The sequence below is a fragment of the Leiobunum rupestre genome, chromosome 4, assembly GCF_980474605.1.
Source record: "Leiobunum rupestre chromosome 4, qqLeiRupe1.1.hap1, whole genome shotgun sequence".
Classification (NCBI taxonomy): domain Eukaryota; kingdom Metazoa; phylum Arthropoda; class Arachnida; order Opiliones; family Sclerosomatidae; genus Leiobunum; species Leiobunum rupestre.
In genome coordinates, this window is record NC_143387.1 from 55,630,207 (window position 1) to 55,774,385 (window position 144,179).

Here is a 144,179-nt window from a genome sequence, read left to right on the forward strand (position 1 = left end):
AAAAAGTTTGATATTTAAAATATTGAAAGAGAAACGATATATAAATTATTTGCCGAAAATTTAATTTCGATTGAGATAATTGTTTGATCTTCTAGTCTTAGCTTTAGATTCCGATACTTCCGGTTGATATTTCTAATGATGAATTTAGATTTCATTAAAGAGATACCGCCAGCTTGGGCACATTTTGATTTTGTGATTTAGGGTACATCAATAGATAGATTTTTATATCCGGAATTCTAAAATATATATGTTATTGCTCTTAAAACAAATATTTAATGATGAACTCTAACACACTTATATGTTAATCAATTCGCCGAAATCTTACTCATTGTTGACGTTATAAATAAACATCTACCCGCAAATGATGTCAATAATAGGCACCCAAGAAATGCAGGGAAGCTTACCCTACCATTTAAAAACTTGAATTTGCTAGTTAATATTTATATTTAAAGTAAAATCGTCCTTAACCCGACTCTTCGAATGTTACGTACGTCCACTTTTGGAATTCTCTAGTCAGATCTGGAATCCATTCAAATTATAGGATTTTATAGGACTAAATATGCTATTTCATTTACTAACTTTATGCTTTTAAAAAAGAAAATTATATTTAGTGAAATAAATCTTTGATTTTAACTTGAAAAATAGAAACTATTTAACTATTTCATCACAAAAATATACGAGTAGCTAACCATGTTAACAATAACAAAAGTATAGACTAGTGTGACTTTGTATAGGAATTTATCCTATCGCTAAATCTAGCAATTTAACAGAGTGGCAGGATTTGAAATGGCCAAAATATCTAAATTATAGGATTTTTTAGGGATTTTATAGGAATTATAGGACCTCACTAATACTAAATTTAACTACTTTCTAATTGTATAACATTCTTAATCTGTCCCAATGATTCCCCACTCTGATTGACAATGTGATCAATTACTTTATTTACTTGTGAACACTACAGAGCTGTTAAGGCTACCCAGCCCTAGCTCTTACTGGAACAGGAGCAAAAAAAAAGGATCGGGATTTCATTTAAAGTAGCTTTTCTTTACACATGTAGACTTATAACTGTATTTCGGTAAACAGACGGTTCGTTACTAAATTAATTAATTATAATTGAACAACGGATAAAATTGTTTTATCTAAAAATAATTTATATCTCTATTATTAAAATGGGTTTATAATTAATATAATTGAATTATTGGATTGAAATTGGAAAACTCGATTAATTGATGTAAATTCAAGACGATATGGTTAAATACTAATAAATTGAGACAATTCCGATTAAAACACAGAAATAATATCTTAAGTTGAGTAACTGCAATTATATTTGGGTTATTGGACTAAATTAGATAAGTCGATTAAGTTGGGTAAAATCAATGTCAAATTAAATCAAAAACAGTAAATATAAAATCGCGATTCCGGTATTCATAAAAGTAATTCTAGTTTTAATTTTATTCTTAACGCATTTGCTATTCATATGCTACTATTTGGTTTATCCCCTACGGTCCTTCTTTCCGCCGCTATCAGCCAATACATTCCAGACAAGCTGGCGCCTCTTTGGGCTCTTGGACGATTTTGAGGCGACAGTTGAAAGGTTTTGGAAGAGTTGAGTGGTTTTCCCCGAAGTGTTTAATTGGCGAAATGGATTTTGGCAAGACTGACCCCAGCGTCGGAACTTCAACCCCCGCGACATATTGGCGACGATTCGGTTTTGCTCTTCATTTCAACTACAAAGATCAGGGAAGGAAAATAACCCATGGTCAGGGGGGGGGGTGCTTGAATTGTACGACACCTTTTACCTTTTATTCTAGCGTCCTAAAAGAGTATAAATAGAGTAATCGAATTTCAGTATATCACAGTTTCTTGTCAACCGTTCATTTGAAAGGCTATAAAACTGCTTACCAAGTTTTAGTTCGATATTTCGTTCTTCTTCATCTTTGGACATCCAAAATGTAATGTTTCAAATTTAATATTTATTTATTTTTTATTGTCTTTGTCTCTATACTGACACTCCTCCAATTATTCGGGGTAATAGGTCAGGAGACACCAATTCGCCCATTTTAGGTGGAGTTTTAGCAGTTCCGGGCTTCTCCTGTGAATCAACGCCTATAACGTCGAAGAGAAAGGTCACTTCGGGACATACGGCGCCTGTGAAGAAATTCATTGCATTCTCACCGACGGAGGACGTGGTACCTTCAAAACTCACCAATTTAGTTAAAGACGACATATTTCTCAATGAGTTTGGTAATTTCGGAACCTACGGAATTTCCAATCACTTCGACTATTTAGGGAGTAAGCCCCTAGATAATGGGACCCCCTCCAAAACTGTGTACGGTGTCTGCCATTATTGCAGCAAAACGTTCATGCTTTCCAATGGAAGTGACTCTAATTGGCGACGTCATCTTAAAGTTAGTATCGTTTTCTCTTTTATTTAATTTCATGTTTTGATTTTAATTATGCAATCTGAAAATTGATATAGTCACTGCACAAGATTAATCTTTCGCCGATCGTGCCACCATCCACCATCAATATTTATCCACAGCCTCCGACGGATAAGATGAAGGTGGTAAAAAAGCTGGCGGCTAACCACCCCCAACAAATACAATTCCGCCGTGCCCTGGTTAACATGGTGGCGGTTAGTGGTATACAGTTCAGTGCAGTGGAGAGCGAAGGATTTCGTCAAGCAATCTTTGTCGCTAACCCTGCACTGACTGTGCATTCACGCCGCCAAGTTGTCCGCGACTTGGATTTCATTGTTGAAAACGAATTAAAGCCCAAAATTAAAGTAAGTCTTCAATGGACGATTAGCTTCCGGATCAACTAATTAATTTTTTTCTCAAAATTAAATTAAAGAAAATTCTGAATTCCATTCCGGAAAAAAACCTGCACCTTACAATGGATATCTGGAGCAGCCGCCGACGGCAGTCGGTAATTGGGGTGAGAGCCCAATTTATCGATAGGAACATGGAATTTAAAAACATTTTGGTGGCGTTTGCCCACTTCCCGGGCAGCCATACTGGCGAAGCCATTTTGGCAAAGCTAAAGGAAATCTTGGCCAGTCTTGATATTGAGCCATCCCACGTAAGAGATATACTTGTTTATTTTGGTTAAAAAATAAATTTAACATTTCTGTAAATTTTGGTTTTTCTAGATTTCGTGCATTTGTGCCGATAACGCCTCAAATATCACAAAAGCCCTGAATTTAGCAGGGATAGTTCCGCAGACAGGATTCGTTGCGGAGAAAAATGATAACGCCAGCGCGGAGGTTGAGTTGTCAAACCTAGACCTCAACTTGTGCTCGTCGTCGTTTTCGTCCGGCCACTTAGAGGATTCGGAATCCGATTCCGATGAGAGCTACTTGCTGGACGACGGTTTGTTTAATTATCTGTGGTGCAGGCTAAGTAAATTTGGTCTAATAATATATTATAATATTTTTCAGGCTGGAACACGATGAATCAAATTTTGGGGGAAGATAAAGAAGAAAGAGAACCTTCGCCGGAATCTTCGGAATCGGAAGATGTAGAAGATTCTTTCAACCTCTTCGGAGATTATGAAGTAGAAATGGATATACCAGCAAACTGGAACAGGAAACGATGTGTGGCCCATTCCTTGCAACTTGTAGTGAATGGTGCCATTGACGCGTGTCCCCGTGCCAAAAAAGCCATTGCCCGTGTAAATTCGTGGCTAAATTTTTTACAAAGATCTCCAAAATGGACCGAGACGTTCCGTCAAAACTCTCCCGAGGGATGCGACGTTAAAACCATTGGAGGGGTTCGATGGAATTCCATTTATATGGCCATCGAGCGTCTAGCTAAGGTATTAATCAGACTTTTAAAATTGCTCAATATCATTTTTATTAAACTATTTCTTTTAGCCCGGGATGCTTGTGGCGTTGGGCACTACTATTTTATCCGCGCATTTAGACAAAGTTGCGATGGAGTTGCCTCTGCCCAGAGACAATGATGTTCATGTTTTTCATGAGCTTTTGCGGCTGCTAAAGCCATTTAAGGTGGCGACAGACATATTTCAGAGGGGAGGGCCAGTGGCCAACTTAGTCATTGGTCAGCTTATGAAGACCAATAAAGAGCTGATGAATGCGAAAGCTCCATATTTCAAGGATTTTAGGGACGAGCTGCTTTCTCGACTTGCAACGAGATTTGCTGACGAAATTCTCGACGAGGATTACGTGGTTGCGGCCCTTTTGGATCCGCGCCAAAAAACATATGTGTTCGAGAAATTCTCTGGTAGGTCTATATTAAAATTAGGTAATTGGAAGTAACTTTCATCTTTTTACATAACAATTACATTATTATTGCTACTTAGCTTTACCGAACTTTCACTGCGTGACCAAAGAGCAGGCGAGGAAGACGCTAAAGGCGTATCTCGCAGTTGTAGTTAAGGCCGACGGGACGCAGCCACCGAAGGTTAAAACAAAAAAAATAGATCCCGCGGAATTACTTTTTGGGGGCAGCAGTGACGACGACGGAAGCGACGACGATGATTCTGGAGAAGAGGGACTCCAATCTCTGGATAGGGAAATAGAAATATATTTCTCAGAGCAAAATGATGGAACTGCGCCGTTGGATTTCTGGAGGCAGTATTCCGGGAAATTTCCTTTCCTAAGTGCATTAGCTGCGAGGGTGCTCTCGATACCAGCGTGCACGGGGGACGTAGAGCGGATGTTTTCTGTAGCCGGAGCGATTCTTCGGTACCGGCGGAGCCGGATCACCCTGGCTCGAGTTGCTGGATTGTTAATGTACAGAGAGTACAGAGCTTTACAGGCTGACTAAATTTTCGTAAGTTATGCCAAATATTATTTGGGAAAGTTATCATTATAATAATAAAAGATAACTTTTAGGTTTTGGAAAAATATAAAAAAACGGCCCTTTTAAGGGCCACCCCATTTTGGTAAAAAAGGTTCACTCTTCAATGTATTGTTGGTACTCCATGGAAATTCTGGAGAACGTTTTAGCGAGTTTTGTGTTTACCTCATATGCCAAAGGGGTCATGGGTGACCCCGGAGGAATAGAGGAGACGCCTCTCTCATTATCAAAAAAGTGTGGTGGGTGGTTAATTGTTTTTTGACCTTACATTCTCTCACAAAAGTGGCTCGATGGTTTGTATAATAGGGTGGCAGTCCTGATCTAGAGTCCATGGTGAACTCTGAACTTCCTACTGGTTGATATTTACCTAGCGCTAGTACAATTTTATTTTTTATATTTATATTAAGGTTGAAAACCAGGTCTCCAAGAATTCAAACTTAAGGAGGTATAAGTACGGTAAGTACCCTATGGTATATTAGAACATCATGGCTTCCACGATTTTTCGACGGAAACGTATCATGTAAAATTTGTTTTTTTTTTCTTAGTGTGAATACTTTTTTTTAAATAAAATACGTTAAATGCTTCGGAATTGTAATTATTATTTTTAGTACCAATGTAAACAAGGTTCAATAGTATAGCGGCCGCGGCGGCCGCCCGAATGAATACAATTAAATAAAAGAGGGGGTCAAGACGACCTTCGGACCTTGACCTTGGTCTGTTGGTACCCTTGGTATGGCATTTTATTTTTAGGGACCGGACCGGTGACGGTTTGGAAATAAAGAAGGGATTAAGCTTGAGGGGGGGCTCGGCGAACTGTCAATTATAGTGACGAGCGTGAAGTAATATGTATAATAAAATAAATCTACTACAAATTAAGATGATGATCTAAGTTTATTAAATACAACAGGGGAAGGCATAGGGATCACAAAAAAACTGGTTGTGAAGCACACTGCAAGTCTGGATTTTACGTTGCCCCTATGCCTCCCCCTGTTGTAAGTGATGGATCCATTTAATAGAACTATTCCAACAAGAGAAGAAAATGGCTGTTCGGGTCAAAGAAGATCGCGAGCCTAATAATATTTAATTGTAATATTTTACATTGTTAAACCGTTTCGGCTTAGAATTTTAGGTCTACTATAAAGAATGTGTGAAATAAGGAGGTTGGGGTCTAAAAGAGCACCAGTAGAGTTAATTATCGTGGCTCCTTTCCTCAACCTTACATACATTTTTATATCTTAAATCACAATAGGATTAAGCTGAACCCCATATTACCAGACCGACCGGCGGCCGCCCGCCGGGAATACGAGAACGACGGCCGAAAGGGAGGGGTCGTACGTTTTGGTGAGGGGCGAATGTTATAAACATAACTACGTGTTTTCATCATGTCATTTGATTAGAAATTGAGCATAATTACTGGTTCAATAAATAATATTATATGCGAAATGGAAATTGTCCGGTTTTCCTTCGTAGACGTTCTACGTATGTCCAGAGATAACGTCATAATACTGATCCCATTCTTATTATTATTTATTATTATTTTGGTTATTTAGTATTTTATTATAAATACTTTTATAACGTTATATAATTTATAAGTTTTTAAATTAAGAACTGATAGGAATATGAACCACTACCGTAGCCTCAAAATATTAATCATATAAATTACCATGGTGTAATAAAATTATTAAAAAAAATGGAGGACATTTCATGGTATAATAAAATTTTAAAGTGGAGACGTTTCAAAGCATTTATCAATCCATTGGGCGTAAATAAGAATGAAATGATGGATTAATAAAGTATAACTTCGCGAAACGTCTGCAATTAATAAAAATGATTATAACTCGTGTTATGAATGAATATAGCTGAAACCTTAGACTCTAAGCTGATCCCTTCGCTTTAGTTAAAATTTTATACAATAATAATTTCCGCTGTAATTAACTGTTATTTGCATTACGTGCATAATACGGTTTTGAATAATTCATTTCTATTTTAAAAATGTGGGGACATAACAGGAAATAATAAAATTTCAATACGAAATTCGAATTTCCCGCTTTAAATTTCAAATTTCCCGCCGTCCATTGCGGGCGAAGAAAAAGAAAAGAGTGAACGCTTTGACCTTGAATATATTCACTCTTCCAACGAGATCGCTCTCGCGAGTGACGGAAAAGTGGAAAATCCACTCATAAAAGTGGAGTGTTTTTCGAAAGAGTAAAGTGAAAAGAGTGGCGGGTTAGATCACTCTCGGAATCTCACTCGGAGTTTTGCCCACGTCTGAATACGTGACCCAGGGCCGCGTCTGCGTGCCACCCTCAATCGCAACCCCCTATCTCTACCCCCCTCCGCCATATCATTTGCAATAAATACGGAAAAAGAGATCCAAACGCCTGAGCTGTATAAATAATCTTAACCAATTACGATATGCAAATTTCACCACTATATAGTTCGACCGGCACGAAAATAAGCCCAAAGACTCCAAAACTTCCGTAGGCTTAGCACCGGAAAAAATAACTTAAGTATGGCGACGCGTCAGGGTTGGCGCGATACCCACCGGACAGTAGCGTCGAAGGTGGGTTCGCTTGGTCCTTCTCTACGGGATAAATCGCCAACTAAGCCTCGCTACATGAAATAGTAATGATTGACCCGGAACGTGTAGACACGCCATACGAGAAAAACTTATTAGCCTTTTAACCAAATGCGTTATTCGACACGCGAAGGCCTGAGGTACAACGCCGAAACTTTTCAAGCTTTTAGCAACGTCGCAAACGCCGGAGCGCGATAAGGACCCTCCGAAATGCAGTCTACCGTGTTGCAGAAACTTCCCCATATGTTATAAAGGCGTATGGGCGCTTTCCCAAAGTTCTCTTCGCCAGACCAAAGCGCGTAAGAACGCGCAAAAATGGCAAAGTTAAATATTGAAACGAGAACTACCCGAGATTGAGAGTTTGCTCGAGAAGTCGACTCTCATTAAGTTTTAAAAAGGTTGCCGGGGAAAATTAAACTATTGGTTCGTTATTTATTGACGAATTTTCGAAGATATATTATAAAAGACGCTTTTGTAGCTCGGAGGAACGTGGTGTATTTACTTCACGTGGCTATTTTTATTGATTGGAAAATCGAATCGATTTGTATCGAATTTCATTAGATGTTGATATATTGGGCCGTGTCACCGAATCCCGTGACACGGTACTTGATCTTGGTTAGGAGTGAGGTCGACCTTTCTTAATTGGTGCGTTTTTCGACTGTAATTTGAATCGCGTATTTGTTATCCATGGGTAATACGAACAGCAACGTCACTTCCGGCGTCAAGAAGCAGGCGGATACCAGTTCGCAGAAGATCTACTCCTTGTTGGACGTCAAAGGCGGAGGACAACTCATTACCATGATGAAAGAATCCGGTACTGACAGAGCCAGTTTGCAACAAGTAAGAGAACGACCTTTTGAAAATTTTAATACTGATTTAGGCAAGAGAGACCGTGGTCCGCTAAACGACAACTTCGTATGGCTTATGTATGTCCGCGAAAGATTCCAATAGGTAAATCGTTAAATACCTGTACAAATATCAAGTTTACACGAGAAACATTCTATAAAAATCTATAATTTAGGATTAAAATTCTGGTAACTTAATCTTAGTTTGATCTAGGAGCAACAAACACAAGGAGAACGCTGGATTGTGTACAAATTTCATTGGACGAGCCTTTACGTTGAGCGTTTTACGGAAAGGGTGAAGACAATTTCCGAATTTTACCTTTCCGATGGTAGCAAGCACTAAAACGTCTAACCAATGAAAATTGTACACAAAAAAATGCACGACTTTTGACGGGTTACGTTCTCCTTGTGTGGGGTGCTGTGTTTGTTGCTCCTAGGTTTGGTCGTCCTAGTTTCTTGGGTTGAGTTATTTATGTTGAGATGGTTTCCATAGTCGTGGGATCACTATAATTCCGAAATAACGCGTTTGCCAGCCCGAAATATTGGCAAATTATCTTGAACAGTACCTTTTTTTATTGCGTGTCCAACTTTATAGAATTTAGAATTAGCTTACGATTGCAATCTTGAACCAGAAAGTCTCCTTCGGTTAACAGCAAGATGAAGCAAATAAATCAACCGATATTTCGTTGAGATTAAATGGTAGTTTCGTTGGGGCAGTTGGACGAGAAAATCCGTCAGATGGTGGAGCCGTTCCTATACAACAAGGGCGAGGGTAAACTGGTGCCGACGGCCGATTTGGTGCTGATACGGAATCGCGACCGGCCGAGGAACAAGCAGATCACGGTGCCTCGCAAAGATCCTCCCCACCTGCCCATCCCGTCGGTCAGCAACGCCGCCTCGGTGTCCAGAGTGGCCCTCCAGCGCGGCGACTCCACGCGGAAGAACTGCAACTCGAACCACACGCTCTATCCTCGCAAGCACCACCATTCTCAAAACGAGCAGACGGACTCCAAAAAGAGCGAGCTGAACATCAACGGAAGCACCATCTCCATTACCAACCCGAAAGGTCAAAACATCTACGACCACTGTACGTAAACTAACGAAAGAATTGAAGTGAATCCCTTTTACAGAACCATTCCCATTCCGGGAAGTGTGCTGGGACTTGGAGCAGCGAGGTTCGGTGGGGGAGACGGCCATTCACTTGTGTTTCTTAATTTCAAGCACCGCTCATTCGGAACTGGCCAAGAGGTTGATCAAGGTTTTCCCGAAGTTGATCAACGACTATTACGTTTGCGACGAATATTACGGTACGAACTCGACCCGTTTCATGATTCTCTGAGAAGTAACTAACTTGGAAATGTAAGCGGTTCGCAGGCGAAAGCGCTCTGCACATGGCCATCGTCAACGAGGACCCGGCCATGGTCAAGTTCTTACTGGACAACGGAGCGAATTACCACGAGAGGTGTCTCGGAAACTTCTTCAGTCCCGAGGACCAAAAGGCTTCGCGGACGGACAATCTTGAACACGAATGGGTCGAAGTTACCCCCAAAACTAATTACGAAGGGTAAGACGCATTTGTCGGTTTCCAAAAAAGGATAATAGAAAAGACTGATACGTATTTATTTCGGTCGCAGACACGTGTACTGGGGGGAGTATCCGCATGCGTTCGCCGCCTGCTTGAACCAAGAGGAATGCTACCGTTTGCTCTTGGCCAAAGGGGCTGATCCTGACAATCAGGACACGAACGGAAATACGGTTATTCACATTATGGTCATTCACGAAAACATTGTACGTACGCTTCAACATCTCGTTGAAACCCACACCATCTCGACCACTTACCGCACTTTGAAACTTATAACAGAGCATGTTCAACATGGTGTACGAGCTGGGTGGATCGGTGGACATTCTGAACCAACAGAACTTGACTCCGCTCACTCTGGCCGCCAAACTAGCCCGTAAAGAAGTAAGCGCCTACTTTAAGAATCCTTTTAAAACCTTCGAAATATTACATATACTGAAACAAATGTTTCCTTTACTATTTGTCATTAGCTCTCCCAATTAAAATTCTCTTTGAATAATCCTTCCCGAAAAAAATCCACTTAAAAATACCGCTTCGCGTTAAAAATAAATCACTTAAGGATACCGCTTAAAAATCTCATTAAAATTAATTTTTCCTCTTATCTAGTCGAATGAAAAAAAATGCTTAATTGGAAAGGCTTTTGAAATTTAATATAAATATACTTACATAAACTCTAAGTGGGTGTTTAAAAATTTGAAAATCTCACGATTTTCCGTTCCAATCGGAATAGGATAGAAAATATTTTGAAGAAAAACTGTCTATAGCTTTAAAAGCTCCCGAGTAAAGACTAAAATTGAAGAACCAGTGATCGAACCAGGCCAAATCGAAAGCAAAACGTGGATTATTTCGCGTCCAAACTCCCCGGTCTCTAAATATTTAACGCGGGCAGTTGCTATCAACACGCGGAATTTGGCTCGTGCAAGAGGTGATTTTTCCAAAACCCTTACTTAGTTCCTACACTCTTGTTTTTGCAGATTTTCTTTCACATTCTGAAACTGCAGCGCGAAATCTACTGGCAACTGGGCAGCATAACGTGCACCGCCTACCCTCTTCAACAGATCGATACCATCAGCCTGAAATCGGGAGAAATCAACAAGGCGTCCGCCCTCAACCTCGTCGTTTACGGAGTGAGTAGCTCGCAACCCGCCCCGACAGTTATCACCGGAAGCAAAACACGCGTTCAACAACCCGAATATATTACCCAAATTACTTTATTAGAATAATAACAGCGATGTTATCTGATGACTTTTGACTTTTAAATTAGGACCGAGCCGGACATCTGGACATGATGGAGGGTTTGCTATCCGACTTGTTAAACGCTAAATGGAACACTTTCATCAAATTTAGGTATATATATACACTGATATGGATTTGATTAGAACCAGTCAGTCCAGTACCTCATAGGTTCCCTTAGGCCTACTTCTTCCGACCCGATTGAAGCGCACATTCGTAAGTTTTTGCCTTCCCCCACTCGTGCAGGAAGGGGGCAATTCAACTATAATCATTTATTCCTAAGTATAAATAAATCAATTCTTTTTTGTTAGAGTAGATGGGACAATACAGTCCACTAACCGTTCAGTAGCGGCGCCAGCAACAGGCCGGGTTAGGCCTGGGCCTACTTGAAATTTTGGTAGGGGCCTCCAAAATTTAATATATGGGCCTCCAAATTATTTAATATCAGAAAATTCTGTAATTTGTTTGCGAAATAATTTATTTATTTATTCATTTTTCAATATTCAATGCGAGTGATTCGCTTAACGACACTGCTGTTTTTATTCCTTTCAAAGGCACGAGTCACTTTTCTTTGGCAGTAGTTTATTTTTTAGTTTTAATTTTTGGCGAGCGATACTATATACAAATTGTATCTTTAATTTTATCTTTACAAATAAATTGTTCTTAAACTTACTTTACTTACGTCGTTAGTGTACCTATGTACATTCATTTTCGTAAAGTTGTAAGTTCTGATGTAAGGGATGTACATACGAAGTACCGAAGGAATGAATGTACATTGATAGACTTGAATTCAGTCGTAGAAATAAGTAAATAACCACTCATTTGTTAAGTGTTATTAGTTCTAATTTGTTCGTCGCGTACCCATTTTACCCAAAAACTGCATCGCTTGCTTAAAAAAAATTAAATAATCCACGTGGATGGATTTGAAAAAATTGTGGTGGGGGGGGGGGGGGGGGGGGGGGGGGGGGGGCTCCAAATGGTTGGCCTACATCCCCAAAAATCCTGGCGCCGCTACAGTAACCGCTATGAGATTAATCAGGGATGAGATATGTGTAAAGGCCACGACAACGGGGGGATATACTTGGGGACAGGGGTGGGACACCCGTGGCGGAAGTATTCCGGCCACCCGTTGGGGGATCGGTGGTCGTCCTCTAACGGCCACAAACTCTACCTCCCAGACGCCCAGGATTACACTACGCCACTACTCCCGGCACAAATTAGTTCTTGATTATATATCTTGGCAGTATTTAAAGCGAGCTCTAGTGTAGGTACCTGGATGCCACGATAGATGTCGCTTTCAGCAACGCGTCCAACCTTGCGTGTTAGTTTCGATTGGTTGAGATTTTAAAAGCTTACGGACGGGGACTAATTAATTACCGTGTATTTGTAACAAGGCATCCGAAGTTGCTTTATTGTCCTATTCAAGTCTTAGGGCATGTCCGAATTATTAGTCGACTGGCAGCTAGGAGCAACAAACACAAGGAGAACGCTAGCCTTTAAACACGCTCAGGGGCGTACCGAAGAGAGTACGTTTGGGGGGGGGGGGGAGGTAAGTGAAATTTGCCAAGTAAAAAACAAAGTTTGTCAAGTCGTCTAAGTTTGGATTGTTACGGTTGATTTCAATTTAAATGTTTCATTAAAATTATAATCGGTGGCGCCATCCGCTGTTAGCGGCGGGAACTATATACTATACAATTGAATTAATAGTACTAATCTACCTTGAAAGTTATAGATGGCGCCACCCGTATAATGATAGAGTTGAAACTTGACGGCGGAGGGCACCGATTCGAAATTTCAGAATTTGTTTCTTGAAACCACGACTACCGAACGCGCCCATGTCATTCTAGCGGTACTATTCCCAATTCAATTTCGAAAACGGCTCGGCGTCTAGTTATAGTGAGTGAAGAATTTGCGTACTCTCTTTATATATAAAGCGAGATACACGAAGAAGAAAAAAGAGATTGAACGATGCTACAACAATTTAAAAATCCCATCAAACCCGCTTACTATTTTCTCGTCGTGTATCCCGCTGTAGTAAAAAATAGATACGTTTCATCCTGACGAATAATAGTTGTTGTTTAACTGAACTGCTTTGAATAACTTGAATAATTCATACCCAAATATAACATAAACAATTCAAACACTTATTACTTAAAGGGGCTCCAAAGTTCGGTGGCAAAAAATATAAAATTGAGCATGCTTTTCATTCCCCCCAACCGGGCCAACCCCTCAATCGACGGAGGCGGGCAGAGTCAACCGTAAATTTCGCACTTTACTGACTTTACACACATTTGCCACCGAACTTTGGAGCCCCTTTAAATATTAACGTAAGAACAACCGACACTGTATCAGTATCACATGTTATCTTTAACCAACGCAACTTAAGGAATATTGGCTTGTGAAATTTTCACTTTCCTAAAACATATCACTATAATATAGAGTATTGTCGTCTGAAACCTTGCGACGTCACCATTGTAATTTGCCTATTGATAAAAAACGGTAACTGTCAGGGCGGCCACTATTAACACTACAGCTGTGACGTTACAAGTTTTCAAAATCGTATCAGACGACAACACTCTAATCACGACTTACCAAATTTACCCCAACTTCCCTAAGTAAAAAAAACTGTAACATCTCCTATAGAAATTAAAACTAGGTATTTTTATAAATTTAGTTCCGACACACTAGCTGCCTAGCATAGAAATCGGGTCTTGTAAGTTATACATAAGGAGAAGCAACTACATAGAAATCTCAAACATAGTTAATGACTTTAGGGAAGTAAATTGCTGGGAAATTCTAAATGATTTGTTGCAACATCGTTTACCAGCTATTTAGTAGTTTTTTAATTAACTAAAATATTTCATAATTTTCATTTTGCCAAGTTCACCTCTATTTGCCAACTCTACAAAGCTTTGGGGGGGGGGAGCCTCCCCCCGGTCCTTCCCCCAAAGGTACGTCCCTGAACGCGCTAACGAAGGGTTGTGTACGAATTTAATTGGACGAGCGTCACGAGCCTTTACGCGGAACGTTTTACGGGTGGGGGGGAAGACAATTTCCGAATTTTCCCCTTCCGACGGCAGCAGGCGCTAAAGCGTCTAGCCAATGAAAAACGTACACAAGAAAATCCACGACTTTTGACGGGTTGTGTTCTCCTTGTGTGGGGTGTTGTGTTTGTTGCTCCTATCTGGCAGGAAGACGACTAAATTTTCAAGCCGCATGAGAATTGGGACAGTCGCTTAGTCTGCACTAAATTCTTGGAAGCCGACTAAAAGAATTGAGACACATCTGGAATTTAGCCAATTCCGTATCCGCCAAGATGTAGCCATTAGCCAGAGTATGCGGACACTGTTTAAGTCAGTGGTTCCCAAACCTTTTGAATGGCGGAAACCTTTTGTATTTGAAAAAATATCGCTGAACCCCTAATGGGGGGTGGTCGATCGGTGATTTGGTATTTCTATAGCGAAAAGAACCCCGGATTTAATTTTTTAAATTACGATTAACTATTAATTAGCGCAACTTGCGGTTTTATTTATCACAGTTTTTGATTTAAATGAAAATATTTCATAAAGTATTATGCAGCAGGACTCGTGCAAAATGGAATAAAATTGGAGACTAGACTAAAAATGCATAAGCTCCCACGAAAATGGACGATAATTAATACCCAGGATAGTGTGTGCTCGCCGTCAAACTAAAACAAATGAATATCATTAAAATAAAGCCTAAATAAGCAATATACGTTTTAGATGCTACAAATTTAAGCCCTATGGGTTATTAGTACTTAAATTAAATTAAAACCCAAAATTAGTAAATAGGTTAATTTTATCGTCATATTGAAAGGCCCAAAGATTTTTAAATTAAAAATTGTGGTTTAAATTTCAAACTAATTTAATGTCAACTCCTTTTGCATCCTCTCAAGTTAAACCCACCAGTAACGTTTTGTTGCCTTTAATATTGTGAAAATTGAACGTGATATCGTTTTGTGTAGGTTTTATTCTAAATTCGCCTCTTTCACTCTGTACTTCCTGATCACGATGGGCTGTTTCATCCTCCGTCCGTGGCCACCTCAACCCGAGGGCACGGTTGACGAAAATGCTTGTAATACGAGTAAGGAGGCCCCGGAGGCGGCTCTCAAGGCGGCTTCCTTGTCGTCCGCCGACGATGTCTCGACGTTGTTCTTGCTAGCGAATGACAATTCGACTAATTCGAAGGAGTACGGGGAGTTGGCCAACGGCACGTCCTTCTTGACCATCGACTTGGGGAATGGCACTAACTTGAAGGACGTCAACCCCAATGACACCGACTTGAAGGGCAACGAAACCGTAGATTTCGACTACTGTTATCTACTTCGGTACACCACGGAACAAGATTTGGTGAGTATCTGTTAAATAGACCCCTACACATTTCACAAAGGTGAAGATCCTTTCTAGGGGTTAACGCCATTAGAGGTCGATTATTAAATAACGGAAGACTTACCAGATGGCACCACCAGTCTGAAATGTGGAAATTTTAGATTATCAAAAATCCCAAAATATATTTTTTAAAAGGGCGCCATCTACTATAAATAAAAGCGTAAAAATCGGACCTTTAATGGCTTCGTTCTTAATGCTTGTTTCAATGTGAGTCCAAATTATGAAAGTCGTGACTACCACATTTCCACGAGGGTTTTTTTTTCAACCCGAAATTTGGTGTTTTACGTGTAGAACAGATGAAAGAACGGCTAATTCTATAAGTGCTCCGTAGAGATCGAGTTAGTAGACCTAACCCTGTAAATTAACTTATAACAATTCGGCAGGTTCCAGTAGGTCATATTTTATTATTTGTTTATTCGCGACCGAAAACTATCGCAACGCCCACTTTTTTTCGACATTGAAAGCTACCTAGCTAGCGGCTAAAGCAGACGCTATTAGTTTTTCCTCATTGTTATTCATAAATTTCATTTTATAAATAATGATACTCGCCTTTTACTATAATTTTCGCATCGTTTGCTTATATTTTGATAGGATTATTTAAGAAAAACGTTCTTATGACTTTTGAATTTGTCTGTAGCAGACGTTAGATCAGAGGCACAACCTCGGAGAAGCTAGCGCCGTTACGCCACCTAGACTCGTTTCTGTCGCGAAAAATTATTAGGATGGGGTAGTAGCATTTGTCCGAATTTCATTCGTCCGAATAGTGTCGCGTTTGTCCGAATACTCATTTGTCCGAACTTGAAAACCGAAATTGTTCCATTTGTACGAATTTAATGACCTTGAGTGTCATTTGTCTGAACGAGTAGTAGCATTTGTTCGGATTTCCATCGCAAAAATAGTGTTTCGTATATGCAATTTTCCAATATTAGAAATATAATTGCATCACGAAATTGTTTTATTTTAACCAAAAATTGGCTGGCTTTGGTGTTAATTCAGAGTTGGCTTTGATTCGGTTAGGTTAGATTGAAGTTCCACAATTATTCATGTTAAGATAAAAAAAACCGCACGTTTGGGACTCTATTTTTTACGGATTCGGTTAAATGTGATTCTTTCGAATTTGACTAAAGCCAATGTATCACGTTGGGACAAATGACATTTCGGACATTTGACAAACGGATAGAACGGTTAAATTGCCAACAAATTATACAAAATAATTTTCGGACATATAAAACCGTAATTCGGCCATCTAAGCCATATTTTTACAGTTCGGACAAATGGGTATTCGGACAAATGCTACCAAATCATTAGGACAAGTAGCTACAATTTAACAATTTCTTTGAAACAGGTCCGACTCGCGTTTGAATTATTAACGGCGGGAGGTGCTGCCCTCTACTTGCTAAACGCGGCCAAAGAGATTCAGTTTCTGGGCTATCAAACGTTTCTGGAGAATTTGGTAAGTGTTACTCAAACCTTTCGGAAATTTAAAACACCTCAAGGTTCAAAGTTAATATTAAGGACAAGTCCCCGCGATTTATACGCGGTGGCTGGTCATGCTTAATTCCTTGAAAAGTAGCATTCTTTGGAAATGCGAATAATACCTTGGAATCTCCAGGACCGGGGATTGGTTGCCATGGTGATCGGCCGAGGCAGAAGTATGAAAGCTTAGACAAATCGAGTAACAATAGAGTTCCACAGTGGAACTTTATCTGGTGGACTGATTATTTTAGGAATAGTAATTCTGGTCAATTGAAATCCAAACTTTTTCGTGACAATGTCGTTTTAATTATTAATATTTACAGCATTTAAAGTCATGGTTCCAATATTAGAATCCAAATAAAAATTATATGCAGAGACTAAATTTTTTTTAAATCGTTTAGTTACAACTTATTTTAAAAACATTAAAATTTACAGCGAGCTTTCGAACCGTAGTTCTTCTTAATGCTAAATTTTTATGTTTTTAAAAAAAGTTTTAATTAAACGATTTTGAAATTTTTCTGTCATGTAGTATATATAAAAAAAATTTGATTTCTAATGTCATTTTAGTTTTTTAAAGAGTACTCGAAAATTTTATTTTTGTGATAAAAACGCGTTTACAATTATATCTCTTTACATTATAACGTGTGTTAAAGTTTTAACTTTAAGTTTTCTCTACTTAAAAGTTTTATTTCCATAATAAAAATGTTGGAGTTCAACGCTGGCACTCGAACCTTCACACCTTCACTAATCCGCGCTATTTTTACAACTACTACGTATTAGTTGCTTATCTTAATCTAATATTAACGCATGGATAGTAGATTTTAGAGAATCGGTAAAAAGCCTGGTTTTTAGCCCCCGTAAACCCATCACACTAAGGGAGTCGGCCAAGGTTATTTGAAAAAAAAAACAAGTATCGCTAAGAGTGGACGATACTGTTCGAAAAAAGAAAAAAGATAAACACGAAGTACATTTTTACGCCAAAAGGGATTTTTTCACGTTTTCATAGATTAAATATGATATAATAAATATCACTTGATAGTTTTTATTGAATTAAAAAACCAAAATTAAAAATTACTAAAATATAAAGCGCAAAAAATTACGTAACAATATCAACCGCATTAGATTGCCATTTTGAAATTTTAGGATCACGTGGTACAAACGACCTTGCAAGACTCTCGAGCTGATTGATACGCGGGGAGAAATCAAATGCACTCTGGAAGGGTATCGAAAACCTGTCCTCTTAATTTACTGTCCATGATTAACGAGTATAAGAATAAAAACAAACGATAATTCAAATGCACTAAACTAAAATATTTGTTTAAAATATTAAAACCCGACTAGGCTGGTCATCAGGGGTATTTTGATTAAATAATTTTATCTTTTGCACTTGAACTACAGTTTTTTTTAATTCATATACTCGTTAATATATTCTGCTCAAGTTTCTTAGCTAGATTTGATTTATAATACCATATGTAACATATTTACTCATAAGTATACCTATTGATAACATATCCATAGGTAAAATTTCAATGAGACCTTGTTTCACACGGAACACACAATAAATGGATCCAAAAATGCAAAAATTCTTCTAATCGTTGCGCTATTAAAAATTTACCATGGAAACGAAATCACGTGATCGACGAGGCACGAGATAATTAGCTATAGATTGTTTAGGTCGGAAACGCGCGAGGAATTTTTCACTAACATCAGTAAAGCTAATGACGTGTTTTTCGTCACGGAGCTGGAAGTGACGTAATTTACGTTATATCCCATGAGCAAGGTTTCAATAAAGAAAATGCTTTTATGGCATACTTACGAGTTATTATGTTACGTATGATAATACTGTACTATAATTTTCCAATGTATGGTGAGACCATAGATATAGGAAACGTATATAAAGGTCTAGATAAAATATTTCAAAGGGAGTGAATACGGAGGTGACAGCTAGCAGAAACGCGTAATTTCTGCAGGCTATCCTTATAAGGCGCTATCTATCGGTAAGAAAGCTCATGCTATCGTCGCGAGAGCCATTGTCTCCTGCTTAAAAATTATACTAAAAGTCACCAACAGATGGTGTCTAAAGACTACAGCCTGCGGAAAGGTCAAGCACTTTGTACTAAAATGCTAAGAGAGCTCGCGCTCTTGGTCACGTGCCTTCCTCGGTGTCTGCTAGGTGTCAATTCCGTATTTTATGTTAGGCTTAAACGCTACGAAATTTATCTAGACCTTTATATACATTTCTTATATCTATGGGTGAGACTCTGTTGTTCGCGATTTTTAACGTGACGGATATTGCTTTCGTACTTCCCGTCGAAGGGGGTTTCGTATAAACGTCTGGTCGAGGTCCTTTAGCGGGTCATCCAATCACGCGTTGACCGACTTCTGGATTACTAACGCAAATAATATTTGTGTATCTCCGCCAGATGACAGTGCCGTCGAGAGTGATTTTCCTATTTTCGTGCCTGCTGATCGGCTGCATGATTCCCATGAGGTTCGCCTGCGCCTGCCGCCTGGAGGACAAAACCGCCGTCTGCGCCATGGTGCTGATCGCCCCCTATTTCTTATTTTTCTGCAGGTACGTTATTCATTTCAATAATCCATCTTGGAGAGTAATGTTTACTCTTTCCGCGCAATAGAGGTTTTCGTATGATCGGCCCAATCGTCGTTATGATTTACAAAATGATTATCACTGACTTGCTTTGTTTCGTCATCATTTATTTGGTATTCGTCATAGGATTCTCGCAAGGTATTTATTATTGCTATTAATTCTGATAATGACTGGTTTACTAATGCCGTACACGATCTGTTTACGGAGAGGTCGGCGCAATCTCGGTTTTTTCCCGGAACCCATTCGTCAGTATCCAACCGGGGAAATATCTCTCCTCTATTTATATTGGTACCCCAAATTACAAATAATAAATTTCATAAAAAAAGTATTTTATGGTACCAATATATTAATTTGGTCTTATTAATTATTCATAATAATTGTCTAATATTTAAACAGTAATTATCTTATATATAATCCTTAATGTTTGCAGCACCGTAACCAGGATTTGATTTCAGGGTGGGAACGCAATGGAAAGAAATAATAAAAAAAATAAAAAATTGTACATACAACCATACGGTCCAGGGTGGGCACGGCCCGACCGCCCCCCCCTGGTTACGGCCCTGAATGTTTGTGTGTTTTTGTCCGTGCGTGGACCGATCGTTTTCTCCACCTCCCTCTCGGGCTGCGAACGGACGATCGTCCCCTAAGTCCCCCCCCCCTCGCTCTCGGTTTCTCGCCCTGTCTTGAACCCGTTCCGGTTGTCCCTTACGTTTTTGCCCTCCCGCAGCCGCTAATTAGTCCCCAACCAACAATTATAAAGGCTCCAAAATTAGCAAAGTTAGCGGGGAAAACCGCGTATGGAAGGTTAGCGATTTTTGCTTTTCGCGTACCGTGTTATATTTCGGTATTCTTTCGCGTATTAGCCCCCGGCCAACAATGATAAAGGCTCTAAAGTTAGCAAAGTTAGCGGGGAAAACCGCGTATGGAAGGTTAGCGATTTTTGCTTTTCGCGTACCGTGTTATATTTCGGTATTCTTTCGCGTATTAGCCCCCGGCCAACAATGATAAAGGCTCTAAAGTTAGCAAAGTTAGCGGGGAAAACCGCGTATGGAAGGTTAGCGATTTTTGCTTTTCGCGTACCGTATTATATTTCGGTATTCTTTCGCGTATTAGCCCCCGGCCAACAATGATAAAGGCTCTAAAGTTAGCAAAGTTAGCGGGGAAAACCGCGTATGGAAGGTTAGCGATTTTTGCTTTTCGCGTACCGTGTTATATTTCGGTATTCTTTCGCGTATTAGCCCCCGGCCAACAATGATAAAGGCTCTAAAGTTAGCAAAGTTAGCGGGGAAAACCGCGTATGGAAGGTTAGCGATTTTTGCTTTTCGCGTACCGTATTATATTTCGGTATTCTTTCGCGTATTAGCCCCCGGCCAACAATGATAAAGGCTCTAAAGTTAGCAAAGTTAGCGGGGAAAACCGCGTATGGAAGGTTAGCGATTTTTGCTTTTCGCGTACCGTGTTATATTTCGGTATTCTTTCGCGTATTAGCCCCCGGCCAACAATGATAAAGGCTCTAAAGTTAGCAAAGTTAGCGGGGAAAACCGCGTATGGAAGGTTAGCGATTTTTGCTTTTCGCGTACCGTATTATATTTCGGTATTCTTTCGCGTATTAGCCCCCGGCCAACAATGATAAAGGCTCTAAAGTTAGCAAAGTTAGCGGGGAAAACCGCGTATGGAAGGTTAGCGATTTTTGCTTTTCGCGTACCGTGTTATATTTCGGTATTCTTTCGCGTATTAGCCCCCGGCCAACAATGATAAAGGCTCTAAAGTTAGCAAAGTTAGCGGGGAAAACCGCGTATGGAAGGTTAGCGATTTTTGCTTTTCGCGTACCGTATTATATTTCGGTATTCTTTCGCGTATTAGCCCCCGGCCAACAATGATAAAGGCTCTAAAGTTAGCAAAGTTAGCGGGGAAAACCGCGTATGGAAGGTTAGCGATTTTTGCTTTTCGCGTACCGTGTTATATTTCGGTATTCTTTCGCGTATTAGCCCCCGGCCAACAATGATAAAGGCTCTAAAGTTAGCAAAGTTAGCGGGGAAAACCGCGTATGGAAGGTTAGCGATTTTTGCTTTTCGCGTACCGTATTATATTTCGGTATTCTTTCGCGTATTAGCCCCCGGCCAACAATGATAAAGGCTCTAAAGTTAGCAAAGTTAGCGGGGAAAACCGCGTATGGAAGGTTAGCGATTTTTGCTTTTCGCGTACCGTGTTATATTTCGGTATTCTTTCGCGTATTAGCCCCCGGCCAACAATGATAAAGGCTCTAAAGTTAGCAAAGTTAGCGGGGAAAACCGCGTATGGAAGGTTAGCGATTTTTGCTTTTCGCGTACCGTATTATATTTCGGTATTCTTTCGCGTATTAGCCCCCGGCCAACAATGATAAAGGCTCTAAAGTTAGCAAAGTTAGCGGGGAAAACCGCGTATGGAAGGTTAGCGATTTTTGCTTTTCGCGTACCGTATTATATTTCGGTATTCTTTCGCGTATTAGCCCCCGGCCAACAATGATAAAGGCTCTAAAGTTAGCAAAGTTAGCGGGGAAAACCGCGTATGGAAGGTTAGCGATTTTTGCTTTTCGCGTACCGTGTTATATTTCGGTATTCTTTCGCGTATTAGCCCCCGGCCAACAATGATAAAGGCTCTAAAGTTAGCAAAGTTAGCGGGGAAAACCGCGTATGGAAGGTTAGCGATTTTTGCTTTTCGCGTACCGTATTATATTTCGGTATTCTTTCGCGTATTAGCCCCCGGCCAACAATGATAAAGGCTCTAAAGTTAGCAAAGTTAGCGGGGAAAACCGCGTATGGAAGGTTAGCGATTTTTGCTTTTCGCGTACCGTGTTATATTTCGGTATTCTTTCGCGTATTAGCCCCCGGCCAACAATGATAAAGGCTCTAAAGTTAGCAAAGTTAGCGGGGAAAACCGCGTATGGAAGGTTAGCGATTTTTGCTTTTCGCGTACCGTATTATATTTCGGTATTCTTTCGCGTATTAGCCCCCGGCCAACAATGATAAAGGCTCTAAAGTTAGCAAAGTTAGCGGGGAAAACCGCGTATGGAAGGTTAGCGATTTTTGCTTTTCGCGTACCGTGTTATATTTCGGTATTCTTTCGCGTATTAGCCCCCGGCCAACAATGATAAAGGCTCTAAAGTTAGCAAAGTTAGCGGGGAAAACCGCGTATGGAAGGTTAGCGATTTTTGCTTTTCGCGTACCGTGTTATATTTCGGTATTCTTTCGCGTATTAGCCCCCGGCCAACAATGATAAAGGCTCTAAAGTTAGCAAAGTTAGCGGGGAAAACCGCGTATGGAAGGTTAGCGATTTTTGCTTTTCGCGTACCGTGTTATATTTCGGTATTCTTTCGCGTATTAGCCCCCGGCCAACAATTATTGAGGCTCTAAAGTTAGCAAAGTTAGCGGGGAAAACCGCGTATGGAAGGTTAGCGATTTTTGCTTTTCGCGTACCGTGTTATATTTCGGTATTCTTTCGCGTATTAGCCCCCGGCCAACAATGATAAAGGCTCTAAAGTTAGCAAAGTTAGCGGGGAAAACCGCGTATGGAAGGTTAGCGATTTTTGCTTTTCGCGTACCGTGTTATATTTCGGTATTCTTTCGCGTATTAGCCCCCGGCCAACAATGATAAAGGCTCTAAAGTTAGCAAAGTTAGCGGGGAAAACCGCGTATGGAAGGTTAGCGATTTTTGCTTTTCGCGTACCGTGTTATATTTCGGTATTCTTTCGCGTATTAGCCCCCGGCCAACAATGATAAAGGCTCTAAAGTTAGCAAAGTTAGCGGGGAAAACCGCGTATGGAAGGTTAGCGATTTTTGCTTTTCGCGTACCGTGTTATATTTCGGTATTCTTTCGCGTATTAGCCCCCGGCCAACAATGATAAAGGCTCTAAAGTTAGCAAAGTTAGCGGGGAAAACCGCGTATGGAAGGTTAGCGATTTTTGCTTTTCGCGTACCGTGTTATATTTCGGTATTCTTTCGCGTATTAGCCCCCGGCCAACAATGATAAAGGCTCTAAAGTTAGCAAAGTTAGCGGGGAAAACCGCGTATGGAAGGTTAGCGATTTTTGCTTTTCGCGTACCGTGTTATATTTCAGTATTCTTTCGCGTATTAGCCCCCGGCCAACAATGATAAAGGCTCTAAAGTTAGCAAAGTTAGCGGGGAAAACCGCGTATGGAAGGTTAGCGATTTTTGCTTTTCGCGTACCGTGTTATATTTCGGTATTCTTTCGCGTATTAGCCCCCGGCCAACAATGATAAAGGCTCTAAAGTTAGCAAAGTTAGCGGGGAAAACCGCGTATGGAAGGTTAGCGATTTTTGCTTTTCGCGTACCGTGTTATATTTCGGTATTCTTTCGCGTATTAGCCCCCGGCCAACAATGATAAAGGCTCTAAAGTTAGCAAAGTTAGCGGGGAAAACCGCGTATGGAAGGTTAGCGATTTTTGCTTTTCGCGTACCGTGTTATATTTCGGTATTCTTTCGCGTATTAGCCCCCGGCCAACAATGATAAAGGCTCTAAAGTTAGCAAAGTTAGCGGGGAAAACCGCGTATGGAAGGTTAGCGATTTTTGCTTTTCGCGTACCGTGTTATATTTCGGTATTCTTTCGCGTATTAGCCCCCGGCCAACAATGATAAAGGCTCTAAAGTTAGCAAAGTTAGCGGGGAAAACCGCGTATGGAAGGTTAGCGATTTTTGCTTTTCGCGTACCGTGTTATATTTCGGTATTCTTTCGCGTATTAGCCCCCGGCCAACAATGATAAAGGCTCTAAAGTTAGCAAAGTTAGCGGGGAAAACCGCGTATGGAAGGTTAGCGATTTTTGCTTTTCGCGTACCGTGTTATATTTCGGTATTCTTTCGCGTATTAGCCCCCGGCCAACAATGATAAAGGCTCTAAAGTTAGCAAAGTTAGCGGGGAAAACCGCGTATGGAAGGTTAGCGATTTTTGCTTTTCGCGTACCGTGTTATATTTCAGTATTCTTTCGCGTATTAGCCCCCGGCCAACAATGATAAAGGCTCTAAAGTTAGCAAAGTTAGCGGGGAAAACCGCGTATGGAAGGTTAGCGATTTTTGCTTTTCGCGTACCGTGTTATATTTCGGTATTCTTTCGCGTATTAGCCCCCGGCCAACAATGATAAAGGCTCTAAAGTTAGCAAAGTTAGCGGGGAAAACCGCGTATGGAAGGTTAGCGATTTTTGCTTTTCGCGTACCGTGTTATATTTCGGTATTCTTTCGCGTATTAGCCCCCGGCCAACAATTATTGAGGCTCTAAAGTTAGCAAAGTTAGCGGGGAAAACCGCGTATGGAAGGTTAGCGATTTTTGCTTTTCGCGTACCGTGTTATATTTCGGTATTCTTTCGCGTATTAGCCCCCGGCCAACAATGATAAAGGCTCTAAAGTTAGCAAAGTTAGCGGGGAAAACCGCGTATGGAAGGTTAGCGATTTTTGCTTTTCGCGTACCGTGTTATATTTCAGTATTCTTTCGCGTATTAGCCCCCGGCCAACAATGATAAAGGCTCTAAAGTTAGCAAAGTTAGCGGGGAAAACCGCGTATGGAAGGTTAGCGATTTTTGCTTTTCGCGTACCGTGTTATATTTCGGTATTCTTTCGCGTATTAGCCCCCGGCCAACAATGATAAAGGCTCTAAAGTTAGCAAAGTTAGCGGGGAAAACCGCGTATGGAAGGTTAGCGATTTTTGCTTTTCGCGTACCGTGTTATATTTCGGTATTCTTTCGCGTATTAGCCCCCGGCCAACAATTATTGAGGCTCTAAAGTTAGCAAAGTTAGCGGGGAAAACCGCGTATGGAAGGTTAGCGATTTTTGCTTTTCGCGTACCGTGTTATATTTCGGTATTCTTTCGCGTATTAGCCCCCGGCCAACAATGATAAAGGCTCTAAAGTTAGCAAAGTTAGCGGGGAAAACCGCGTATGGAAGGTTAGCGATTTTTGCTTTTCGCGTACCGTGTTATATTTCGGTATTCTTTCGCGTATTAGCCCCCGGCCAACAATGATAAAGGCTCTAAAGTTAGCAAAGTTAGCGGGGAAAACCGCGTATGGAAGGTTAGCGATTTTTGCTTTTCGCGTACCGTATTATATTTCGGTATTCTTTCGCGTATTAGCCCCCGGCCAACAATTATTGAGGCTCTAAAGTTAGCAAAGTTAGCGGGGAAAACCGCGTATGGAAGGTTAGCGATTTTTGCTTTTCGCGTACCGTGTTATATTTCGGTATTCTTTCGCGTATTAGCCCCCGGCCAACAATGATAAAGGCTCTAAAGTTAGCAAAGTTAGCGGGGAAAACCGCGTATGGAAGGTTAGCGATTTTTGCTTTTCGCGTACCGTGTTATATTTCGGTATTCTTTCGCGTATTAGCCCCCGGCCAACAATGATAAAGGCTCTAAAGTTAGCAAAGTTAGCGGGGAAAACCGCGTATGGAAGGTTAGCGATTTTTGCTTTTCGCGTACCGTGTTATATTTCGGTATTCTTTCGCGTATTAGCCCCCGGCCAACAATGATAAAGGCTCTAAAGTTAGCAAAGTTAGCGGGGAAAACCGCGTATGGAAGGTTAGCGATTTTTGCTTTTCGCGTACCGTGTTATATTTCGGTATTCTTTCGCGTATTAGCCCCCGGCCAACAATGATAAAGGCTCTAAAGTTAGCAAAGTTAGCGGGGAAAACCGCGTATGGAAGGTTAGCGATTTTTGCTTTTCGCGTACCGTGTTATATTTCGGTATTCTTTCGCGTATTAGCCCCCGGCCAACAATGATAAAGGCTCTAAAGTTAGCAAAGTTAGCGGGGAAAACCGCGTATGGAAGGTTAGCGATTTTTGCTTTTCGCGTACCGTGTTATATTTCGGTATTCTTTCGCGTATTAGCCCCCGGCCAACAATGATAAAGGCTCTAAAGTTAGCAAAGTTAGCGGGGAAAACCGCGTATGGAAGGTTAGCGATTTTTGCTTTTCGCGTACCGTGTTATATTTCGGTATTCTTTCGCGTATTAGCCCCCGGCCAACAATGATAAAGGCTCTAAAGTTAGCAAAGTTAGCGGGGAAAACCGCGTATGGAAGGTTAGCGATTTTTGCTTTTCGCGTACCGTGTTATATTTCGGTATTCTTTCGCGTATTAGCCCCCGGCCAACAATTATTGAGGCTCTAAAGTTAGCAAAGTTAGCGGGGAAAACCGCGTATGGAAGGTTAGCGATTTTTGCTTTTCGCGTACCGTGTTATATTTCGGTATTCTTTCGCGTATTAGCCCCCGGCCAACAATTATTGAGGCTCTAAAGTTAGCAAAGTTAGCGGGGAAAACCGCGTATGGAAGGTTAGCGATTTTTGCTTTTCGCGTACCGTATTATATTTCGGTATTCTTTCGCGTATTAGCCCCCGGCCAACAATTATTGAGGCTCTAAAGTTAGCAAAGTTAGCGGGGAAAACCGCGTATGGAAGGTTAGCGATTTTTGCTTTTCGCGTACCGTATTATATTTCGGTATTCTTTCGCGTATTAGCCCCGGCCAACAATTATTGAGGCTCTAAAGTTAGCAAAGTTAGCGGGGAAAACCGCGTATGGAAGGTTAGCGATTTTTGCTTTTCGCGTACCGTATTATATTTCGGTATTCTTTCGCGTATTAGCCCCCGGCCAACAATTATTGAGGCTCTAAAGTTAGCAAAGTTAGCGGGGAAAACCGCGTATGGAAGGTTAGCGATTTTTGCTTTTCGCGTACCGTGTTATATTTCGGTATTCTTTCGCGTATTAGCCCCCGGCCAACAATGATAAAGGCTCTAAAGTTAGCAAAGTTAGCGGGGAAAACCGCGTATGGAAGGTTAGCGATTTTTGCTTTTCGCGTACCGTGTTATATTTCGGTATTCTTTCGCGTATTAGCCCCCGGCCAACAATGATAAAGGCTCTAAAGTTAGCAAAGTTAGCGGGGAAAACCGCGTATGGAAGGTTAGCGATTTTTGCTTTTCGCGTACCGTGTTATATTTCGGTATTCTTTCGCGTATTAGCCCCCGGCCAACAATGATAAAGGCTCTAAAGTTAGCAAAGTTAGCGGGGAAAACCGCGTATGGAAGGTTAGCGATTTTTGCTTTTCGCGTACCGTGTTATATTTCGGTATTCTTTCGCGTATTAGCCCCCGGCCAACAATGATAAAGGCTCTAAAGTTAGCAAAGTTAGCGGGGAAAACCGCGTATGGAAGGTTAGCGATTTTTGCTTTTCGCGTACCGTGTTATATTTCGGTATTCTTTCGCGTATTAGCCCCCGGCCAACAATGATAAAGGCTCTAAAGTTAGCAAAGTTAGCGGGGAAAACCGCGTATGGAAGGTTAGCGATTTTTGCTTTTCGCGTACCGTGTTATATTTCGGTATTCTTTCGCGTATTAGCCCCCGGCCAACAATGATAAAGGCTCTAAAGTTAGCAAAGTTAGCGGGGAAAACCGCGTATGGAAGGTTAGCGATTTTTGCTTTTCGCGTACCGTGTTATATTTCGGTATTCTTTCGCGTATTAGCCCCCGGCCAACAATTATTGAGGCTCTAAAGTTAGCGGGGAAAACCGCGTATGGAAGGTTAGCGAGTTTTGCTTTTCGCGTACCGTATTATATTTCGGTATTCTTTCGCGTATTAGCCCCCGGCCAACAATTATTGAGGCTCTAAAGTTAGCAAAGTTAGCGGGGAAAACCGCGTATGGAAGGTTAGCGAGTTTTGCTTTTCGCGTACCGTGTTATATTTCGGTATTCTTTCGCGTATTAGCCCCCGGCCAACAATGATAAAGGCTCTAAAGTTAGCAAAGTTAGCGGGGAAAACCGCGTATGGAAGGTTAGCGATTTTTGCTTTTCGCGTACCGTGTTATATTTCGGTATTCTTTCGCGTATTAGCCCCCGGCCAACAATGATAAATGCTCTAAAGTTAGCAAAGTTAGCGGGGAAAACCGCGTATGGAAGGTTAGCGATTTTTGCTTTTCGCGTACCGTGTTATATTTCGGTATTCTTTCGCGTATTAGCCCCCGGCCAACAATGATAAAGGCTCTAAAGTTAGCAAAGTTAGCGGGGAAAACCGCGTATGGAAGGTTAGCGATTTTTGCTTTTCGCGTACCGTGTTATATTTCGGTATTCTTTCGCGTATTAGCCCCCGGCCAACAATGATAAAGGCTCTAAAGTTAGCAAAGTTAGCGGGGAAAACCGCGTATGGAAGGTTAGCGATTTTTGCTTTTCGCGTACCGTATTATATTTCGGTATTCTTTCGCGTATTAGCCCCCGGCCAACAATTATTGAGGCTCTAAAGTTAGCAAAGTTAGCGGGGAAAACCGCGTATGGAAGGTTAGCGATTTTTGCTTTTCGCGTACCGTGTTATATTTCGGTATTCTTTCGCGTATTAGCCCCCGGCCAACAATGATAAAGGCTCTAAAGTTAGCAAAGTTAGCGGGGAAAACCGCGTATGGAAGGTTAGCGATTTTTGCTTTTCGCGTACCGTGTTATATTTCGGTATTCTTTCGCGTATTAGCCCCCGGCCAACAATGATAAAGGCTCTAAAGTTAGCAAAGTTAGCGGGGAAAACCGCGTATGGAAGGTTAGCGATTTTTGCTTTTCGCGTACCGTGTTATATTTCGGTATTCTTTCGCGTATTAGCCCCCGGCCAACAATGATAAAGGCTCTAAAGTTAGCAAAGTTAGCGGGGAAAACCGCGTATGGAAGGTTAGCGATTTTTGCTTTTCGCGTACCGTGTTATATTTCGGTATTCTTTCGCGTATTAGCCCCCGGCCAACAATGATAAAGGCTCTAAAGTTAGCAAAGTTAGCGGGGAAAACCGCGTATGGAAGGTTAGCGATTTTTGCTTTTCGCGTACCGTGTTATATTTCGGTATTCTTTCGCGTATTAGCCCCCGGCCAACAATGATAAAGGCTCTAAAGTTAGCAAAGTTAGCGGGGAAAACCGCGTATGGAAGGTTAGCGATTTTTGCTTTTCGCGTACCGTGTTATATTTCGGTATTCTTTCGCGTATTAGCCCCCGGCCAACAATTATTGAGGCTCTAAAGTTAGCAAAGTTAGCGGGGAAAACCGCGTATGGAAGGTTAGCGAGTTTTGCTTTTCGCGTACCGTATTATATTTCGGTATTCTTTCGCGTATTAGCCCCCGGCCAACAATTATTGAGGCTCTAAAGTTACAAAGTTAGCGGGGAAAACCGCGTATGGAAGGTTAGCGAGTTTTGCTTTTCGCGTACCGTGTTATATTTCGGTATTCTTTCGCGTATTAGCCCCCGGCCAACAATTATTGAGGCTCTAAAGTTAGCGGGGAAAACCGCGTATGGAAGGTTAGCGAGTTTTGCTTTTCGCGTACCGTATTATATTTCGGTATTCTTTCGCGTATTAGCCCCCGGCCAACAATTATTGAGGCTCTAAAGTTAGCAAAGTTAGCGGGGAAAACCGCGTATGGAAGGTTAGCGAGTTTTACTTTTCGCGTACCGTGTTATATTTCGGTATTCTTTCGCGTATTAGCCCCCGGCCAACAATGATAAAGGCTCTAAAGTTAGCAAAGTTAGCGGGGAAAACCGCGTATGGAAGGTTAGCGAGTTTTGCTTTTCGCGTACCGTATTATATTTCGGTATTCTTTCGCGTATTAGCCCCCGGCCAACAATTATTGAGGCTCTAAAGTTAGCAAAGTTAGCGGGGAAAACCGCGTATGGAAGGTTAGCGAGTTTTGCTTTTCGCGTACCGTATTATATTTCGGTATTCTTTCGCGTATTAGCCCCCGGCCAACAATTATTGAGGCTCTAAAGTTAGCAAAGTTAGCGGGGAAAACCGCGTATGGAAGGTTAGCGAGTTTTGCTTTTCGCGTACCGTGTTATATTTCGGTATTCTTTCGCGTATTAGCCCCCGGCCAACAATTATTGAGGCTCTAAAGTTAGCAAAGTTAGCGGGGAAAACCGCGTATGGAAGGTTAGCGAGTTTTGCTTTTCGCGTACCGTATTATATTTCGGTATTCTTTCGCGTATTAGCCCCCGGCCAACAATTATTGAGGCTCTAAAGTTAGCAAAGTTAGCGGGGAAAACCGCGTATGGAAGGTTAGCGATTTTTGCTTTTCGCGTACCGTGTTATATTTCGGTATTCTTTCGCGTATTAGCCCCCGGCCAACAATGATAAAGGCTCTAAAGTTAGCAAAGTTAGCGGGGAAAACCGCGTATGGAAGGTTAGCGATTTTTGCTTTTCGCGTACCGTGTTATATTTCGGTATTCTTTCGCGTATTAGCCCCCGGCCAACAATGATAAAGGCTCTAAAGTTAGCAAAGTTAGCGGGGAAAACCGCGTATGGAAGGTTAGCGATTTTTGCTTTTCGCGTACCGTGTTATATTTCGGTATTCTTTCGCGTATTAGCCCCCGGCCAACAATGATAAAGGCTCTAAAGTTAGCAAAGTTAGCGGGGAAAACCGCGTATGGAAGGTTAGCGATTTTTGCTTTTCGCGTACCGTGTTATATTTCGGTATTCTTTCGCGTATTAGCCCCCGGCCAACAATGATAAAGGCTCTAAAGTTAGCAAAGTTAGCGGGGAAAACCGCGTATGGAAGGTTAGCGATTTTTGCTTTTCGCGTACCGTGTTATATTTCGGTATTCTTTCGCGTATTAGCCCCCGGCCAACAATGATAAAGGCTCTAAAGTTAGCAAAGTTAGCGGGGAAAACCGCGTATGGAAGGTTAGCGATTTTTGCTTTTCGCGTACCGTGTTATATTTCGGTATTCTTTCGCGTATTAGCCCCCGGCCAACAATGATAAAGGCTCTAAAGTTAGCAAAGTTAGCGGGGAAAACCGCGTATGGAAGGTTAGCGATTTTTGCTTTTCGCGTACCGTGTTATATTTCGGTATTCTTTCGCGTATTAGCCCCCGGCCAACAATTATTGAGGCTCTAAAGTTAGCGGGGAAAACCGCGTATGGAAGGTTAGCGAGTTTTGCTTTTCGCGTACCGTATTATATTTCGGTATTCTTTCGCGTATTAGCCCCCGGCCAACAATTATTGAGGCTCTAAAGTTAGCAAAGTTAGCGGGGAAAACCGCGTATGGAAGGTTAGCGAGTTTTGCTTTTCGCGTACCGTGTTATATTTCGGTATTCTTTCGCGTATTAGCCCCCGGCCAACAATGATAAAGGCTCTAAAGTTAGCAAAGTTAGCGGGGAAAACCGCGTATGGAAGGTTAGCGATTTTTGCTTTTCGCGTACCGTGTTATATTTCGGTATTCTTTCGCGTATTAGCCCCCGGCCAACAATGATAAATGCTCTAAAGTTAGCAAAGTTAGCGGGGAAAACCGCGTATGGAAGGTTAGCGATTTTTGCTTTTCGCGTACCGTGTTATATTTCGGTATTCTTTCGCGTATTAGCCCCCGGCCAACAATGATAAAGGCTCTAAAGTTAGCAAAGTTAGCGGGGAAAACCGCGTATGGAAGGTTAGCGATTTTTGCTTTTCGCGTACCGTGTTATATTTCGGTATTCTTTCGCGTATTAGCCCCCGGCCAACAATGATAAATGCTCTAAAGTTAGCAAAGTTAGCGGGGAAAACCGCGTATGGAAGGTTAGCGATTTTTGCTTTTCGCGTACCGTGTTATATTTCGGTATTCTTTCGCGTATTAGCCCCCGGCCAACAATGATAAAGGCTCTAAAGTTAGCAAAGTTAGCGGGGAAAACCGCGTATGGAAGGTTAGCGATTTTTGCTTTTCGCGTACCGTGTTATATTTCGGTATTCTTTCGCGTATTAGCCCCCGGCCAACAATGATAAATGCTCTAAAGTTAGCAAAGTTAGCGGGGAAAACCGCGTATGGAAGGTTAGCGATTTTTGCTTTTCGCGTACCGTATTATATTTCGGTATTCTTTCGCGTATTAGCCCCCGGCCAACAATGATAAATGCTCTAAAGTTAGCAAAGTTAGCGGGGAAAACCGCGTATGGAAGGTTAGCGATTTTTGCTTTTCGCGTACCGTATTATATTTCGGTATTCTTTCGCGTATTAGCCCCCGGCCAACAATGATAAAGGCTCTAAAGTTAGCAAAGTTAGCGGGGAAAACCGCGTATGGAAGGTTAGCGATTTTTGCTTTTCGCGTACCGTGTTATATTTCGGTATTCTTTCGCGTATTAGCCCCCGGCCAACAATTATTGAGGCTCTAAAGTTAGCGGGGAAAACCGCGTATGGAAGGTTAGCGAGTTTTGCTTTTCGCGTACCGTATTATATTTCGGTATTCTTTCGCGTATTAGCCCCCGGCCAACAATTATTGAGGCTCTAAAGTTAGCAAAGTTAGCGGGGAAAACCGCGTATGGAAGGTTAGCGAGTTTTGCTTTTCGCGTACCGTGTTATATTTCGGTATTCTTTCGCGTATTAGCCCCCGGCCAACAATGATAAAGGCTCTAAAGTTAGCAAAGTTAGCGGGGAAAACCGCGTATGGAAGGTTAGCGATTTTTGCTTTTCGCGTACCGTGTTATATTTCGGTATTCTTTCGCGTATTAGCCCCCGGCCAACAATGATAAAGGCTCTAAAGTTAGCAAAGTTAGCGGGGAAAACCGCGTATGGAAGGTTAGCGATTTTTGCTTTTCGCGTACCGTGTTATATTTCGGTATTCTTTCGCGTATTAGCCCCCGGCCAACAATGATAAAGGCTCTAAAGTTAGCAAAGTTAGCGGGGAAAACCGCGTATGGAAGGTTAGCGATTTTTGCTTTTCGCGTACCGTGTTATATTTCGGTATTCTTTCGCGTATTAGCCCCCGGCCAACAATGATAAAGGCTCTAAAGTTAGCAAAGTTAGCGGGGAAAACCGCGTATGGAAGGTTAGCGATTTTTGCTTTTCGCGTACCGTGTTATATTTCGGTATTCTTTCGCGTATTAGCCCCCGGCCAACAATGATAAAGGCTCTAAAGTTAGCAAAGTTAGCGGGGAAAACCGCGTATGGAAGGTTAGCGATTTTTGCTTTTCGCGTACCGTGTTATATTTCGGTATTCTTTCGCGTATTAGCCCCCGGCCAACAATGATAAAGGCTCTAAAGTTAGCAAAGTTAGCGGGGAAAACCGCGTATGGAAGGTTAGCGATTTTTGCTTTTCGCGTACCGTGTTATATTTCGGTATTCTTTCGCGTATTAGCCCCCGGCCAACAATTATTGAGGCTCTAAAGTTAGCGGGGAAAACCGCGTATGGAAGGTTAGCGAGTTTTGCTTTTCGCGTACCGTATTATATTTCGGTATTCTTTCGCGTATTAGCCCCCGGCCAACAATTATTGAGGCTCTAAAGTTAGCAAAGTTAGCGGGGAAAACCGCGTATGGAAGGTTAGCGAGTTTTGCTTTTCGCGTACCGTGTTATATTTCGGTATTCTTTCGCGTATTAGCCCCCGGCCAACAATGATAAAGGCTCTAAAGTTAGCAAAGTTAGCGGGGAAAACCGCGTATGGAAGGTTAGCGATTTTTGCTTTTCGCGTACCGTGTTATATTTCGGTATTCTTTCGCGTATTAGCCCCCGGCCAACAATGATAAATGCTCTAAAGTTAGCAAAGTTAGCGGGGAAAACCGCGTATGGAAGGTTAGCGATTTTTGCTTTTCGCGTACCGTGTTATATTTCGGTATTCTTTCGCGTATTAGCCCCCGGCCAACAATGATAAAGGCTCTAAAGTTAGCAAAGTTAGCGGGGAAAACCGCGTATGGAAGGTTAGCGATTTTTGCTTTTCGCGTACCGTGTTATATTTCGGTATTCTTTCGCGTATTAGCCCCCGGCCAACAATGATAAATGCTCTAAAGTTAGCAAAGTTAGCGGGGAAAACCGCGTATGGAAGGTTAGCGATTTTTGCTTTTCGCGTACCGTGTTATATTTCGGTATTCTTTCGCGTATTAGCCCCCGGCCAACAATGATAAAGGCTCTAAAGTTAGCAAAGTTAGCGGGGAAAACCGCGTATGGAAGGTTAGCGATTTTTGCTTTTCGCGTACCGTGTTATATTTCGGTATTCTTTCGCGTATTAGCCCCCGGCCAACAATGATAAATGCTCTAAAGTTAGCAAAGTTAGCGGGGAAAACCGCGTATGGAAGGTTAGCGATTTTTGCTTTTCGCGTACCGTATTATATTTCGGTATTCTTTCGCGTATTAGCCCCCGGCCAACAATGATAAATGCTCTAAAGTTAGCAAAGTTAGCGGGGAAAACCGCGTATGGAAGGTTAGCGATTTTTGCTTTTCGCGTACCGTATTATATTTCGGTATTCTTTCGCGTATTAGCCCCCGGCCAACAATTATTGAGGCTCTAAAGTTAGCGGGGAAAACCGCGTATGGAAGGTTAGCGAGTTTTGCTTTTCACGTACCGTATTATATTTCGGTATTCTTTCGCGTATTAGCCCCCGGCCAACAATTATTGAGGCTCTAAAGTTAGCGGGGAAAACCGCGTATGGAAGGTTAGCGAGTTTTGCTTTTCGCGTACCGTATTATATTTCGGTATTCTTTCGCGTATTAGCCCCCGGCCAACAATTATTGAGGCTCTAAAGTTAGCAAAGTTAGCGGGGAAAACCGCGTATGGAAGGTTAGCGAGTTTTGCTTTTCGCGTACCGTGTTATATTTCGGTATTCTTTCGCGTATTAGCCCCCGGCCAACAATGATAAAGGCTCTAAAGTTAGCAAAGTTAGCGGGGAAAACCGCGTATGGAAGGTTAGCGATTTTTGCTTTTCGCGTACCGTGTTATATTTCGGTATTCTTTCGCGTATTAGCCCCCGGCCAACAATGATAAATGCTCTAAAGTTAGCAAAGTTAGCGGGGAAAACCGCGTATGGAAGGTTAGCGATTTTTGCTTTTCGCGTACCGTGTTATATTTCGGTATTCTTTCGCGTATTAGCCCCCGGCCAACAATGATAAAGGCTCTAAAGTTAGCAAAGTTAGCGGGGAAAACCGCGTATGGAAGGTTAGCGATTTTTGCTTTTCGCGTACCGTGTTATATTTCGGTATTCTTTCGCGTATTAGCCCCCGGCCAACAATGATAAATGCTCTAAAGTTAGCAAAGTTAGCGGGGAAAACCGCGTATGGAAGGTTAGCGATTTTTGCTTTTCGCGTACCGTATTATATTTCGGTATTCTTTCGCGTATTAGCCCCCGGCCAACAATGATAAATGCTCTAAAGTTAGCAAAGTTAGCGGGGAAAACCGCGTATGGAAGGTTAGCGATTTTTGCTTTTCGCGTACCGTATTATATTTCGGTATTCTTTCGCGTATTAGCCCCCGGCCAACAATGATAAATGCTCTAAAGTTAGCAAAGTTAGCGGGGAAAACCGCGTATGGAAGGTTAGCGATTTTTGCTTTTCGCGTACCGTGTTATATTTCGGTATTCTTTCGCGTATTAGCCCCCGGCCAACAATTATTGAGGCTCTAAAGTTAGCGGGGAAAACCGCGTATGGAAGGTTAGCGAGTTTTGCTTTTCGCGTACCGTATTATATTTCGGTATTCTTTCGCGTATTAGCCCCCGGCCAACAATTATTGAGGCTCTAAAGTTAGCAAAGTTAGCGGGGAAAACCGCGTATGGAAGGTTAGCGAGTTTTGCTTTTCGCGTACCGTGTTATATTTCGGTATTCTTTCGCGTATTAGCCCCCGGCCAACAATGATAAAGGCTCTAAAGTTAGCAAAGTTAGCGGGGAAAACCGCGTATGGAAGGTTAGCGATTTTTGCTTTTCGCGTACCGTGTTATATTTCGGTATTCTTTCGCGTATTAGCCCCCGGCCAACAATGATAAATGCTCTAAAGTTAGCAAAGTTAGCGGGGAAAACCGCGTATGGAAGGTTAGCGATTTTTGCTTTTCGCGTTTCGTGTTATATTTCGGTATTCTTTCGCGTATTAGCCCCCGGCCAACAATGATAAAGGCTCTAAAGTTAGCAAAGTTAGCGGGGAAAACCGCGTATGGAAGGTTAGCGATTTTTGCTTTTCGCGTACCGTGTTATATTTCGGTATTCTTTCGCGTATTAGCCCCCGGCCAACAATGATAAAGGCTCTAAAGTTAGCAAAGTTAGCGGGGAAAACCGCGTATGGAAGGTTAGCGATTTTTGCTTTTCGCGTACCGTGTTATATTTCGGTATTCTTTCGCGTATTAGCCCCCGGCCAACAATTATTGAGGCTCTAAAGTTAGCGGGGAAAACCGCGTATGGAAGGTTAGCGAGTTTTGCTTTTCGCGTACCGTATTATATTTCGGTATTCTTTCGCGTATTAGCCCCCGGCCAACAATTATTGAGGCTCTAAAGTTAGCAAAGTTAGCGGGGAAAACCGCGTATGGAAGGTTAGCGAGTTTTGCTTTTCGCGTACCGTGTTATATTTCGGTATTCTTTCGCGTATTAGCCCCCGGCCAACAATGATAAAGGCTCTAAAGTTAGCAAAGTTAGCGGGGAAAACCGCGTATGGAAGGTTAGCGATTTTTGCTTTTCGCGTACCGTGTTATATTTCGGTATTCTTTCGCGTATTAGCCCCCGGCCAACAATGATAAATGCTCTAAAGTTAGCAAAGTTAGCGGGGAAAACCGCGTATGGAAGGTTAGCGATTTTTGCTTTTCGCGTACCGTGTTATATTTCGGTATTCTTTCGCGTATTAGCCCCCGGCCAACAATGATAAAGGCTCTAAAGTTAGCAAAGTTAGCGGGGAAAACCGCGTATGGAAGGTTAGCGATTTTTGCTTTTCGCGTACCGTGTTATATTTCGGTATTCTTTCGCGTATTAGCCCCCGGCCAACAATGATAAATGCTCTAAAGTTAGCAAAGTTAGCGGGGAAAACCGCGTATGGAAGGTTAGCGATTTTTGCTTTTCGCGTACCGTGTTATATTTCGGTATTCTTTCGCGTATTAGCCCCCGGCCAACAATGATAAAGGCTCTAAAGTTAGCAAAGTTAGCGGGGAAAACCGCGTATGGAAGGTTAGCGATTTTTGCTTTTCGCGTACCGTGTTATATTTCGGTATTCTTTCGCGTATTAGCCCCCGGCCAACAATGATAAATGCTCTAAAGTTAGCAAAGTTAGCGGGGAAAACCGCGTATGGAAGGTTAGCGATTTTTGCTTTTCGCGTACCGTATTATATTTCGGTATTCTTTCGCGTATTAGCCCCCGGCCAACAATGATAAATGCTCTAAAGTTAGCAAAGTTAGCGGGGAAAACCGCGTATGGAAGGTTAGCGATTTTTGCTTTTCGCGTACCGTATTATATTTCGGTATTCTTTCGCGTATTAGCCCCCGGCCAACAATTATTGAGGCTCTAAAGTTAGCGGGGAAAACCGCGTATGGAAGGTTAGCGAGTTTTGCTTTTCACGTACCGTATTATATTTCGGTATTCTTTCGCGTATTAGCCCCCGGCCAACAATTATTGAGGCTCTAAAGTTAGCGGGGAAAACCGCGTATGGAAGGTTAGCGAGTTTTGCTTTTCGCGTACCGTATTATATTTCGGTATTCTTTCGCGTATTAGCCCCCGGCCAACAATTATTGAGGCTCTAAAGTTAGCAAAGTTAGCGGGGAAAACCGCGTATGGAAGGTTAGCGAGTTTTGCTTTTCGCGTACCGTGTTATATTTCGGTATTCTTTCGCGTATTAGCCCCCGGCCAACAATGATAAAGGCTCTAAAGTTAGCAAAGTTAGCGGGGAAAACCGCGTATGGAAGGTTAGCGATTTTTGCTTTTCGCGTACCGTGTTATATTTCGGTATTCTTTCGCGTATTAGCCCCCGGCCAACAATGATAAATGCTCTAAAGTTAGCAAAGTTAGCGGGGAAAACCGCGTATGGAAGGTTAGCGATTTTTGCTTTTCGCGTACCGTGTTATATTTCGGTATTCTTTCGCGTATTAGCCCCCGGCCAACAATGATAAAGGCTCTAAAGTTAGCAAAGTTAGCGGGGAAAACCGCGTATGGAAGGTTAGCGATTTTTGCTTTTCGCGTACCGTGTTATATTTCGGTATTCTTTCGCGTATTAGCCCCCGGCCAACAATGATAAATGCTCTAAAGTTAGCAAAGTTAGCGGGGAAAACCGCGTATGGAAGGTTAGCGATTTTTGCTTTTCGCGTACCGTATTATATTTCGGTATTCTTTCGCGTATTAGCCCCCGGCCAACAATGATAAATGCTCTAAAGTTAGCAAAGTTAGCGGGGAAAACCGCGTATGGAAGGTTAGCGATTTTTGCTTTTCGCGTACCGTATTATATTTCGGTATTCTTTCGCGTATTAGCCCCCGGCCAACAATGATAAATGCTCTAAAGTTAGCAAAGTTAGCGGGGAAAACCGCGTATGGAAGGTTAGCGATTTTTGCTTTTCGCGTACCGTGTTATATTTCGGTATTCTTTCGCGTATTAGCCCCCGGCCAACAATTATTGAGGCTCTAAAGTTAGCGGGGAAAACCGCGTATGGAAGGTTAGCGAGTTTTGCTTTTCGCGTACCGTATTATATTTCGGTATTCTTTCGCGTATTAGCCCCCGGCCAACAATTATTGAGGCTCTAAAGTTAGCAAAGTTAGCGGGGAAAACCGCGTATGGAAGGTTAGCGAGTTTTGCTTTTCGCGTACCGTGTTATATTTCGGTATTCTTTCGCGTATTAGCCCCCGGCCAACAATGATAAAGGCTCTAAAGTTAGCAAAGTTAGCGGGGAAAACCGCGTATGGAAGGTTAGCGATTTTTGCTTTTCGCGTACCGTGTTATATTTCGGTATTCTTTCGCGTATTAGCCCCCGGCCAACAATGATAAATGCTCTAAAGTTAGCAAAGTTAGCGGGGAAAACCGCGTATGGAAGGTTAGCGATTTTTGCTTTTCGCGTTTCGTGTTATATTTCGGTATTCTTTCGCGTATTAGCCCCCGGCCAACAATGATAAAGGCTCTAAAGTTAGCAAAGTTAGCGGGGAAAACCGCGTATGGAAGGTTAGCGATTTTTGCTTTTCGCGTACCGTGTTATATTTCGGTATTCTTTCGCGTATTAGCCCCCGGCCAACAATGATAAATGCTCTAAAGTTAGCAAAGTTAGCGGGGAAAACCGCGTATGGAAGGTTAGCGATTTTTGCTTTTCGCGTACCGTGTTATATTTCGGTATTCTTTCGCGTATTAGCCCCCGGCCAACAATGATAAAGGCTCTAAAGTTAGCAAAGTTAGCGGGGAAAACCGCGTATGGAAGGTTAGCGATTTTTGCTTTTCGCGTACCGTGTTATATTTCGGTATTCTTTCGCGTATTAGCCCCCGGCCAACAATGATAAATGCTCTAAAGTTAGCAAAGTTAGCGGGGAAAACCGCGTATGGAAGGTTAGCGATTTTTGCTTTTCGCGTACCGTATTATATTTCGGTATTCTTTCGCGTATTAGCCCCCGGCCAACAATGATAAATGCTCTAAAGTTAGCAAAGTTAGCGGGGAAAACCGCGTATGGAAGGTTAGCGATTTTTGCTTTTCGCGTACCGTGTTATATTTCGGTATTCTTTCGCGTATTAGCCCCCGGCCAACAATGATAAATGCTCTAAAGTTAGCAAAGTTAGCGGGGAAAACCGCGTATGGAAGGTTAGCGATTTTTGCTTTTCGCGTACCGTGTTATATTTCGGTATTCTTTCGCGTATTAGCCCCCGGCCAACAATGATAAATGCTCTAAAGTTAGCAAAGTTAGCGGGGAAAACCGCGTATGGAAGGTTAGCGATTTTTGCTTTTCGCGTACCGTGTTATATTTCGGTATTCTTTCGCGTATTAGCCCCCGGCCAACAATGATAAATGCTCTAAAGTTAGCAAAGTTAGCGGGGAAAACCGCGTATGGAAGGTTAGCGATTTTTGCTTTTCGCGTACCGTGTTATATTTCGGTATTCTTTCGCGTATTAGCCCCCGGCCAACAATGATAAATGCTCTAAAGTTAGCAAAGTTAGCGGGGAAAACCGCGTATGGAAGGTTAGCGATTTTTGCTTTTCGCGTACCGTGTTATATTTCGGTATTCTTTCGCGTATTAGCCCCCGGCCAACAATGATAAATGCTCTAAAGTTAGCAAAGTTAGCGGGGAAAACCGCGTATGGAAGGTTAGCGATTTTTGCTTTTCGCGTACCGTGTTATATTTCGGTATTCTTTCGCGTATTAGCCCCCGGCCAACAATTATTGAGGCTCTAAAGTTAGCGGGGAAAACCGCGTATGGAAGGTTAGCGAGTTTTGCTTTTCGCGTACCGTATTATATTTCGGTATTCTTTCGCGTATTAGCCCCCGGCCAACAATTATTGAGGCTCTAAAGTTAGCAAAGTTAGCGGGGAAAACCGCGTATGGAAGGTTAGCGAGTTTTGCTTTTCGCGTACCGTATTATATTTCGGTATTCTTTCGCGTATTAGCCCCCGGCCAACAATTATTGAGGCTCTAAAGTTAGCAAAGTTAGCGGGGAAAACCGCGTATGGAAGGTTAGCGATTTTTGCTTTTCGCGTACCGTGTTATATTTCGGTATTCTTTCGCGTATTAGCCCCCGGCCAACAATGATAAAGGCTCTAAAGTTAGCAAAGTTAGCGGGGAAAACCGCGTATGGAAGGTTAGCGATTTTTGCTTTTCGCGTACCGTATTATATTTCGGTATTCTTTCGCGTATTAGCCCCCGGCCAACAATGATAAAGGCTCTAAAGTTAGCAAAGTTAGCGGGGAAAACCGCGTATGGAAGGTTAGCGATTTTTGCTTTTCGCGTACCGTGTTATATTTCGGTATTCTTTCGCGTATTAGCCCCCGGCCAACAATTATTGAGGCTCTAAAGTTAGCAAAGTTAGCGGGGAAAACCGCGTATGGAAGGTTAGCGATTTTTGCTTTTCGCGTACCGTGTTATATTTCGGTATTCTTTCGCGTATTAGCCCCCGGCCAACAATGATAAAGGCTCTAAAGTTAGCAAAGTTAGCGGGGAAAACCGCGTATGGAAGGTTAGCGATTTTTGCTTTTCGCGTACCGTGTTATATTTCGGTATTCTTTCGCGTATTAGCCCCCGGCCAACAATGATAAAGGCTCTAAAGTTAGCAAAGTTAGCGGGGAAAACCGCGTATGGAAGGTTAGCGATTTTTGCTTTTCGCGTACCGTGTTATATTTCGGTATTCTTTCGCGTATTAGCCCCCGGCCAACAATTATTGAGGCTCTAAAGTTAGCAAAGTTAGCGGGGAAAACCGCGTATGGAAGGTTAGCGATTTTTGCTTTTCGCGTACCGTATTATATTTCGGTATTCTTTCGCGTATTAGCCCCCGGCCAACAATGATAAAGGCTCTAAAGTTAGCAAAGTTAGCGGGGAAAACCGCGTATGGAAGGTTAGCGATTTTTGCTTTTCGCGTACCGTGTTATATTTCGGTATTCTTTCGCGTATTAGCCCCCGGCCAACAATTATTGAGGCTCTAAAGTTAGCAAAGTTAGCGGGGAAAACCGCGTATGGAAGGTTAGCGATTTTTGCTTTTCGCGTACCGTGTTATATTTCGGTATTCTTTCGCGTATTAGCCCCCGGCCAACAATTATTGAGGCTCTAAAGTTAGCGGGGAAAACCGCGTATGGAAGGTTAGCGAGTTTTGCTTTTCGCGTACCGTATTATATTTCGGTATTCTTTCGCGTATTAGCCCCCGGCCAACAATTATTGAGGCTCTAAAGTTAGCAAAGTTAGCGGGGAAAACCGCGTATGGAAGGTTAGCGAGTTTTGCTTTTCGCGTACCGTGTTATATTTCGGTATTCTTTCGCGTATTAGCCCCCGGCCAACAATGATAAAGGCTCTAAAGTTAGCAAAGTTAGCGGGGAAAACCGCGTATGGAAGGTTAGCGATTTTTGCTTTTCGCGTACCGTGTTATATTTCGGTATTCTTTCGCGTATTAGCCCCCGGCCAACAATTATTGAGGCTCTAAAGTTAGCGGGGAAAACCGCGTATGGAAGGTTAGCGAGTTTTGCTTTTCGCGTACCGTATTATATTTCGGTATTCTTTCGCGTATTAGCCCCCGGCCAACAATTATTGAGGCTCTAAAGTTAGCAAAGTTAGCGGGGAAAACCGCGTATGGAAGGTTAGCGAGTTTTGCTTTTCGCGTACCGTATTATATTTCGGTATTCTTTCGCGTATTAGCCCCCGGCCAACAATTATTGAGGCTCTAAAGTTAGCAAAGTTAGCGGGGAAAACCGCGTATGGAAGGTTAGCGAGTTTTGCTTTTCGCGTACCGTGTTATATTTCGGTATTCTTTCGCGTATTAGCCCCCGGCCAACAATGATAAAGGCTCTAAAGTTAGCAAAGTTAGCGGGGAAAACCGCGTATGGAAGGTTAGCGATTTTTGCTTTTCGCGTACCGTGTTATATTTCGGTATTCTTTCGCGTATTAGCCCCCGGCCAACAATTATTGAGGCTCTAAAGTTAGCGGGGAAAACCGCGTATGGAAGGTTAGCGAGTTTTGCTTTTCGCGTACCGTATTATATTTCGGTATTCTTTCGCGTATTAGCCCCCGGCCAACAATTATTGAGGCTCTAAAGTTAGCAAAGTTAGCGGGGAAAACCGCGTATGGAAGGTTAGCGAGTTTTGCTTTTCGCGTACCGTGTTATATTTCGGTATTCTTTCGCGTATTAGCCCCCGGCCAACAATGATAAAGGCTCTAAAGTTAGCAAAGTTAGCGGGGAAAACCGCGTATGGAAGGTTAGCGATTTTTGCTTTTCGCGTACCGTGTTATATTTCGGTATTCTTTCGCGTATTAGCCCCCGGCCAACAATTATTGAGGCTCTAAAGTTAGCGGGGAAAACCGCGTATGGAAGGTTAGCGAGTTTTGCTTTTCGCGTACCGTATTATATTTCGGTATTCTTTCGCGTATTAGCCCCCGGCCAACAATTATTGAGGCTCTAAAGTTAGCAAAGTTAGCGGGGAAAACCGCGTATGGAAGGTTAGCGAGTTTTGCTTTTCGCGTACCGTGTTATATTTCGGTATTCTTTCGCGTATTAGCCCCCGGCCAACAATGATAAAGGCTCTAAAGTTAGCAAAGTTAGCGGGGAAAACCGCGTATGGAAGGTTAGCGATTTTTGCTTTTCGCGTACCGTGTTATATTTCGGTATTCTTTCGCGTATTAGCCCCCGGCCAACAATTATTGAGGCTCTAAAGTTAGCGGGGAAAACCGCGTATGGAAGGTTAGCGAGTTTTGCTTTTCGCGTACCGTATTATATTTCGGTATTCTTTCGCGTATTAGCCCCCGGCCAACAATTATTGAGGCTCTAAAGTTAGCAAAGTTAGCGGGGAAAACCGCGTATGGAAGGTTAGCGATTTTTGCTTTTCGCGTACCGTGTTATATTTCGGTATTCTTTCGCGTATTAGCCCCCGGCCAACAATGATAAAGGCTCTAAAGTTAGCAAAGTTAGCGGGGAAAACCGCGTATGGAAGGTTAGCGATTTTTGCTTTTCGCGTACCGTGTTATATTTCGGTATTCTTTCGCGTATTAGCCCCCGGCCAACAATGATAAAGGCTCTAAAGTTAGCAAAGTTAGCGGGGAAAACCGCGTATGGAAGGTTAGCGATTTTTGCTTTTCGCGTACCGTGTTATATTTCGGTATTCTTTCGCGTATTAGCCCCCGGCCAACAATGATAAAGGCTCTAAAGTTAGCAAAGTTAGCGGGGAAAACCGCGTATGGAAGGTTAGCGATTTTTGCTTTTCGCGTACCGTGTTATATTTCGGTATTCTTTCGCGTATTAGCCCCCGGCCAACAATGATAAAGGCTCTAAAGTTAGCAAAGTTAGCGGGGAAAACCGCGTATGGAAGGTTAGCGATTTTTGCTTTTCGCGTACCGTGTTATATTTCGGTATTCTTTCGCGTATTAGCCCCCGGCCAACAATTATTGAGGCTCTAAAGTTAGCGGGGAAAACCGCGTATGGAAGGTTAGCGAGTTTTGCTTTTCGCGTACCGTATTATATTTCGGTATTCTTTCGCGTATTAGCCCCCGGCCAACAATTATTGAGGCTCTAAAGTTAGCAAAGTTAGCGGGGAAAACCGCGTATGGAAGGTTAGCGAGTTTTGCTTTTCGCGTACCGTGTTATATTTCGGTATTCTTTCGCGTATTAGCCCCCGGCCAACAATGATAAAGGCTCTAAAGTTAGCAAAGTTAGCGGGGAAAACCGCGTATGGAAGGTTAGCGATTTTTGCTTTTCGCGTACCGTGTTATATTTCGGTATTCTTTCGCGTATTAGCCCCCGGCCAACAATTATTGAGGCTCTAAAGTTAGCGGGGAAAACCGCGTATGGAAGGTTAGCGAGTTTTGCTTTTCGCGTACCGTATTATATTTCGGTATTCTTTCGCGTATTAGCCCCCGGCCAACAATTATTGAGGCTCTAAAGTTAGCAAAGTTAGCGGGGAAAACCGCGTATGGAAGGTTAGCGATTTTTGCTTTTCGCGTACCGTGTTATATTTCGGTATTCTTTCGCGTATTAGCCCCCGGCCAACAATGATAAAGGCTCTAAAGTTAGCAAAGTTAGCGGGGAAAACCGCGTATGGAAGTTTAGCGATTTTTGCTTTTCGCGTACCGTGTTATATTTCGGTATTCTTTCGCGTATTAGCCCCCGGCCAACAATGATAAAGGCTCTAAAGTTAGCAAAGTTAGCGGGGAAAACCGCGTATGGAAGGTTAGCGAGTTTTGCTTTTCGCGTACCGTATTATATTTCGGTATTCTTTCGCGTATTAGCCCCCGGCCAACAATTATTGAGGCTCTAAAGTTAGCAAAGTTAGCGGGGAAAACCGCGTATGGAAGGTTAGCGAGTTTTGCTTTTCGCGTACCGTGTTATATTTCGGTATTCTTTCGCGTATTAGCCCCCGGCCAACAATGATAAAGGCTCTAAAGTTAGCAAAGTTAGCGGGGAAAACCGCGTATGGAAGGTTAGCGATTTTTGCTTTTCGCGTACCGTGTTATATTTCGGTATTCTTTCGCGTATTAGCCCCCGGCCAACAATTATTGAGGCTCTAAAGTTAGCGGGGAAAACCGCGTATGGAAGGTTAGCGAGTTTTGCTTTTCGCGTACCGTATTATATTTCGGTATTCTTTCGCGTATTAGCCCCCGGCCAACAATTATTGAGGCTCTAAAGTTAGCAAAGTTAGCGGGGAAAACCGCGTATGGAAGGTTAGCGAGTTTTGCTTTTCGCGTACCGTATTATATTTCGGTATTCTTTCGCGTATTAGCCCCCGGCCAACAATTATTGAGGCTCTAAAGTTAGCAAAGTTAGCGGGGAAAACCGCGTATGGAAGGTTAGCGAGTTTTGCTTTTCGCGTACCGTGTTATATTTCGGTATTCTTTCGCGTATTAGCCCCCGGCCAACAATGATAAAGGCTCTAAAGTTAGCAAAGTTAGCGGGGAAAACCGCGTATGGAAGGTTAGCGATTTTTGCTTTTCGCGTACCGTGTTATATTTCGGTATTCTTTCGCGTATTAGCCCCCGGCCAACAATTATTGAGGCTCTAAAGTTAGCGGGGAAAACCGCGTATGGAAGGTTAGCGAGTTTTGCTTTTCGCGTACCGTGTTATATTTCGGTATTCTTTCGCGTATTAGCCCCCGGCCAACAATGATAAAGGCTCTAAAGTTAGCAAAGTTAGCGGGGAAAACCGCGTATGGAAGGTTAGCGATTTTTGCTTTTCGCGTACCGTATTATATTTCGGTATTCTTTCGCGTATTAGCCCCCGGCCAACAATTATTGAGGCTCTAAAGTTAGCAAAGTTAGCGGGGAAAACCGCGTATGGAAGGTTAGCGATTTTTGCTTTTCGCGTACCGTGTTATATTTCGGTATTCTTTCGCGTATTAGCCCCCGGCCAACAATGATAAAGGCTCTAAAGTTAGCAAAGTTAGCGGGGAAAACCGCGTATGGAAGGTTAGCGATTTTTGCTTTTCGCGTACCGTGTTATATTTCGGTATTCTTTCGCGTATTAGCCCCCGGCCAACAATGATAAAGGCTCTAAAGTTAGCAAAGTTAGCGGGGAAAACCGCGTATGGAAGGTTAGCGATTTTTGCTTTTCGCGTACCGTGTTATATTTCGGTATTCTTTCGCGTATTAGCCCCCGGCCAACAATGATAAAGGCTCTAAAGTTAGCAAAGTTAGCGGGGAAAACCGCGTATGGAAGGTTAGCGATTTTTGCTTTTCGCGTACCGTGTTATATTTCGGTATTCTTTCGCGTATTAGCCCCCGGCCAACAATTATTGAGGCTCTAAAGTTAGCAAAGTTAGCGGGGAAAACCGCGTATGGAAGGTTAGCGATTTTTGCTTTTCGCGTACCGTGTTATATTTCGGTATTATTTCGCGTATTAGCCCCCGGCCAACAATTATTGAGGCTCTAAAGTTAGCGGGGAAAACCGCGTATGGAAGGTTAGCGAGTTTTGCTTTTCGCGTACCGTATTATATTTCGGTATTCTTTCGCGTATTAGCCCCCGGCCAACAATTATTGAGGCTCTAAAGTTAGCAAAGTTAGCGGGGAAAACCGCGTATGGAAGGTTAGCGAGATTTGCTTTTCGCGTACCGTGTTATATTTCGGTATTCTTTCGCGTATTAGCCCCCGGCCAACAATGATAAAGGCTCTAAAGTTAGCAAAGTTAGCGGGGAAAACCGCGTATGGAAGGTTAGCGATTTTTGCTTTTCGCGTACCGTGTTATATTTCGGTATTCTTTCGCGTATTAGCCCCCGGCCAACAATGATAAAGGCTCTAAAGTTAGCAAAGTTAGCGGGGAAAACCGCGTATGGAAGGTTAGCGATTTTTGCTTTTCGCGTACCGTGTTATATTTCGGTATTCTTTCGCGTATTAGCCCCGGCCAACAATGATAAAGGCTCTAAAGTTAGCAAAGTTAGCGGGGAAAACCGCGTATGGAAGGTTAGCGATTTTTGCTTTTCGCGTACCGTGTTATATTTCGGTATTCTTTCGCGTATTAGCCCCCGGCCAACAATTATTGAGGCTCTAAAGTTAGCGGGGAAAACCGCGTATGGAAGGTTAGCGAGTTTTGCTTTTCGCGTACCGTATTATATTTCGGTATTCTTTCGCGTATTAGCCCCCGGCCAACAATTATTGAGGCTCTAAAGTTAGCAAAGTTAGCGGGGAAAACCGCGTATGGAAGGTTAGCGAGTTTTGCTTTTCGCGTACCGTGTTATATTTCGGTATTCTTTCGCGTATTAGCCCCCGGCCAACAATGATAAAGGCTCTAAAGTTAGCAAAGTTAGCGGGGAAAACCGCGTATGGAAGGTTAGCGATTTTTGCTTTTCGCGTACCGTGTTATATTTCGGTATTCTTTCGCGTATTAGCCCCCGGCCAACAATGATAAAGGCTCTAAAGTTAGCAAAGTTAGCGGGGAAAACCGCGTATGGAAGGTTAGCGATTTTTGCTTTTCGCGTACCGTGTTATATTTCGGTATTCTTTCGCGTATTAGCCCCCGGCCAACAATTATTGAGGCTCTAAAGTTAGCGGGGAAAACCGCGTATGGAAGGTTAGCGAGTTTTGCTTTTCGCGTACCGTATTATATTTCGGTATTCTTTCGCGTATTAGCCCCCGGCCAACAATTATTGAGGCTCTAAAGTTAGCAAAGTTAGCGGGGAAAACCGCGTATGGAAGGTTAGCGAGTTTTGCTTTTCGCGTACCGTATTATATTTCGGTATTCTTTCGCGTATTAGCCCCCGGCCAACAATTATTGAGGCTCTAAAGTTAGCAAAGTTAGCGGGGAAAACCGCGTATGGAAGGTTAGCGATTTTTGCTTTTCGCGTACCGTGTTATATTTCGGTATTCTTTCGCGTATTAGCCCCCGGCCAACAATGATAAAGGCTCTAAAGTTAGCAAAGTTAGCGGGGAAAACCGCGTATGGAAGGTTAGCGATTTTTGCTTTTCGCGTACCGTGTTATATTTCGGTATTCTTTCGCGTATTAGCCCCCGGCCAACAATTATTGAGGCTCTAAAGTTAGCGGGGAAAACCGCGTATGGAAGGTTAGCGAGTTTTGCTTTTCGCGTACCGTATTATATTTCGGTATTCTTTCGCGTATTAGCCCCCGGCCAACAATTATTGAGGCTCTAAAGTTAGCAAAGTTAGCGGGGAAAACCGCGTATGGAAGGTTAGCGAGTTTTGCTTTTCGCGTACCGTGTTATATTTCGGTATTCTTTCGCGTATTAGCCCCCGGCCAACAATGATAAAGGCTCTAAAGTTAGCAAAGTTAGCGGGGAAAACCGCGTATGGAAGGTTAGCGATTTTTGCTTTTCGCGTACCGTGTTATATTTCGGTATTCTTTCGCGTATTAGCCCCCGGCCAACAATTATTGAGGCTCTAAAGTTAGCAAAGTTAGCGGGGAAAACCGCGTATGGAAGGTTAGCGATTTTTGCTTTTCGCGTACCGTGTTATATTTCGGTATTCTTTCGCGTATTAGCCCCCGGCCAACAATTATTGAGGCTCTTAAGTTAGCGGGGAAAACCGCGTATGGAAGGTTAGCGAGTTTTGCTTTTCGCGTACCGTATTATATTTCGGTATTCTTTCGCGTATTAGCCCCCGGCCAACAATTATTGAGGCTCTAAAGTTAGCAAAGTTAGCGGGGAAAACCGCGTATGGAAGGTTAGCGAGTTTTTTTTTTCGCGTACCGTGTTATATTTCGGTATTCTTTCGCGTATTAGCCCCCGGCCAACAATTATTGAGGCTCTAAAGTTAGCGGGGAAAACCGCGTATGGAAGGTTAGCGAGTTTTGCTTTTCGCGTACCGTATTATATTTCGGTATTCTTTCGCGTATTAGCCCCCGGCCAACAATTATTGAGGCACTAAAGTTAGCAAAGTTAGCGGGGAAAACCGCGTATGGAAGGTTAGCGATTTTTGCTTTTCGCGTACCGTGTTATATTTCGGTATTCTTTCGCGTATTAGCCCCCGGCCAACAATGATAAAGGCTCTAAAGTTAGCAAAGTTAGCGGGGAAAACCGCGTATGGAAGGTTAGCGATTTTTGCTTTTCGCGTACCGTGTTATATTTCGGTATTCTTTCGCGTATTAGCCCCCGGCCAACAATGATAAAGGCTCTAAAGTTAGCAAAGTTAGCGGGGAAAACCGCGTATGGAAGGTTAGCGATTTTTGCTTTTCGCGTACCGTGTTATATTTCGGTATTCTTTCGCGTATTAGCCCCCGGCCAACAATGATAAAGGCTCTAAAGTTAGCAAAGTTAGCGGGGAAAACCGCGTATGGAAGGTTAGCGATTTTTGCTTTTCGCGTACCGTGTTATATTTCGGTATTCTTTCGCGTATTAGCCCCCGGCCAACAATGATAAAGGCTCTAAAGTTAGCAAAGTTAGCGGGGAAAACCGCGTATGGAAGGTTAGCGATTTTTGCTTTTCGCGTACCGTGTTATATTTCGGTATTCTTTCGCGTATTAGCCCCCGGCCAACAATTATTGAGGCTCTAAAGTTAGCGGGGAAAACCGCGTATGGAAGGTTAGCGAGTTTTGCTTTTCGCGTACCGTATTATATTTCGGTATTCTTTCGCGTATTAGCCCCCGGCCAACAATTATTGAGGCTCTAAAGTTAGCAAAGTTAGCGGGGAAAACCGCGTATGGAAGGTTAGCGAGTTTTGCTTTTCGCGTACCGTGTTATATTTCGGTATTCTTTCGCGTATTAGCCCCCGGCCAACAATGATAAAGGCTCTAAAGTTAGCAAAGTTAGCGGGGAAAACCGCGTATGGAAGGTTAGCGATTTTTGCTTTTCGCGTACCGTGTTATATTTCGGTATTCTTTCGCGTATTAGCCCCCGGCCAACAATGATAAAGGCTCTAAAGTTAGCAAAGTTAGCGGGGAAAACCGCGTATGGAAGGTTAGCGATTTTTGCTTTTCGCGTACCGTGTTATATTTCGGTATTCTTTCGCGTATTAGCCCCCGGCCAACAATTATTGAGGCTCTAAAGTTAGCAAAGTTAGCGGGGAAAACCGCGTATGGAAGGTTAGCGAGTTTTGCTTTTCGCGTACCGTGTTATATTTCGGTATTCTTTCGCGTATTAGCCCCCGGCCAACAATGATAAAGGCTCTAAAGTTAGCAAAGTTAGCGGGGAAAACCGCGTATGGAAGGTTAGCGATTTTTGCTTTTCGCGTACCGTGTTATATTTCGGTATTCTTTCGCGTATTAGCCCCCGGCCAACAATGATAAAGGCTCTAAAGTTAGCAAAGTTAGCGGGGAAAACCGCGTATGGAAGGTTAGCGATTTTTGCTTTTCGCGTACCGTGTTATATTTCGGTATTCTTTCGCGTATTAGCCCCCGGCCAACAATTATTGAGTCTCTAAAGTTAGCGGGGAAAATCGCGTATGGAAGGTTAGCGAGTTTTGCTTTTCGCGTACCGTATTATATTTCGGTATTCTTTCGCGTATTAGCCCCCGGCCAACAATTATTGAGGCTCTAAAGTTAGCAAAGTTAGCGGGGAAAACCGCGTATGGAAGGTTAGCGAGTTTTGCTTTTCGCGTACCGTGTTATATTTCGGTATTCTTTCGCGTATTAGCCCCCGGCCAACAATGATAAAGGCTCTAAAGTTAGCAAAGTTAGCGGGGAAAACCGCGTATGGAAGGTTAGCGATTTTTGCTTTTCGCGTACCGTGTTATATTTCGGTATTCTTTCGCGTATTAGCCCCCGGCCAACAATTATTGAGGCTCTAAAGTTAGCGGGGAAAACCGCGTATGGAAGGTTAGCGAGTTTTGCTTTTCGCGTACCGTATTATATTTCGGTATTCTTTCGCGTATTAGCCCCCGGCCAACAATTATTGAGGCTCTAAAGTTAGCAAAGTTAGCGGGGAAAACCGCGTATGGAAGGTTAGCGATTTTTGCTTTTCGCGTACCGTGTTATATTTCGGTATTCTTTCGCGTATTAGCCCCCGGCCAACAATGATAAAGGCTCTAAAGTTAGCAAAGTTAGCGGGGAAAACCGCGTATGGAAGGTTAGCGATTTTTGCTTTTCGCGTACCGTGTTATATTTCGGTATTCTTTCGCGTATTAGCCCCCGGCCAACAATGATAAAGGCTCTAAAGTTAGCAAAGTTAGCGGGGAAAACCGCGTATGGAAGGTTAGCGATTTTTGCTTTTCGCGTACCGTGTTATATTTCGGTATTCTTTCGCGTATTAGCCCCCGGCCAACAATGATAAAGGCTCTAAAGTTAGCAAAGTTAGCGGGGAAAACCGCGTATGGAAGGTTAGCGATTTTTGCTTTTCGCGTACCGTGTTATATTTCGGTATTCTTTCGCGTATTAGCCCCCGGCCAACAATGATAAAGGCTCTAAAGTTAGCAAAGTTAGCGGGGAAAACCGCGTATGGAAGGTTAGCGATTTTTGCTTTTCGCGTACCGTGTTATATTTCGGTATTCTTTCGCGTATTAGCCCCCGGCCAACAATGATAAAGGCTCTAAAGTTAGCAAAGTTAGCGGGGAAAACCGCGTATGGAAGGTTAGCGATTTTTGCTTTTCGCGTACCGTGTTATATTTCGGTATTCTTTCGCGTATTAGCCCCCGGCCAACAATTATTGAGGCTCTAAAGTTAGCGGGGAAAACCGCGTATGGAAGGTTAGCGAGTTTTGCTTTTCGCGTACCGTATTATATTTCGGTATTCTTTCGCGTATTAGCCCCCGGCCAACAATTATTGAGGCTCTAAAGTTAGCAAAGTTAGCGGGGAAAACCGCGTATGGAAGGTTAGCGAGTTTTGCTTTTCGCGTACCGTGTTATATTTCGGTATTCTTTCGCGTATTAGCCCCCGGCCAACAATGATAAAGGCTCTAAAGTTAGCAAAGTTAGCGGGGAAAACCGCGTATGGAAGGTTAGCGATTTTTGCTTTTCGCGTACCGTGTTATATTTCGGTATTCTTTCGCGTATTAGCCCCCGGCCAACAATGATAAAGGCTCTAAAGTTAGCAAAGTTAGCGGGGAAAACCGCGTATGGAAGGTTAGCGATTTTTGCTTTTCGCGTACCGTGTTATATTTCGGTATTCTTTCGCGTATTAGCCCCCGGCCAACAATGATAAAGGCTCTAAAGTTAGCAAAGTTAGCGGGGAAAACCGCGTATGGAAGGTTAGCGATTTTTGCTTTTCGCGTACCGTGTTATATTTCGGTATTCTTTCGCGTATTAGCCCCCGGCCAACAATGATAAAGGCTCTAAAGTTAGCAAAGTTAGCGGGGAAAACCGCGTATGGAAGGTTAGCGATTTTTGCTTTTCGCGTACCGTGTTATATTTCGGTATTCTTTCGCGTATTAGCCCCCGGCCAACAATGATAAAGGCTCTAAAGTTAGCAAAGTTAGCGGGGAAAACCGCGTATGGAAGGTTAGCGATTTTTGCTTTTCGCGTACCGTGTTATATTTCGGTATTCTTTCGCGTATTAGCCCCCGGCCAACAATGATAAAGGCTCTAAAGTTAGCAAAGTTAGCGGGGAAAACCGCGTATGGAAGGTTAGCGATTTTTGCTTTTCGCGTACCGTGTTATATTTCGGTATTCTTTCGCGTATTAGCCCCCGGCCAACAATGATAAAGGCTCTAAAGTTAGCAAAGTTAGCGGGGAAAACCGCGTATGGAAGGTTAGCGATTTTTGCTTTTCGCGTACCGTGTTATATTTCGGTATTCTTTCGCGTATTAGCCCCCGGCCAACAATGATAAAGGCTCTAAAGTTAGCAAAGTTAGCGGGGAAAACCGCGTATGGAAGGTTAGCGATTTTTGCTTTTCGCGTACCGTGTTATATTTCGGTATTCTTTCGCGTATTAGCCCCCGGCCAACAATTATTGAGGCTCTAAAGTTAGCGGGGAAAACCGCGTATGGAAGGTTAGCGAGTTTTGCTTTTCGCGTACCGTATTATATTTCGGTATTCTTTCGCGTATTAGCCCCCGGCCAACAATTATTGAGGCTCTAAAGTTAGCAAAGTTAGCGGGGAAAACCGCGTATGGAAGGTTAGCGAGTTTTGCTTTTCGCGTACCGTGTTATATTTCGGTATTCTTTCGCGTATTAGCCCCCGGCCAACAATGATAAAGGCTCTAAAGTTAGCAAAGTTAGCGGGGAAAACCGCGTATGGAAGGTTAGCGATTTTTGCTTTTCGCGTACCGTGTTATATTTCGGTATTCTTTCGCGTATTAGCCCCCGGCCAACAATGATAAAGGCTCTAAAGTTAGCAAAGTTAGCGGGGAAAACCGCGTATGGAAGGTTAGCGATTTTTGCTTTTCGCGTACCGTGTTATATTTCGGTATTCTTTCGCGTATTAGCCCCCGGCCAACAATGATAAAGGCTCTAAAGTTAGCAAAGTTAGCGGGGAAAACCGCGTATGGAAGGTTAGCGATTTTTGCTTTTCGCGTACCGTGTTATATTTCGGTATTCTTTCGCGTATTAGCCCCCGGCCAACAATGATAAAGGCTCTAAAGTTAGCAAAGTTAGCGGGGAAAACCGCGTATGGAAGGTTAGCGATTTTTGCTTTTCGCGTACCGTGTTATATTTCGGTATTCTTTCGCGTATTAGCCCCCGGCCAACAATTATTGAGGCTCTAAAGTTAGCGGGGAAAACCGCGTATGGAAGGTTAGCGATTTTTGCTTTTCGCGTACCGTATTATATTTCGGTATTCTTTCGCGTATTAGCCCCCGGCCAACAATGATAAAGGCTCTAAAGTTAGCAAAGTTAGCGGGGAAAACCGCGTATGGAAGGTTAGCGATTTTTGCTTTTCGCGTACCGTGTTATATTTCGGTATTCTTTCGCGTATTAGCCCCCGGCCAACAATTATTGAGGCTCTTAATTTAGCGGGGAAAACCGCGTATGGAAGGTTAGCGATTTTTGCTTTTCGCGTACCGTGTTATATTTCGGTATTCTTTCGCGTATTAGCCCCCGGCCAACAATTATTGAGCGTCTAAAGTTAGCGGGGAAAACCGCGTATGGAAGGTTAGCGATTTTTGCTTTTCGCGTACCGTGTTATATTTCGGTATTCTTTCGCGTATTAGCCCCCGGCCAACAATTATTGAGGCTCTTAATTTAGCGGGGAAAACCGCGTATGGAAGGTTAGCGATTTTTGCTTTTCGCGTACCGTGTTATATTTCGGTATTCTTTCGCGTATTAGCCCCCGGCCAACAATTATTGAGGCTCTAAAGTTATCGGGGAAAACCGCGTATGGAAGGTTAGCGATTTTTGCTTTTCGCGTACCGTATTATATTTCGGTATTCTTTCGCGTATTAGCCCCCGGCCAACAATGATAAAGGCTCTAAAGTTAGCAAAGTTAGCGGGGAAAACCGCGTATGGAAGGTTAGCGATTTTTGCTTTTCGCGTACCGTATTATATTTCGGTATTCTTTCGCGTATTAGCCCCCGGCCAACAATGATAAAGGCTCTAAAGTTAGCAAAGTTAGCGGGGAAAACCGCGTATGGAAGGTTAGCGATTTTTGCTTTTCGCGTACCGTGTTATATTTCGGTATTCTTTCGCGTATTAGCCCCCGGCCAACAATTATTGAGGCTCTAAAGTTAGCGGGGAAAACCGCGTATGGAAGGTTAGCGATTTTTGCTTTTCGCGTACCGTGTTATATTTCGGTATTCTTTCGCGTATTAGCCCCCGGCCAACAATGATAAAGGCTCTAAAGTTAGCAAAGTTAGCGGGGAAAACCGCGTATGGAAGGTTAGCGATTTTTGCTTTTCGCGTACCGTGTTATATTTCGGTATTCTTTCGCGTATTAGCCCCCGGCCAACAATGATAAAGGCTCTAAAGTTAGCAAAGTTAGCGGGGAAAACCGCGTATGGAAGGTTAGCGATTTTTGCTTTTCGCGTACCGTGTTATATTTCGGTATTCTTTCGCGTATTAGCCCCCGGCCAACAATGATAAAGGCTCTAAAGTTAGCAAAGTTAGCGGGGAAAACCGCGTATGGAAGGTTAGCGATTTTTGCTTTTCGCGTACCGTGTTATATTTCGGTATTCTTTCGCGTATTAGCCCCCGGCCAACAATTATTGAGGCTCTAAAGTTAGCGGGGAAAACCGCGTATGGAAGGTTAGCGAGTTTTGCTTTTCGCGTACCGTATTATATTTCGGTATTCTTTCGCGTATTAGCCCCCGGCCAACAATTATTGAGGCTCTAAAGTTAGCAAAGTTAGCGGGGAAAACCGCGTATGGAAGGTTAGCGATTTTTGCTTTTCGCGTACCGTGTTATATTTCGGTATTCTTTCGCGTATTAGCCCCCGGCCAACAATGATAAAGGCTCTAAAGTTAGCAAAGTTAGCGGGGAAAACCGCGTATGGAAGGTTAGCGATTTTTGCTTTTCGCGTACCGTGTTATATTTCGGTATTCTTTCGCGTATTAGCCCCCGGCCAACAATTATTGAGGCTCTAAAGTTAGCGGGGAAAACCGCGTATGGAAGGTTAGCGAGTTTTGCTTTTCGCGTACCGTATTATATTTCGGTATTCTTTCGCGTATTAGCCCCCGGCCAACAATTATTGAGGCTCTAAAGTTAGCAAAGTTAGCGGGGAAAACCGCGTATGGAAGGTTAGCGAGTTTTGCTTTTCGCGTACCGTGTTATATTTCGGTATTCTTTCGCGTATTAGCCCCCGGCCAACAATGATAAAGGCTCTAAAGTTAGCAAAGTTAGCGGGGAAAACCGCGTATGGAAGGTTAGCGATTTTTGCTTTTCGCGTACCGTGTTATATTTCGGTATTCTTTCGCGTATTAGCCCCCGGCCAACAATGATAAAGGCTCTAAAGTTAGCAAAGTTAGCGGGGAAAACCGCGTATGGAAGGTTAGCGATTTTTGCTTTTCGCGTACCGTGTTATATTTCGGTATTCTTTCGCGTATTAGCCCCCGGCCAACAATGATAAAGGCTCTAAAGTTAGCAAAGTTAGCGGGGAAAACCGCGTATGGAAGGTTAGCGATTTTTGCTTTTCGCGTACCGTGTTATATTTCGGTATTCTTTCGCGTATTAGCCCCCGGCCAACAATGATAAAGGCTCTAAAGTTAGCAAAGTTAGCGGGGAAAACCGCGTATGGAAGGTTAGCGATTTTTGCTTTTCGCGTACCGTGTTATATTTCGGTATTCTTTCGCGTATTAGCCCCCGGCCAACAATTATTGAGGCTCTAAAGTTAGCGGGGAAAACCGCGTATGGAAGGTTAGCGATTTTTGCTTTTCGCGTACCGTATTATATTTCGGTATTCTTTCGCGTATTAGCCCCCGGCCAACAATGATAAAGGCTCTAAAGTTAGCAAAGTTAGCGGGGAAAACCGCGTATGGAAGGTTAGCGATTTTTGCTTTTCGCGTACCGTGTTATATTTCGGTATTCTTTCGCGTATTAGCCCCCGGCCAACAATTATTGGGGCTCTTAATTTAGCGGGGAAAACCGCGTATGGAAGGTTAGCGATTTTTGCTTTTCGCGTACCGTGTTATATTTCGGTATTCTTTCGCGTATTAGCCCCCGGCCAACAATTATTGAGGCTCTAAAGTTAGCGGGGAAAACCGCGTATGGAAGGTTAGCGATTTTTGCTTTTCGCGTACCGTGTTATATTTCGGTATTCTTTCGCGTATTAGCCCCCGGCCAACAATTATTGAGGCTCTTAATTTAGCGGGGAAAACCGCGTATGGAAGGTTAGCGATTTTTGCTTTTCGCGTACCGTGTTATATTTCGGTATTCTTTCGCGTATTAGCCCCCGGCCAACAATTATTGAGGCTCTAAAGTTAGCGGGGAAAACCGCGTATGGAAGGTTAGCGATTTTTGCTTTTCGCGTACCGTATTATATTTCGGTATTCTTTCGCGTATTAGCCCCCGGCCAACAATGATAAAGGCTCTAAAGTTAGCAAAGTTAGCGGGGAAAACCGCGTATGGAAGGTTAGCGATTTTTGCTTTTCGCGTACCGTATTATATTTCGGTATTCTTTCGCGTATTAGCCCCCGGCCAACAATGATAAAGGCTCTAAAGTTAGCAAAGTTAGCGGGGAAAACCGCGTATGGAAGGTTAGCGATTTTTGCTTTTCGCGTACCGTGTTATATTTCGGTATTCTTTCGCGTATTAGCCCCCGGCCAACAATTATTGAGGCTCTAAAGTTAGCGGGGAAAACCGCGTATGGAAGGTTAGCGATTTTTGCTTTTCGCGTACCGTGTTATATTTCGGTATTCTTTCGCGTATTAGCCCCCGGCCAACAATGATAAAGGCTCTAAAGTTAGCAAAGTTAGCGGGGAAAACCGCGTATGGAAGGTTAGCGATTTTTGCTTTTCGCGTACCGTGTTATATTTCGGTATTCTTTCGCGTATTAGCCCCCGGCCAACAATGATAAAGGCTCTAAAGTTAGCAAAGTTAGCGGGGAAAACCGCGTATGGAAGGTTAGCGATTTTTGCTTTTCGCGTACCGTGTTATATTTCGGTATTCTTTCGCGTATTAGCCCCCGGCCAACAATGATAAAGGCTCTAAAGTTAGCAAAGTTAGCGGGGAAAACCGCGTATGGAAGGTTAGCGATTTTTGCTTTTCGCGTACCGTGTTATATTTCGGTATTCTTTCGCGTATTAGCCCCCGGCCAACAATGATAAAGGCTCCAAAATTAGCAAAGTTAGCGGGGAAAACCGCGTATGGAAGGTTAGCGATTTTTGCTTTTCGCGTACCGTGTTATATTTCGGTATTCTTTCGCGTATTAGCCCCCGGCCAACAATGATAAAGGCTCCAAAATTAGCAAAGTTAGCGGGGAAAACCGCGTATGGAAGGTTAGCGATTTTTGCTTTTCGCGTACCGTGTTATATTTCGGTATTCTTTCGCGTATTAGCCCCCGGCCAACAATGATAAAGGCTCTAAAGTTAGCAAAGTTAGCGGGGAAAACCGCGTATGGAAGGTTAGCGATTTTTGCTTTTCGCGTACCGTGTTATATTTCGGTATTCTTTCGCGTATTAGCCCCCGGCCAACAATGATAAAGGCTCCAAAATTAGCAAAGTTAGCGGGGAAAACCGCGTATGGAAGGTTAGCGATTTTTGCTTTTCGCGTACCGTGTTATATTTCGGTATTCTTTCGCGTATTAGCCCCCGGCCAACAATGATAAAGGCTCCAAAATTAGCAAAGTTAGCGGGGAAAACCGCGTATGGAAGGTTAGCGATTTTTGCTTTTCGCGTACCGTGTTATATTTCGGTATTCTTTCGCGTATTAGCCCCCGGCCAACAATGATAAAGGCTCCAAAATTAGCAAAGTTAGCGGGGAAAACCGCGTATGGAAGGTTAGCGATTTTTGCTTTTCGCGTACCGTGTTATATTTCGGTATTCTTTCGCGTATTAGCCCCCGGCCAACAATGATAAAGGCTCTAAAGTTAGCAAAGTTAGCGGGGAAAACCGCGTATGGAAGGTTAGCGATTTTTGCTTTTCGCGTACCGTGTTATATTTCGGTATTCTTTCGCGTATTAGCCCCCGGCCAACAATGATAAAGGCTCTAAAGTTAGCAACGTTAGCGGGGAAAACCGCGTATGGAAAGTTAGCGAGTTTTGCTTTTCACCCGTATTCTTTCGCGTATTGAAAGTTAGCGGGTTTCGCTGGGTTTTTAAATCTTAGTTAGATTTGCAGTCGGCTAATTAAAGAACAAACTCAAAGTTAGCTCTCCCAAACGTTATTAGGAAGAATCGTCAGAAGGAAATAAAAGTACGAAGTTTTCTGAAGAAGGTTTAGTAATGGTGCCGTACTTTTATTACGTACAAATCAAAAAGACGCCGGGCGAAGACGGGTATTAAAGCTAGTATAATATAAGAAAAGGTTGCGATTCAATAGATGGTAGTTACATCGTAACTAGTGTACGGCTTTTATTGAATCTACTTCAAATTTCGCGAAAAAATAATATTAATTCTACTAGCGATCGTTAGATGGCGTTGCGAGACATAGTGAGATTTCCACATCAAGAGCAGACTACTCTTCGTCAAACAGCAGTGATAGGCCCGTACGCTAACCTCTCCGTAAAATATCCTGGCTAGAGCAAACTAAGAATGTGTGCGGTTGTATACCATTGAACCGAATCCCATTGCAACGAAAAGTATTTTCGTTTATAGCCCAATATGGTGGGGATTCGGTTGATTCGGAATTTTAAATCTGCTTCGTGTTTTTATTTGTAGATTTTGATGTATAGTAGGGTTCGCGATTTTAGTATTCATAATTTGTTCTAAGCTATGAATATAAATGCAGGACATATGTCAGGCTTTTTAGTTTAATGGTATTCGGTCGAATGGGATTCGATTTAATGGAAAATAATGCTATGGGTTTTCCTAATAGACCGAAATATATTTATTTAGGCTATCAGGTTAGGTTAAGGTTAGGTTAATCTTAAGGTTGTTCCAGGTTACTTTTTTTACTTCCCAACGGTACGAAATAATAAATATTTAAGACATAGTTTAGTCCAAAATAAATATACTATCGTCACGTACCCTACGGTAAGTAAAAATGTACCACTACTGTATATTGAATAAAAACCGCGCAAAACGTGGTTTTCGGTCTATTGGACTTCGGTTGAATGGTACATTCGGACGAATGGGATTTCGGTACAATGGTCTACAATCATGTGTGCGGAAAATGTGAGAGTTGAAGGTATTATCTTTTAGCCTATTACGTCATATTCTTATCGTACAAGGGAGACCCGTGCAACAACTTCTTCAGAACGCCGTTCGAAAGCATCATGGCCCTTTTCGTCATGTCTTTGACGCAGTTTCAGGATATTTACGAAGAGTTTGAAAACACGGACCATCCTTACGTTGCCAAGGTCTGTCCACCAAAATATATTCTTCAACTCTCAACTTTGCGTTCATAAGTATTTCTGAACACGCAGACGATGTTTATAATGTATATGGCTCTGGTCGGAATTCTACTGATCAATATGCTGATCGCCATGATGGGCAAAACCTACCAGGACATCGCAGCCAGAAAGAACGAATGGCTCAGACAAGTAAGCGAACGTTTTCAATTTTAAGTCAGTAAATACGTTTCATAAGTGTGCCAACTAGGAGGAACAAACACAGCACCCGACAGAAGGAGAACGCAGCCCGTCAAAAGTCGTGCATTTTCTCGCGTACATTTTTCATTGGTTAGACGCTTTAACGTCTGCTGCCGTCGGAAAAGGAAAATTCGGAAATTGTCTTCCCCCTTTCCGTAAAACGTTCAGCGTAAAGGCTCGTCCAATGAAATTTGTACGCAACACTGCGTTAGCGTGTTTAAAGGCTAGCTGCGTTCTCCTTGTGTTTGTTGCTCCTATAGGTGCCAGTTAGTTCAAATTAGAGTTGTTAATTTTCCGGAAAAATAAAATTCGCGGAAAAAGTTTCCGCAAATCTGAAAATAAAAATTGAAACAAATTAATTTTTAAGGGTTTTTAATGTTTTCATTTTTTTAAAGTTATAAAATGTCTAATAAGAGTAAACATACTACAAATCATTAATAGTGTTACATTGTTAATAAGTTTAAACTAGTCTAGAGGTTTAGTTTTACTTTTATATTCGAAAAAATGAGGCACAAATGCTGTTTCATTTAAATTTGCAATCAATAATAAACTAATCATGGAATGGAAACTTTTTTTATTTTTTTCGGAAAAATACGGAAAATTTTCTGACTTACAACTCTAGTTCAAATCAAGGTTGGCACTTTTTTATTTTTTTCATAAAAATCATATTAATGGATTTTTTAAATTTTATTGAATTTCTTGTTTTTATACAATTAATGGATTTTTTTCTGCTATAATTAATTGGTATTTAATATTTTAGTTTGCTCAGATGTATTTCAATTTATAAGAACCAATTTTTCGCCATTATTTATTCCTCCATTGAAATACAATGTGTGATTTAAATCAATAATTTTTTAATTTAATCAGCCAACCGTGGTTCAAATAATTTATAATAGCAAATTTGCATAACAGAAAATAGCCCAAAAATAGTGCGATGATAAATGCGACGACCCTTTTCCGTTTAATTCAATAACCCATTCCATAACTCTACGATTTTGTTTCTAAGAGTGCCAGTTAGTCGAAATAAAAATAATAATTGTGACGTCACCCCCCAAAACTCTGAGCGCCTCTAGCGTTAAAATAATACAACATAAAAAAATTATCAGTCGCCGGTCCTACGTATCGGCACGACTTCTGGCACGCACTAACTATGAAGACGAAGCAAAGAGCACGAATTAGACTTAATGACTAAGTCTGAAGTCCACCAACAATTTTTGGTCATTCTAGAAATGACTATCGGCAAATATTTAGCGCATGTAGTTTAAGGAACTAATACACTTATGTTGGTGAAACGTAATCATAAACTTACGGTTTTATTCCACGAAAATATTTCCGTAGCTAAAAGTACAATTTATGATTTTTGAAATAGTGGGCTCGTATAGTTCTAGTCGTGGAGAGAGGCGTACCACCCAAAGAATGCCTCAAACAGCTGATGAGGTATTCACAACCAATGGCTGACGGACGTAGAGCCTTAGTCGTTCGACAACAACACGATGTGAGCGTTTGATTTATTCGTAAAGTATGGTTTTTCCTCGGCTGTGATAAATTTTGCAAACTAGTTTCCAGAGAATAGTTTTTAGCCAGCGTAACATCTTGTACTGATTACAAACCTACTAACAATGTAGGCGGCAACTGTTTTTGACAATTTGATTGGAAACTTTTTCCTTTCTTCCATGGTTCTTGAGATTAATAAACTTGGTTCATTCTAGAGGCGTTGCTAAGCAGACAAAAACCATTATTACTGAAGCAAGGGTGTTTTAATATGTAAAATAGTACTAGAATGCTTATTATATTACTTTTTAAAATAATAAAAAAAATTTTAATTATTCAATTCGGTGCCAATTCGGTCTGACCACACTACTGTTACCCTTATGACGTTCTAAGGTTAAAACCCCCATTGGGCGACAGATAATTTTCATAGTTATCACTAAATTTACAGCTAGATCAGAATATATTTTTTTTTTATCTTTGTGCCATTTAGATTAAATTTCGTTACGGTCGGTCTCATTAGATGGCACCAGGTGCTCAATGGATTACGTTTATAGAATCAGTGTCGGAATATTATACGACAAAGGTCAGCAACTGAATAAACGATGGCTATAATTAATTTGTTCGTCAGTGATTCATTCATCCAACTGAAGAGGGTGATACTGTATGCTTACATACGATTTAAGAAAATCAAACTCTCGTAATTAATTAGAGCAACTGAATTTACCCTTTTAAATCATTCTTAAAGGGTGTATAAAGCTACACATTTATGGTGGATCACCTAGTTTCACATTTGTATGCTAACAGGCTTAACTGTTTTACTGTTGCCGCTTGTTACGTAAAAATAATTTGTAGTGGATGTTAAGGCTGGTTCACACGGGCAGTGTTTTCAGGGTTTCTAGTGTTACTCCCTTTTCCCTTTGCTCTGGAGCGCAGGAAATCGACTGTGAACACGGACAAAATTTGTCGGATTTTACCACCGACAGCGCGGTCGGTACACGAGAAAGCGGATGACTTTTTTGAGGCGCGTTGGGTTCGACCAATCAGCGAGCGTTATGCCGTCACGTGATAGACGCAAAAATTCGTAAGCCTACTTTCAAAGATTTTCAAATTCGCTCCTTATATCACGTGGCAGTGTAACACTCGCTAATTGTTCGAGCTCAAAGTACTTAAAACAAGTTGGCAAGCCAAAATATACCTCTCCTCGGAAGAATGGTCCCTAGTGGTATTAATTTCTCGACACGACCCCCAAAGATATCTCCGCAATTCAGAGTTATTTACGAAAAACGTATTCTCGGTTCAAACCCTGCCCGGTATAAAATTTTAATTTTAATTTAAATAATTGAGACGAAACAATCGAGTTTAATTTATTCAGAATATTATAAATTAAGTGGTTACAACAGCGAGTTAGACTTACTAAAACAATGCACAATTTAATTTACCCTTTTTACAGTACATATTTATCAGTTGAATATAATACTAAGCAAATTTTAATGAAAGAAATATCTACAGATGGTAATTGTATTTTTATCGCTTACGAAATACTTGCCGCATCTTTAACGCTCATTTTATTTCAACACTCGTAGACTTCCAGTTGACGTTGTGACACATACCGCATGAAAAAGACCAATGCCGTCCAATTTCCAATATCATATAATGACTCGCACACCCAGGAAATCATTGACTGCGTTAGAAATCGTAGATATCCAAATATCCACACCAAATATATTTACAAGAAGCAAAAACCTTACCATCAACAAAGCACAGAGAACCACTTGACTAACCGCCAGCTCTTAAAGCAATAAACGTTAAATTATCGTCTTTGAATTAACACAACTATATATAGGTCGTTAATAATACCCGTAAATAAATAACAAAAAACTAACAAAGTGGACCACCCAAAGGGTCTACCCTTTAACCCTCTTATCTCGGCTGACTGCGCTAAAACAAGATTTAACCTTTAAAATTTAATTCGTAAAAAAACCAGATTAGGCCTTCATAAATGCATTAATAAAAAAAGACTTTATTACCTATTATGCTTACGATGCGTGTCTTAATTTCAGTGAACCTAAGCAGCTATCGGTGGTTCTGTGGTAGAGCGCTCGACTGCCAAGCCGAATGGTCTGGGTTCGAAACCTGGGTGGCGCATTTGTTTTTAATCAATAGAGAAACGCTAAATTAGAATTTCTTCGATGCAATAATTTCAATTTCAATTCTATTTCAATTAAACCAAAATTTCGTACTCTATTAAATACGCTTCCGATAAAGCTGAAGGTCTAATTTTCAATAAGGCGTAACAAGTGTCGGTGGTTCTGTGGTAGAACGTCCGCCTGTCAAGCAGGAGGTCTCGGGTTCAAATCCCGCCCGATGCGATCGCAAATTGATACTAAGACGAATACCGTGTACAACTGGTGGAAACCCTGCCATTGGACGTTGAGAGGTAGCATTACACTCAGCACTCGGTCCGTCCCAAAGTCATTAAGAAGATGTTGGAGAGAAAACGCCCATATAAACACAACAGACTCAACATGCACAACCATCAGAACACAAACACAACAAATTCAACACTCACAACCTACGCATAAACATTACAAAAACGTAATACACCAAACCGTCACGACGGTGAGCGAAAAAACACCATCCAAACCAAAATGCGAACGCGTTCGCAGACCCACAGACAGACACGGTGGTTGTATAACCCCTCCTAGGGGAATTTGTCCCCTCGGAGAGGTAAAAACCGGGAAATTAAAGTAGAGATATATCAAAATTTTTTTCTCCGTTTTCTCGTTTGCCGGCAGCGCTCTTGGCGGCAAAATCCGTCAAATTTTGTCCGTGTACACAGCTGCCCTACGTTTCAGAAACACATTACGGCCATTTTGGACTTTTTGAGTTTGAATGCACCTAATACTAATTTTAGGGTGCTGTATTTAAATTTTCCGTTTTTTCTATCTGGTCTAGTTATCGAGATGTGAAAATGCAAAAACGCATTAAAATCGAAAAGGTTCGAAAATACTCCGCAGAAACGCATTAACGACAGTCGGAAATTTGCAGAAACGCATTATGTCGTTATTAACCAATAAGAGTCTTCATTTCGTATAATTTCTTCAGCTGCATTCCCAGGGTAACCAGTCACTAGCTGCGTTCACACTAGACACTTTGGAACCCTTTTAAAACGGTTTCAAAAGATCGAATTGTAAAATTTTTATATCGAATGTATTTATCGTATGGCTATTAATACAGTTGACACCGAAAATGTTCAATTTTATCCTCCGAAACCGTTTAAAAACGGTTCCAAAGTGTTTAGTGTGAACACAGCTTAAATGGCCGTTACTCAGTATTATTATACCACAGAGTGCGTTTCTGCCCAGGGTTTTAGCCAAATATAAACGTACAAAACGCATTATGTCAAATTATTCTGAGATTTACTTAATTTTGGCGACAGTCGTTGTCATATTTAGATTGCGGACTAAAAGAAACTCCTAACAACTAGTTTTCAGTTACCTAAATACTGTAGTATTGTTATTTTTCATAAGAATTACAAAAATCGATTTATCTCGAAATGCCATTTTTGGAGAAAATGCGTTTCTGAAACGTAGGACAGATAGTCGTTTTCCTGTGCGCCAGAACAATGGGAAAAGGCAGTAAAACTAGAAAATTGGAGAAAACCCGTGTGAACCAGCCTAGGCCTGACTATTTTGGAGATTAATTTTGGTTTAAAGGGGAACGGACAAGCTTTTCCAAATACGGCCTTATTTCCGTATCAAAAGATTAACAAGACGTTCAATATACTAACACGTACCTTTCTTTGTCTTGAAAAATAGCTTTTGGCCCAAAAAGTTGAAACGAAAAATAACGTCAGGTGTTTGGGTTTGAATTTTCGCCGCCATCTTAGGGGCTGCCGCCAGCGCCCCTAACCCCGTATGAGCGATTTGCGAACTATCCTAACTTTTAAAATCGCGCAATTTAGGCTTAAGTGTCTTATAACTGGAACGCGCCGCGCTTGCAAAACAATTTTTTTGCGTCTTCAGCAGCGCGCAATTTTACGTTGTTTTTCTGTCTCACCGACTTCTCACCAGGTGTCGCGGCGGACGCGCACTTTTCGATTTCCAGAAATTTCTTTATTTTATTAAAAATTAACCACTCAATATTTTTTGATGCGGTTTTCGCCGTACATTTTAGTTTTTAATTTACTATAGGGCTATCTAACTGGTTAAAGCTTGACCATTCCCCTTTAAATTTGATTTTTATCCCGTCTAGGAATACGAGAAAGAAGAGCTGAGAATTCTAGACGAACTGAAAACAACGCATCTGGAGAATAGACGTCGACAACAGGCCGGTTCTAACATCCTTTCGCCTCCCAGTACGCCACAGAAAACCATCAGTTCTACGAGCTTGTAACAACGTAACGATGCCATAGCTCGTATTTTCGGTTTTAAAACGAAACGGTTTTAATATTGGCGCAGATACGAGCGGTTCTACTAGAATCTAGAGCAGTCCCGGTGTAACTTGAAGTCGAGCTACGCGTTGAAACTTCTCTGTCCCAGTGAAATCTCTCCGACGAAGAAACGCGCCTTCCTCGATGTTTCCCCAAAAGATTTCTGGGACGGAGACCCGGCTTAGAGGTCACAGTATATTAATTTGAATTCGTCATTAGTACGATTGATCGCGAGGTATTCCAAGGGTTGTATACTATTGGACCGAATCCCATTGAACCGAAAAGTATTTTCGTTTATAGCCCAACATGGCGGGATTCAGTTGAATGGGAAATTTAAATTTAGTTCCGGTTGGGTTAGGTTAGGTTAGGTTGGGTTGGGTTAGGTTAGGTTAGGTTAGTTCAGGTTGGGTTGGGTTACGTTAGGTTAGGTTAGGTTAGGTTGGATATGGTAGGCAACTATTTCACGTCGGGTCTTATCAAGGTTATTTTCCAAAATTAAACCCGGAAAATATCAAATTTCAAGGGAAAAAGGTCTAAAAATACACGTCGGTACGAAATAATAAATATTTAAGACATAGTTTAGTCCAAATTAGATATACTATCGTCACGTAACCTACGATATATAAATATGTATCACTAACGGTATATTGAATGAAAACCGAGCAAAACGCGGTTTTTGGTCGATTGGAATTCGGTTGAATGGTACATTCGGACGAATGGGATTTCGGTCCAATGGTCTACAATCATTCCAAGTAGTTCTTCCGAAATCGCGACTTTGATCTTCCATTATCAACTAAAACGCGTATCACGTCAACAAAATACACCGGGGAAATATTCTTACGTAGCAATCCTTACCTGAACTAGGATGTTGCGTGTTAAATCCTTCTTTTCAGACACGAGTTTCTGTTGTTTGATACTTTCCCTAATTACATAATTTATTTAAGAAATTTATCTAAATTATTAATATTCGTGCTTGCGTCAGAATCCTAAAATTTTTCAGAGAAAAAAATTATATTTGAACTATCGATTGGAAGATATCTTGATAATTATCTCAAACACAATTTTTAGAATTTTGACGTAGCCCCATGGAGTTTACTATTTCGGAAATTACCCCGCTAAAGTGCTGGTTAAAGTAAAAATCTAATAGTACAAAGTACATATTTCCCTTGGGCAACGTGTATTTGCTACTTTAAAGTAAAATGTACGAAAAAATTGTATTAGTTTGTTTTTAATCTGTTAAAAAATTAAAGCCAATGGAACAATCAAATTAAAGGAGTTTTCATTTTCTACAGGGTGTTTCAAAAGATTGTGCAAAAATTTGAAGGAGTTGTAGGGGGTGAGTTGAGAAGTATGCCTGCTTTTTCCCTATTTTCCTACGATGCGTGAAAAGAGGGATAGAGAGTTTCAAAGGGTGGCCTACTAGCCCCTGGAAGTAGGCTGCAACAAGCGCAAAACCAAGCAGCGGGGAAATGCGATCATTAAGGGTTGGGTTCGTGTGATAGGTAAAAAAGGACTTTGTAAACTAATCGAGGTAACCAGCGTAAAAAAGTAAACTTAAACAGTATTTAAAGTCCCTGCTGCTTGGTTTTGCGCTTGTTCATCTCTAAATCTTTAGCATTGGAAAGTATACGAGCTAGCACACTTTCGGTAATTATGTCACTTTTGAATATAAAAATAAAGCTTGGTCTTGTGACGTAAGAGCAACATTTTAACAGGTTGGGCAAGACCGCTTTTTATTTTATAAAATCCACTATCCCTGCCTCCGTTGGGTAAAGATGTTTAGAATTTTTAAAACCGATTATATTTACTATAAAATATGTATAATTTTATTTCAATGCATAATTTTTTAAAAGCGTTAAATTGAATTTAATTGAATTTCGATTGTTAGAAGAAAATTACTTTGTTGAAAAGCTTTTATAACTTTGAAATTTTTCTGTATAGAAATTTATTATACGTATTTTATAGTATATTTATTACATTTCGTAAACATATCCAAAATATATTTACACGGTGGATCTGCAATTTGAACTTCTAAATGGTGTTACACGCTTGGCTATTCCGAAAAGTATACAGGCTGTTTTTGGATTGTTCTGACTGGGCATTTGTTTCAGAAACTGCAAGAGATAGTTTCGAAATTTTCAGGGTATTATTTCTAGTGTGGGATAGCTTTAAATCCTAAATTTCAGAACAATCGGAAATAATTTCGGGTTTTTGTAAAAATTATTTTTTCACCGGTAGGTGCTAGAAAAACGTTTCAATGAGAACGTTTTAGAGTGTTGTGGACAATGTTCAAAGAAATTGGTTTCATTGGAAAATAACTTTTTCACGAAGATATGAGCTGATGAAAAAAAACCAAGCTGTCCATAGGGGCCAATAGCCTTCGCATTTTTGTACGTAAATGAAAGAAATCATGTTAAAAGATTAAATTCCTTAAAAAAAGTACATGTAATTTACCAAAACGCCAATTTAGGCCTACAGTAGGCCAACTACGCACAAAGGTCAAGTTTTCAATTAGAATTCAATGTGAACTCGTTTTATTCTGAAATTTAGGATTTATAGCGATCCCACACTAGAAATAATACCCTGAAAATTTTGCAACTCTATCTCTTGCAGTTTCTGAAAAAAATGCCCAGTCAGAGCAATTCAAAACACCCTGTATAACGTTACCGAACTTAGGCACCTAAATACGATCTTGTTAAGGTATACTGCTATGCAACCAATTTACGTTTCAAGTCATTATTTCGGGAATATTGAAATTCGGCATTAATATATTCAGTTAGTTTTATTTTATTCAATTATCATAAAAGCTAATTTTGCTTCAGTGTTTTGACGAACTGAGGAAATAAAAGGATGAATAGTCCATTAAGAAAAGGGACAAAAAAGCTAAACCTTAAACAAATTTGAAGAAACTTAAAAAACTTACTAATAGATCGTACCGATAGGTCTTCGAGCAAACAAAAAGGCGCGAAACTCGGACCAAATAGATCTTCGAGTGAAAAACTAAATTAAATTAAATAAAATATCCAGAAATTCCAACGGTAGACCGGTTTCGTCCTATTTGGGACTCGTCAGTATCGTGCGGGAAATCTGGCTGGCGACTATAACACCGAAAAGAGAACGAGATATAAGAAATTATATGAGTAATTTTTATGTAGATATAAGAAATTATAGGAGTAATTTTTATGTAGATATAAGAAATTATAGGAGTAATTTTTATGTAGATATAAGAAATTATAGGAGTAATTTTTATGTAGATATAAGAAATTATAGGAGTAATTTTTATGTAGATATAAGAAATTATATGAGTAATTTTTATGTAGATATAAGAAATTATAGGAGTAATTTTTATGTAGATATAAGAAATTATACGAGTAATTTTTATGTAGATATAAGAAATTATAGGAGTAATTTTTATGTAGATATAAGAAATTATACGAGTAATTTTTATGTAGATATAAGAAATTATACGAGTAATTTTTATGTAGATATAAGAAATTATAGGAGTAATTTTTATGTAGATATAAGAAATTATAGGAGTAATTTTTATGTAGATATAAGAAATTATATGAGTAATTTTTATGTAGATATAAGAAATTATAGGAGTAATTTTTATGTAGATATAAGAAATTATAGGAGTAATTTTTATGTAGATATATGAAATTATAGGGGTAATTTTTATGTAGATATAAGAAATTATAGGAGTAATGTTTATGTAGATATAAGAAATTATAGGAGTAATTTTTATGTAGATATAAGAAATTATAGGAGTAATTTTTATGTAGATATAAGAAATTATATGAGTAATTTTTATGTAGATATAAGAAATTATAGGAGTAATTTTTATGTAGATATAAGAAATTATATGAGTAATTTTTATGTAGATATAAGAAATTATAGGAGTAATTTTTATGTAGATATAAGAAATTATAGGAGTAATTTTTATGTAGATATATGAAATTATAGGAGTAATTTTTATGTAGATATATGAAATTATAGGGGTAATTTTTATGTAGATATAAGAAATTATAGGAGTAATTTTTATGTAGATATAAGAAATTATAGGAGTAATTTTTATGTAGATATAAGAAATTATAGGAGTAATTTTTATGTAGATATAAGAAATTATATGAGTAATTTTTATGTAGATATAAGAAATTATAGGAGTAATTTTTATGTAGATATAAGAAATTATAGGAGTAATTTTTAAGTAGATATAAGAAATTATATGAGTAATTTTTATGTAGATATAAGAAATTATAGGAGTAATTTTTATGTAGATATAAGAAATTATAGGAGTAATTTTTATGTAGATATAAGAAATTATTGGAGTAATTTTTATGTAGATATAAGAAATTATATGAGTAATTTTTATGTAGATATAAGAAATTATATGAGTAATTTTTATGTAGATATAAGAAATTATATGAGTAATTTTTATGTAGATATAAGAAATTATAGGAGTAATTTTTATGTAGATATAAGAAATTATAGGAGTAATTTTTATGTAGATATAAGAAATTATAGGAGTAATCTTTATGTAGATATAAGAAATTATAGGAGTAATTTTTATGTAGATATATGAAATTATAGGAGTAATTTTTATGTAGATATATGAAATTATAGGGGTAATTTTTATGTAGATATATGAAATTATAGGGGTAATTTTTATGTAGATATAAGAAATTATATGAGTAATTTTTATGTAGATATAAGAAATTATATGAGTAATTTTTATGTAGATATATGAAATTATAGGAGTAATTTTTATGTAGATATATAAAATTATAGAGGTAATTTTTATGTAGATATAAGAAATTATAGGAGTAATTTTTATGTAGATATAAGAAATTATACGAGTAATTTTTATGTAGATATAAGAAATTATAGGAGTAATTTTTATGTAGATATAAGAAATTATACGAGTAATTTTTATGTAGATATAAGAAATTATAGGAGTAATTTTTATGTAGATATAAGAAATTATAGGAGTAATTTTTATGTAGATATAAGAAATTATATGAGTAATTTTTATGTAGATATAAGAAATTATAGGAGTAATTTTTATGTAGATATAAGAAATTATAGGAGTAATTTTTATGTAGATATATGAAATTATAGGGGTAATTTTTATGTAGATATAAGAAATTATAGGAGTAATGTTTATGTAGATATAAGAAATTATAGGAGTAATTTTTATGTAGATATAAGAAATTATAGGAGTAATTTTTATGTAGATATAAGAAATTATATGAGTAATTTTTATGTAGATATAAGAAATTATAGGAGTAATTTTTATGTAGATATAAGAAATTATAGGAGTAATTTTTAAGTAGATATAAGAAATTATATGAGTAATTTTTATGTAGATATAAGAAATTATAGGAGTAATTTTTATGTAGATATAAGAAATTATAGGAGTAATTTTTATGTAGATATAAGAAATTATTGGAGTAATTTTTATGTAGATATAAGAAATTATATGAGTAATTTTTATGTAGATATAAGAAATTATAGGAGTAATTTTTATGTAGATATAAGAAATTATAGGAGTAATTTTTATGTAGATATATGAAATTATAGGGGTAATTTTTATGTAGATATAAGAAATTATAGGAGTAATTTTTATGTAGATATAAGAAATTATAGGAGTAATTTTTATGTAGATATAAGAAATTATAGGAGTAATTTTTATGTAGATATATGAAATTATAGGGGTAATTTTTATGTAGATATAAGAAATTATAGGAGTAATTTTTATGTAGATATAAGAAATTATAGGAGTAATTTTTATGTAGATATAAGAAATTATAGGAGTAATTTTTATGTAGATATAAGAAATTATATGAGTAATTTTTATGTAGATATAAGAAATTATAGGAGTAATTTTTATGTAGATATAAGAAATTATAGGAGTAATTTTTAAGTAGATATAAGAAATTATATGAGTAATTTTTATGTAGATATAAGAAATTATAGGAGTAATTTTTATGTAGATATAAGAAATAATAGGAGTAATTTTTATGTAGATATAAGAAATTATTGGAGTAATTTTTATGTAGATATAAGAAATTATATGAGTAATTTTTATGTAGATATAAGAAATTATATGAGTAATTTTTATGTAGATATAAGAAATTATATGAGTAATTTTTATGTAGATATAAGAAATTATAGGAGTAATTTTTATGTAGATATAAGAAATTATAGGAGTAATTTTTATGTAGATATAAGAAATTATAGGAGTAATTTTTATGTAGATATAAGAAATTATAGGAGTAATTTTTATGTAGATATAAGAAATTATAGGAGTAATTTTTATGTAGATATATGAAATTATAGGAGTAATTTTTATGTAGATATAAGAAATTATATGAGTAATTTTTATGTAGATATAAGAAATTATAGGAGTAATTTTTATGTAGATATAAGAAATTATAGGAGTAATTTTTAAGTAGATATAAGAAATTATATGAGTAATTTTTATGTAGATATAAGAAATTATAGGAGTAATTTTTATGTAGATATAAGAAATTATAGGAGTAATTTTTATGTAGATATAAGAAATTATATGAGTAATTTTTATGTAGATATAAGAAATTATATGAGTAATTTTTATGTAGATATAAGAAATTATAGGAGTAATTTTTATGTAGATATAAGAAATTATAGGAGTAATTTTTATGTAGATATAAGAAATTATAGGAGTAATTTTTATGTAGATATAAGAAATTATAGGAGTAATTTTTATGTAGATATAAGAAATTATAGGAGTAATTTTTATGTAGATATATGAAATTATAGGAGTAATTTTTATGTAGATATAAGAAATTATATGAGTAATTTTTATGTAGATATAAGAAATTATAGGAGTAATTTTTATGTAGATATAAGAAATTATAGGAGTAATTTTTAAGTAGATATAAGAAATTATATGAGTAATTTTTATGTAGATATAAGAAATTATAGGAGTAATTTTTATGTAGATATAAGAAATTATAGGAGTAATTTTTATGTAGATATAAGAAATTATTGGAGTAATTTTTATGTAGATATAAGAAATTATATGAGTAATTTTTATGTAGATATAAGAAATTATATGAGTAATTTTTATGTAGATATAAGAAATTATATGAGTAATTTTTATGTAGATATAAGAAATTATAGGAGTAATTTTTATGTAGATATAAGAAATTATAGGAGTAATTTTTATGTAGATATAAGAAATTATAGGAGTAATCTTTATGTAGATATAAGAAATTATAGGAGTAATTTTTATGTAGATATATGAAATTATAGGAGTAATTTTTATGTAGATATATGAAATTATAGGGGTAATTTTTATGTAGATATATGAAATTATAGGGGTAATTTTTATGTAGATATAAGAAATTATATGAGTAATTTTTATGTAGATATAAGAAATTATATGAGTAATTTTTATGTAGATATATGAAATTATAGGAGTAATTTTTATGTAGATATATAAAATTATAGAGGTAATTTTTATGTAGATATAAGAAATTATAGGAGTAATTTTTATGTAGATATAAGAAATTATACGAGTAATTTTTATGTAGATATAAGAAATTATAGGAGTAATTTTTATGTAGATATAAGAAATTATACGAGTAATTTTTATGTAGATATAAGAAATTATAGGAGTAATTTTTATGTAGATATAAGAAATTATAGGAGTAATTTTTATGTAGATATATGAAATTATAGGGGTAATTTTTATGTAGATATAAGAAATTATAGGAGTAATGTTTATGTAGATATAAGAAATTATAGGAGTAATTTTTATGTAGATATAAGAAATTATAGGAGTAATTTTTATGTAGATATAAGAAATTATATGAGTAATTTTTATGTAGATATAAGAAATTATAGGAGTAATTTTTATGTAGATATAAGAAATTATATGAGTAATTTTTATGTAGATATAAGAAATTATAGGAGTAATTTTTATGTAGATATAAGAAATTATAGGAGTAATTTTTATGTAGATATATGAAATTATAGGAGTAATTTTTATGTAGATATATGAAATTATAGGGGTAATTTTTATGTAGATATAAGAAATTATAGGAGTAATTTTTATGTAGATATAAGAAATTATAGGAGTAATTTTTATGTAGATATAAGAAATTATAGGAGTAATTTTTATGTAGATATAAGAAATTATATGAGTAATTTTTATGTAGATATAAGAAATTATAGGAGTAATTTTTATGTAGATATAAGAAATTATAGGAGTAATTTTTAAGTAGATATAAGAAATTATATGAGTAATTTTTATGTAGATATAAGAAATTATAGGAGTAATTTTTATGTAGATATAAGAAATTATAGGAGTAATTTTTATGTAGATATAAGAAATTATTGGAGTAATTTTTATGTAGATATAAGAAATTATATGAGTAATTTTTATGTAGATATAAGAAATTATATGAGTAATTTTTATGTAGATATAAGAAATTATATGAGTAATTTTTATGTAGATATAAGAAATTATAGGAGTAATTTTTATGTAGATATAAGAAATTATAGGAGTAATTTTTATGTAGATATAAGAAATTATAGGAGTAATCTTTATGTAGATATAAGAAATTATAGGAGTAATTTTTATGTAGATATATGAAATTATAGGAGTAATTTTTATGTAGATATATGAAATTATAGGGGTAATTTTTATGTAGATATATGAAATTATAGGGGTAATTTTTATGTAGATATAAGAAATTATATGAGTAATTTTTATGTAGATATAAGAAATTATATGAGTAATTTTTATGTAGATATATGAAATTATAGGAGTAATTTTTATGTAGATATATAAAATTATAGAGGTAATTTTTATGTAGATATAAGAAATTATAGGAGTAATTTTTATGTAGATATAAGAAATTATACGAGTAATTTTTATGTAGATATAAGAAATTATAGGAGTAATTTTTATGTAGATATAAGAAATTATACGAGTAATTTTTATGTAGATATAAGAAATTATAGGAGTAATTTTTATGTAGATATAAGAAATTATAGGAGTAATTTTTATGTAGATATAAGAAATTATATGAGTAATTTTTATGTAGATATAAGAAATTATAGGAGTAATTTTTATGTAGATATAAGAAATTATAGGAGTAATTTTTATGTAGATATATGAAATTATAGGGGTAATTTTTATGTAGATATAAGAAATTATAGGAGTAATGTTTATGTAGATATAAGAAATTATAGGAGTAATTTTTATGTAGATATAAGAAATTATAGGAGTAATTTTTATGTAGATATAAGAAATTATATGAGTAATTTTTATGTAGATATAAGAAATTATAGGAGTAATTTTTATGTAGATATAAGAAATTATAGGAGTAATTTTTAAGTAGATATAAGAAATTATATGAGTAATTTTTATGTAGATATAAGAAATTATAGGAGTAATTTTTATGTAGATATAAGAAATTATAGGAGTAATTTTTATGTAGATATAAGAAATTATTGGAGTAATTTTTATGTAGATATAAGAAATTATATGAGTAATTTTTATGTAGATATAAGAAATTATAGGAGTAATTTTTATGTAGATATAAGAAATTATAGGAGTAATTTTTATGTAGATATATGAAATTATAGGGGTAATTTTTATGTAGATATAAGAAATTATAGGAGTAATTTTTATGTAGATATAAGAAATTATAGGAGTAATTTTTATGTAGATATAAGAAATTATAGGAGTAATTTTTATGTAGATATATGAAATTATAGGGGTAATTTTTATGTAGATATAAGAAATTATAGGAGTAATTTTTATGTAGATATAAGAAATTATAGGAGTAATTTTTATGTAGATATAAGAAATTATAGGAGTAATTTTTATGTAGATATAAGAAATTATATGAGTAATTTTTATGTAGATATAAGAAATTATAGGAGTAATTTTTATGTAGATATAAGAAATTATAGGAGTAATTTTTAAGTAGATATAAGAAATTATATGAGTAATTTTTATGTAGATATAAGAAATTATAGGAGTAATTTTTATGTAGATATAAGAAATAATAGGAGTAATTTTTATGTAGATATAAGAAATTATTGGAGTAATTTTTATGTAGATATAAGAAATTATATGAGTAATTTTTATGTAGATATAAGAAATTATATGAGTAATTTTTATGTAGATATAAGAAATTATATGAGTAATTTTTATGTAGATATAAGAAATTATAGGAGTAATTTTTATGTAGATATAAGAAATTATAGGAGTAATTTTTATGTAGATATAAGAAATTATAGGAGTAATTTTTATGTAGATATAAGAAATTATAGGAGTAATTTTTATGTAGATATAAGAAATTATAGGAGTAATTTTTATGTAGATATATGAAATTATAGGAGTAATTTTTATGTAGATATATGAAATTATAGGGGTAATTTTTATGTAGATATATGAAATTATAGGGGTAATTTTTATGTAGATATAAGAAATTATAGGAGTAATTTTTATGTAGATATAAGAAATTATATGAGTAATTTTTATGTAGATATATGAAATTATAGGAGTAATTTTTATGTAGATATATAAAATTATAGAGGTAATTTTTATGTAGATATAAGAAATTATAGGAGTAATTTTTATGTAGATATAAGAAATTATACGAGTAATTTTTATGTAGATATAAGAAATTATAGGAGTAATTTTTATGTAGATATAAGAAATTATACGAGTAATTTTTATGTAGATATAAGAAATTATACGAGTAATTTTTATGTAGATATAAGAAATTATAGGAGTAATTTTTATGTAGATATAAGAAATTATAGGAGTAATTTTTATGTAGATATAAGAAATTATATGAGTAATTTTTATGTAGATATAAGAAATTATAGGAGTAATTTTTATGTAGATATAAGAAATTATAGGAGTAATTTTTATGTAGATATATGAAATTATAGGGGTAATTTTTATGTAGATATAAGAAATTATAGGAGTAATTTTTATGTAGATATAAGAAATTATAGGAGTAATTTTTATGTAGATATAAGAAATTATAGGAGTAATTTTTATGTAGATATAAGAAATTATATGAGTAATTTTTATGTAGATATAAGAAATTATAGGAGTAATTTTTATGTAGATATAAGAAATTATAGGAGTAATTTTTAAGTAGATATAAGAAATTATATGAGTAATTTTTATGTAGATATAAGAAATTATAGGAGTAATTTTTATGTAGATATAAGAAATTATAGGAGTAATTTTTATGTAGATATAAGAAATTATAGGAGTAATTTTTATGTAGATATATGAAATTATAGGAGTAATTTTTATGTAGATATAAGAAATTATATGAGTAATTTTTATGTAGATATATGAAATTATAGGAGTAATTTTTATGTAGATATATGAAATTATAGAGGTAATTTTTATGTAGATATAAGAAATTATAGGAGTAATTTTTATGTAGATATAAGAAATTATACGAGTAATTTTTATGTAGATATAAGAAATTATAGGAGTAATTTTTATGTAGATATATGAAATTATAGGAGTAATTTTTATGTAGATATATGAAATTATAGGGGTAATTTTTATGTAGATATAAGAAATTATAGGAGTAATTTTTATGTAGATATATGAAATTATATAAGTAATTTTTATGTAGATATAAGAAATTATAGGAGTAATTTTTAGGTAGATATAAGAAATTATAGGAGTAATTTTTATGTAGATATAAGAAATTATATAAGTAATTTTTATGTAGATATAAGAAATTATAGGAGTAATTTTTATGTAGATATATGAAATTATAGGGGTAATTTTTATGTAGATATAAGAAATTATAGGAGTAATTTTTATGTAGATATAAGAAATTATAGGAGTAATTTTTATGTAGATATAAGAAATTATAGGAGTAATTTTTATGTAGATATAAGAAATTATAGGAGTAATTTTTATGTAGATATAAGAAATTATATGAGTAATTTTTATGTAGATATAAGAAATTATAGGAGTAATTTTTATGTAGATATAAGAAATTATATAAGTAATTTTTATGTAGATATAAGAAATTATAGGAGTAATTTTTATGTAGATATATGAAATTATAGGAGTAATTTTTATGTAGATATATGAAATTATAGGGGTAATTTTTATGTAGATATAAGAAATTATAGGAGTAATTTTTATGTAGATATAAGAAATTATAGGAGTAATTTTTATGTAGATATAAGAAATTATAGGAGTAATTTTTATGTAGATATAAGAAATTATAGGAGTAATTTTTATGTAGATATATGAAATTATAGGGGTAATTTTTATGTAGATATAAGAAATTATAGGAGTAATTTTTATGTAGATATAAGAAATTATAGGAGTAATTTTTATGTAGATATAAGAAATTATAGGAGTAATTTTTATGTAGATATAAGAAATTATATGAGTAATTTTTATGTAGATATAAGAAATTATAGGAGTAATTTTTATGTAGATATAAGAAATTATAGGAGTAATTTTTATGTAGATATAAGAAATTATAGGAGTAATTTTTATGTAGATATATGAAATTATAGGAGTAATTTTTATGTAGATATAAGAAATTATATGAGTAATTTTTATGTAGATATATGAAATTATAGGAGTAATTTTTATGTAGATATATGAAATTATAGAGGTAATTTTTATGTAGATATAAGAAATTATAGGAGTAATTTTTATGTAGATATAAGAAATTATACGAGTAATTTTTATGTAGATATAAGAAATTATAGGAGTAATTTTTATGTAGATATATGAAATTATAGGAGTAATTTTTATGTAGATATATGAAATTATAGGGGTAATTTTTATGTAGATATAAGAAATTATAGGAGTAATTTTTATGTAGATATATGAAATTATATAAGTAATTTTTATGTAGATATAAGAAATTATAGGAGTAATTTTTAGGTAGATATAAGAAATTATAGGAGTAATTTTTATGTAGATATAAGAAATTATATAAGTAATTTTTATGTAGATATAAGAAATTATAGGAGTAATTTTTATGTAGATATATGAAATTATAGGGGTAATTTTTATGTAGATATAAGAAATTATAGGAGTAATTTTTATGTAGATATAAGAAATTATAGGAGTAATTTTTATGTAGATATAAGAAATTATAGGAGTAATTTTTATGTAGATATAAGAAATTATAGGAGTAATTTTTATGTAGATATAAGAAATTATATGAGTAATTTTTATGTAGATATAAGAAATTATAGGAGTAATTTTTATGTAGATATAAGAAATTATATAAGTAATTTTTATGTAGATATAAGAAATTATAGGAGTAATTTTTATGTAGATATATGAAATTATAGGAGTAATTTTTATGTAGATATATGAAATTATAGGGGTAATTTTTATGTAGATATAAGAAATTATAGGAGTAATTTTTATGTAGATATAAGAAATTATAGGAGTAATTTTTATGTAGATATAAGAAATTATAGGAGTAATTTTTATGTAGATATAAGAAATTATAGGAGTAATTTTTATGTAGATATATGAAATTATAGGGGTAATTTTTATGTAGATATAAGAAATTATAGGAGTAATTTTTATGTAGATATAAGAAATTATAGGAGTAATTTTTATGTAGATATAAGAAATTATAGGAGTAATTTTTATGTAGATATAAGAAATTATATGAGTAATTTTTATGTAGATATAAGAAATTATAGGAGTAATTTTTATGTAGATATAAGAAATTATAGGAGTAATTTTTAAGTAGATATAAGAAATTATATGAGTAATTTTTATGTAGATATAAGAAATTATAGGAGTAATTTTTATGTAGATATAAGAAATTAAGGAGTAATTTTTATGTAGATATAAGAAATTATTGGAGTAATTTTTATGTAGATATAAGAAATTATATGAGTAATTTTTATGTAGATATAAGAAATTATATGAGTAATTTTTATGTAGATATAAGAAATTATAGGAGTAATTTTTATGTAGATATAAGAAATTATAGGAGTAATTTTTATGTAGATATAAGAAATTATAGGAGTAATTTTTATGTAGATATAAGAAATTATAGGAGTAATTTTTATGTAGATATATGAAATTATAGGAGTAATTTTTATGTAGATATATGAAATTATAGGGGTAATTTTTATGTAGATATATGAAATTATAGGGGTAATTTTTATGTAGATATAAGAAATTATAGGAGTAATTTTTATGTAGATATAAGAAATTATATGAGTAATTTTTATGTAGATATATGAAATTATAGGAGTAATTTTTATGTAGATATGAAATTATAGAGGTAATTTTTATGTAGATATAAGAAATTATAGGAGTAATTTTTATGTAGATATAAGAAATTATACGAGTAATTTTTATGTAGATATAAGAAATTATAGGAGTAATTTTTATGTAGATATAAGAAATTATACGAGTAATTTTTATGTAGATATAAGAAATTATACGAGTAATTTTTATGTAGATATAAGAAATTATAGGAGTAATTTTTATGTAGATATAAGAAATTATAGGAGTAATTTTTATGTAGATATAAGAAATTATATGAGTAATTTTTATGTAGATATATGAAATTATAGGAGTAATTTTTATGTAGATATATGAAATTATAGGGGTAATTTTTATGTAGATATAAGAAATTATAGGAGTAATTTTTATGTAGATATATGAAATTATATAAGTAATTTTTATGTAGATATAAGAAATTATAGGAACTTTCAGGTAAAATTACAGGAAATTATAGCCAATTCTTTTAGAGGAACTTTGGTTTAATAGCAATATTACATTTTATATGAAAACATCACAGATTTTGACTAGATAGATGTTTTAAGGTAACATTATATTTTAATTTATAACACCAGCCAGACGTAAAAGCCAATGAATTTGGTGCTTTAGTAAAAGGCTAGCTTTCTATCAAACTTTAAAACTATATTGAAAATGGAGGGCAAAGTACGAAAAATAGGAAGTTATGGGAAGACAATCGAAATACAGGTATAATTATCTATATTATAAGGAGCGCTTGGTACGTTGGTCGTCGTCGTCGTCCGAGCTTTCAGGAATGTTTGCTTAGTCGGCCACGAAGCCAAAGGCGGGGCGGCGAGAAAGCGCCAGCGCGGGACCGAGAGAGAAGCTGCTGGCCTTCGCTTCGTTACTGAGGTGGTTCGACTATCTATTTTCTCCAAATCTGTCGCCCCTGAGAGTTGGGCCGTGTTTGTCCCAACACGCAAGACACCCGATATTCTCACTCTTTCCACCGCCATTTTCGGAGGGGGGAAGGCGTGAGTTTCGGAAACGGGGAAGGGCGACGGTTTCGGGGTCATTCCGATTTGAAAGCAGGTTATAGACCCAAGGACTAAAAATTATATATTTCCAGTCCAAGTTATAGCACATATTGTATATGGCGGTAATTTCAATTTTGCATCGGATATCCCACTGATCTTTTATAACATTTCTGTTTTAAATAAACTCATTGAAGTATGGTAAAATAAAACTGAAAAATTATAAAAACACAGTTATCCATCGCATTTGTCAGCTGCGAGCCGAGATATTCTTGAACGGTTAACGCTCTCAGTAAGACATTTTCAATTTATAGGCTTTATAGGTCATCAATATCGAAAAGTCGGAAAAAACGTCCTATATAATACACTGTTAAAATTATAGGACACCGAAAATGGAAATTATCGCATGGGACCAAAGGGAGTGAGCCTTACTGCGGTAGTTCGACAATTGAGAAAAGGGTTCCACGGTAATTATCACATGGGAAAAAGGGGGAGGTGGGTACCACGGTAATTATCACATGGGAAAAAGGGGGAGGTGGGTACCACGGTTATTATCACATGGGAAAAAGGGGAAGTTGGGTACCACGGCTATTATCACATGGGAAAAAGGGGAAGGTGGGTACCACGGTTATTATCACATGGGAAAAAGGGGAAGGTGGGTACTACGGTTATTATCACATGGGAAAAAGGGGGAGGTGGGTACCACGGTTATTATCACATGGGAAAAAGGGGGAGGTGGGTACCACGGTTATTATCACATGGGGAAAAGGGGAAGGTGGGTACAACGGCTATTATCACATGGGAAAAAGGGGAAGGCGGGTACCACGGTTATTATCACATGGGAAAAGGGGGAAGGTGGGTACCACGGTTATTATCACATGGGAAAAAGGGGGAGGTGGGTACCACGGTTATTATCACATGGGAAAGGGGGGAGGTGGGTACCACGGTTATTATCACATGGGGAAAAGGGGAAGGTGGGTACAACGGCTATTATCACATGGGAAAAAGGGGAAGGTGGGTACCACGGTAATTATCACATGGGAAAAAGGGGGAGGTGGGTACCACGGTTATTATCACATGGGAAAAAGGGGGAGGTGGGTACCACGGTTATTATCACATGGGAAAAAGGGGGAGGTGGGTACCACGGTTATTATCACATGGGAAAAAGGGGAAGTTGGGTACCACGGCTATTATCACATGGGAAAAAGGGGAAGGTGGGTACTACGGTTATTATCACAGGGGAAAAAGGGGAAGGTGGGTACCACGGTTATTATCACATGGGAAAAAGGGGGAGGTGGGTACCACGGTTATTATCACATGGGGAAAAGGGGAAGGTGGGTACAACGGCTATTATCACATGGGAAAAAGGGGAAGGCGGGTACCACGGTTATTATCACATGGGAAAAGGGGGAAGGTGGGTACCAAGGTTATTAACACATGGGAAAAAGGGGGAGGTGGGTACCACGGTTATTATCACATGGGAAAAAGGGGGAGGTGGGTACCACGGTTATTATCACATGGGAAAAAGGGGAAGTTGGGTACCACGGCTATTATCACATGGGAAAAAGGGGAAGGTGGGTACCACGGTTATTATCACATGGGAAAAAGGGGAAGGTGGGTACTACGGTTATTATCACATGGGAAAAAGGGGGAGGTGGGTACCACGGTTATTATCACATGGGAAAAAGGGGGAGGTGGGTACCACGGTTATTATCACATGGGAAAAAGGGGAAGTTGGGTACCACGGCTATTATCACATGGGAAAAAGGGGAAGTTGGGTACCACGGCTATTATCACATGGGAAAAAGGGGAAGGTGGGTACCACGGTTATTATCACATGGGAAAAAGGGGAAGGTGGGTACCACGGTTATTATCACATGGGAAAAAGGGGGAGGTGGGTACCACGGTTATTATCACATGGGGAAAAGGGGAAGGTGGGTACAACGGCTATTATCACATGGGAAAAAGGGGAAGGTGGGTACAACGGCTATTATCACATGGGAAAAAGGGGAAGGTGGGTACCACGGTAATTATCACATGGGAAAAAGGGGGAGGTGGGTACCACGGTTATTATCACATGGGAAAAAGGGGGAGGTGGGTACCACGGTTATTATCACATGGGAAAAAGGGGAAGGTGGGTACCACTGTAATTATCACAGGTGGAAAAGGGGAAGTTGGGTACCACGATAATTATCACATGGGAAAAAGGGGAAGTTGGGTACCACGATAATTATCACCTGGTAAAAGGGGAAGTTGGGTACCACGATAATTATCACATGGGAAAAAGGGGAAGGTGGGTACCACGGTAATTATCACATGGGAAAAGGGGGAAGGTGGGTACCACGGTAATTATCACATGGGAAAAAGGGGAAGGTGGGTACCACGGTAATTATCACATGGGAAAAAGGGGAAGGTGGGTACCACTGTAATTATCACAGGGGGAAAAGGGGGAAGTTGGGTACCACGATAATTATCACATGGGAAAAGGGGGAAGTTGGGTGCCACGATAATTATCACATGGGAAAAGGGGGAAGGTGGGTACCACGGTTATTATCACATGGGAAAAAGGGGAAGGTGGGTACCACGGTTATTATCACATGGGAAAAGGGGGGAGGTGGGTACCACGGTTATTATCACATGGGAAAAAGGGGAAGGTGGGTACAACGGCTATTATCACATGGGGAAAAGGGGAAGGTGGGTACAACGGCTATTATCACATGGGGAAAAGGGGAAGGTGGGTACCACGGTAATTATCACATGGGAAAAGGGGGGAGGTGGGTACCACGGTTATTATCACATGGGAAAAAGGGGGAGGTGGGTACCACGGTTATTATCACATGGGAAAAAGGGGAAGGTGGGTACCACTGTAATTATCACAGGGGGAAAAGGGGAAGTTGGGTACCACGATAATTATCACATGGGAAAAAGGGGAAGTTGGGTACCACGATAATTATCACATGGGAAAAAGGGGAAGTTGGGTACCACGATAATTATCACCTGGGAAAAAGGGGAAGTTGGGTACCACGATAATTATCACATGGGAAAAAGGGGAAGGTGGGTACCACGGTTATTATCACATGGGAAAAGGGGGAAGGTGGGTACCACTGTAATTATCACAGGGGGAAAAGGGGAAGTTGGGTACCACGATAATTATCACATGGGAAAAAGGGGAAGTTGGGTACCACGATAATTATCACATGGGAAAAAGGGGAAGTTGGGTACCACGATAATTATCACCTGGGAAAAAGGGGAAGTTGGGTACCACGATAATTATCACATGGGAAAAAGGGGAAGGTAGGTACCACTGTAATTATCACAGGGGGAAAAGGGGAAGTTGGGTACCACGATAATTATCACATGGGGAAAGGGGGAAGGTGGTTACAACGGCTATTATCACATGGGAAAAAGGGGAAAGTGGGTACCACGGTAATTATCACATGGGAAAAGGGGGGAGGTGGGTACCACGGTTATTATCACATGGGAAAAAGGGGAAGGTGGGTACCACTGTAATTATCACCTGGGAAAAAGGGGAAGTTGGGTACCACGATAATTATCACATGGGAAAAAGGGGAAGGTGGGTACCACGGTTATTATCACATGGGAAAAAGGGGAAGGTGGGTACCACTGTAATTATCACAGGGGGAAAAGGGTTAGTTGGGTACCACGATAATTATCACCTGGGAAAAAGGGGAAGTTGGGTACCACGATAATTATCACATGGGAAAAAGGGGAAGGTGGGTACCACGGTTATTATCACATGGGAAAAAGGGGAAGGTGGTTACCACTGTAATTATCACAGGGGGAAAAGGGGGAGGTGGGTACCACGGTTATTATCACATGGGAAAAAGGGGAAGTTGGGTACCACGATAATTATCACATGGGAAAAGGGGGAAGTTGGGTACCACGATAATTATCACATGGGAAAAGGGGGAAGGTGGGTACCACGGTAATTATCACATGGGAAAAAGGGGAAGGTGGGTACCACTGTAATTATCACATGGGGAAAAGGGGGAGGTGGGTACCACGGTTATTATCACATGGGAAAAAGGGGAAGGTGGGTACCACGGTTATTATCACAAAGGAAAAAGGGGGAGGTGGGTACCACGGTTATTATCACATGGGAAAAAGGGGAAGGTGGTTACCACTGTAATTATCACAGGGGGAAAAGGGGGAGGTGGGTACCACGGTTATTATCACATGGGAAAAAGGGGAAGTTGGGTACCACGATAATTATCACATGGGAAAAGGGGGAAGTTGGGTACCACGATAATTATCACATGGGAAAAGGGGGAAGGTGGGTACCACGGTTATTATCACTAGGGAAAAAGGGGGAGATGAGTACCACGGTTATTATCACATGGGAAAAAGGGGAAGGTGGGTACCACGGTTATTATCACATGGGAAAAAGGGGAAGGTGGGTACCACTGTAATTATCACAGGGGGAAAAGGGGAAGTTGGGTACCACGATAATTATCACATGGGAAAAAGGGGGAGGTGGGTACCACGGTAATTATCACATGGGAAAAAGGGGGAGGTGGGTACCACGGTTATTATCACATGGGAAAAAGGGGAAGTTGGGTACCACGATAATTATCACATGGGAAAAGGGGGAAGTTGGGTACCACGATAATTATCACATGGGAAAAAGGGGAAGGTGGGTACCACGGTTATTATCACATGGGAAAAAGGGGAAGGTGGGTACCACGGTTATTATCACATGGGAAAAAGGGGGAGGTGGGTACCACGGTTATTATCACATGGGAAAAAGGGGGAGGTGGGTACCACGGTTATTATCACATGGGGAAAAGGGGAAGGTGGGTACAACGGCTATTATCACATGGGAAAAAGGGGAAGGTGGGTACCACGGTAATTATCACATGGGAAAAAGGGGGAGGTGGGTACCACGGTTATTATCACATGGGAAAAAGGGGGAGGTGGGTACCACGGTTATTATCACATGGGAAAAAGGGGAAGGTGGGTACCACTGTAATTATCACAGGGGGAAAGGGGGAAGTTGGGTACCACGATAATTATCACCTGGTAAAAGGGGAAGTTGGGTACCACGATAATTATCACATGGGTAAAAGGGGAAGGTGGGTACCACGGTAATTATCACATTGGAAAAGGGGGAAGTTGGGTACCATGATAATTATCACATGGGAAAAGGGGGAAGGTGGGTACCACGGTATTTATCACATGGGAAAAAGGGGAAGGTGGGTACCACTGTAATTATCACAGGGGGGAAAGGGGAAGTTGGGTACCACGATAATTATCACCTGGGAAAAAGGGGAAGTTGGGTACCACGGTTATTATCACATGGGAAAAGGGGGAAGTTGGGTACCACGATAATTATCACATGGGAAAAGGGGGAAGGTGGGTACCACGGTAATTATCACATGGGAAAAAGGGGGAGGTGGGTACCACTGTAATTATCACCTGGGAAAAAGGGGAAGTTGGGTACCACGATAATTATCACATGGGAAAAAGGGGAAGGTGGGTACCACGGTTATTATCACATGGGAAAAAGGGGAAGGTGGTTACCACTGTAATTATCACAGGGGGAAAAGGGGGAGGTGGGTACCACGGTTATTATCACATGGGAAAAGGGGGAAGTTGGGTACCACGATAATTATCACATGGGAAAAGGGGGAAGGTGGGTACCACGGTTATTATCACATGGGAAAAAGGGGGAGGTGGGTACCACTGTAATTATCACCTGGGAAAAAGGGGAAGTTGGGTACCACGATAATTATCACATGGGAAAAAGGGGAAGGTGGGTACCACGGTTATTATCACATGGGAAAAAGGGGAAGGTGGTTACCACTGTAATTATCACAGGGGGAAAAAGGGGAGGTGGGTACCACGGTTATTATCACATGGGAAAAAGGGGAAGTTGGGTACCACGATAATTATCACATGGGAAAAGGGGGAAGGTGGGTACCACGGTTATTATCACTAGGGAAAAAGGGGGAGATGAGTACCACGGTTATTATCACATGGGAAAAAGGGGGAGGTGGGTACCACGGTTATTATCACATGGGAAAAAGGGGAAGGTGGGTACCACTGTAATTATCACAGGGGGAAAAGGGGAAGTTGGGTACCACGATAATTATCACATGGGAAAAAGGGGGAGGTGGGTACCACGGTAATTATCACATGGGAAAAAGGGGGAGGTGGGTACCACGGTTATTATCACATGGGAAAAAGGGGAAGTTGGGTACCACGATAATTATCACATGGGAAAAGGGGGAAGTTGGGTACCACGATAATTATCACATGGGAAAAAGGGGAAGGTGGGTACCACGGTTATTATCACATGGGAAAAAGGGGAAGGTGGGTACCACGGTTATTATCACATGGGAAAAAGGGGGAGGTGGGTACCACGGTTATTATCACATGGGAAAAAGGGGGAGGTGGGTACCACCGTTATTATCACATGGGGAAAAGGGGAAGGTGGGTACAACGGCTATTATCACATGGGAAAAAGGGGAAGGTGGGTACCACGGTAATTATCACATGGGAAAAAAGGGGGAGGTGGGTACCACGGTTATTATCACATGGGAAAAAGGGGGAGGTGGGTACCACGGTTATTATCACATGGGAAAAAGGGGAAGGTGGGTACCACTGTAATTATCACAGGGGGAAAGGGGGAAGTTGGGTACCACGATAATTATCACATGGGAAAAAGGGGAAGTTGGGTACCACGATAATTATCACCTGGTAAAAGGGGAAGTTGGGTACCACGATAATTATCACATGGGTAAAAGGGGAAGGTGGGTACCACGGTAATTATCACATGGGAAAAAGGGGAAGGTGGGTACCACGGTTATTATCACATGGGAAAAAGGGGGAGGTGGGTACCACTGTAATTATCACCTGGGAAAAAGGGGAAGTTGGGTACCACGATAATTATCACATGGGAAAAAGGGGAAGGTGGGTACCACGGTAATTATCACATGGGAAAAAGGGGAAGGTGGGTACCACTGTAATTATCACAGGGGGGAAAGGGGAAGTTGGGTACCACGATAATTATCACCTGGGAAAAAGGGGAAGTTGGGTACCACGGTTATTATCACATGGGAAAAAGGGGAAGTTGGGTACCACGATAATTATCACATGGGAAAAGGGGGAAGTTGGGTACCACGATAATTATCACATGGGAAAAGGGGGAAGTTGGGTACCACGATAATTATCACATGGGAAAAGGGGGAAGGTGGGTACCACGGTTATTATCACATGGGAAAAAGGGGAAGTTGGGTACCACGATAATTATCACATGGGAAAAGGGGGAAGTTGGGTACCACGATAATTATCACATGGGAAAAGGGGGAAGGTGGGTACCACGGTAATTATCACATGGGAAAAAGGGGAAGGTGGGTACCACTGTAATTATCACATGGGGAAAAGGGGGAGGTGGGTACCACGGTTATTATCACATGGGAAAAAGGGGAAGGTGGGTACCACGGTTATTATCACAAAGGAAAAAGGGGGAGGTGGGTACCACGGTTATTATCACATGGGAAAAAGGGGAAGGTGGTTACCACTGTAATTATCACAGGGGGAAAAGGGGGAGGTGGGTACCACGGTTATTATCACATGGGAAAAAGGGGAAGTTGGGTACCACGATAATTATCACATGGGAAAAGGGGGAAGTTGGGTACCACGATAATTATCACATGGGAAAAGGGGGAAGGTGGGTACCACGGTTATTATCACTAGGGAAAAAGGGGGAGATGAGTACCACGGTTATTATCACATGGGAAAAAGGGGGAGGTGGGTACCACGGTTATTATCACATGGGAAAAAGGGGAAGGTGGGTACCACTGTAATTATCACAGGGGGAAAAGGGGAAGTTGGGTACCACGATAATTATCACATGGGAAAAAGGGGGAGGTGGGTACCACGGTAATTATCACATGGGAAAAAGGGGGAGGTGGGTACCACGGTTATTATCACATGGGAAAAAGGGGAAGTTGGGTACCACGATAATTATCACATGGGAAAAGGGGGAAGTTGGGTACCACGATAATTATCACATGGGAAAAAGGGGAAGGTGGGTACCACGGTTATTATCACATGGGAAAAAGGGGAAGGTGGGTACCACGGTTATTATCACATGGGAAAAAGGGGGAGGTGGGTACCACGGTTATTATCACATGGGAAAAAGGGGGAGGTGGGTACCACGGTTATTATCACATGGGGAAAAGGGGAAGGTGGGTACAACGGCTATTATCACATGGGAAAAAGGGGAAGGTGGGTACCACGGTAATTATCAAATGGGAAAAAGGGGGAGGTGGGTACCACGGTTATTATCACATGGGAAAAAGGGGGAGGTGGGTACCACGGTTATTATCACATGGGAAAAAGGGGAAGGTGGGTACCACTGTAATTATCACAGGGGGAAAGGGGGAAGTTGGGTACCACGATAATTATCACATGGGAAAAAGGGGAAGTTGGGTACCACGATAATTATCACCTGGTAAAAGGGGAAGTTGGGTACCACGATAATTATCACATGGGTAAAAGGGGAAGGTGGGTACCACGGTAATTATCACATTGGAAAAGGGGGAAGTTGGGTACCATGATAATTATCACATGGGAAAAGGGGGAAGGTGGGTACCACGGTAATTATCACATGGGAAAAAGGGGAAGGTGGGTACCACGGTTATTATCACATGGGAAAAAGGGGGGAGGTGGGTACCACTGTAATTATCACCTGGGAAAAGGGGGAAGTTGGGTACCACGATAATTATCACATGGGAAAAAGGGGAAGGTGGGTACCACGGTAATTATCACATGGGAAAAAGGGGAAGGTGGGTACCACTGTAATTATCACAGGGGGGAAAGGGGAAGTTGGGTACCACGATAATTATCACCTGGGAAAAAGGGGAAGTTGGGTACCACGGTTATTATCACATGGGAAAAAGGGGAAGTTGGGTACCACGATAATTATCACATGGGAAAAGGGGGAAGTTGGGTACCACGATAATTATCACATGGGAAAAGGGGGAAGTTGGGTACCACGATAATTATCACATGGGAAAAGGGGGGAGGTGGGTACCACGGTTATTATCACATGGGAAAAGGGGGAGGGTGGAGTACGACACGGTTATTATCACATGGGGAAAAGGGGGAGGTGGGTACCACGGTTATTATCACATGGGAAAAAGGGGGAGGTGGGTACCACGGTTATTATCACATTGGAAAAAGGGGAAGTTGGGTACCACGATAATTATCACCTGGTAAAAGTGGAAGTTGGGTACCACTATAATTATCACATGGGAAAAAGGGGAAGGTGGGTACCACGGTAATTATCACATGGGAAAAGGGGGAAGTTGGGTACCATGATAATTATCACATGGGAAAAGGGGGAAGGTGGGTACCACGGTAATTATCACATGGGAAAAAGGGGAAGGTGGGTACCACGGTAATTATCACATGGGAAAAAGGGGAAGGTGGGTACCACTGTAATTATCACAGGGGGGAAAGGGGAAGTTGGGTACCACGATAATTATCACCTGGGAAAAAGGGGAACTTGGGTACCACGATAATTATCACCTGGGAAAAAGGGGAAGTTGGGTACCACGATAATTATCACATGGGAAAAAGGGGAAGGTGGGTACCACGGTTATTATCACATGGGAAAAAGGGGAAGGTGGGTACCACTGTAATTATCACAGGGGGAAAAGGGGGAAGTTGGGTACCACGATAATTATCACATGGGAAAAGGGGGAAGTTGGGTACCACGATAATTATCACATGGGAAAAGGGGGAAGGTGGCTACCACGGTTATTATCACATGGGAAAAAGGGGAAGGTGGGTACCACGGTTATTATCACATGGGAAAAAGGGGGAGGTGGGTACCACGGTTATTATCACATGGGAAAAAGGGGGAGGTGGGTACCACGGTTATTATCACATGGGGAAAAGGGGAAGGTGGGTACAACGGCTATTATCACATGGGAAAAAGGGGAAGGTGGGTACCACGGTAATTATCACATGGGAAAAAGGGGGAGGTGGGTAACTCGGTTATTATCACATGGGAAAAAGGGGGAGGTGGGTACCACGGTTATTATCACATGGGAAAAAGGGGAAGGTGGGTACCACTGTAATTATCAAAGGGGGAAAAGGGGAAGTTGGGTACCACGATAATTATCACATGGGAAAAAGGGGAAGTTGGGTACCACGATAATTATCACCTGGTAAAAGGGGAAGTTGGGTACCACGATAATTATCACATGGGAAAAAGGGGAAGGTGGGTACCACGGTAATTATCACATGGGAAAAGGGGGAAGTTGGGTACCATGATAATTATCACATGGGAAAAGGGGGAAGTTGGGTACCACGATAATTATCACCTGGGAAAAGGGGGAAGTTGGGTACCACGATAATTATCACCTGGGAAAAAGGGGAAGTTGGGTACCACGATAATTATCACATGGGAAAAAGGGGAAGGTGGGTACCACGGTTATTATCACATGGGAAAAAGGGGAAGGTGGGTACCACTGTAATTATCACAGGGGGAAAAGGGGAAGTTGGGTACCACGATAATTATCACATGGGAAAAAGGGGAAGTTGGGTACCACGATAATTATCACCTGGTAAAAGGGGAAGTTGGGTACTACGATAATTATCACCTGGGAAAAAGGGGAAGTTGGGTACCACGATAATTATCACATGGGAAAAAGGGGAAGGTAGGTACCACTGTATTTATCACAGGGGGAAAAGGGGAAGTTGGGTACCACGATAATTATCACATGGGGAAAGGGGGAAGGTGGTTACAACGGCTATTATCACATGGGAAAAAGGGGAAAGTGGGTACCACGGTAATTATCACATGGGAAAAGGGGGGAGGTGGGTACCACGGTTATTATCACATGGGAAAAAGGGGAAGGTGGGTACCACTGTAATTATCACCTGGGAAAAAGGGGAAGTTGGGTACCACGGTAATTATCACATGGGAAAAAGGGGAAGTTGGGTACCACGATAATTATCACATGGGAAAAAGGGGAAGTTGGGTACCACGATAATTATCACCTGGGAAAAAGGGGAAGTTGGGTACCACGATAATTATCACATGGGAAAAAGGGGAAGGTAGGTACCACTGTAATTATCACAGGGGGAAAAGGGGAAGTTGGGTACCACGATAATTATCACATGGGGAAAGGGGGAAGGTGGTTACAACGGCTATTATCACATGGGAAAAAGGGGAAAGTGGGTACCACGGTAATTATCACATGGGAAAAAGGGGAAGGTGGGTACCACGGTAATTATCACATGGGAAAAAGGGGAAGGTGGGTACCACTGTAATTATCACAGGGGGAAAAGGGGAAGTTGGGTACCACGATAATTATCACCTGGGAAAAAGGGGAAGTTGGGTACCACGATAATTATCACATGGGAAAAAGGGGAAGGTGGGTACCACGATAATTATCACATGGGAAAAGGGGGAAGGTGGGTACCACGGTAATTATCACTTGGGAAAAAGGGGAAGGTGGGTACCACTGTAATTATCACATGGGGAAAAGGGGGAGGTGGGTACCACGGTTATTATCACATGGGAAAAAGGGGAAGGTGGGTACCACGGTTATTATCACAAAGGAAAAAGGGGGAGGTGGGTACCACGGTTATTATCACATGGGAAAAAGGGGAAGGTGGTTACCACTGTAATTATCACAAAGGAAAAAGGGGGAGGTGGGTACCACGGTTATTATCACATGGGAAAAAGGGGAAGTTGGGTACCACGATAATTATCACATGGGAAAAGGGGGAAGTTGGGTACCACGATAATTATCACATGGGAAAAGGGGGAAGGTGGGTACCACGGTTATTATCACTAGGGAAAAAGGGGGAGATGAGTACCACGGTTATTATCACATGGGAAAAAGGGGGAGGTGGGTACCACGGTTATTATCACATGGGAAAAAGGGGAAGGTGGGTACCACTGTAATTATCACAGGGGGAAAAGGGGAAGTTGGGTACCACGATAATTATCACATGGGAAAAAGGGGGAGGTGGGTACCACGGTAATTATCACATGGGAAAAAGGGGGAGGTGGGTACCACGGTTATTATCACATGGGAAAAAGGGGAAGGTGGGTACCACTGTAATTATCACAGGGGGAAAAGGGGGAGGTGGGTAACTCGGTTATTATCACATGGGAAAAAGGGGAAGGTGGGTACCACGGTAATTATCACATGGGAAAAAGGGGGAGGTGGGTAACTCGGTTATTATCACATGGGAAAAAGGGGGAGGTGGGTACCACGGTTATTATCACATGGGAAAAAGGGGAAGGTGGGTACCACTGTAATTATCAAAGGGGGAAAAGGGGAAGTTGGGTACCACGATAATTATCACATGGGAAAAAGGGGAAGTTGGGTACCACGATAATTATCACATGGGAAAAAGGGGGAGGTGGGTACCACGGTAATTATCACATGGGAAAAAGGGGGAGGTGGGTACCACGGTTATTATCACATGGGAAAAAGGGGAAGGTGGGTACCACGGTAATTATCACATGGGAAAAAGGGGGAGGTGGGTAACTCGGTTATTATCACATGGGAAAAAGGGGGAGGTGGGTACCACGGTTATTATCACATGGGAAAAAGGGGAAGGTGGGTACCACTGTAATTATCAAAGGGGGAAAAGGGGAAGTTGGGTACCACGATAATTATCACATGGGAAAAAGGGGAAGTTGGGTACCACGATAATTATCACCTGGTAAAAGGGGAAGTTGGGTACCACGATAATTATCACATGGGAAAAAGGGGAAGGTGGGTACCACGGTAATTATCACATGGGAAAAGGGGGAAGTTGGGTACCATGATAATTATCACATGGGAAAAGGGGGAAGTTGGGTACCACGATAATTATCACCTGGGAAAAGGGGGAAGTTGGGTACCACGATAATTATCACCTGGGAAAAAGGGGAAGTTGGGTACCACGATAATTATCACATGGGAAAAAGGGGAAGGTGGGTACCACGGTTATTATCACATGGGAAAAAGGGGAAGGTGGGTACCACTGTAATTATCACAGGGGGAAAAGGGGAAGTTGGGTACCACGATAATTATCACATGGGAAAAAGGGGAAGTTGGGTACCACGATAATTATCACATGGGAAAAAGGGGAAGTTGGGTACCACGATAATTATCACCTGGGAAAAAGGGGAAGTTGGGTACCACGATAATTATCACATGGGAAAAAGGGGAAGGTAGGTACCACTGTATTTATCACAGGGGGAAAAGGGGAAGTTGGGTACCACGATAATTATCACATGGGGAAAGGGGGAAGGTGGTTACAACGGCTATTATCACATGGGAAAAAGGGGAAAGTGGGTACCACGGTAATTATCACATGGGAAAAGGGGGGAGGTGGGTACCACGGTTATTATCACATGGGAAAAAGGGGAAGGTGGGTACCACTGTAATTATCACCTGGGAAAAAGGGGAAGTTGGGTACCACGGTAATTATCACATGGGAAAAAGGGGAAGTTGGGTACCACGATAATTATCACATGGGAAAAAGGGGAAGTTGGGTACCACGATAATTATCACCTGGGAAAAAGGGGAAGTTGGGTACCACGATAATTATCACATGGGAAAAAGGGGAAGGTAGGTACCACTGTAATTATCACAGGGGGAAAAGGGGAAGTTGGGTACCACGATAATTATCACATGGGGAAAGGGGGAAGGTGGTTACAACGGCTATTATCACATGGGAAAAAGGGGAAAGTGGGTACCACGGTAATTATCACATGGGAAAAAGGGGAAGGTGGGTACCACGGTAATTATCACATGGGAAAAAGGGGAAGGTGGGTACCACTGTAATTATCACAGGGGGAAAAGGGGAAGTTGGGTACCACGATAATTATCACCTGGGGAAAAGGGGAAGTTGGGTACCACGATAATTATCACATGGGAAAAAGGGGAAGGTGGGTACCACGATAATTATCACATGGGAAAAGGGGGAAGGTGGGTACCACGGTAATTATCACTTGGGAAAAAGGGGAAGGTGGGTACCACTGTAATTATCACATGGGGAAAAGGGGGAGGTGGGTACCACGGTTATTATCACATGGGAAAAAGGGGAAGGTGGGTACCACGGTTATTATCACAAAGGAAAAAGGGGGAGGTGGGTACCACGGTTATTATCACATGGGAAAAAGGGGAAGGTGGTTACCACTGTAATTATCACAAAGGAAAAAGGGGGAGGTGGGTACCACGGTTATTATCACATGGGAAAAAGGGGAAGTTGGGTACCACGATAATTATCACATGGGAAAAGGGGGAAGTTGGGTACCACGATAATTATCACATGGGAAAAGGGGGAAGGTGGGTACCACGGTTATTATCACTAGGGAAAAAGGGGGAGATGAGTACCACGGTTATTATCACATGGGAAAAAGGGGGAGGTGGGTACCACGGTTATTATCACATGGGAAAAAGGGGAAGGTGGGTACCACTGTAATTATCACAGGGGGAAAAGGGGAAGTTGGGTACCACGATAATTATCACATGGGAAAAAGGGGGAGGTGGGTACCACGGTAATTATCACATGGGAAAAAGGGGGAGGTGGGTACCACGGTTATTATCACATGGGAAAAAGGGGAAGGTGGGTACCACTGTAATTATCACAGGGGGAAAAGGGGAAGTTGGGTACCACGATAATTATCACATGGGAAAAAGGGGGAGGTGGGTACCACGATAATTATCACATGGGAAAAGGGGGAAGTTGGGTACCACGATAATTATCACATGGGAAAAAGGGGAAGGTGGGTACCACGGTTATTATCACATGGGAAAAAGGGGAAGGTGGGTACCACGGTTATTATCACATGGGAAAAAGGGGGAGGTGGGTACCACGGTTATTATCACATGGGAAAAAGGGGGAGGTGGGTACCACGGTTATTATCACATGGGGAAAAGGGGAAGGTGGGTACAACGGCTATTATCACATGGGAAAAAGGGGAAGGTGGGTACCACGGTTATTATCACATGGGAAAAAGGGGAAGGTGGGTACCACGGTTATTATCACATGGGAAAAAGGGGGAGGTGGGTACCACGGTTATTATCACATGGGGAAAAGGGGAAGGTGGGTACAACGGCTATTATCACATGGGAAAAGGGGGAAGGTGGGTACCACGGTAATTATCACATGGGAAAAAGGGGGAGGTGGGTACCACGGTTATTATCACATGGGAAAAAGGGGGAGGTGGGTACCACTGTAATTATCACAGGGGGAAAGGGGGAAGTTGGGTACCACGATAATTATCACATGGGAAAAAGGGGAAGTTGGGTACCACGATAATTATCACCTGGTAAAAGGGGAAGTTGGGTACCACGATAATTATCACATGGGTAAAAGGGGAAGGTGGGTACCACGGTAATTATCACATTGGAAAAGGGGGAAGTTGGGTACCATGATAATTATCACATGGGAAAAGGGGGAAGGTGGGTACCACGGTAATTATCACATGGGAAAAAGGGGAAGGTGGGTACCACGGTTATTATCACATGGGAAAAAGGGGGAGGTGGGTACCACTGTAATTATCACCTGGGAAAAAGGGGAAGTTGGGTACCACGATAATTATCACATGGGAAAAAGGGGAAGGTGGGTACCACGGTAATTATCACATGGGAAAAAGGGGAAGGTGGGTACCACTGTAATTATCACAGGGGGGAAAGGGGAAGTTGGGTACCACGATAATTATCACCTGGGAAAAAGGGGAAGTTGGGTACCACGATAATTATCACCTGGGAAAAAGGGGAAGTTGGGTACCACGATAATTATCACATGGGAAAAAGGGGAAGGTGGGTACCACTGTAATTATCACAGGGGGAAAAGGGGAAGTTGGGTACCACGATAATTATCACATGGGGAAAAGCGGAAGGTGGTTACAACGGCTATTATCACCTGGGAAAAAGGGGAAGTTGGGTACCACGATAATTATCACATGGGAAAAAGGGGAAGGTGGGTACCACGGTAATTATCACATGGGGAAAAGGGGAAGGTGGGTACCACTGTAATTATCACATGGGAAAAAGGGGAAGTTGGGTACCACGATAATTATCACCTGGGAAAAGGGGGAAGTTGGGTACCACGATAATTATCACATGGGAAAAAGGGGAAGGTGGGTACCACGGTTATTATCACATGGGAAAAAGGGGAAGGTGGGTACCACTGCAATTATCACAGGGGGAAAAGGGGAAGTTGGGTACCACGATAATTATCACATGGGAAAAGGGGGAAGTTGGGTACCACGATAATTATCACATGGGAAAAGGGGGAAGTTGGGTACCACGATAATTATCACATGGGAAAAAGGGGAAGTTGGGTACCACGATAATTATCACCTGGGGAAAAGGGGAAGTTGGGTACCACGATAATTATCACATGGGAAAAAGGGGAAGGTGGGTACCACGGTAATTATCACATGGGAGAAAGGGGAAGGTGGGTACCACTGTAATTATCACATGGGAAAAAGGGGGAGGTGGGTACCACGGTTATTATCACATGGGAAAAAGGGGAAGGTGGGTACCACGGTTATTATCACATGGGAAAAAGGGGAAGTTGGGTACCACGATAATTATCACCTGGGAAAAAGGGGAAGGTGGGTACCCCAGTTATTATCACATGGGGAAAAGGGGGAGGAAGGGCCTTACTGGAGTGGTTCTACTTTAGGGAAAAGGGCACCATGGAAAATCTCGCATGGGGAAAGGGGGAGGGGGCCTTACTGCGGTTGTTCGACTATGCGGGAAAGGGTCGCACGGAAATTATCCCATGGGAAAAAGGGGTTGGGGGCCGTACTGGGGTGGAGTGCCTCGAAATACACAACTAGCTGAGGGCCCGCCTGTAAGGCGGGCTTCTCGTCTAGTAAAATATAGAAAAGGTGGTCACTCTGCTACAGGCTTATTCTTTTGCGTATGATGGGGCGATGGTTTTGCAGGGGTGGCGCTAGGAATGTTTGGAAAGGTAGGTCAAATAAGTTGGACCCATAGTTTTATTTTTCCTATCCTTAGAAGGGCTTTTGGGACCCCATTTTTATTTACTACAGCTAGCAAAATACGGCCATTCAAAATATAAATTTTTATGTTTCTTGTAATACTTTGAAAGTGAAAATCTTCGCTCTCTAGTTTTATTTGTTCAGCCCCCCTGGATAGGATTTGGAGGTCCCTTTAAAATTTTAAGGCAGGCCTTGCCCCGTGTAGCCTAACTGGTCTACCCCTGGCGCCACAACTGACGTTTGGCCAGATTTTTGATATGATTGCGAATCTATGTTTGTACAATGAAATACCGAGATCTCAATATTGCGTTCATATTTTAGTAACATTGCTATATTTGAAAAAAATACTTAATTCACGAAGGTAACCTTAGCAGTTTCATAGCCAGAAATTCGTCAAGGGGGGGTCGAAGTACGTGAATGTCGAGAAGGGGGTGGGAATTTAGTACAGTCACCGGTAGGCCCAAGGGGGGGTCATGACCCGTGCGTAGTTTAAACTTTGGTCAGAATTATCACCGCCTACCAACTGACAAGGAGACTACCCGAGGTGGCTATCACCGATTTTGTTGAAACTCGGGGGTTAGGTAGACCTTATGGTAGTATGAAAATTCGCAAAGGGAAAAGTTGCAATGGGCTTTAGTTTTCCTATGGCAACGCAAAATGTTTTTAAAAAAGCATGGGATTTTCTAGGTTACCCAAATTTTGTTAAAATTTAACCAAAATTTATCAATTTTAGCCAAAATCATTGATCAATTTTACCCAAAATAGGTCAAATTAATCTTTTTGTTTTGAAAATAAAAAAATTTCAAATTTTTTAAGTAAGTAAGTACCCGGTGAAACTGAGAAAATCCCATTCTTTTTTAAATGGAGATTTTGGGTTTTGAGAGATCAAAAACATTTTCGGTTGCCATGGGAAAACTAAAGCCCATTGTAACTTTTCCCTTTGGCAATTTTCATACTACCATAAGGTCTACCTAACCCCCGAGTTTCAAGAAAATCGGTGATAACCACCTCGGGTAGTCTCCTTGTGAGTTTTAAATCGAATGTATGAAAGCTGTCTGCTTATTCAAAATTATATCGATATAAAAGCGGAACGTTTCAGCTAAAGAACATTAGAGGTTAACGGTAATAGTGAGTGTAGGGAGTTGTTGGCTCGCGTTTCTTGCAGGGCTGGCCACCACCCTCCTACGCATTGTAACCCGGCCACCTGAATTAAAGGCTTCAAAAGTCGCTCGATGACTTAGGCCTAAGGTGGTACCTTGCGTATTAGCCTAGCTGATTATTATTATTATTATTATTATATTCAAGTCGTCTGCTATTTCTTCACATATTTAGTTGACAGGTAATAAGTAGATGGCGCTATCTTTTCTAAGCTCGAAACCTATAGTCATGGCCTGTAGGAAATGGTACTTTTGAAACAGTTTTATGTTCAATAAATTTTAATGCAATTGATAAATTTATTACTAAGTGTTATTTTATTTGAAGTATTATCAGCAGTTTATAATATATCTGTTACGAGAGATCTATCTATAGACCATAATTATGAATCATGTACCTTCGCGGACTCGACCCGGATCGCGTTGGAAGCGTATTTCTCGCCAAATCGCTGATGCGTACGCTATATTTTGATCTCTAATATTAATTTCATTAATTAAATTCTAAAGCCCCTCATCCGAGTCCTCGTAAAATTTTATTTTATTCCAATAAGAGCCAAAATTATCAATTTCTGAGAATTTAGGAAGAGTAGGAGAGCCTTAGAGAAAGCGAACAAGACCAAACGAAGCCCAACAATTTTGTGAAGAACCTAATCTCGGATTCCATTTACGTTTTCGGGGAGCTTTCGTTTTCGATTTCTCAAGTTGATCACATTACGACAGCGATCTGGGAGCGATTTCGGAACGCTCTGAGATCATTAAATGGAATTCAGTCGTGCCAAAGCCAGGTAGGCTCGTGTCGACGTACTTTACTCCAAAAGAAATCAAAATTTCTGCCCTTATCGTTTGTATTTCTTTACTTTGATTCGCGATCGGTCGCACCGAGAAATAACTTGTTGAAGATTAGGGCCCGTCCATTATAAACTAATGTTTCAAGTGTCATATTAAACAAATCTTGTCTGGTTTCCTGTTAAACGTTTCTTAAATGGATCTGTTTTCCATTTGAAAGACGCGAAGATTTGGTGAGTGCGCTTGTGTTTGCGCGGAGGCAAGGGCTGAAGAATTAAAATGAAAAGCCGTAACGTAAACAAGAGGGATCATGAGATACGAGGCTAATTCCGGCACCTCATTCCGCGTAATAAATGGCGGAAGTAGGGCCAAGGCTGAAGGGCCGAAGAGGGAGAACAGACTGGGACGACCCTCCCAAATATAAACAAACTGTAAAAGTGAACGCGTGGCTTGTGTCCCTTCTCGCTAACTACCATCTCTTCTATCGGTTCCTCCCCCATTCCCTCTCCCCCCACATTCCCCGGCATTGCCTTCCCAGTTAAAACCAAAGAAAATATACAAATGGAATGAAAACTACCAAGAGGCGTTAATACTATCTCGATGACCGAAATCTGTTGCTTTACCTTTTAAAGGTAATGTAGCCTCCAACTCAGCGGTTCTCAAAAGGTGGTCACAGAGGTTTCGAGAATTCGCGGTAAAATAAATGAGTTGGGGTTCCGCCAGAATTAGGTGGATAATTTAGGGTTCCATAGCAAAAAACCAAAATTTTGAACCACTGCTCTAACTAGTAAAGACCCCAACAATTTTAACTAGAGTCGAAAATGTCCACCGGAGGGAGCTAAAAATATTGGAAACCAAAATAGTAATAATATTTCAAGAGATGTCGAAAAAAAAAGAAATTGAAATTACCGGAAGTATCACGATCACATCCCGAGATGAAGTTTCTATTCCTTAATCTATTTTCTTTGGTTGCAACTTCAGCGAAATAATCGAATTATCGGGTTACGGATATATCCCAATTCGCGGAGTACTTTTGTTAAAGTCATTCGGGTAATTTCCAAGGGTGAAGTGACCCGTGGTCGCTCTCAAATTGGTAATAGCTCTCAATACGCTATGTTTGCCAAGTCTTACCGTCTTTGATGCCCGATGCCAGATGTGGGTCGCTGTTGCGTAATGAAGCCTGAAAGGATGACGGTATCGCTGCGTCAGCGTGGGCAATCGCGAATAATAAATAAATGAATCGACGATTGTCTCCGTTCACGTTTTTGGCGTTGAGAGTTTGCGGCGCGGGGCTTTGATTGAATTGGAGGTAAAAAAAATTGGTCGCCTGGTATAACTGCATCCCCGCTTTTTGCTAGGAATGAAGTTTGATCGTCTGGTCACCCTGCTATACTAACGAAATCAGCTAGAGGTAGATATTCTCAAAGGACGGTAAAGAGCTATTTATATATGTAGGTCGTACCATTTCTGTTGACTTCTTTTGTTCGTGTTTACGGTAATGGATTCTTAGTATTTTATTGCTAGTTAACGAGAAAATATTTTGGTTTATCATCGAGACCCTGGCTAGTTTCAAAGGATTTGGAAAATAATGGAATGAAGTTGGAACAAAATGTATTTATGGAACGAAAAAGTTGCGTTACCCCGAGGCCCATGCTTTAGAATTGAAAATATCGATTCTGGGAAATTGGATATACCACCAAAAGCACGGACTTCCACTAGCCTTTTTTGGGCCGCGTACGAGGGTCGAAGTCGGTTGTATGGCGAAAATGTATTTTGATCGGCTTTACCGACGGTTGTTTTTATGGCAGTCGGTCCAACGTTATTTTTGCATACCGCTTTCAAACTTTATATCACTTCCATAGCTGAGTTCATAAATTAGAATTTTATGAGTTGGTATGTCGCAGTTGGCGTTTTAGGGTCGGGTTTCAAGCACTGTTCGCTCAACAAAAAACAGACACTTTTCATTGTATAAACGTCGGTAAATTGGAAACTTAATCAGTCAGAGTGACGCTGAGATTTTACGAGTCGGCATGTCGAAACTGTAGGTTCATTGAGTTTTTAAGAGTCGGCATGCAAATACAGCACACGCACCGCCTAGTATGAAATAGTTCCGTCATATATTTTGCAACAAGCAATTCCATCCTAAACCCGCTAGGTGGAAGTAATGCTTATATGAAAATAACACGTCTAACTTGACAGAGAACATCGCTTCCTGGCGGATCTTTCATGGCCAAAAAAATAACCCCCAATTAGGTTTATTTTGCTTGAAAATGACACAGAACTATATGGGTATTTTAGCTAATATTAGAAAACGATATTTGGCGTTTAAATATTTACAATTTCCATCGCAATAACTGCTTATTAGACTAAAACAACCCTAGAGCCAAGTTCGCATTCGAGGGTAGTGTTTTATCTTTTTTGTCAATATTTTCTGGTAGGCCTACAAAAGTCACAGAAATAAGAAAAATGCGAACAAGTCTTTTACCAATTCCGAGATTTGGGAAATTTTAATTCAATAATATCAAAAGAAAGCGGAAAATTTTATTTTAAATGGGCTCGTCTTCTTAATGATATCTAAAGATAATTAATGACCTTGACCGCGTTAATTAAATGGGAAAAGAAATTTGATGCCACTAAAAGAGCTCTTTCTAATTAAAAACATTAGCTGGTTAAGTTACTTAGAAATATCAGCTGTAGGAACAACCTTTTTTAATGTGATCTAGGTGACTGGATTTATCGGCGATAGGAGTTGCATTTTAAAATAACCTTTTGAAAAGGATTTGGTTTTCTCGTGTAAGAAATGCGAAGACGAATGCTTCGAATCCATTAGGACACTTCGAAATGTCGGCCCACTTTGCCGTTGATCCTTGTAGAGACTTCAACTAATAAACAGCTTTTAGCATAAAGAGATGAAAATAAAACAGATGTATTTGGAAATATAAATATAATATTCTAAAGAGCAGAAGGATCGAAGCTAAATGAAGACAGAATATTTTCAATAATTTCAATGGCTAATGGAACATTCTTTTCATAACTTATTCGACTTCTATTTTTTGCGCGTAAAAATATGAAAAGATTAGGTTTTACTTAAAAATAAATTCTTATAGAGTTTCTAAAAACCGCTGTCGAAAATATTGTGCTGCGAAATTTTTAAGCTAATTGGTGGTAGCTTACCCATTCGAAATAACGCGTACATATTTAGCCATATTTCGGATAAAAGCCAATTAGCTGATTAGCTTTTGTCATTTAGTTATTCATTGCCACACAAATAAGATCAGCTGGGAGAACTATCTTTCGAATGACCTATAATTTAAAAGTCGAAACGTTTAGTCGCCTTTAGCGCTTTTTCATTTCGTTTCCCCAGAGGGGAGGGCTCACGAATGTATTGTCTTAGCGGCGTTGTCCGCCACGGCCGTCGCTTCCAATTCAAGGCTGCGAGAGAAAACCGGTAGCGCTACTATAGTCACGCGCGAATTAAGCCTCGATAGGTTTTGACCAATATAATTGAGAGAAACTGACCTTAAAAACTGATTAGAAAACAAATTTTTCGCGCCAAAATACGAATAGAGAGGGAGAGAAGAAATATATCGTTCTATATGACTTACATTTGAAGTAAATTAAACTCCGTCCACTTCCCAGTGGCTTTCTCAGCACCACCACAACGAAGCCTTAGATATACTAAGTGTATACATATAATGTTATAAGGGATAAATACGTAAAACGCTATCTGTCGATGTGGTGTGAAAACAGTATTCTATTATTAATTAATTTTATTATTAATTTAATTTATTAATGCCTTTCATTATTAATACAGTTTTTGTATGTATAAAATACATTCCCCCTGGCCACATAAGCAAAAGCTTGAGTGTGGTAGGGGTTAGTGGGGTTATATTTATTTTACATTTTTACCTTTGAAGGCGAGCGTATTGTCATACAATTTATAATCTGTTAGTTAATTTATTATTATTAATATTTTTAAATGAACTATGTACAGAATAATTAATTAAAACCCAAAAATTCGTACAATTTGATTTACCCATACGATATTAGCCACTTACAAATTAAAAATGAATGGTCAGATCTGGTATCACGAATCACGATGCACGTAAAAGGAGGAGGTACACGATTTTAATTATTTTAAATATTCGAGTTTGCAGATTTTCGCTATGAATATTAAGTTTCAATTATCGTATTTTCGCGTAACCTACACCCTAATCTGCTGTTAGATTAAGTCAAAAGCTCATTGCTAAGAACAAAGTGTTATAAGTAATCTCAGCTAATCTCTTCATAATTTACAATTTTGTTTGCAGTGGCGTAGCCAGGGGAGCTCAGAACTAAAATCCGGGTTACGCTACGGTTTTTTTTGGATATTAATCTTAGCACTTCATTTAATGAGAGTATAACCTTATCTAGCTTCCGCCAATATTAACTCGTGATGCGAATTAGTATAGGCGAAAGCAGTGGCGTAGCCAAGATTTTGTTTCGGGGGGGGGGGGGGGCACACCATTCAAAAAAAGGAAAAAATTAAATTTATTTGTACGTACGACCATACGTTTCGGAGGGGGGGGGGGCACTGAGCGAAAGTTAGATGAAATGACGTCACAAAAAATCCAAGAAAACATTAATACTTACACAAAAATCTTTTATATATGTTTAATGTCAAGTTCGTGTAGACTGAGGCTGAAAAATATGTGGATATATATATTAGAAAAAAGAACGAGATAAATTTGATCAATCTGATGGTGGGCATAAATGTATATTAATCGTAATCTTCTATAGGTATTATCATAAGTAACATAATAACCATAAGTATGGCACAGAACGAATTCGGTTAATGATAGTCTGTCGTGGAGTGATTGAGCAATAGGAAGTTTCCGAACAGGAAACTCGTCCCTTCCTACTCTTTCCGTTGGCAAAATAGTTGGTTAGTTTGATGGCGAGAAATACGAGCTAATCATTTCATAACGCACGTCGTACGTTTAATAATGACAAAATGCATCTCATAAGGCTAATATTTTTATAACGCACATCGTAAGGCGAATAATTTCATAACTCACATCGTAAGGCTAATAATTTCATAACGAACGTCATAAGACTAATATTTTTATAACGCACGTCGTAAGGCTAATAATTTCATAACGCACGTCGTAAGGCTAATAATTTCCTAACGCACTTCATAAGGCTAATCATTTCATAACGCACGTCGTAAGGTTAATAATTTCATAACGCACGTCGTAAGGCTAATAATTTCATAACGCACGTCGTAAGACTAATAATGACATAACGCATGTCGTAAGACTAATAATTTTATAATGCACATCGTAAGGTGAATAATGTCATAACGCACGTCGTAAGACTAATAATTTTATAACGCACATCGTAAGGTGAATAATGTCATAACGCACGTCGCAAGACTAATAATTTTATAACTCACATCGTAAGGCTAATAATTTCCTAACGCACTTCATAAGGCTAATCATTTCATAACGCACGTCGTAAGGTTAATAATTTCATAACGCACGTCGTAAGGCTAATAATTTCATAACGCACGTCGTAAGACTAATAATGACATAACGCATGTCGTAAGACTAATAATTTTATAATGCACATCGTAAGGTGAATAATGTCATAACGCACGTCGTAAGACTAATAATTTTATAACGCACATCGTAAGGCTAATAATTTCATAACGCACTTCATAAGGCTAATCATTTCATAACGCACGTCGTAAGGTTAATAATTTCATAACGCACGTCGTAAGGCTAATAATTTCATAACGCACGTCGTAAGACTAATAATGACATAACGCATGTCGTAAGACTAATAATTTTATAATGCACATCGTAAGGTGAATAATGTCATAACGCACGTCGTAAGGCGAATAATTTCATAACGCACATCGTAAGGCTAATAATTTCATAACGCACGTCGTAAGACTAATAATTTTATAACGCACATCGTAAGGCGAATAATTTCATAACGCACTTCATAAGGCTAATCATTTCATAACGCACGTCGTAAGACTAATATTTTTATAACGCACTTCGTAAGACTAAAAATTTTATAATGCACATCGTAAGGTGAATAATGTCATAACGCACGTCGCAAGACTAATAATTTTATAACTCACATCGTAAGGCTAATAATTTCATAAGGCACGTCGTAAGACTAATATTTTTATAACGCACATCGTAAGGCTAATAATTTCATAACGCACATCGTAAGACTAATAATTTCATAACGTACATCGTAAGGCTAATAATTTCATAACGCACGTCGTAAGACTAATATTTTTATAACGCACGTCGTAAGGCTAATAATTTCATAACGCACGTCGTAAGGCTAATAATTTCATAACGCACTTCATAAGGCTAATAATTTCATAACGCACGTCGTAAGGTTAATAATTTCATAACGCACGTCGTAAGGCTAATAATTTCATAACGCACGTCGTAAGACTAATAATGACATAACGCATGTCGTAAGACTAATAATTTTATAATGCACATCGTAAGGTGAATAATTTCATAACGCACGTCGTAAGACTAATAATTTTATAACTCACATCGTAAGGTTAATAATTTCATAACGCACGTCGTAGACTAATAATTTCATAACGCACGTCGTAAGACTAATAATGACATAACGCACTTCGTAAGACTAAAAATTTTATAATGCACATCGTAAGGTGAATAATGTCATAACGCACGTCGCAAGACTAATAATTTTATAACTCACATCGTAAGGCTAATAATTTCATAAGGCACGTCGTAAGACTAATATTTTTATAACGCACATCGTAAGGCTAATAATTTCATAACGCACATCGTAAGACTAATAATTTCATAACGTACATCGTAAGGCTAATAATTTCATAACGCACGTCGTAAGACTAATATTTTTATAACGCACGTCGTAAGGCTAATAATTTCATAACGCACGTCGTAAGGCTAATAATTTCATAACGCACTTCATAAGGCTAATAATTTCATAACGCACGTCGTAAGGTTAATAATTTCATAACGCACGTCGTAAGGCTAATAATTTCATAACGCACGTCGTAAGACTAATAATTTCATAACGCATGTCGTAAGACTAATAATTTTATAATGCACATCGTAAGGTGAATAATTTCATAACGCACGTCGTAAGACTAATAATGACATAACGTACGTCGTAAGACTAATAATTTTATAACTCACACCGTAAGGTTAATAATTTCATAACGCACGTCGTAAGGCTAATAATTTCATAACGCACATCGTAAGGCTAATAATTTCATAAGGCACGTCGTAAGACTAATATTTTTATAACTCACATCGTAAGGCTAATAATTTCTTAAGGCACGTCGTAAGACTAATATTTTTATAACGCACGTCGTAAGGCGAATAATTTCATAACGCACGTCGTAAGACTAATAATTTCATAACGCACGTCGTAAGGCTAATAATTTCATAACGCACATCGTAAGGCTAATAATTTCATAACGCACGTCGTAAGGCGAATAATTTCATAACGCACGTCGTAAGACTAATAATGACATAACGCATGTCGTAAGACTAATAATTTTATAATGCACATCGTAAGGTGAATAATTTCATAACGCACGTCGTAAGACTAATAATTTTATAACTCACATCGTAAGGTTAATAATTTCATAACGCACGTCGTAAGGCTAATAATTTCATAACGCACGTCGTAAGACTAATATTTTTATAACGCACATCGTAAGGCTAATAATTTCATAACGCACGTCGTAAGGCTAATAATTTCATAAGGCACGTCGTAAGACTAATATTTTTATAACGCACGTCGTAAGGCGAATAATTTCATAACGCACGTCGTAAGATTAATAATTTCATAACGCACATCGTAAGGCTAATAATTTCATAAGGCACGTCGTAAGACTAATATTTTTATAACTCACATCGTAAGGCTAATAATTTCATAAGGCACGTCGTAAGACTAATATTTTTATAACGCACGTCGTAAGGCGAATAATTTCATAACGCACGTCGTAAGGCGAATAATTTCATAACGCACGTCGTAAGACTAATAATGACATAACGCATGTCGTAAGACTAATAATTTTATAATGCACATCGTAAGGTGAATAATTTCATAACGCACGTCGTAAGACTAATAATTTTATAACTCACATCGTAAGGTTAATAATTTCATAACGCACGTCGTAAGGCTAATAATTTCATAACGCACGTCGTAAGACTAATAATGACATAACGCACGTCGTAAGACTAATAATTTTATAACTCACATCGTAAGGTGAATAATTTCATAACGCACATCGTAAGGCGAATAATTTTATAACTCACATCGTAAGGTTAATAATTTCATAACGCACGTCGTAAGACTAATAATGACATAACGCATGTCGTAAGACTAATAATTTTATAATGCACATCGTAAGGTTAATAATTTCATAACGCACGTCGTAAGACTAATAATTTTATAACTCACATCGTAAGGCTAATAATTTCATAAGGCACGTCGTAAGACTAATATTTTTATAACGCACATCGTAAGGCTAATAATTTCATAACGCACGTCGTAAGGCGAATAATTTCATAACGCACGTCGTAAGACTAATAATTTCATAACGCACATCGTAAGGCGAATAATTTCATAACGCACGTCGTAAGACTAATAATTTCATAACGCACATCGTAAGGCTAATAATTTCATAAGGCACATCGTAAGGCTAATAATTTCATAAGGCACGTCGTAAGACTAATATTTTTATAACGCACGTCGTAAGGCGAATAATTTCATAACGCACGTCGTAAGGCGAATAATTTCATAACGCACATCGTAAGGCTAATAATTTCATAAGGCACGTCGTAAGGCGAATATTTTCATAACGCACGTCGTAAGGCGAATAATTTCATAACGCACGTCGTAAGACTAATAATTTCATAACGCACATCGTAAGACTAATAATTTTATAACTCACATCGTAAGACTAATAATTTTATAACGCATGTCGTAAGGCTAATAATTTTATAACGCACGTCGTAAGACTAATAATTTTATAACTCACGTCGTAAGACTAATAATTTTATAACTCACATCGTAAGGCTAATAATTTATGACGGCGACTCGTTAAAATGGAACGGGGCAACGAAATAATATTGTCACCTCGTCGTCAAACTTGTTTTTGCGCCTAAATTGTCAACCGTAGTTTGGTGAAGAAAAGATGGCTCGGATGTTGTGGGGTGGGGGGTGGGGGGGGGGATTTGAAGCGTAATCATCATCTCTGATGGTTGGAGACTGATGAGTCAAAGCTGGTAAATTGTTTATGGTTCAATAAAAGCGGCGAGGCGGGGACGAAGATACGTTTAAAGGGAAACAGTGTGTATATTATATGAAGTGCGGAGGGAGAAGCTTTAGCCCCCGGTGAGTGTTCACTCCCTCCCCTCTTCCTTTATTGTTTACAAATTGAATATTTTTGGTAACACGCGAAAACCGGGGGTGGCACCCGCGCTTTAAACGTCGAAGCAATATCATCGCGGTAGAAGAGACAACACTATTCCAATAGACGCTCTGTTTCAGCGATTTGCTTAATATTTCAATATAGAAGGCTCGTTCAATTTCGCGCGCACGCGCTATGAACTTTAGCCTAAAGCCTAGTTCCCACTTAGCGAAAAAAACAATTTTCGCGCTGAAAATTGACGCTCGCGAATAAAATTTGCGATTTTTTCAAATTCGCCGCTAAAGTCGTGTCTCCGCGGTATCTAGCGAATGTTCTATTTTTTGACGTCCACACTTTGGCGAAAAGCTTCAGCCAATCAGAAAACGCGTTCGCTCGATCTCTTCCGCTCCCGTCCGTCACTTACTAAGCCTAGGTTTTTAGAAAAGCGGCTCAGCCAACTTGACCAAGATACTGAAGTAAAGGTAATTATCTCACGAATAGAATCGTTTATTTATTGAAATTATCAACAGGAACATCCATTTGGTTCATTTTGAACTGATGTTTTCGTTAGGCCTAAAACATTACTAAAAACCCGCCCGAGTTGTTTTCAGCGTTTTTAAATTTTCGCGCTAAAGTGAGAACCGCTTCCCCAGCGACCGAAAAACCGCATCTTTTTTCGTTGTCTCGAAAATTCACCAAGTGGGAACTAGCCTTTACCAATAAAACTAATATAACCACGTGACTATTTTAGTCAGTGACTCCCGCAAGTGGGCAGTAAAAGAGAGCGGCCTTTAGTGAAACTACTATTACAATAATTAGGTAATGTATGTTACGTATATTTGAAGTCGAATATTGCAGCTGGGCTGTTGCGTACTAACAAGTAAGAATGTCTCAGCTTTCGGCTTTCCTGATTTAAAAAACAATAAACGGACGGTAAAGAAATTTCCGAAACATACTTCAGGGTATAATCTAACTGGGCTAACGAATAATTTGTGGAAGTTATTTTGTTAGGGTTATCCAACTCAATTTAAATATTTGATATTCTTTAAGCGTTTCAAATTTCAAGTATTAAGAAAAGATAAAAAATGATAATTTAAAATATTAAAAACGAAGATGATACCCTGAGGGGCTAACCATTTCTTAAAAATCTATTTGATAGATTACTGGAATATGGAACGGGAATATGGAACTGGGATATTGAACTGGGATATTGAACTGGGATATGGAACTGCAATATGGAACTGGACTATAGAACAGGAATATGGAACTGGGATATTGAACTGGGATATGGAACTGCAATATGGAACTGGGATATTGATCTGGGATATTGAACTGGGATATGGAACAGGGATATGGAACAGGAATATGGAATAAGGAACCGGGATTTGGAACTGGGATACGGAACAGAAATATGGAATAAGGAACCGGGATTTGGAACTGGGATATGGAACAGGAATATGGAACAGGAATATGGAACAGGAATATGGAACTGGAATATGGACTGGAATATGAAACTGCAATATGGAACTGGGATATGGAACTGGGATATGGAACTGGGATATGGAACTGGGATATGGAACTGGGATATGGAACAGGAATATGGAACAGGAATATTGAACTGGGATAGGGAATAAGGAACCGGGATTTGGAACTGGGATATGAAACTGGAATAGGAAACTGGAATAGGAAACCGGAATATGGAACTGGAATAAGGACATGCTAAATCTGTAATCAGTTACGTAATCACTTTAGCAAAGTCAAGGCTATAGGCTTGTACAATTCCTCGCGATGCTCCATCCCAAAAGTAATTATCTGGAGCTTCGCCTGGCGAAATAAGGATTCGCAGTCATCGACTCGAACGGACTCGACAACGGGATCGTACCGACGATTCGCGTAGTTTCTCTCCCGCCGAGACATTTCATTTTGGCTTCGGAAGCCGCGTTTCGGAAGCGCCGAAGATCGACGAGCCTCTCGCGCGCGTTCACCTTCTCTTTTCGACGGGGGAAAGGTTAAACGAAAACCATAACACCTCATAACACACGCTGTTACTTCTCGAAGACAGATTGCTGGCAGCAAAACGTAAACCAAACTAAACCCTCGTCTCGCCTCTTTGAGAGCGCGGGGCTATTAGGGTGCTAAAAGTTACTTAAAGACGACGATACTGCGCCAACAGCGGCCGCAATAAGAAGCGCCGAGTAGGATATAAACATGAAAGGCAAAGTGGCCTGGCACCGCCTACCTAATAAAGATACATATACGCCTACCCGGCCACCAAGAATAAACATTGACGGAAACTTCTTTGGACAGATTCCTCCAATTCCGGGTGGATGTAGGTCGACGCGAAACCAGACCGAGACTATCATTGATTCCATTAGCTACTTACCGTCGCACCACGTAACCACCGGTAATTATGAACAAAAATGGCTCTCTCAAGTTTGGTATAGATCGAATACTCTCCGAAAATATTGGACCAAAACGAGGCTGTTCTCCAACTGGTAAGGGTCAAATGCTTTGCTTTTCAAATGATAATACCCCATTTTTTCGGGGATCGAATCGAATATCGAATATGCGTTTTATAATCACGTCAAATACGAAATCGAATATTTATAACGTAGAATAGTTTGGTTCAATACTTTTTAATGAAAAAATAGATCCAGTTAACTGATTAAATACTAAATAGTATTTCGAATACTAAATAATTTTATGTGTTTAGTTTTACAGTATTAGTTTTAGTTTGCTTGTCTAGGAAACTCGAATACTGAATAATCTTGCTAATAAGACACTTAACAGCTCCCCATCCATATATTTTGATGACCTTGATACTCAACATTCAAGAAAAACTGCACGAGGTTATTCGACCAGTTTTGCAAACTATTTGAAATATCAAATATTTTCTACCACTCTTATCGAATATTCAACTATACTTGATTAGGATTATTCGTGAACATTTTCGAAGAATCGAATATTCGATTTTGTATTCGATCGAATTTCTTTCTTTTCAATGAAAATATTTTCTAATTACGCTTTCGTAGCATCTCTATAAAAGAAATTGTATTAATGAGCAACTGATTGGTGACGTAGCCGCTGCGACGTCAAAATAATAATCAGCTAGGCTAATACCCAAGGCACCACCTTAGGCCTAAGTCATCGAGCGACTTTTAAAGCGTTTTTTAATTCAGGTGGCCGGGTTACAATGTGTAGGAGGAGCCACGCGAGCCAACAGCTCCCTACACTAACTATTATCGTTAACCTCAGCAAGTTTTTATGGAAGGGGAAACGCAGAAGGAGTTGTTCCGAGTTTTCACCCAGTGCCACAAGCCCGGCTCCTCTTGCTGCGAGGCGAAAGTGCTAACCACTTCGCCCCCAGACATCCTTTTCACCAACACATGGAAAAATGATGACCATTGCAAAAGCTACGGAGTACTATAGTGCTCGATATCTAATCTTTATACCGTGTTGTAAAATGTTACAAACTAAGTCCCTCTAAATATTTAACTGTCCATGGTTAACTGAGAATCTAACACAAATTACCATATCCTCGAAAGACATTTTAAATCTGTATTGTTGATTGGTTTATAAAGCGCATTTAATTCGATTGGATTTAACCCAAAATGATAAGACGTTGTTTACTTAAACCTTCCTTAAACCAGCAAACTATATATGTATACACTAGGAATGTCATAAACCACGGTCACACGACAACTAAAACCCACTAACTAACAAGTTAAATACCTAATTGAGTTGTCATCTGATCAAAAAGAGTAGCGAAGATACTTGTTGTAAACTCGGTTCGGCTGCGCTGGTTTCGGAAGCAACACGAAGACAGTTCGGCGGGTAGTTATGAAAAATAAAGAATTTTAATATTTTTGCGATAAACCAGGGTACATGAAGTGATTGGACGAAACTAAAACTCATGGTAAAAGGCCCATTGGACTGCAATATATGCTTTAATACTTCGTCGTCGTGTATCGTGCTTTATTAAAAAAAAACAAGCACGCGATAAAGATTAATACTAGTAGCTATGTAAGGTCCGTGTGAACTTTTTCGAATAACTAGCATCGAAACCGTTTTCAATAGTTAGTTTTAAACTCAGATTTGAACTGATTTAGTCCGTCGTGTGACCGTGGCTTAAGAAAGACTACGGGGACCCTCATGATTCCAGCGGAGATTTCGGATACGGCTCGACATTAAGCCTTGTCTTACTTTATTACCTACTTTGCTCTTTTCTAACCATCTAATTTCGTGATTTTACTCGAAACTATTCGACTTTCTCGAAGAATGTGACAAATTATCCAAGATCTTCAGTGTGAGAAGTAATGGGGATTTTTTTAATTCATTTTATTGCTAATTATACTTTCCTCGGCGCGGTTTCTTAGTGACGGTATTAAAAAAAAACGCGTTACGTCCATTGAGTTGGGAATAAATAGAGGTACAACTAAATCTGGCTGGCGCGGGACCAATTTCGTTCAATATGGAGACTTTATCAACTATATCGTTCAACCCTGGTGACATCTGTCTCTAGTGGTGGCAACTATTTTGCAATTGAATTTTTGCGCGAATCATATAACTTTACAAAATATAGATGGCGCTACCGCCTAATTATAAAGATGAATTTCGTACAGTCTTCTCAACAGGTTCCGCGTAACCATGGCAATCGAAATCGTAATTGTAATTCTAGCAGTATTATTCCCAATTCAATGGTTACGTCTTACATTCGACGTAGTTGAAGCGCCACCCGTTTTTCGAAGAGCCTTCGTAGTATAGGGTGGCAATGGATCCTTAGACATTAAAATTTATACATACATAGTTTCCGCTTATAACCAATTACCAAATACTAATCGAGCTCTGTCTTTCAGGAATGTTACCAATTATCATAAGTCCACTTCAGGTAAACGCCGTACCAGAGACCACGAAGGAGAAAATTGGACAATTAGAAGCGTCTAGACAGAAGACAACGTGGTCAATGTTCGCTAACGTGTCGGACAGTTCAGAAAATTCGGAAAAACCGAAGAAATACTTGCTAAACTACTGGCCTATTTATAGCGGTAAGATTTTCTCGGACTAAAGCGAGATTTTGCTACTACGATTTCTACCGCTCGATGGCGCCACTTTGGGTGGATACATTTTAACTAGGTGGATACTTTTCGCTTGTTCTGAGATTTCGGAGAAAGGTAAAAAGAGTCTTTTTACTCCGCTTCAACGGTGGTGAATAGCTCGAGTCAGGGTTAAAATATTTTTCCAAAATGGTTACCTGTTGCCATTTTAGTAGATAAATTCTGGATAAGCAGAAGATTTTACAAATTTACTCTATTTACACCATTGAGTTGGGAAAATTAATCTAGAGGTAAAATCAAAACGTCGGATTTCAGTATTTCGCGAAACAAGTTTTTAAAAAATAAGAATACTGTAGTCTGCTCCAGGCTTGGAAATAAGGTTTATTTCTAAACTGGTCTATTTGGCCAGTGACTCCCAACTCTTGAATTATTTAAGTGGTCACGTAGACCAGTTGGTTAATAATACGGTAGATAATTTTGAATTAATAAACTGGACACTGGACCAGTGAACCCCTGGCTTTTGAATAAAAAAACTGGTCTGAGCAATTAATAAACTGGTCTTTGACCCAGTGACCACCGCTTATTTCCAAGCCTGGTCTGCTCCCAAATTACGAGAAAACTTTATCATTCTACCCGTGGCGCCGTCTATCTCTCAATGGTTCGTTCAAATAAGACGCGTTTTCCAGCAAAAAGATTTTTTTTTCAAAAATAATGGATGGCGCCACGGGTCATATGATAATGTTTCCTCGTCATTTTAGAGGAGACAGCACTTTCGTAATTTTCAAAAACTTGTTTCGCGGTGAGCAGATTTCATTGGATCTCTAGATTAATATTACCAACTCAATGATTTACACCATGGTTCAAGATGAATAAAAAGTGTAACCTCAAGACCTTGACGAATAGTTCAAGGTGTAGAGCATTTCTATCCACCAGAATAAGCGAATAGTTATTCACCTACTCTGAACGGTATCTCAGGGGCGTAGGAACCGTTTGTAAGTTGGAAGGTTGCAAGAGTACTCAAACCAGCAGTCTAAAACTAACTAAGATTTTTAATTATACAAAAAGAGCGAAAATAATTATTTCGTAATTAATTTTTAAACCGAACTTTCTCTAAAGTTGACACCGGTATAAAATAGTGTTAGAAATATATTTTTTAACAAATTGGAAAATAATTATTATCTTCCCACATAAGCGTTTAATTTGGCGCCATTTGGTTATTTCTGGTATAAATAAAATAATTAAAATCGAACCTCTAATTATTGCGCTCTAAATGCTTGTTTGAAGCGAGCAATTTGTGAATCAGACTATTTACACTAAACCTTTGTCGACTTTATTACATTTCTAGACTAAGTGTTCCTTGTTTTGACTTCATTAAGCGTTGTATATCTGCAATTTTAGAGGTCGGCCTTTGGATAAGAATTAATCACTTCATCTTTTTTTTATCCACAACCGCCGATTATCCGAAAAATAAAATTATTTTTTGCATGTTAAAGCCTTTTCTATTCGTGGATAATATCAAGAATGTATTTATTTATTCTCAGGGAGAATGAATATGTTGAGACGATCGACGGACACGTTGAGCCCCTACCCCCTTCACGCTAGAGGGGGGGAGAAAAAGGAGGCGGTCTTATTTTTTGCGTCCTCGCAGCAGCGTTAATCGCGTCGAAAAACGTAATTTTTAATAACCAATGAGATTGCAGGACGAATTGGATTTATTTTAAACGGAGGAGCATACCGGGGGGCACAACGGGTGGAATTAGAGAAACGCTAAAAATAATCTCAACATATTCATTCTCCCTGAGAATAAATAAATACATTCTTGATAATATCTATAAATAAACAGTTAACCGCAATATTTATAGTTAATCGATATTTTGGCAGTTAAGTAACTTCAGAAAGTCGATTAACATCTAATCGCGGCTGTTTTAAATATAGAATGGGCTCTCAGGGCAAATTCCTTCTTCCAAGACGGTCAGGGGTCAAGGTCGAATACCAGTAACCCGGAATTGTCGGCCCCCAGCAAGAGAAAGCGTTCGTGGTCCAGGGCAGTGTTCTCCAATTTGCAAAGGAAGGGTCTGGAAAAGAGGTTCACCATCCAAAAGTACATCACGAAACCGGACAGGAGGCAGTTGGCCGCCACTTTGGGACTTACCGACGCTCAGGTTAAAGTTTGGTTCCAAAACAGACGCATGAAGTGGCGACATTCGAAGGAGGACGAAAAGAACCGAAAGAAACCGTAATATCGAGGTCTCTTTCGTATTTATTTGGCGCCATCTACCATGGATTTTCCAAAGAAGATGCTATTTCAATTTTGTTACTACGCATTTCTCTTTTCCGATAGTAGATGGCGTGACAATCCCTCTTTTTTGACGGACTGTATTACTGAAATGTTGTATTAATTTTCGACACAACGGTGGAAAACCACGCAATATAGGTCGCCATAGAGAATATTTTTTAAATTTAAAATTTATACGAAAATAAATAAGGTATTTATTTGAACTTAGGGATAATTTGTTCGAATCTCAATCGTCCGAACGGTGGAACCAATGTTCGAATTTCATTCGTCCGAACCGCCGAAATAACAAATGTTTCAATTGTTCGAATTGGACAACTTGTTTGTTTCATTCGTCCGATTCGGTAGCATCACTTGTCCGAATTCTGTCGCTAAATTAGTATTTCTTATTGCTGTTTTTTTTTGGTCCGGATTTACTACATTGTAAATATCGTTGTTTGTTAGTAAGTGGGAATTGCGTTGAATGTTGTGGATATTTTAGGTTAGGTTAGGTTAGGTTAGGTTCACGTTAATGTTACTATTTTCTGATATTAACAATATTTTAAAAAAAAACAACCAATTCCTAATGTTCTAAAAAACGGACAAAATCGAACAAATGAAATTCGCCAGTAAAGTTAACATAAATTGAACGACTAAATCACTAACAAAAGTTGTGATAAATTTTTCGGGAAAATGATATACGTTTTCGGACATACGATCCTGTTTTCCGGCATTCAGACAAATGATCATTCGGACATTTGTACCACCGTTCGGGCGAATGAAATTCGAACAAATGTACCCAAATCGGGATAATAACTATGTCGAGAAGATTTTAGCACTCGAATCTAATCAAATCAGCCCGGTATCTATCATATTATTCTATAAGTTTGTCACTTTGCGGAATACTTTACTGAGAGCTAGTAACGGAGTGACGTCATCACCAGAAGAAAATCTTCCCCTACCGAGGCGCTGTCAAAGGCTACGTGTGACGCGCTACCAAGCGGACGCAAAACGGCGACGAAGCCCGTAATGCAGTCTGTCTCGTGAATAGCTCTCAGCAAAACTTTTGCGTGTGAAGAATAGGAAGTGTCACACTTGTGTAACAATATTATACACTTATGCTAAAACTGACGTCTCGCGACATAGTTTTTCTTCTTAAGCATAAATAAATATATTCTTGACGAAACTGAAGCCATTTCAAAAAGTGAATGCAATATTAGAATAAGTAATCTCATTTTTAATTAATTCAATTTTTATTAAATTACACTATTTTATTTCATTCTAACAAAATATTTCTATAACGAAAATATGAAATTTAACCCGTGAAAATTACATTTAATTATATTTGTAAATAAACCGTTTTGTAAAATTGTAATGTACAGATTTCTACGGTATGACAATTCTTTATTTATGTGGTGGTTATCTTATGTATACTTATTTTTTGTATCATACTCGTATACAATATTTATAACATGTAATATAATAATATAAATAATTATCGAGTTAAAAATATTTGATCTGAACCAGAGACGTCACTAACAAGGAGACGAGAGCTCATTCTCACCGATTTTCTTCAAACTCAGGAATTTGGAAGACCATAGTGCAACCTCGGAGCAACAAACACAGCACCCCAGCTCCTAGGTGTAACTTGAAAACTCCGAAAGGAAAAAAGTTTACGAGTTTTTGTTTTACCATGGCAACCAAATTTTTTTTTACAACTAAAAATTAAAATTTTACTATGCAATTTAACATGAAAAAATTGGCAGATTAAGAAATTTTATAAAAGTTAAAAATTACATTTGGTTCAGAATATTTATCGTAAAAAATGCTATTAAATGAGATAAATTTGCAGGTAAATATGGAATATTTTAATGCTTAAAAATGAGATAAGCCTAAACAAATTTGGGTATATTTAAGAAATTTTGTTTCAATCAAGTAAATTCGAGTACATTTTGTAAATACAAATGAATTATTGTAAATCAAATTTTTTTAAATACTAATATTAGTAACGTTTTATAAAATCTTGTAAATGTTGTCTAATGCGAATGAAATTAGTTAAATGGCTTTCATCAAACATTATTTGATTTTACCGAAAATTATTTATATTCCATAAAAATTATTATTGTTTTTTTAATATTATTTATAATGTTTAGTATAGAGAAAGGTTAATTTTTAGTTTTGTAAAAAACAATTGTTGGTTGGCATGGAGAAACTAAAACCCATCGTAACTTTTCCCTTTGATAATTTTCAAATTAGGTCTACTAAATCCGCGAGTTTGAAGACTACCTTGTAAGTATGCACGCTTAGGTGGACCAGTAGTTCCATAAATTCTAAATCGTTATTCTTTGTATTATTTCAACCCACCTTTACTGTTCGAGTCATTCCTGAATTCTTAAAGGGAAACTACTGTCTCGTTGATTCCCTCAAGTCCTTGAATCGAGCTTAACTTGTTTCCAGCTATTAATAGACGGTAGGCGACCAAATTAAATGTTTTAATTATTTAACGTTTGTTTAACGATGAAATATAATCCGAAAGTTTAGCCCTCGTACGTCTCCGTAGCTAGTTACGGCCCTGATCGTGGCTCGGTTTACACTGAATGAGACTACAATTTAGCTGGGATGATCTTAATCTAGAATATAATTACTAGATAGACATAATACGTTGTGTCGCTAATATACTAGGCGGTATTCTTAGATCTACAGTCTGTCGTCACTACCGTAAAATTAATCGTATTTTTAATATTCCTATAATATCCGCGTTGCGGTTTCTGTAGAATTCACAGCCAATTGATTTCTAAAAGCTTCTTCGTAGACGCGTAAGCTCGTATTTTGGAAATTCCAGTTAAAATATTAATTTTTATTTTTGATATATTCCGTTTTATTATAATTTATATTATCGTATTCCTAAAATAATGCACTTCATATTTCTTTCCCAACTCTTTTTATTTTAGCCCCCGCGCGAAGATGAAACCGTGAAATACTTTATGGACTTGAATATAAAAGATTAATTAAATAAAATTATGAAAAATAATTATCTTCTTCCCGCCTTAACGCTGATTCAAATAAGGTCAATCTTATCACGTCGAGGCACTGGTACATTCGGATTTATTCAGATTCAGCGTTCAATCTCTAATATCAGAAGTTAATCCCATCTAAGCCGTAAAATTTAAACGCACCTTCTCGGAGGCATTTTTCAACGGGAGCGGTTTTACCGCGGAGGCATACACCGAATTACGGCTGAAAATATACATTGTAAAAATCACGCAGTGTAGAGATATGTACTAATTTATAAATCATATTTTCCCGATGTAATATTTTTTGAAATTCACTATAATAACGAATTTCTCCCGCACTATTTTATTTTAAAATTTAACATTAGCAGTATACGAGATACGTATAGATTATAGACTTAGACTGCTAGTTTATATAAATTACAACTAATTTTCCGCAAGGGAAATCCCGAAAGACAAGGAACATATTTCGTACCTGGTCGGGACATTTGGAGATTCAGGCTCTAATCTGCCGTCAGCCTTTCAAGGTCCACATCAAATATTAGCTAAATAGAACGATACGATTCCGCTCTTAACAACGCGCGTCGCTAATGATTCCACGTAGCCCCGTTAGTAACAAAAGGACTTCGGACCTTTGTCCGAGTTTTAGGCTCGTCACGGTTCGTGTCCGTTCAATTTAAGGGATACGGAATCATTTGAAAAAATTCTGCCTGAATTTCAGGTAGACCCCCTTTTTCCGCTAGCGCTCGTATCCGTCTGCGGTTTCTGGCGGGGGAATCTTTGGGGTGGGACGGACCGCGCAGGGCCGTGTAGAGGGGGGTATGGGGGAAAAATCCCCGGGCCCAACGGAGAAAAGGCCCTGAAACGTACTTTTTAGGGGTCTGTTACGATAGGAACCCATCGCCAGGACCCCCCCCCCAATTGTAAATTTCAATTAGAAGGGCCTACGAAAACACGGCCACGGAAACGCGCTCTTGACGTCACAAGCTGCCCTCTGATAACGATAAAGATAAAGAGAGGGAGAGGAGGATGACCGCGTACGCCGCGCTACGGGAAAAGAGGCGGGAGTAGCAATTGGACATCTTATGACGTATAATGCACCCGCGGTGTTCGATATTGTTGCTCTCCCGCGCTATTCATTATCCCCCTCCACCCGTAGCTCAGAATAGATGGTTCGACCAAACAAATTGCTCAATTTGTCCAGCCCCATTTCTAGAGACTAGTGCGGGAAACTAGAGAAATTCAAATGATTCCGCGATCTTTTAACTGGTCTATTAACGGAACATATTTTAGCCGTCGCCTGACGCCTCGCGATTCTACAAACGTCCCAGTCGCGGACTCTCCAACTCGAGGATTTAAAATAATGAAGCTCTTCTCTGATTCCGAAATAACGTTTCTGTGATGATGACACGACTGATATGTCCGAGGATCTCTTAAACTTTCGAAGTGCCGATTACACTCAGCTTCTGCATTTTGAGGGAGTCCTGCTCCCCCGTGTACGAGCCGTGGTTGGTCGTATTTACACTCATATCGTCAGACTGCAACGGCACTTTGAAACCCAGTACTTTCATAAATACAGTACGCATCTGCAAATGATAATTTCATTAAATATTTCGCTCTTAATTGCGCTTAAGTGCAGCGCGTAACGTTAAGTTATTTATAATTTCCAAGAAAGTTCCATTACATACCGGTTACGTAAACTTCATAATAGACGCTTAAATAAAACCTGCTCAGCGATTTCCATAGGAGTAGTAATACTGAGAGCCAGGACATACTCGTTAAAGCGTGATATTTTAGAGTGTACGCTACTTAATATTTCAAAATAGAAGGGCTCGTTCAATTTCGCACGCGCCTCCTGAACAAAAACACTTTGGCGTCATAAATAAAAATAACATACACTCGTGACTATTTTATTCACTGACTCGCACGCATGCGCGTAGGGGGGGGGGGGGAGAAAAAGAGAGCAGCATTTATTGAAACGCCTCAAAATAAAGCTTTATAAAACCAGGTCAATGTCAATTTAATTTTAATTTTTCTAAACAGAAAGTTTGTATCGGTGATGCATTTTAGTCAAACTAAATAATCAAAGCAAAGTGTAGTAATTCATATCGTGAATATTAACGTTAGCTTCGTCACTAAAACGCCGTTACCAAAATAATTTGAAGTAAAGTTACTGACCTGTGGATTAAGTAGAAAATAAACGAATGGATTATAAACGACGCTAGACTTCGCGAAGAGGGCGGGGCTGACAGCCCCCACGGGACCAATCAAATGGCCGTATCCGCATGACGCCATTAACGCCACAACGGCGTACGGAGTCCAGGCAAACAGCGTGCAAAATATCATCAGTGTCACCATATAGGTGACTTTCTGCTCCGACTGGCTGGCTTTGCTCTTGCCGGACATTTTCGGACGCTGCACGCGATAGAGAGAACGAACAATCAATGGTAACAGAAGTTTATAATATACTAAAGATAATAGTATTGATAGTTTTCCTTAATGTGAAACATGTACATTCGCACGATCGAGGCCGATTCCAATGAGCGCTAATGTACGTAGAGAGATGGTTAAACCCTTCTCTCGTAAAAGATATCAACACTTATCTCTTAGTAAATATGACCACTTATCTCTTAGTAAATATGGCCACTTCTCTCTTAGTAAATATGACCACTTATCTCTTAGTAAATATGGCCACTTCTCTCTTAGTAAATATGACCACTTATCTCTTAGTAAATATGACCACATCTCTTAGTAAATATGACCACTTATCTCTTAGTAAATATGACCACTTATCTCTTAGTAAATATGACCACTTATCTCTTAGTAAATATGGCCACTTCTCTCTTAGTAAATATGACCACTTATCTCTTAGTAAATATGACCACATCTCTTAGTAAATATGACCACTTATCTCTTAGTAAATATGACCACTTATCTCTTAGTAAATATGACCACTTATCTCGTAAAAGATATGAACACTTCACTCTTAATAGATATGACCACTTCTCTCGCAAGAGATATGACCACCTCTCTCGCCAGAGATATGACCACTTCTCTCGCCAGAGATATGATTACTTCTCTTGCCAGAGATATGACCACTTCTATCGCAAGTGATATGACCACTTATCTCTTAGTATATATGACCACTTATCTCGCCAGCGATATGCAAGAGATATGAACACTTCGCTCTTAGTAGATATGACCACTTCTCTCTTAGTAGATATGACCACTTATCTCGCCAGAGATATGCAAGAGATATGAACACTTCGCTCTTAGTAGATATGGCCACTTCTCTCTTAGTAGATATGACCACTTCTCTCGCAAGAGATATGAACACTTCTCTCGCCAGAGATATGCAAGAGATATGACCACTTCTCTCGCCAGAGATATGACCACCTCTCTCGCCAGAGATATGACCACTTCTCTCGTAAGAGATATGCCCATTTATCTCGTAAGAGATATGACCACCTCTCTCGCCAGAGATATGACCACTTCTCTCGCCAGAGATATGACCACTTCTCTCGCCAGAGATATGACCACCTCTCTCGCCAGAGATATGACCACTTCTCTCGCCAGAGATATGACCACTTCTCTCGCCAGAGATATGACCACTTCTCTCGCCAGAGATATGATTACTTCTCTCACCAGAGATATGATTACTTCTCTCACCAGAGATATGACCACTTCTTTCGCCAGAGATATGATTACTTCTCTCACCAGAGATATGATCACCTCTCTCGCCAGAGATATGACCACTTCTCTCGCCAGAGATATGACCACTTCTCTCGCCAGAGATATGACCACCTCTCTCGCCAGATATATGACCACTTCTCTCGCCAGAGATATGACCACTTCTCTCGCCAGAGATATGATTACTTCTCTCACCAGAGATATGACCACTTCTTTCGCCAGAGATATGATTACTTCTCTCACCAGAGATATGACCACCTCTCTCACCAGAGATATGACCATTTCTTTCGCCAGAGATATGATTACTTCTCTCACCAGAGATATGACCACCTCTCTCGCCAGAGATATGACCACTTCTCTCGCCAGAGATATGACCACTTCTATCGCCAGATATATGATTACTTCTCTCACCAGAGATATGACCACTTCTCTCGCCAGAGATATGACCACTTCTCTCGCCAGAGATATGACCACTTCTTTCGCCAGAGATATGATTACTTCTCTCACCAGAGATATGACCACCTCTCTCACCAGAGATATGACCACTTCTCTCGCCAGAGATATGATTACTTCTCTCACCAGAGATATGACCACTTCTTTCGCCAGAGATATGATTACTTCTCTCACCAAAGATATGACCACCTCTCTCGCCAGAGATATGACCACTTCTCTCGCCAGAGATATGACCACTTCTTTCGCCAGAGATATGATTACTTCTCTCACCAGAGATATGCAAGAGATATGACCACTTCTCTCGCCAGAGATATGACCACTTCTATCGCAAGAGATATGATTACTTCTCTCAAAAGAGATATGCAAGAGATATGACCACTTCTCTCGCAAGAGATATGAACACTTCTCTCTTAGTAGATATGCAAGAGATATGACCACTTCTCTCGCAAGAGATATGAACACTTCTCTCTTAGTAGATATGCAAGAGATATGACCACTTCTCTCGCAAGAGATATGAACACTTCTCTCTTAGTAGATATGCAAGAGATATGACCACTTCTCTCGCAAGAGATATGAACACTTCTCTCTTAGTAGATACCAAGAGATATGACCACTTCTCTCGCAAGAGATATGAACACTTCTCTCTTAGTAGATATGACCACTTATCTCGTAAGAGATATGACCACTTCTCTCACCAGAGATATGACCACTTCTCTCGCAAGAGATATGACCACTTCTCTCGCAAGAGATATGACCACTTCTCTCGCAAGAGATATGACCACTTCTCTCGCCAGAGATATGACCACTTCTCTCGCCAGAGATATGACCACTTCTATCGCAAGAGATATGATTACTTCTCTCGCCAGAGATATGACCACTTCTATCGCAAGAGATATGATTACTTCTCTCGCCAGAGATATGCAAGAGATATGACCACTTCTCTCGCCAGAGATATGAACACTTCTCTCTTAGTAGATATGACCATTTATCTCGTAAGAGATATGACCACCTCTCTCGCCAGAGATATGACCACTTCTATCGCAAGAGATATGATTACTTCTCTCGCCAGAGATATGCAAGAGATATGACCACTTCTCTCGCCAGAGATATGAACACTTCTCTCTTAGTAGATATGACCATTTATCTCGTAAGAGATATGACCACCTCTCTCGCCAGAGATATGACCACTTCTATCGCAAGAGATATGATTACTTCTCTCGCCAGAGATATGCAAGAGATATGACCACTTCTCTCGCCAGAGATATGCAAGAGATATGACCACTTCTATCGCAAGAGATATGATTACTTCTCTCGCCAGAGATATGCAAGAGATATGACCACTTCTCTCACCAGAGATATGCAAGAGATATGACCACTTCTCTCGCCAGAGATATGCAAGAGATATGACCACTTCTCTCGCCAGAGATATGACCACTTCTATCGCAAGAAAGATATGATTACTTCTCTCGCCAGAGATATGCAAGAGATATGACCACTTCTCTCACCAGAGATATGCAAGAGATATGACCACTTCTCTCGCCAGAGATATGATTACTTCTCTCACCAGAGATATGACCACTTCTTTCGCCAGAGATATGATTACTTCTCTCACCAGAGATATGACCACCTCTCTCACCAGAGATATGACCACTTCTTTCGCCAGAGATATGATTACTTCTCTCACCAGAGATATGACCACCTCTCTCACCAGAGATATGACCACTTCTTTCGCCAGAGATATGATTACTTCTCTCGCCAGAGATATGCAAGAGATATGACCACTTCTCTCGCCAGAGATATGCAAGAGATATGACCACTTCTATCGCAAGAGATATGATTACTTCTCTCGCCAGAGATATGCAAGAGATATGACCACTTCTCTCACCAGAGATATGCAAGAGATATGACCACTTCTCTCGCCAGAGATATGCAAGAGATATGACCACTTCTCTCGCCAGAGATATGACCACTTCTATCGCAAGAAAGATATGATTACTTCTCTCGCCAGAGATATGCAAGAGATATGACCACTTCTCTCACCAGAGATATGCAAGAGATATGACCACTTCTCTCGCCAGAGATATGATTACTTCTCTCACCAGAGATATGACCACTTCTTTCGCCAGAGATATGATTACTTCTCTCACCAGAGATATGACCACTTCTTTCGCCAGAGATATGATTACTTCTCTCACCAGAGATATGACCACCTCTCTCGCCAGAGATATGACCACTTCTCTCGCCAGAGATATGACCACTTCTATCGCCAGAGATATGATTACTTCTCTCACCAGAGATATGACCACTTCTCTCGCCAGAGATATGACCACTTCTCTCGCCAGAGATATGACCACTTCTTTCGCCAGAGATATGATTACTTCTCTCACCAGAGATATGACCACCTCTCTCACCAGAGATATGACCACTTCTCTCGCCAGAGATATGATTACTTCTCTCACCAGAGATATGACCACTTCTTTCGCCAGAGATATGATTACTTCTCTCACCAGAGATATGACCACCTCTCTCGCCAGAGATATGACCACTTCTTTCGCCAGAGATATGATTACTTCTCTCACCAGAGATATGCAAGAGATATGACCACTTCTCTCGCAAGAGATATGACCACTTCTCTCGCCAGAGATATGACCACTTCTATAGCAAGAGATATGATTACTTCTCTCACCAGAGATATGCAAGAGATATGACCACTTCTCTCGCCAGAGATATGACCACTTCTATCGCAAGAGATATGATTACTTCTCTCACCAGAGATATGCAAGAGATATGACCACTTCTCTCGCAAGAGATATGAACACTTCTCTCTTAGTAGATATGCAAGAGATATGACCACTTCTCTCGCAAGAGATATGAACACTTCTCTCTTAGTAGATATGCAAGAGATATGACCACTTCTCTCGCAAGAGATATGAACACTTCTCTCTTAGTAGATACCAAGAGATATGACCACTTCTCTCGCAAGAGATATGAACACTTCTCTCTTAGTAGATATGACCACTTATCTCGTAAGAGATATGACCACTTCTCTCACCAGAGATATGACCACTTCTCTCGCAAGAGATATGACCACTTCTCTCGCAAGAGATATGACCACTTCTCTCGCAAGAGATATGACCACTTCTCTCGCCAGAGATATGACCACTTCTCTCGCCAGAGATATGACCACTTCTCTCGCCAGAGATATGACCACTTCTATCGCAAGAGATATGATTACTTCTCTCGCCAGAGATATGACCACTTCTATCGCAAGAGATATGATTACTTCTCTCGCCAGAGATATATAAGAGATATGACCACTTCTCTCGCCAGAGATATGAACACTTCTCTCTTAGTAGATATGACCATTTATCTCGTAAGAGATATGACCACCTCTCTCGCCAGAGATATGACCACTTCTATCGCAAGAGATATGATTACTTCTCTCGCCAGAGATATGCAAGAGATATGACCACTTCTCTCGCCAGAGATATGCAAGAGATATGACCACTTCTATCGCAAGAGATATGATTACTTCTCTCGCCAGAGATATGCAAGAGATATGACCACTTCTCTCACCAGAGATATGCAAGAGATATGACCACTTCTGTCGCCAGAGATATGCAAGAGATATGACCACTTCTCTCGCCCGAGATATGACCACTTCTATCGCAAGAAAGATATGATTACTTCTCTCGCCAGAGATATGCAAGAGATATGACCACTTCTCTCACCAGAGATATGCAAGAGATATGACCACTTCTCTCGCAAGAGATATGAACACTTCTATTGCAAGAGATATGACCACTTCTCTCATAGTAGATATGAACACTTCTCTCGCCAGAGATATGCAAGAGATATGAACACTTCGCTCTTAGTAGATATGACCACTTATCTCGCAAGAGATATGAACACTTCACTCGCAAGAGATATGAACACTTCACTAGCAAGAGACATGAACACTTATCTCGCAAGAGATATGAACACTTCTCTCGCAAGAGATATGAACACTTCTCTCGCAAGAGATATGAACACTTCTCTCGCAAGAGATATGAACACTTCTCTCGCCAGAGATATGACCACTTCGCTCGCCAGAGTTATGAACACTTCTCTCGCCAGAGATATGACCACTTCTCTCACCAGAGATATGATTACTTCTCTCGCCAGAGATATGACCACTTCTCTCGCCAGAGATATGACCACTTCGCTCGCCAGAGTTATGACCACTTCTCTCGCCAGAGATATGACCACTTCTCTCACCAGAGATATGACCACTTCTTTCGCCAGAGATATGATTACTTCTCTCGCCAGAGATATGCAAGAGATATGACCACTTCTTTCGCAAGAGATATGAACACTTCTATCGCAAGAGATATGAACACTTCTATCGCAAGAGATATGACCACTTCTCTCATAGTAGATATGAACACTTCTCTCGCCAGAGATATGCAAGAGATATGACCACTTCTCTCTTAGTAGATATGACCACTTATCTCATAGTAGATATGAACACTTCTCTCGCCAGAGATATGCAAGAGATATGACCACTTCTCTCTTAGTATATATGACCACTTATCTCGCAAGAGATATGAACACTTCTCTCGCCAGAGCTATGCAAGAGATATGACCACTTCTCTCTTAGTAGATATGACCTTTTTCTCTCGCCAGATATATGAACACTTCTCTCTTACAAGGAGAGTACCCGAGGTGTTTATTGCCGATTTTGATTAAAGTCGGCCGTAATGTAGACCTATATGAGATATGAAATTTCCAAAAAGGAGACGTTGCACTACCCATTCGATTTGCCATGGCAACCGAAAATGTTTTTGACCACTTAAAACCAAAAAAATCTCCATTTAAAAAAGCATGGGATTTTCTCGGTTTCACAGGGTCCCTCCTGCGAAAATTTAAAAAAAATTAAAATCATGAAATGGGTAATTTGGACCACATTTAAGTAAATTTCATCAATTTTGGTTTATTTGGAACATTTTTGGGGTAAAATTGTAATACATTTTGGGTAAGATAAGGAAAAAATCTTATTTTTGTTATAAGTGGTCAAAAACATTTTCGGTTGCCATGGGAAATTTCATAACTCGTATAGGTCTACATTACGGCCGACTTTAAACAAAATCGGCAATAAACACCGCGGGTACTCTCCTTGTTAGTAGATATGACCACTTACCTTTCAAGAGATATGAACACTTCTCTCGCCAGAGATATGACCATTTTTATCGCAAGAGAAATGACCACTTCTCTAGCAAGATATATGACCACTTCTCTCGCCAGAGACATGACCACTTCTCTCACTTAAGTACCCTTACGTTTTTCAAGGAATGAATAAGCATGGAATAGGCGTAGACTATGATGGAAATGGGGCCGACATAGCCGAAGGCAAACAGGTAGAAGATGTAGCTGGCGTTGGCCAGGGTGGCCGTCTCCCAGTCGATGGAACAGGCGACGCCCGGTCTCTCGACGACGTAACGACTCCAGCCGAACAAAGGAGGTGCTGCCATCAAGAGGGCGTACACCCAGATGCTGGCGATGACCCCTATCGACCTTTGGATGGTCAGAATCGCCGACCGACAAGGAGTCGTGATTAATAAGTAGCGCTCCACCGAGACGGCCGTTATGGTCCCGATAGCTGTCATTCCTGCAATTCACAACACGAAATCAACGCGGAGAATTCCAGAGACATACGCATCTGACTAGGGAGAAAATCCTTTCCCAGCCGTCACGACATTCGAGGCCAATTTTTAAATACCCGAAGCAGGACCGGAGTGGCTAGTAGTTGGCCCCACCGGATATGCAATCGTGTTGGCCCCATTTCCCATTAACGCCAAATTTTTCCTCATTGTCCCCAATTTGAGTTGACCCCGATCTGACCGGCGATCGTACTAGATGGTCCCAACGGTCTGAAACGGATGAATTGTTTTTAAAAAAAGCGAAAAATAAAATTTTTAAGTGCTTCTTTGTTATGTGGAATTTTTCCTGAGTTGAACATTCGTTTGTAGTTTTTACATCGGTAAATATTAATAACCTTCACTCTGAAAAGTTTAAATTAGCGCCATTTGGTACAAATGATACAAACTATTGAATTAGGACTTCAAAGGGTTTCGCTCTAAATGATTGTTTCTTTGTAAGAATCGGTCTGCTGGACGAATCTCTGGGGTTTTTGCCATTTCCACCTCAATTTCCTGAAAACGTGAGTTCTTTTTAGTTTCGTATCGAAATGCATTTTGGGTGCCACTTTTGTTTCGTCCGAAGTGTCGCCGTCGTCGTCGTCGTCGGCACCTTCGACAATTATCGATCGCGACAACCTATCGATATCGTTCCTCTTCCGAAATACTTTTAAGGCATCTCTCTATTTGCTAACCAGGTTCCATCAGTTAAAACCATGAATTTATTTATCCCACGCATATTTCACTTTATCATTAGCCACGGTATACTTCCAGAGAGAACAGGCCACACGAGTGATTTACCTTTTTAAGCCAATAAGAATGAACTCGGAAATGACGTCCTTTTAGCGAAAGATAGGTTAAAAATAAGGTTTGAAGTTAGAAATACTTCTAGAACAAAAATACAAAATAAAGGAATGCTGAAAGCGATTTTATCATAGACGAAAAAAGGGTTCTTTTTTCATGATTCTATCGAGTGCCTGTGAGGTTTTCAAAAATTTTAACATAAAAACTATCTCTGATACTTTAGAAGAAAGCCTGAGTCAGTGCATATTATTATTATTATTATTATTATTATTGTTATTAAATAATGAATGTTCTGTTATAATTTTATTATAATAATAACTATTCGAATAATAATATTATTAAATAAATACCTGAATCTATTTAATTAAACAGATTCATGATAAATACCGCGAAAAGGAAACCTAACCATAACTAACGCTTCGACTGCTTATAAGTAATAGACGAGTTCTACATCGACTACGTTACTTTCTAGTTGAATATTCATGGGTTAAATAGATTCATGTTAAAACTAATTAGATTCGATTTAGTGGTGATTTTTACGAACGTGGGCCGGCGAATTTCTACTGATCACGTGTTGATTTTGTTTTATCATGTTTCTGGGTTTTTTATCTTTAAAGGTAAATGTCAATTACTGATTCACAGATCACGCGTACTGTCCAGATATCGTTAAAGGTATAGGTGCTGCTCTACTCACACCAGTGATTTCGCGATTGTAATTGAGATTTCGAATATAAACTTTAAGTATCAATGGTGATCTAATTAATTGGGGGATCTTAAAATTCATTTTGCGCGTGAAAATACGCCGCCATGTTAGGGTATAAAAGCGGGTAAATAAGCCTGGTATACCTCATAATGTAAAGGTACTGTCACGCGCAAAAACGTAATTTTGAAATCGGGCAATTGATTACAACCTGGCAAAGGCTTAGCTTTCCGGTTGAAGTATCGCGTTAAGGTTTTGATACGCCTGTTTCAACAGTTCTAATCTTTTCTCTCGAAAAGACATAGCTTATTTTTACCTCTCCGAGGGGACTTTGTACCCTAGGAGGGGTTATACAACCACCGTGTCTGTCTGTCTGTCTGTCTGTGGGTCTGTCTGTCAGGCCTGCGAACGCGTTCGCATTTTCGGGGCAAAGCGTAATCACTGCGTACCCAGTTTCTTAGAATCAGGGAAAAGGATTTTCCAAAAGCGCCCTCTTTTTGTCATTGGGAGGAGATGTATATTTTGGCTTGCCAACTTGTTTATTTATGCGCTAAATAACCTTTTCAGATTTATTTTTTAAGGGAGACGTTATATATTAAAAGAATAAAAAAAATCAGTCTCCAATGTGAAAGTATTACTACGGCTGTTCAAATTTGCTTTATAATATATTCTAAAAATCAAATTTGGTCTGAAAAGGTAGCGCATTTACTTATGAACAAGTGAAATGTATCTTTGAAGTATAACTCTCTTTTATCTCCTTCACTGTACGCCCTATCCACGCCGCGGTCAGCCACGACCCGAGTGCAACGTCCTTTGTGGAAACGATGCGTACGGCTCACATTTCTGAAACCATACCCCACTGGCATTTATCGGCCAAGGAAATAGCTATACAGTTTCTATTCTCGTTAAAAAGGGAATACGATTCGGAAAATGAGCCTTGTATCATATTATCCCCCTTCTTTATTACCATAAGTATCATAATAGCAATACGTTGACGCTTCCTATTCCTTTAAAGCTAATTTCTCGACTGAATCTTTTTTCCTACACTTACCCTCTCACCCAGCTCGCACTTGGTAATAGTATATTTCACCGATTTGGGTACATTTGTTCGAATTTCATTCGTCCGAACGGTGGTACAAATGTCTGAATGATCATTTGTCCGAATGCCGGAAAACAGGATCGTATGTCCGAAAACGTATTTCATTTGCCCGAAAAATTTATCACAACTTTTGTTGGTGATTTAGTCGTTCAATTTATGTTAACTTTACTGGCGAATTTCATTTGTTCGAATAATCGTTTGTTCGTTTTTTCGAACATTAGGAATTGGTTGTTTTTTTTTTAATATTGTTAATATAAGAAAATAGTAACATTAACGTGAACCTAACCTAACCTAACCTAACCTAACCTAACCTAACCTAAAATATCCACAACATTCAACGCAATTCCCACTTACTAACAAACAACGATATTTACAATGTAGTTTTTTATTTTTTATTCTTGCACTAAAAAAAAATCCGGACAAAAAAAAAACAGCAATAAGAAATACTAATTTAGCGACAGAATTTGGACAAGTGACGCTACCGATTCGGACGAATGAAACAAACAAGTTGTCCAATTCGAACAATTGAAACATTTGTTATTTCGGCGGTTCGGACGAATGAAATTCTAACATTTGTTCGACCGTTCGGACGATTGGAATTCGAACAAATGTACCTACCCCATTTCGCCTCAGTCATATTTAGACACTAGGGGGCTCCGTGCTCGGAACAAAACCTTGATTGCGCAATAGCAATCATTACGGTGATAATTTTTCTATTGGTTAAAATACCGTTTTATCCTTGAGATTAAAAAGGAAATATTTATAGAGAAATTTGATTAACAAATTTCATTATTCATTAAAACTACAGAACGGAAGTTGTAATTTTAAATTACAATAAATGTATATTTTACCAAAATGTCAACGATAAATTTGAAGAAATTAGATTGAAACAATTAAAATTTCGGTAAAGGGCTGATTATTTCAATCGCTGAGTTCCCATTGCGTGCAAGCTTATCAATTATACGAGCGAAATTGCGCTTTTGATTTTGAAACCAACGAAATAATTTTATTCCAGTTTAAAAAAGCAAATACCGAATTTTCGAATTTTCGAATAAAGCTCGGTTTTGTGACGTAACAGCTACGTGTTTTATTTTGTTTTCGTTAATTTTTTCATTTTATTTTATAGAAACATCTATTTGGGATTAATTGTTTTCATTTTAATGAGTAAAATATTCGCGAAGCTGCGTTAGACCATTTTATAAAATAATTACTTTTGGCCAACTAAAGAGAAGAAACCATACAAAATTCGTTGTCAGGTAAATTGTTTCATCTGTCAAAACCAACAACGGGGAAGCCTTTCACGTACTCCGCGCCCGTTTCAAATTCACGTAACTTAAAGGCCTTGTAAACCTCGTACAGACGAAACAGTGTACTTCAGATACTGAGGACAAGCTAGTAGCCAAACTCTCTTTGTTGGCAGTATGACTATCGGGTTACGTTGATGACTAAGTGTAGGTGAACGTAAATAAATATCAGCGAAAACGCGATTTAAATCTCAAATTTCAAAATGAGTACCTTTAGAATAATAATCAGCTAGGCTAATAGAAACGAAGCGAATGTTTATATTAGCTAATTCCAATTCAATAATTTGTCATAAATTATTAAGCACCAATTGTTTTATGATGAAAACATTTTTATTTTCTATAGGCCTTGGTCTCAAGCGAAACTAGATACATTGCGATAGTAAGTGGGTGATTTCACTTCCAATCTACCTACGCAACAGACAAAGCTACGACGGAAGTTAATTTTGAGAATAATTTCTACGCACTAGTTTGCGAAGGAGGTTCCTCGTTATCGTTAACGCAGCGCCAAGCTCACTCGCGGCGTATGTGTTAACTATTCAGGACAAGAATGTTTTCGGCGTGAACGAAGTATATTTGGCCTTTAAGTAAGTCACAAAACCCATCTCTTCCGTTGGAAAAACTCATTTTACATACATTTAACTCTTACGGTCTGCTTCTTGTCTCGTGAGTCAGTTCAATTTAGAAGAAATATTCTTAAGCCGACAACATCGGAATGTTGAATTTCGCCTCGACCCACTACACTTTACGTTTAAGACAATATTTCTAGTTTCGGAACCGAAATATAATCTAAAAGCTCTCGAAAGAAAAACAAAATACGCGTTAAGAATCGCCTTTTATTTTAAAATGTATAGAGTCCCTCGAGTGATTTCGCAGTTTCTCTGGGTTTTCTAGGTAAAAAAGAAAAATTTTAGCCAACGAATTTAGGCCGCACAAGGAAATACCGTAAAGAAACGTAGATGAACTCCGAAGTAACGTTTTAGTACAAGAAATCTCAATTTCTTTATATCTGGAAAAGGTTTAGAAGCGAGTCTGGGAATGTGCGCGAATTTTTTTCAATCGATAGTTTATACCGTTGAATATTTCTCAGGTTAAGAAGAAATTGTATAGTTTTGGCCGACGACTATCTTGCTCAGACTGAAATTAAGTTTTTGTTTTATTTTTCAAGCTCTCCGAATGAAATTCCTTTCTCGCGACTCTCTTAAGGAATCGAAATGAAAACGTCGTCGGAAAAGCTTCGCCGTTTTACTTACGCGAAAATCCAAAGACTAAAATTAAAATTAAATATATAATGAATAATTCCAAAGTTTAAATTGAAAGTTCAGAACGTATTTCTTTGGTAATCTGTCGTAACGTTTGAAATTTTTCAAAATGGAAATAGTCTTGGGAATGTAGAATAAATTTGGGTTTAAATATTGCTTTTTGTTTTAAATTTTATTGCCGACTGGGTGATTTCAAATTCAGTATAGCTCCTAAATTAATGGCGCAAATCGCTTTCAAAATAATAAATGTGATTGAAATTTATTTTTCAACCTGTAGCAGCAAAGAATGTGTATAAAAGGCATCTACATTTGAGCTCTCAAAGTCGATATTCTTGCTTTGCCTCGTTTAAGCGTCGATGAAAATAACTCTTGATATCAATCGTAAATCGTTTTTCCGCTTTGCACAGAAACAAAATTATTAATTAAGATTAATAATTATTCGGCAACTTCTTTCTTGTCGATCCAGTTTTATGCAATTTGTATAGCTTATAAGTTTAGCCAAGAGCTTTCACTACATTTTATCAAGAATGTATTTATTTATTCTTCAGGATAATGTTCAGCGGTATCGTGGCAGAATTTTCCCCAGACACGAGAAAAGGGGGAAAAATATTACTGTAGTGGGCTGCAATGGCGTCAGAAGAGCTCAGATTTAGGGATCCAATGATGTCTCGGACGGGTTGTTTTCCTCTTCGGACCCAAGAGGGGTGGATTAGGAACAACGCTAAAAATCAGTGATAGGTTCACTGATTATTCTGAAACTCGATTCCCCACTTTGAGAAGCCTAAGTTTCTGTTCGTTATCTAGTGTCTTTGAGCATTTTTATGGTTCGAAATGAACTAGCTCTAGTAACCCGGTCACATGAATTAATGACTTTAAAAGTTGCGCGATGACTTAGGAGTAAGGTGGTACCCAGGGTATTATCCTAACTGATTATTATTAATATTATTAGATTAATTCTCAGTAAATATTTTAGTTGACACACTTTTCGGACTTATATCGCTCTTGCTAACTAGTTATTTACTGATTTCAGTCATCAAAACGAGATAATACTAGTGGTTGTCTAAAGTTCATTAATAAACTTGCATTGAAACTGTTAAATAGCTACATTTCACTGTTTTTCGAGAATCTTTTAAGGTAGCATTTTAAGAGCGTTAAAGTTATTTATTTCGGGTGACTTATAATTTTTAGATTTTAATTGCTTTCTTCACCCATACATAAAATGACTTCGCCCCAGCTTTAAAAAAAGGGTATCGTTTATTCTATTGTACAGCTAAGAAGGGACATATATTAAAAATAGTTACATGTAATTCCTTTGATTTTACTTAACAGTAATCTGGGTTAAGCATTCTTGGGAAATTATATTGTAAAAATTAATTTTATCATGGTTTTAATATTTGGTTTCCCACGTGGCGGAAACGTTTTAAAAAGCACAGCGCTATCCCGAAATGAGTTCTTATTTATTTGAAAACTACAGGTTTTCAATTTTATTTTCTTTACGGGAGATGGATACATTTAATACTTCTTTTTGGCTTCGAAATAAGCAATTATCGGGCAAAAGCAATCTAAACTTTATCCGGATGAAAATGACTTCATTGCCACGATTTCTCTTCAAAAAAAAAGTCGATTATCGAGATCGGCGGCTTATCAAAGGGTTCAGACCAAATATAAATATAAGCACTGCGGGGTGCCCCTCGCGGAGGGTTCGGAGGCTGGGAAAACTACTTTCCACTGGGACATCCGAAGCACCTGTTCCAATTTGCATTAGTCAAAAAATTGCGACACATACCGAGGGAAAACTTTTTTTCCAGCCCTAGGGCGACTTACGGCCAATTTCTATATATACTGTTGATGAATCGAAGGAGTCGGAAGTGCTGTATATTAGCCGCCGACAGCTTAGGGGCGCGCGAAAAGTACTGATTTACCGTCTCCAAAAACACAGTTTTATAAAAGGTTACTCGGCCTTCAACGCGATCCCCGGAGAAATTTGTCGCTGCTTTTGCGATTGATGAATCGGAACCCTAAGATGCGGTTGCTCTTTTGAAATTCCAACACCGACCACTCCCCAGATGATACGCTACGCGAAATGTTTTAACTTTTAAAAAGTTTATTTCAAAAATATCTTTTAATGGTTGTTAAATTCCCCGAATTATTCAAATAACTTTTAATACAAGCATCGCGATACGATATTTTTTGAAGTTTTAAATTTATTTATAAATACCGATTTAATAATTCAAATAAATTATGATACTAACGTGTATTGAATGCACATTGTTTTTAGCTATTATTGTTAATTTTTGAGTCAAGGCCTCGCTGTTTCTTTATAATTCAAGAAAATAAATTTTTAATTGTTTATTTTGATTTGATTTTCAATCGAAAAGACACTTTGAACTTTTGTCGTGACTAATCTAGAGCTCGTCAAACCTTAAATGAAAAACAGTCGTAAAAAGGGGGGTTTACAATGCTATATTTGACTGTGAACTGTGCAGGGAAAGTATCAGTGCTACATGTATAATTGTAGCGCCACAGTTCTCAGCAGAATGTATCATTTTAACGAAATTAAATTAGGTTAGTCTGATAAGTTAACTAAGCTCATCTGGTATTGCGCTGTCCCACGTGGGGAGTTAGTTCTAACGAGAAGCAAAATATACAACTATATAATAGCAGCATTCCCTAATTGCCCCGATTTCGACGTCTTGATCAATTTATTTATAACTAATTCGGGCTTTAAGCCTTTAAGGACAGTATTGCTCTAATCTATTTGGAGCAATAACTGACAGGAATCGAATTGAGAACCAGGAATGTCTTATTTAAACTAATTTGATTTAAATCGGCGATTTAAGTCTTGATTTAAATAAAAAAATATTGATTTAAATCATATTTTATACTTCTAGGTATTTATGAAACTGTAGCAAATAATTGTTTCTGAAACAACGCCAATTCATAGCACACTAAATTACAATTACTATAAAAAATAAAATTAAGATAGGGTCAATGGAGGTAAGTGTGATCAAAATATTTTTGTTGGGAGTTTACTTGAAATGACTTCTAAACTAAAAATTGCACCCTCTTAAGAATTGGTACCATCAATATGGCCACTTTGTCCTACACAACTACGCAATCAAATTTAATATCAAATAAATCGTTATTTAAATATTAATTATTCAATTTAACTCAGTTACTGATCATACTTACCCCCAAAATGCGGGGCAAGTGTGATAGGGGGTGGGGTAATTGTGATCACGTGAAATCCTTGACCAATTGCTATGAAATTACAAACATGGCATCGCAATAAAGCTATATGATTTTCGAAGCTATAAAATAATATATTTTTAAACTAAAGTACCCAGATGCTTGTGTAGCTAGCTAAAGCTTCACCTTTCCTTTTTTAGGAAGTTTACATCGATAATATTTTAAAAGGGTGTCTTATAAACTATAAATTATTTTACCAAAATTTAACATTGATTAACTGATTACACTTACCCCACACTGCAAATTTAGAAAGAGTTTTTCCAGATTAAATTTTGAAAACAGCAAATTAATAGCAAAAATTTAAAATTTTCCCAGCAGGTTTAATGATAAGCAGACTACAAAATACCAAAATATGAAACCGGTTTGCCAGTTAGGAAAAAGTTACGGAACTTTTCTTTTGGGCATAAAATCTCTAAACACAAGTAGAATAGTATAACGTTTTTTCAACTAAAAGTTTTAAAAACTAAATTTAATTTAAATTAATATTGAAAATATACAAAATGTGTATAATTAAGTATATTTAAATATCCTTTCAGCAAATATTTTTTTATAATAATATATGGGGAAATAATAGGAGGTGATCACACTTACCTCCATTGACCATAATTAATTTCGATTTTCGTTTACGTTAGCAATGCACGCAAATTATTAATACATTGGTCAGGAAAAAAGATACAAAATACGTTTAAAAATCAATAAAATAAAAAAAACATTAATTGTTTTATAAAAAATCCGACATAAATCAAATTAATCTGTTTTTCTTAAAAATCTAAACACAAATCATCAATTATTTATGAACTTTATTATCTAGTCCGTATCGCCAGGTACTCAGTCCAAGCTTGGAGGAGGGAAGTATTCTGGAGTGGAAAATTCCATAGCGGTAATAAGAACGTCCTTTCCCGCCTATTGCTGTTAGAATTACCCAGACTACCCCGGTTTTTGGTCGGACGTCAGCTTTATCTGCCATCATTCTGGCTTGATGACGTCCGACCAAAAAGTGCATGATGGGAATTTTACAAAGCCGCAGGTGGCGCCCGACTTTTCCACTCCAGAATACTTCTCTCCTCCAAGGTCCAAGCCCGAAGCGGTACTTACCGGCCAGCGTCATGAGGAATCCGTGCACCTGGCAGAGGACTTGTCCGTAAATCCAGCGGTGGTAGAGCGCCGTCACGAAACTGGTGAAGCTGCCCAAAATGGAGATGCAAAAGTCCGAAATGCTCAAATTCATGAGGATGACGTTCATGGGGGTCAAGAGCGTCTTGTTTCGGCTCAGGATGACAATGACGGTCAAGTTGTTGGTGCCGCCGACCAGCGCGATGAGGAGCAGAATGGCCGCCGTCACGTGGAAACCCGTCCCAGACAGGGTCTCGACTTGGGTGGCGTTGCTCGGGGTCAGGATGAGCCGATCATCCTCGTCTTGGGGGCCGGGATCCTCCAAGCTGGAGTTGCTCTCGTTTCGCACTAAATTCCAGTAACCCGTCAAGTAGACGCAATCCGTCATCCCGAACAACTCCTAATGACGGAATCCTTCTCGATGCCTGTGCCTATTCTGAAAAATCATAAGCATACCATGAACGATGTAAATGTGGTAATCTTGTAATATCGCGCGCTATTGCTCATAAGTATGCCACTAGCTCTATTTCTTCACTAACGGTTTTTTTCACAGATATTGCGTCATCCATACCGTACGTAATATTTGACGTATCGAATCTCAAATGTAGGTTATGCCGTCGCGCAATTAGCTCTACGATTGATAAACTGATGGCCATTATTTTATTAAACAAACCTGTTTGAACAACCAAGGCTTAGGAGCTAAAATTAACTACAATATAGTGTCAAGTGCGGTTAATGTAATTAATTCGCAAATTAATTAAGTTTTCGCAGACTCAGATTCTTAAATAAATTGGCATTCTGAAATAAAAGAAGCAGGTTTCTTGGAAAAAATAGTTGAAATTCAGGTTGAGATTTTCTGGTGCATCTACAAGGTCGGAGTCTTTGCGGATTCTTTTGAGCCTAGGCCTAACTTTTCTAGGCTTGGTATGGGTTTTAATTACGCTGGTGGAATATCCCACTTCGACGACTGGTTCCATTTTCGGAAAGCGATCACTGAACCGAACCGTATTGTTCATTTTCCCCAATCTTTTATTTTTCTAAACTACCCTTTAAACAAACCGAGCGAGTTTATGAATTTCAATAAAGCTAAATTGGGCTGACTAAAATTCTGACCCAATTTCGAAGTTTTCCATTGGCTTAAATACATTTGTTAGTGGCCAATAGTGTGACTCCCAAAATTACTAGGATGAATAAAATGGTTAAAATCTAACGTAGTCCACCTTTTTACTGGTTCGTGGTGAAACAAACCGTTCGCGAAGATTTTTGAATGGAATAAAGGTACAGTGGCATACTTATGAGTAATTATGTTACATATGCTGATAGCGTAACACAGTGTTCCAAAAGCCCGATTTTTTGGCCAAAATTCTAGAATATGTAAAACTATTTATGATAGGTACCTATCATAAATAGTTTTACATATTCGTTTATTCAGAATACCTAGATTTGTCAAATGTACAAATTTTTTTCATGCGAACCCTAGCGGCCAAGTTAGCTTCCTATTGCGTTTTTGACAATCTTGACCTTTACATTGGATAGATTAAGCTATTCATATCATGTAGTATTTTTTGGATGGTGATGTCTCGTATATAAATAAAGATACGAAACGAAAACCATCTCAAAATGCACAAAATCAGTCATCTTTGACTGGCTCTAACTCCAAACGATGCTAGCCAATTTCGTAGATCTTTTCACTATGGGTAGACAAGAAGTCATATAATGTAATTACGGTGAAAAATCGTTGCGTTCTCTGTTAGTTCGGCAACCATTGACGTTTATCTATGTTAAAACAATTTCTTTAATATAGCCCAAAGCTAGCCAAGATTTGGGCGGTTTTTGGGCTGGAAAAATTAAATGTTTTAAAAAAAATCCGAAACTGAAATTTGCTCACAAAATGGTTTTGTTTACGAATTTGTTCAAGCGTGGGACATACCATTTGGAATAATCCATCTCCACAGTCTATTAGATATTGCAGGCCTCTGAGAATTCAATTTTTAAAAGAATGCAAAGACTCCATTTTGAAGAAAAGGTTTGGGTTGAACAACAGATTGAAGATATTCAGTCGCTTAATTAACAATTTCAAAAAATCTAAATCTATCGATCAAATATAGTCTCTATTTGACGGTAATTGATGGAAAGGTTTTAAGTATCATTTCTGGAGCAAAATCTCAGCAAACCTGTTCTATATGCGGTGCCACCCCAACGCAATTTAATCAAATAAACCTCCAAACAAGACATCACATAAACAAAACAAAACCATTTTGTGAGCAAATTTAAGTTTCGAATTATATGACTTCTTGTCTACCCATAGTGAAAAGATCTACGAAATTGGCTAGCATCGTTTGGAGTTAGAGCCAGCCAAAGACGACTGATTGTAAAACTATTTATGATAGGTACTCTCTAGAATTTTGGCCAAAAAATCGGGCTTTTGGAACACTGTGAGTAAGTAGCGTAAAACTTTTTAGTGTGACCACTGAACCGAGGAGTCGGACAATTGATATTTTGAGTACGGTATTTCGAATCTCAAAGTTATTTCAGAAATCAGAAACTGATTTTGAGATTTCAGAAAACGATTTTAGCGTTGATTCCTGTTTTTATAGGCTGATTTTCGCCCAAATGTGGGGTTTTTTTCATTTTTCAAGTTGATTTTAAGATCTCTAAAATCATTTTTTATCTAGCGGTTAGCTCTAAATTTAAAAATAACTAACTACAGATTAAGTAGTGTTAATACTACGTCGCCGTTAAAACAAAACCACGTAACTTGAGATACGTGGTTTTGTCAAAATTGACATATTTAGATTCTACACCCCAATTTACGTATATAACATTAAAAACATGAATAGGTTGCAATTGGATTTATTTTTTTAAATCGAGAAAACATTTAAACGTATCTTTGATATTCACAACGCATTTCGCGCAAAAGCACGTATCTTGCTTAATTTCAGTTCCTAGCTCACTTCATGACGCAAAACCACGTATCTCTAAAAATTCCCCTTTAGCAACATATTTTTAAATTAAAATCCTCATAAAGAGTCAATATTGAAACGAAATTATTTAACTATAAAATTAACTCACGTGTAAAAACCTAACACGCGATTTCACAAGTCCCTGCAAAATTAAAAAATCCATTTTTCTCAAAAAGGCCACCGAAAAGATACGTGGTTTTGTTTTAACGGCGACGACTAGTCGATTTTGTATTCGGATTCGATAATTTATTTATGTTGCCAAAGAAATGGATGTTTTTTTAATTTTGAAAGCGTTTTAATTTTCAATAGCGCTTGGTGCTCCCGTAAAAATATCTGTCAGTAATGATTTCTAGTAAATCGTTTCATGGGAATATCAAAGACTATTGCCAGCCGGCGGAAAGTTAGCAGTCCTTAGCCACGTTATGATTCATGTGATCATTGTAGAAACAGGTTATTAACTAACGTTAGGTGAATAGAAAATGCTATACTTATTTTTGTTAGATTACTTTCGCTGATAGCAATATTTAGTACCAAAAATACACAGCGGTGGCGATCGTAAAAATTATTGGGGGGCACAGGCCCTAATTGTTTATACAACATACATGTACTTAAAATTTAAACAAGAAAATGTACAGCTTTAAATCTGTATTACTATATTTTTTTTTAGTGTTCTTGCTAATATCTCACCCGTCAATGAATTAATTGATAACAAAATATAAGTCAGAAAAATATCCGTGCCTTAGTTCGTCACATAAATTACGAGTTTATTTTAAGTTGAAGATAATTGGATAAAACAGGGTACACGACGAGGTAAATTTCTGTTTGGACGAATCAATTTTATGCTTATTTCATCCTAATGTTAGTTGCATTAATAACTTCTTTAAAAAGACTGAATTAGGACCAAAATATAAAGGCAGTGAGATTAGAAATTTTTCCCTGATTTAGCTATTTATCCTAGATTTAATTTCTGTGGGGCTCTGCCCTCGTAGGTTTTTCCCTGGGGGGCTTGAGCCCCAGAAATTAGTCGTACTTGGGTGAGGGGGAAGAGGGTTTCAAGTCTCTCTATCTATCTATAAATATATATATATATATATATATATAACTGAAGCGACATAAGAAAAGACACTTTCCCATGCTACATGATAAGAAAATGTGTGTTTAGGGATTAGACCATGATCGTGGCAATACTGTTCAAACACACATTCGAATAACCTTGGTCAGAAACTAGAGATAAAAGGCCGTTGAAGGCTTGTTTAAAAAACGTTCGCAAGTTTATTTTTTAAAAGCGTCTCTACGGAATTGTCTACCCGTCAACCGGAGAATTCCCTTCGATAGTTAAAGACTTAAACCCTTTTCACACGAGCCCACATTTTTGCTAAACATTGTTGGTGAGCACGAGTCGCAAACTGAGAACAGAAAATATTTCAACAATGTGTTGGTCACACAAATATGATTTAAAAAAAATTCAAATTCAATAAATATGATTTATTTATTCAACAATAAGCTGTACACGAAGCCCTGATGACTTGTATATGAACATCGTATTTAAATAAAAATAGCACTCACACATAAAATAAAAGAGAAAAAAAAAAGAAATGAGTAAATAATATTA

The 144,179-nt window shown here is 39.2% G+C and overlaps 3 protein-coding genes and 1 long non-coding RNA gene across 5 annotated transcripts in view; 2 read left to right on the forward strand and 2 right to left on the reverse strand.

Moving 5' to 3' along the window:
• Positions 1–1,618: 1,618 nt before the first annotated feature.
• On the reverse strand, positions 1,619–1,919 carry LOC149948365 (uncharacterized). Its single transcript, XR_016480620.1, has 3 exons — positions 1,903–1,919; positions 1,800–1,815; positions 1,619–1,727 (listed from the first exon to the last, which is right to left on the reverse strand). It is a non-coding gene; the product is annotated as an uncharacterized LOC149948365 (long non-coding RNA).
• A 6,169-nt stretch (positions 1,920–8,088) lies between these two features.
• Positions 8,089–66,213, forward strand: LOC149948366 (transient receptor potential cation channel subfamily V member 5-like). The gene is made up of 16 exons (XM_090171063.1): positions 8,089–8,230; positions 8,950–9,312; positions 9,377–9,553; positions 9,621–9,810; positions 9,881–10,034; positions 10,108–10,209; positions 10,800–10,952; positions 11,090–11,172; positions 15,044–15,428; positions 16,813–16,920; positions 19,367–19,518; positions 19,580–19,689; positions 59,917–60,074; positions 60,141–60,257; positions 61,675–61,800; positions 66,051–66,213. Exons 1-16 carry the CDS (start codon positions 8,089–8,091, stop codon positions 66,189–66,191), a joined length of 2,661 nt encoding a protein of 886 aa, XP_090027189.1. The 3' UTR covers positions 66,192–66,213.
• A 46,118-nt stretch (positions 66,214–112,331) lies between these two features.
• LOC149948367 (H2.0-like homeobox protein) lies at positions 112,332–117,215 on the forward strand. Its single transcript, XM_090171064.1, has 3 exons — positions 112,332–112,416; positions 114,778–114,966; positions 116,911–117,215. Exons 1-3 carry the CDS (start codon positions 112,332–112,334, stop codon positions 117,213–117,215), a joined length of 579 nt encoding a protein of 192 aa, XP_090027190.1.
• A 4,038-nt stretch (positions 117,216–121,253) lies between these two features.
• Positions 121,254–144,179, reverse strand: part of LOC149948368 (rhodopsin-like) — a 25,267-nt gene continuing 2,341 nt past the window's right edge. The window contains exons 2-5 of one of the 2 annotated variants that reach the window (XM_090172183.1): positions 139,587–140,040; positions 129,720–130,048; positions 122,437–122,673; positions 121,254–121,844 (exon numbers count right to left, since the gene is read on the reverse strand). In XM_090172183.1, the coding sequence (XP_090028309.1) occupies positions 121,692–121,844; positions 122,437–122,673; positions 129,720–130,048; positions 139,587–139,992 (1,125 nt within the window). In that variant the 5' untranslated portion in view covers positions 139,993–140,040 and the 3' untranslated portion in view covers positions 121,254–121,691. Of the gene's footprint in view, positions 121,845–122,436; positions 122,674–129,719; positions 130,049–139,586; positions 140,042–144,179 lie in introns of those variants that run through there. The other variant, XM_090172184.1, reaches the window with a different exon arrangement.

Coding starts and splice junctions, on each gene's coding strand:
- LOC149948366 (XM_090171063.1), top strand. CDS start 8,089: ATGGGTAATACGAACAGCAACGTCACTTCCGGCGTCAAGAAGCAGGCG. Junction 9,811..9,880: donor CCCAAAACTAATTACGAAGG/GTAAGACGCATT, acceptor TTTCGGTCGCAG/ACACGTGTACTGGGGGGAGT. Junction 60,075..60,140: donor ACCATCCTTACGTTGCCAAG/GTCTGTCCACCA, acceptor CTGAACACGCAG/ACGATGTTTATAATGTATAT.
- LOC149948367 (XM_090171064.1), top strand. CDS start 112,332: ATGAACAAAAATGGCTCTCTCAAGTTTGGTATAGATCGAATACTCTCC. Junction 112,417..114,777: donor ACGAGGCTGTTCTCCAACTG/GTAAGGGTCAAA, acceptor TCTGTCTTTCAG/GAATGTTACCAATTATCATA. Junction 114,967..116,910: donor CTACTGGCCTATTTATAGCG/GTAAGATTTTCT, acceptor TTTTAAATATAG/AATGGGCTCTCAGGGCAAAT.